The sequence below is a fragment of the Mustela erminea genome, chromosome 4, assembly GCF_009829155.1.
Source record: "Mustela erminea isolate mMusErm1 chromosome 4, mMusErm1.Pri, whole genome shotgun sequence".
Classification (NCBI taxonomy): Eukaryota; Metazoa; Chordata; class Mammalia; order Carnivora; family Mustelidae; genus Mustela; species Mustela erminea.
In genome coordinates this window covers 30,855,100-30,999,278 of record NC_045617.1, presented here as the reverse complement: position 1 = coordinate 30,999,278, position 144,179 = coordinate 30,855,100, and the positions used below count along the sequence as shown (strand labels likewise).

The window sequence follows — 144,179 nt, the reverse complement described above, 5'->3', positions numbered from 1 at the left end:
TAATGGCTTGATTTTGTACACAGCAGGAGGAGCGTGCTTGGCTCTCTCCTGTTCAGCACTGTTCATCCACAACCGGCTGGAGAAGGGCCTCGAGCCAGACAAATAATAATGAGCATGGATGACAGAGAAAGGATGGGAAAAAGTGATGAAGACCTTGCTAATCGCTTGAAGACCAGCTGATCACCTGGGTAACCACTGACAGGAGGTATTGCTACCTAAGAGGAAAAAGAAAGAAGAAAAAAGTAAGGTGAGAGCAACGGTAGCAGTGTCGGCTTTGGTATAAGCCTGAGTTCAAACCCTGATTTAGCCTCTTCCCAGCTGTGTGGCCATGGGCAAGTCACCAAATTAGTCTAAGTTTCAACTAAGGAGGACGTTAACAGGAATTATCTAATAAGATTACAGTGATTGGATGTGGCCATTCATGTAAGCACAGAATGGAGCCTGGCATGTGGTTGGTCTTCGCTCCCTTATTGCTAAGACAATACAGCCTTTCTTTGTGTGTTCTATGAAAAGTGTAGATTCTGCTATGTACCTACAAAGGGCAAAACTAGGACTAATAAAGGGGGTTACAAAGAAACAGGTAAGTCCGAAAGAAGGAAGAAATCAATAAAGCTTGAAAGTGAAGCTGTGAATGGAATGTAGAATGTGTCTTTTCTGTACTACAGAAGGAATGTCACCCAACCGTGTGATGACAGTGTCCCAGCGGAAGAGAGCGTGTGCATTAATGGTTGTGAAGGAACTTCCTCTGTAGTTGGTCGATCAATTCTGTGCTCTACTTTAAATTTTTATGGCCAATCAATATCTCTGCATATTTTTACAACAAAACACTCCTAAAAATGAATACCTATAGATTCTTTGGATGGGAAACAAAGCATAAAAATGTATTAGCACGCAGGTTTGATGTGATTCTCTAACAAAGGCAACACCCGAATGCCCGCAAATCAGGACTCCGATGACATAGAACGTGTTTCTCTTTCACCCATGGTCCCACGTGTAGGCATTCAGAGCTGCTCCGCTTGCTCCTTCTCCCCTGTCACCATCCACACAGCCTCTTCCATCTCCTGGTCCCAGTCCGTCACCAGAGCTAAGCATGACTTTGCAGCCAAAGCCATAGCAAGATCTTTTGAGTTCAAACTCTTTCAAAAGCACTAAAATGCTGAGCATTCTGCAGAGACATCACCCTAAAATGACCATCTTGTGTTTTCCCCCCTGTCTCAACATTTCTATTCCTTTTTGAGGTAGAAGCAGGATGACCGAGATTAGAGCAGAAGGGAAATAGAAGGTTCAGAAGAGGATGAATAATTAGTCCACGAAGCACAGTATCTGGGGTCAGGATTGGAATCTGATGCTTTAGAATCACTCTGCCGTCAGGGAAGTCCTCTCAAAGCCTCAAAGCTGCTTGGGTTCTCTCATTGTCGTCATTGTGGAGACACCTACCACCCATGGTCTAAATTTCGAGAAGCACAAGCCCTCACCAAAAGACTATAATGGATAAAACCGTCTCCAGGCAGCTGTAAGCAGCTGCCTACTTGACATAAAGTAAGACATGTGGCAGCTGGGAAGACTGACTAGCCAAAATAATGCATTTGACTTTCATTGCAAGAGGTACCTCTCCATCAAGAGGGATTATGCAATAGGAGCCCGTATTGTGCCCAGAGCCAAGGCAAAGCCTAATATGGAAGTCCGTTTGGTCTATAAACTATTGCATAGGTTTCCCAGGTTCTTCTCAGAACACCCAGGGTGTCATGTAAATGAGATTCTGCAGTAATCTGTATTGACTGTCCTTGAAATCCCAGCTCGAAGCGTTACACACATTCTGGCAGAGGATGCAAAGGGAAGCAGGTGTGTTCTCAGTTCAAAAGCAGGCCACTGGCCTGGATGGTTATTACCCAGGATTAAACTTAACTACATTACCTCTTTTTATTCTGACACACTTAAATATTTACTATCCTGTATTGATTCAACCAGACTGTATTCCTATCTCCAACCCTTATTTCTAAATGTCCAAGAAAATAACAAAGACACTCTCTGAAATTGCTTTAATACTCAGTACAGCTTAAATCCACTTCTAGAAATCGAATCATTAATTCCACATGACATTATCCTAGATCTTCAGAGGGGCAGATTTCTGAGGTAATGAAATTGTGTCACTTAATTTTACACAGATATGAAACAGAAGACCAAGACCGATGCATGATTACAATAATTTGACTTCAATTTAATCCAAGTGATACTAGTATTTGTCAATGTGATTTGTATCTTCTTTTATTCCCTAAGGAAATGACAAGGAAAAAAAATCAGGTATTTAACTGTTCCTTACAGAAAAATCATATTGGAAAAAAATTAAAGCTATTTTGTATGACTTTCCATTGAGGCTAGACATCCCCCCAAATTTCTCTAATGTCTTTTAGGGGAAAGGAATGAGAATTTCTCAGTAACAAGGCATTTCGGGGAGAAGGAATACATAAAATTCCAGATAATTTTTATGAACACATTTCTTCTTATTTAATATAAGGAAAGATTTATAATATATACAATGAAACATCCCCTCGAAATTGGATTTGCTAAAATATTTGAAGTCACTAATAACAGCATAAAAGTATAAACAGTTGGAACAAAAACCACTGCTCACCAGCAACATTGGCTGTGACTTTCACTGACATCTGACATTTCCAAATGGTGTTTTTCATGGTGTTGCCTCTGGTCAGCCCCTTTATCCCACATCACAACAAAGCCTTTTTTCCTTCTGGTTAAGAAATAAGATGAGGTTACTTACCTAGGCACCGAAAACACAATTTTGAGAATGTAGTTTGAAATCCAGAATTTGCATTCAACTTTAAAAATACTTGAAATACTGAGTGAGTGCTTTCCAGAAAGTCGCACAGTTGCATTTGGGGGCCGATTTTACAAATCTATTTCAGAATGAAAAGTTCCGATTTGTACACTTGCCATATTCACACAGATACATTATAATGGCATTTGGGAGCTCTGGGGTACCTGCTGCCAAAGCATAAAGACACAGTCAAAGAAGGTAAATGTAAAAAACTTACACTTTCAGAATCATTCAAAGGTAAACATGAAGGCAACTTTTGAAAACGCTTAGGTAGGAAGAAAAGGAGAATATATGAAGAAGGGATTTCTCAAGACTCAAAATGTACAAACCATAAAGAAAAAGATGGATGAGTTTGGGTCAGAAAATCTAACAATATCTTTTCATCAAAAGACACCACAAATAGAGTGGGGAAAGGAAAAATTTTAAAAAAGCAAATAACAAACTGGTCAAAGGTTTGCAACGCATACAACAAAGCAGAAGAGAGAAGGATAGAAAATATATTTTTAAAAAATAACTCACACAAGTGAGTAATCAACAGATAACTTATTAAAAAAATTAGCACAAGTCATAAACAAGCATTTGACAGGTGAGACCATCTAGATGTCTAATAAATACATAAAATATACTACAATACATATTAAAAGGTAGTAAAAGATATTACTTTACTAGAAGTAAAGCCAAAATAGGGCACTATTTTACACCCACAGATCTAGCAAAACTAAAAGACTGAGTATATGTAGAGCAAGGAGGATGCGATTTCACTTCCGGTGGGAGAGAAGCAGGTGCAATCACTTTGGAGAACAATTTGGCATCATCTCATAAAGCTGAATTTTACATACCCACCCAAAGTCACACAGTCAAAATCCCCGCTGAGTGATATGATGTAGTGTCTGGACCAGGCTTTTCAAATATTTCTTGATTGAGAAGATGTTTTATCTGTTTTAGGTCATTCACCGCAACAACATCTGTTTGTGTTTGCAGCTTATCAGTACACGCATGTGAATGGATCTGGCCATCAGGCGAGCCTGAGTGTGCGTGTGGCCTCAGTCTCTTTCCACAGCCCTGCAGTCCTCTCAGGGGCCTTCTGGCCACAGTTAAGGAACTCTGACCGTCCCAGCCTTTGTGAAAGCTGATGTCAAGTAATGTCATTGTTTCCCTGCTCTCTCTGAAAGGAAGGGAAGGAAGAAGAGTAAGAGATCATTCACTCCCTAGAATAACTTAATTTACCTGATCAATTCACACTCTACATGCAATTAAGTCAAATGAGAACGATGTCAAAAAAAAAAAATGTTTCTTTTCATGTTCCCTCTCTAGTTGATCTTGTAACTATGCACTTGATTTTCCATATTGTATGAAGCTTCCAATAAGCTATACCTTCCTCTGAGCTCCATAAATGTCCTGGTCAGGGCGATCGCATCTACTTAATATTTATTTGTTCTACTCTGTGCCAGTTTCACTATGTGTAACTAACACATAGTAAACATATATTGTGAACATATATTAGAGGTATTTTCTAAATTTTTTAGGAAAGTTAAAATTTAGAATTTTAAATTTAGAAAAGTTAAAATTTAAATTTAGAAAAGTTGCAATTAACGTTCTTGCTCTAAAGCTTTCAGTGGGAAGTTAAATAAGTAGATAACTCCATGTATACCTAATATAAAGTGTAATGAGTTTCATAAAACAAGCTGGTAGGGGCAGTGACGAAGGTACATTATGCTCAAGAACAGCCGTGTCCACATGGATGAGGCGGTCTCTGAGGACAAGCCCTTTAAGCTGAGATCTAAAGAACAATGAGGAGCCTGCTGGCTCAGGGGGGTGTCCAGAAAACCTGCAGTTCTGCTCCAGTTCTTGGTCTCCTGAATAAACCTAGCACGTTGTCACTCATGGTGCTTGCTGTGCAATTCAAACTTGGTGCTTCTCTCTGTAAGGGAAGCATTAGGTTTTTTAAAGCATAGTAAAATACAGAATTTTCCTTAAAAAATTAAAGACCAATTATTTTATTAACCAAAACTGAAATCCCTTTTCCCCACAGAATACACCTCCCTTCCTAACCACCCTCAACTCCTTCGGAATGCTTCCTGCGTCAGCACAGATGCCAAAGCTCACGGAACTCTCTTCCCAGATCTCTGACATCCACCCTCCCCATCATTCCTGCCACCAAGCCAGCTCTCTCCCTGACTCCTGACGTTGTCTCCTCACTGGCCCCCTGTCCCCTTTCTCTTGCCTCTCCATGAATCCATGTAGTTTCCACAGCTCTTATCCTGCCATTCCTCCAGTGACCTTTACTGAATCTCTACGACATGCCAAAGAAAAGCAAACTCTGTACTGTCGTGTTCAAGGAGGTTGTTGGTGACCTGGCCCCAGCCTCTCACAGAGGCTGAGGTCACTTTGGCATAGTCTTCTTTCCCCAGATGGGTCCACATTTACCTCCTCCATGATTGCTGGTTGGTTCTCTACTTATAACTTCCTCCACACTCACCATCTCTGCCTACTTGCTCTTCAAGACTAGGCTCAGATGCTTCATCTGTTCAGACGCTGAAACCAGAAGAAGTTCTCCTTGGTTGGAACCTCTAGGGCACTCAGTTTGTGCCTTTATTGTACCATTGATCACATTCTGCCTTGCAATTCACTTATCTATGTTGGGGTCCTGTTATCATAGGAATGAGACCAAGACAAAGTGAAAGTTATGCAAAGCTTTATTTTATGCCAAGCATTAGAAGTCAGACTGACCTGCCAGGGCCGCTTCCAAAGAGAGCGACCCCTCCCAGCCTCACAGACTAACTTTTATAGAGCAAAGGCCATGTGGCCACACACATGTTACATAAGATAGTAACATACACAGAAAGTTGCATAGTCATGTTAGGCCACATGCAGGTGGCCAGTTGAATTATAATTTACCCTATAGTAGCTGTTTGAACTAGCCTGTTACTCAGGTCAGAACTGGTGCTCAAGTTTGGCGCCCAAAAGGCGGAGTTTACATCCTTTGGTGGTTAGGGAGATAGTATGTGTGCTTTACTGATTGGATGTCTCCACCTGGCCTGACTCATCCTTGTATTCTGGGCTCTGTTGTCTCCACCTGACCTGACCTGTCCTTGTATTTGGGCTCTGTCTCCCAGACTTGCTTCTAAGTAAGTTCTTCAAGGTGGAGGCGGGGTGGTGGCAGGGTCAGTTTAAATTTTACTGCACAAACAACGAAATGGCTTTTTAACCGAGATGGAGTCGCTCTGGCTAAATAGGCCCTTACATCTATACATACAGCTCTGGTGCATGGTGATATCCAAGGGAGGAGCAATGATGCCTCCTCACCTCACCACCACAGCGCCATTTCTGTGACTTTCTTGTTGCTGGCATATAAATACCGGTTGACTGAATCAAGGTTATAGGTTTAAATAATATAATTGTCTTTCTCAGTGTCAAGATTCCAATGAACTTTAAAAGGGACCAATTTCAAATATAAAATCTGTCTCAAGATTTTTATAATCAAATGTATCATTTGAATGTTAAAAAAGACTACCTTTTCTCTGAGAATTTTCATCTGCGATTTTGAAGCTAAAACTCAGTAGCTACCCTTATCTATGAGAAATGTGCATATATCCTTCTGCATGGTAAATATTCAATAAATGTTGCTAACTTCTGGTGTCTATGCATTAAATATTGATGTTGTGTTCTTTTTCAATGCCATAAAAATGCAAGTCAGACAAAAGGTCAAACAAAAAATACAGGACAGAGAATGACTTAAGGGTGGGGTGATGGATTTCACTTTTACTTCTTACACATTCTTTTAAAAATGTGGTCTCTTATTTGTGGAGCATAACAAATAGCATGGAGGACAAGGGGAGATGGCGAGGAGAAGGGAGTTGAGGGAAATTGGAAGAGGAGGTGAGCCATGAGAGACTATGGACTCTGAAAAACAACCTGAGGGTTTTGAAGGGGCGGGGTGTGGTGGGAGGTTGGGGGATCCAGGTGCTGGGTATTATGGAGGGCACATATTGCATGGAACACTGGGTATGGTGCAAAAGCAATGAATTCTGTTGCGCTGAAAAGAAATTTTTATAAAAAGAGTGGTCAGTACAGTGTCTTGATACAACTCCAGCATTCCCTACACTTACGACACACAAGCACCCTGGAAATAGTAGGTTACCATTCAATTACTCACGAATTTCAGTTTGTTAACAGACTGCCCCAAAAGGGTATGAGTGAGATATTTAAAGGAGACCTAAGAAACAAAAGTGAGCAAAAACATATAGTGATAAAAATACAGACATTTGTGAGAAGGTGAGAACAGAAGTGAAAAGAGAATAAAATCTGAAGGGAAATAAGGGGTCTGTCAGCCTCTCATCCCCTCAGTAATCCTCTTTCATATCTTAGAGTCAGGGGATAAGCTATTTTCATTTCCCTTCTCCCTTTCCTTCTATCACCCCTGTGCCCAGAGCTCAGGATCATTGTCAGGTTTCTTTATTCTTTTCGAAACTGGTTTCAGACATCATCGGCAATGAGCAACCTCACCTTCCCCAGGAAGTTCCTTTCCGCAGGGTGTTTGCTCTGGGCTCCTGTTCATGCCAAAGGGGTTGCTGCTCAGCCTCTCCCCATCACATCAGTCCTTCTCCACTGCAGTGTGCAATCAAGCGAGCTCCCCTTTTCTGCCGCCCAATGCCTCCTCCTTGCAGTGGAGCATGTTTTCACTGTTGATATTTCTGAAATGCTCAGAATGTATATGCCACGTTCCTATATATGAAAAGCATCTACTATGCATGGAGTCCTGCACTATATGTGTATCTCTCAAAAATTAGGTCTCTTTGGAGTAAGGATAGGTCTTCCCGGGCTGAGAGATGTTACAGTATCAGTGATGTAGACAAGGTTACCATCAAAATACACTAACCCATGCTGGTCAGTGGCTACAATCCCTGAGATTATTTGACTGGTGTCTCTATTCATCACTAGATGCAAACAAAATGAGAACAGAGATAAAGTCCATTTTGCTCATCATGATGTGTTTCTAGCATCTAATATATTGATTGTCATGTAAAAACTACTTGATAAAAAAATGTGTCAGATGGATGAATAAATGAAAGAATGACAGAAAGCTTGAAACGCACATTGTCCTGAGACATAGAAAGCATTGATTTACAGACCTGGATGATGGCTAACAGAGAACCTTATCACAGCTGACTTTGGTAGAGAGGGCAAGGAGATTGCAAAAAGCCTTTTGAAGGTTGATTAAAAGAAAGAAATAGCACAGAAAGCTGACTCCAAGGGAACTGAAGTCAAACTCAATAGGGTTTTAACATGTAACTGGGAGTCAACTATGCACTATGAATACCCGTGTAATAAATATTATTTTGTGAGTAGACTATAAAGAAGGTGGTTTATGAAAGAAAAATAAGTCCTCCTCACTGAGAACCGCCTTGGCCTTGGTGTTAGAATATTTAACTGGGCTTATAACTTCCCCACACAGACTCTATATTGATTTTCCAAAAAGGTTATTAAAACTTTCTGCCTTTCCAAGACTTAGTTTAATTTTTCAGGTAACTGACTTCCTGCATTTCTCTCAAACTTTATTTGAGACTAAGTCAATATAACTTAGTTATTTCACAGTTTCTTAAAGAATTCTATTAGATGTTTTTTCCCCATTCAGGAAAATATTACTAACAGTATTACTTCTATTTGTGGCAAGCTAATTTGCTGAGCCATTAATTTCTATTTTGCTACCTCTAGGCTTTTTCCCATTTCCAAGGAGGTGGTGAGATCTTTTGAGACCATTAGGGAGAGATGGTAGAACAGGCTATCCAGGGAGTAGCTAGAACAATTCAACTACTATATGGGTTCTCTCTGCAGCATAACAAATCGCCATCAACACAGTGGCTTAAAACAACACATACTTACCAACTCCAAGTTGCTGTCAGCAGGATTCCTGAGCACACTCATCTGGAAGTTCAACTTAGAAAGAAACCACCTTGAAGGTGATTCAGATTATTGGAGAATTCATTTCCTTGCGCTCTGGTGGAAGGCCTCAGCTTCTTACTAGTTTTTGACAAAAGGTGTCCCTCAGATCCTAAAGACCTGTCCCAGTTCCTGTCATGTGACCCTCTCACATCCCCTCACACAACAAGGCACCTTACTGCTGCAGGGCCAGCAGGAGAACATCTCTCTCTCCAGTCCACTGAGTTGGTGTTATACAACTAAACATACTCAGGGGAGTGACATACATGAATAACCTTTGCCTCTGGTTAGAAGTAAATACCAAGTTCCCTTTGCATTCAGGGTGGTGATGGGGGATTATACAAGGGTATCACTCACTGGAGGTCAACTTATGGCATGTCTGCTACAACCACCTAGTTTCAACTGATGCCCAATTTTCAAGCTGAGCATACAGACTTCTCTGGGGCAAAATATTCCTGCAGTCATTGATGATCATTATGGTGAATTTAAACTCCAATCCTAAAATTCCCAAGTTATTATTAGAATTTTTGGCAAATTCCAGCATTTCTTTACATTTTCAGAATTAAAAAAATATCTAGGAAAAGGATGACAGCATAAAGACAATTTGGTAAATTGATTAGGAGCAGCAATGGTGACAGATGGGGATAATCAATGACAACCTTTTACAAAGTAGCAAAGATTATAGTCTGCTGCATTCTGTAAGTAGTTTATCATTAATAACAGTTTTTCATTTTCAGATTACTCATAACCTCTGTTTTAAATTTTTTTTTCGTATGGATCCCTTCTGTGAGGCTTCTTCTATAACTATTTTCTCTGAAGTTGAACAACAGGGAAAACCAATTACTATCTTCTCTTCCCATGGAATTTATCCAAATGAAAAATGTCCTTTGGCGTCCATGAAACAAAAAATGAAGCAGTGGCCTCAAACCCAAGAAACAGGCAAGCACTTCAAAATCCCACCCCATTATCTGACCACTACCACCAGCTTCTCTAATTTGTTCTTTCTCTTTCTAATGCCAAAAAAGCTTTTACAAATGTCTCACTAGTCTTATCCCATTGTTTGGATACCATTTTGCCCGTTCTTTCCTTTAAAATGTGAGCAACAGACAGGGAGGGTGAGAGAGGGCATACTGGGTAAAATCAAAAGTAGAAAAGGGATTACTAGTTCATCAAACATCTTGGACTTGCTTCCAGCTTATTTAAAGTTGTTGAAATCTAGAATGCATTTTTTTCAAATGTCCTTCTCTTAATTAGAATCAAGATCTGTCTTCTTAAAAATGAATTCCATATGTTTCCATTCACTTATACTTAGTTTCATAAAGACACTGTAAAGATTATTTGAGGTCAAGTCTTGTTGGAGTCTTTTTTAAATTTGTTAAACTTTTAGGCCATGAGTTAAAAGGAGGACTAGAAAAGAAAACCTCTTTCCTCTTGAATACTGTTATCCATCTATTCTGCACAGAACTATTGGATTCTTCCAAAAACTAAGCACATTGGTTTGCTGAATAATCATCAAGGCAGAAAGTATTTCAATAAAACTCATTGTCTTAATTTAATATTATAATTTTGAAACAGTACAGAAATAGACTTGGGAAACTGTTTTGTATAAGGCTTCTTCACAAATCCAGAGCAAACAGCACATTGTTTCAATATGATGCTTTCCTGAAAGAGTTCCAGGCTTTGTCAGAATCTTCCAGAAACACACATTTCCTCCTCTTACTCCTCCTCTACACCAAGGTTCAGAGAAACGTGGCAACTGTCAGAAGCGTGCTTGATAATTTTGATCATATATGCTTGGGACTTCAACTCCCCAAGAAGTACAGTGGTATAAGATCACTCTGCAGTGGGGAAACGTCAGTCTGTATGTCTGTGACACTACTTTGCCTCCATTCGAAATGAGTGCTCTGGAAAGGAGGCCAACAGTGGGAGAGACATGATAGCAAGCCAGCTTCAGTTCTTAACCCACATCTTCTTGGAGAACCTCCTTCTTAGGTTCCTGAAGCCTTCACCATCACTGTAGACTTCCATGTGAAGCAGATGTATGCAAATCTCAGGGACATAAATCTCTCAGTAGTAAATATTCTGAAAGCAAAGGGAAGGTGATTCTTATAGGTACTAATCCACCATAAATTAATTCAGTTCTTCTTCTGGTAATTAGAGCTTTATAGCTTTACAATTTCTCAGATAGAAATATGCTCCAATGTGGGAAGAGATCCTATGAAACATTTTAACTCCCAGCTCTTTTCTGGTATTTACTATGGGTGTCACAAAGACAATTGTGGAAAACAAAGATCTGTTCTAGTTTTACCTCTGATCTCAGAAAGTGAAAACTATCACTCATTATTGCTTTTTTACTTATGTCCTACTTGTGCTTGAAGGGGATTTGAGAGGTAAGTTTACAAAAGTGCAGGTTAAAATATTTAAATCAAGTCAGTCAATTTGACTCTTCATCTTCCTAGAAATCCAGTAAATAAGAAAAGCATGATTAATTATAAGATGGATAATATCTTTAAGTAAAAGCAAACTACCATGACTCTCAACAGAAGTGTAGATCTTCAAGACCTTGGTACACTTGGTTCTTAGATGTGGCTTCTAACAACCACAAAATGTAAAGGAGAAAGTTCAGCAAATTTGATTCTACATTTCTGCCAAATGTTCCAGATTTTTAAGGCTTGATTTGAGTTATTTATTCCTTCAGCAAATATTTTTATGACCACTTTTGCCAGGCACTATGCTGGCCACTGGCAAATCAATGGTCGATGACATAGCTACATTCTCTGTCCTCACGTAGAACATCCTCATCACTTACCCAGCCTGTAGGTGATTAGGAAGACAAAAAATTAAGTAAATGTTGGGGCGCCTGGGTGGCTCAGTGGGTTAAGCCGCTGCCTTCGGCTCAGGTCATGATCTCAGGGTCCTGGGATCGAGTCCTGCATCGGGCTCTCTGCTCGGCAGGGAGCCCGCTTCCCTCTCTCTCTCTCTGCCTGCCTCTCCATCTACTTGTGATTTCTCTCTGTCAAATAAATAAATAAAATCTTTAAAAAAAAAATTAAGTAAATGTTAATAGAAAATTAACACATCTTATGGTAAGCCCATGAAACAAAGTACAGAGCCCTATATTTAAAAGAGGCACTAACCTGTTGGTTAAGTCAAGGAAAGATTTCCTGAAAAAGCGATGTTCGTGCTGAAACACAAAAGATGAACAGACAGTAACTAGTTTATGAAGGGATATGAGGAAAAGAGGGACAATGCAGGCAGGGGGAAGAGCACACATGAAGGCTTTGGGGGTCTTTAAAACTATTTTAAGGACATACACACACACACACACACTAAATTGTCATTATATTGTATTAGAATACGATATTATATGGGAACATTCTAGAGAGAAAAGGGACTATTGTTGTCAATGGTTGTTTTAGCCTTGCCCAACATTGTCTTTCCGTAACAGGACCTTACTTTTCCTTTGAGGTACCTCCCCTTCTTCAGACCATGTAGTCTGGGTGGGGTGGACTACACCACGATCTCCTACCCTGTCCAGACATAGCCCATCATAGAGTTTGCTCCCTCTAGCAGCATTCAGGGATGGGCTTGTGACTCAAACAGGTGAATCCAAGTCACCTTAGGAATTTCCATCAGAGTCACCAAGACGCTCTTTGGGTTAGCCTGGAGTTTCTGAGGTCCATCTTACCACCCTCTGAACAGAGCCTACCTAAGGGGAAAAAAAAACAATATGAAGACAAGAGTCTGGGATGGAGAGAGACTAAGTCATCTTAGTCCCTAAATCTACATACACCAAACTTTAGTTTAGTGAATAGATTATTTTCACTCCCTACTTTTTTTTTTCTTAAGCCTCTTTGAGTTATCACTTGCAACTAAAATAATTTTATATTAAAACTGTACAAACTGTACAAACATTTATTTTTCTCTTAATGGACTCCACATGTAACTATAAAAGAACCATTGGCTTACCACCACGGCTCTGTTTTTTTCCTAGTTTGGCATTATTTATTCTAAGATATCCATGTTCGGTATATGTTTTCTCATCTCCACCAGGTCCCAGAATAATAAAAACATGCGTGGCTCTGCCAATTTACAATTAATCCTTGCTTTAAATAGGCACCTCTGCCTCACCTTCTCCAGGAAATTCTCCTTGATTCTATACTCACCCGTGTCTTTTCTCCACTCTGCTGTGCATTCTTTGTCCTCTTTGCTCTTCCATACCACCGACCTGACTCTCTGCTCATCTCCTACCAGACTAGTAGCAACTTGGTGCTAATACTTCATTTCATCTTACCTTTTTACTCTTCAGTAAGTACCATATACCCTATGCCTGAAGGCTACATATGAATGTATATTAATTAACTCAAAATCTTTTAAAGGTCTATTTTTGCTTATTGTTTGTTCATTCTTTTTTTGCTTGTTTGTTTTTGTTTTGCTTCCTAGATTCCCCATATAAGTGAAATCATATGGTATTTGTCTTTCTCTGACTTACTTCATTTAGCCTAATACCCTCTGGTCCCATTCCTATTGTTACAAATGGCAAGATTTCATTCCTTTTTAATGGCTGAGTAATATTCCATTGTGTATATGTACCACATCTTCAAATTGTTGCATTATGGGATAAAGCAAATAAAAGGAATTTTAAAATACCAGTGTTTTTTGTTTGCTTATTAAAGAGTTTGTGGGAGGAGGTAACTTTTCAAGTAACTTTTCAAAATTTACCATTTGAATCAACAATCAAATCATTCAACTTTTCCTGCTTGTTATTTCAAATTTTATCCACTATTTTTAACCAACGTCATAGGTATCATATAAATTATCTCAAGTAAGCATCTCCACTGAGGCCAAGCTTAGGTTTTATAGCTTGTGCTAAGAAAAGTCCTAAAAACAGCATTTCCCGCTTCCAGCAACAGTTTCTTACCTTAGCAAAAGCACTTAAAATGAATTCAACAAATCTCAGGGTAATGCAGACTTCTGGGTTTGAACTCCAGCCCTGCCATTTACCACCATAAGTAAGTTACTTACACCCTCTGGGCCACAGCTTCTGTCCCGTCAAATGGAGAAAAGAATAGCATCTATTTCAAGGGGGTTTATGAGTGCTCAGTGAATCCTCAACAAGGTGCCAAGCCCTGTGCTCTCTGCCTTATGAAGGTATCCAGTACATGTTGGGTTTCTATGCCTGTCCTCGGGAACTTTACCCTCTAGCCAGCCCAGCATTAATCTCTCATAGAGTTGAGGAGAAGTAGAATGAGACTCTCCCACTACAAAATCCCAGAGCTTTGGAGAGCATCTAAAGATGTACCTGGGGTTTCTGATTAAATTCCCACTTCACGATAAAGCCTCAGGGGTTGGCCATAGAAATTAGAAGAACCCAGGAGGTCCTGTGATGCATGCCCTTGGCCCTGAAACAGAACACTGCCATAAGTTAGCAAGGAACTTCTACAACCAACCTAGAGCCCTGGAGAGGGTCCTTACATAAGAGTGCCCCTGAAGTGTTCTCAATACTTTGGAACTCACTCTTCTCCAGTCACTTCCCCTGTACCACAGACCCACCTCTGCCTGGCCTATGGATCTCAGTTTTGAGCAAGCAAACTGGGATCAAGCCCTTCTCTCTACGGAATACTTTATCTACCATTTGTTCCATCTGACCACCTTCCAAATATGAGGGAATTTGGAACTTACCTGGTTATTACTCAGTGCAAACCCTTTCCGCACACATCTCATTTGCTGATCCATGACTTAGTCATTTAAACAAGTCACAAATCTCTCAGGAGGTATCTTGTTAGTGCATGCTACCAAACACTCACAGCATTTCCTAGCTTTATAGACATAAATAAGTAAAAGAGGAAGATACATTTAGAGAGAATGGTGGAAAAAAATTCTAACTTGCTAGATATTCCCCACAGCACTTTTTCTTCAACCACACCACTTAGTAATGACTATGTCCCTGATAGATTTGTTGTGGAAAATGTTTTATGAGTATGGATTGTTGTAGGTGGAGCTTATACAGAAAATATTATTTGCAAAATTAGATATATTCATATATATTTGTTCATATATATTCATATATATTTGTGGTGTGTATATATATATATGTATATATAAATATATATAAAATTCACCTCAATATACTACCTATAAGGATGATAAAAGCATTAACTAAAGATGTTAAATACAATTTAAAGATTAAAATAGTGCCCAGAAAAAAAAAATAGTGCCCAGAGAGAAAATCATCTATAGAGCTAAATTAAAAACACAAGAGGCCTGGTTTTCTTAGGAAGATAGATGGTAGTCTCCCCAGTCACATGGGCTAGCAGAGCAGTGAGGGGATAGGAGACAACCTTTTAAAAAAGATTTTGGCTTTTTGTCCCTGAATGAGATTGAGGAAAACCCTATATGTTAAGAAGGAAAATACTAAGAGCTTTAACTCTGATTTGGAAATTCCACCCCAATGAATCATTTAAAGGTGTTTCTTGTAAAGAAGTGTAAGACACAGCTTCCCAGAAAGTGAGAAATTGTGCCAGGTGCATAAGAAGAAACTATCAAATCTATAATCTAGGATGATAGTAAGAATGAATACATATGTAGCAGGGTATGTCTAGCAGGGTAGCTAAACTTTGGATTTCTTTCCTTAAAAAGAGAGCTATCCAGAGACAAAGATTACTTCAAGAGTTTGAGCAAAACAGCTTTCCACTAAACTGCAAGTTTAAATTCTATCCAAGCAACCAAATGAGAAATGGATCTGTTCATTTGAAAAATGAATTAATAGAACACATCCAGATTCTCTAGCTGGGAACATACAGTAGCTTTTCTTTTCTTTTATTTTTTAGGCAAGAAATCATGGATTAACCAGTCTATAGTCAAGCAAAGCGCCACTGTAGAGACATAAGAGACACAACTAGTAACCCACCTGGCCTGGGCAGAGAGAAGAAAGGTGCATGGACCATATAAACCTGGCAGTAGTGACAGAGCTGTAACTCTGTGTGATTCCACAGTGATTCCACAACCCTCTTCAGGACAGCAAGCCTCGTCATTCCTATCATAAAGACATACTTGGACTGTTGAGTTTGCCCAACTGTCTGGTAAATTCCATTTTCAAAACTCAAGGCACTACATGGCATGGTGCCTTCGCCACTACGCCAGCCTGGGAAGTTACTGCCCATCTCTATAGATTACAAAATGAATCTAAAGCATGCTGGGAAGTGCTGTCTTCATTAACTTGTTCCCTTCTCATCTTCTCAAGCTTCTCTCTCCACTGGTAGCAGCCATGGCCTCGGGGCAGGATGCTTTCACAAGCATAGAAGTTTGTTGTAGAGATCCCAACTGAGCAACTGATCCCAGCTGATCTCCAAACATCGAATTATAGAGCAAAATGTGACATGAATTATTAATCGCCGTCCTTTCCTCCTTGCCATCTGCTCCAGCTCAGCCCTGACCACTTACCAGACTGAGCATATGCAATAACCATTGCATCTTTAACACCTCCGTCTTAATTCCAAGCACTGCTTATTCAAAAACCTTCTCTCTGCCAGCAAAAAAAAAAAAAAAAAAAAAAAAAAAAAAAAAAAAAAAAAAGTGAGGGAAGAAGAAAGAAGAAGACTGCTCTCAACTTCTCTCAGCCAGGATCACACGCTGCTGTACTGAGCTTTCAGGGTCGACATCCCATCTGCTACCTGGCAGAAAAAGACCCTTCAAAATGTGTGACATCATTTGGGGTGAATTCTCACTATTAGCCGGGACAAATTCAATGGTATTTGTAGATGATAGGTTTAACACCCAGTCTTCCCAATTCTGTTGATGTTCTGGTACATTTGCCTTCACCTCCACTTTATTTTTGCTATATAAACTTATCTTGTACCTTATAATTAACATAACTGATGTAGAGCCAAAAATTTAAATACCGGCATTCCACGGGCTAACCTCATCCTAGCCCTAGAACTTCCTGTTCTCTCATAGGCTTGCTTTCAGCCTGGCTGAAATCTTCAATTCTATGATGCCCCGTTGCCTCTCCATTTACCTTTCTCTTCCAGTCTTCATTTTCTTTGATATTTCAACTTTATTGACCCTTGTCTTTCTGCCACACTACCAGTAGTATTTCAACCATAGATCACCCCAAACATCTACTTTCTGTCTCCCAAACCCTAAGCTGATGAGTGAAAAATCTCTCTCCCTCACACACACACAGTATTGTTCCATTATAAATTCACAATTTCTTAGCAAACACTTGAGCAATATTGAGTAACGCTGAAGAAGATTTACAAACCATAAGCCCTAGAAATTTTACCAATACCCTTGAAGAACTCTTGAACATGTAGACAAGGAGACATGCACAAGAGAGTTCACTAGGGCTCTGTTTGCAAAGGCAGAAAGGTAGCAACAAGCCAATGGTCATTCAGGGGTGTGGGTCAGTACTTCCCGGTATATTCAAACACTATAATACTATATAACAGCTAAAATGAATAGTCTAGATGCATCAGCATGATATGCCTAAAAATTAAAAATCATGTTTAAAAGTTGTAAATTATACATAGAGTATAACATTTATGAGAAATTCAAACACAATAGCCACATCCTATTTAGGCATACCTCATTTTATTGCACTTAATTGCTTTATTGTGCTTCCCAGATACTGCATTTGTTTACAAAATGAAGGCTTGTGGCAACCTTGAATTGAGCAAGTCTGTTGGTGCCATTTTTTCCAAAAGCATCTGCTCACTTTGGGTCTCTGTGGCCCATTTTCATAATTCCCACAACCTTTCAAACTTTCTCATCATTATTACATATGTTATAGCTGTCTATGATCAGCGATTATGACTCACTGAAATCTCAGATGATGGCTAGTAATTTTTAGCAATAAAGCACTTTTAAATTAAGGTATTTATACTGTTCTTTTAGACATAGTATTATTGCACATTTAATAGACTACAGAACAGTGTAAACACAACTTTTATATGTACTAGGAGACCAAAATATTCATTTGACTCACTTTATTGTGATGTTTGCTTTATTGTGATGGTTTGGAACCAAACCCAGAATATCTCTCAGGTATGCTGGTGGTTTTTATGAGTAAATACATTATGATAAAAATTCAAATCTATATGGCAATGATGTACACTATCTTCAGGAACAAGAAGAGGGAAGAAAAGGAGAAAGATCATTGAAGGAGAATGTTAAATGGTGAGTATTTCAGTAAAATTTTATCTCATAGATCTTATACAAATATAGAAAGAATATTAGCAACTTATATTTAAATGGTGTATATTTGGGCTTTTAGAGGATGTGTGTTACAGTAATTTATATTATTTCTGTATCTCTGAAATATGATTACAAATAGAAACCAGTTTAAATAAATTCATAGTCTCAACCTTAAATATCCTGTAAGCTGTCAGGTGTAGTCAGCTCTTTTGGATTCCAGCATCCTCTGTCACTCTCGTTTCCTTCTTCCTAGAGAAAATAAAATAGGAATTCCTCCAACTTCCTGACCCTGTTCACAAACCTACAAACTATGTGCACACTCTCCCTTCCTCATCTGCATCTTTCCTGGCTCAGTAGAAGGGTCTCCTCCATCTCTGCATGTTTCCCTCCCAAACTCCTATGTGATCTCCTTGCAGCCATATCCTGCCCTCAACCTTATCCTCAACAGCTTCATTTAAGTCTTTCAACAGATAAATTCCGAACCCCAAGCATGTTCCAGCATTCTGTTTCATGATGAGGATTCAGCTAATCACAATATCACAATACAGGTGTGACCCCTGCTTTCACAGAGTTTAGGCACTATCTCTTTGTTCTCTGATGGGACGTCTCTTTCAACCTACAAAATTGCTCAAGTCTTTTCTTTCTCTCTCTGTCTCCTCACAACAAAGCTTCTCAAAATACGTCCCTAGTCACTGTTTTTACTTGCTCTAATCTTTAACCTATCTGACTTCTAAAATCTCTTTAACTTCTGATTCTAAAATTCCTCTTGCCAAAGTCATGAATGGAATTCCCATATAATACAGTGGAACACTTTTAAGATTTCTTCACTTACCTTGACTTTTCTTGACACTCCAAATTTTCTTGAGATTCCTCCCTTACATCAGCGACATTATTATTTCCTGGATTTCCTCCAACATCCATGGCTACTCCCTGTTGCCCTAATGATCCCAAAAATGTCATATTGGGCAAGATTATCACCTCAGAGTTTCTTGCACATTCCACATTCTCCTTGGGAGATTCATTCACTCTCATAATCTCCAGGAACTCCTGTCTTATGTTGACTCTTAGTCCATGGTCTCAATATAAATTTTAAATTTTAGTTCTAAATTCCCTCCTTATGCACCATACTGCCTACTAGACATCTCCATTTAGGCGGGTGCCTCAACTCAACATATCCAAGATAGGGCAATAGCTCTCCCATTGGTAATAATTATAACAACTAAGAAAATACCTTATAAAGTTACAACAGGGGCACCTGGGTGGCTCAGTCAGTTAAGCATCTGCCTTCAGCACAGGTTGTAATCCCAGGGTACTGGGATGGAGCCCCAAGTCTGGCTCCCTGCTCAGCAGGGAGTCTACTTCCCCCTAATTTCCTGCCCCTTTCCTTGCTGTGCTCTCTCACTCACTTTCTCTATCTCAAATGAATAAATGAAATCTCAAAAAACAATAAATTATTTTTAAAAGGTTACTATAAAATAACTAAGAGCAATGAAGGCAACCAGCATTTGAGATGATAAGATTATGAGGAAAAGGGAAGTACATTGAGGAAAGGTCTATGTTCACAACAGTTTTCTGCCTCAGGACATTTGTCAAATCACAAGGAAAGTTTAATAGGCCAAACAGAAACAGCAGTGTACAGTTGACATTCAATGTTACAAAAACAGCTAGGATTTGAGGGATCAAGATCCCAGAGAAACAGAGCTAAAGAAAAGCATAACAAATAGTCTACATGAAATGTGAAAGTGCATGTCAAGGCAAATCTCTGAGAAACCAAGCAGAAAGCATCTAACAAGAGGTTAAAAGCTAGACAGAGATTTGAGACACTCTTACGGTGTTACAAAAGGTGGAGTACAGACCCTACTAAAGAAGAGGGTTCTGATCTTTTTTGAGATCCCTGGAAGGGCTATCCCATAGAAATAAAGGCAAACTGGAAATAGTTCAGCCTCAATGAGTTTTAGTGACCTTCTCCTACTGTATGTATAACCCTGCCAGAAGAAATCTAAATTTTTTATGAAGGAAAATAACATCTTTTTTAAAAAAAATTTATTTAAATTCCATTTAGTTAACATGCAGTGTAATATTAGTTTTAGGTGTAGAATTTAGTGATTCAATATTTAAGTACAACACCCAAGTTGTACCTAACAACAGGTGCACTCTTTAATCTCCATCACCTATTTAACCCATTCCCCCATTCACTTCCCTTCTGGTAACCATCACTTTGTCTTCTATAGTCATATAGATATACAATGGAACATTACTCAGCCATAAAAAAGAATGAAATCTTGCCATTTGCAGCAACATGGATGGAGCTAGAGTGTACTATTCTAAGCAAAATAAGTCAGTCAGAGAAGGACAAATACCATATAATTTCACTCATATGTGAAATTTAAAAAACAAAACAAATGATCATAAAAGAAAAAAGAGATAGGAAACCAAGTCCACATCATTTAACAAAACATTCCAAGTATGAAATAAAACACAGCCCAATGACTGAAAACTAAGAAAGCAAGTAATAAAAATACATTGAGAGGCAATACAAAGATTGGAGTTGTGTAAAACAGACATCAAAATAATTATAATTAGCAATTTTATTAAAAACTATGAGATAATCTATATAATTGGCAAACTGAAATCTATAAGCAAAGAATCAAATGGAACTTAGAGAACTGAAAAATACAACATATAAGTTAAAAATTGAATAGATGGTTTCTACAAATAGAGACAACAAAAAAAGAGAAATAGTATATTGATTAATAAAAATTAAAAATCAGGATTGATACTCAGAGAGAAAAAAAGAATAAAAGAATAGAGAAAAAGGCATCTATGACATCAATAGCACGCATATAACTGGAGTCCCAAAGATGGAGAAAGCAGGAAGTAAAGGCAATATTTGTAGAGATAACTGAATATTAATTTACCCACAGATACAAGAAACTCCATGAAACTATGAAGAATAAATACAAATAGAACCAGAACTAGGCAACTAAAGACAGAGAAAAATCTTAGAAGTGTCCAAAGAGAAAAGACACATTTCCAGAGAAGCCACTATAAGACTGACAGCTGAGTTTTTAACAGAATCAGTGGAAGCCAATGATGGAAAAAAAATGACTGCCAAGCTAGAATTCTACGATCTATGAAAATAATCTTGTAAAATGAAGATAAAACTGATTCCAGACAAACAAAACCTGAAATAATTCATAGTCAGCAAGTCTGAACTAAAAGAAGTAAGTCATTTCTTCAGGAAGAACAAAAATGATCTCAGATGGAAGTATGATCATACAAGAAGGAATGGGAAGCCTGGAAAAGCCTGGAGAGGGGCAATCATATGGCTAATTCTAAATGAATTTCAATTGTTTACAGCAGTAATACTGATGTATAGTGAGGCTTATAACAATGCAGAGGTAAAATATATAATAGTATCACAAAGGACAGGAATGTGGTAAATGAAAAATCAGAGCCTAATTAGACACTAATTGAAGGTAGGCTCTAAGAAGACTTGGTGGAGGCTAGAGTATAGCATGCATGCTATAGGCTAGAGCAATCCTTAATCTCAAACATGGAGGAAATGGCATAATAAAATTAACTAATAATTAAATATATGACCAAAAAAGGGAAGGAGAACAGAGGAGACAAAAATGTATATTAAAAATGATTTAAACCAAAATATGCTAGTAATTATATTAAATACAAATAGAATAAATAACCCATGTTAAAAGGCAATGATTGTGGGAACCTGGGTGACTCAGTAGGTTAAGCCTCTGCCTTCAGCTCTGGAGATGGTCTCAGGGTCCTGGATCAAGTTCCACATAGGGCTCCCTGCTCAGCGGGGAGCCTGCTTTTTCCCTCTCTCTGCCTGCCTCTCTGCCTACTTGTGATCTCTCTCTCTCTCTGTCAAATAAATAAATAAAATATATTTTTTAAAAAGGCAATGATTATATGTCTACTGTATGTATATAACATTTTATATGAACAATGTGAGGGTTAGGGGAACTGACTCCCTGCACAGTCAAAAATCTGTGTATAATTTTTGATTCTCCAAAACTTAACTACTAATAGCCTACCGTTGACCAGACCCTTACTGATGACATAATCAGTTGAGTAACACATATATTATGTTTTATGTATTATATACTGTATACTTACAATAAAGTAAGCTAGAGAAAAGAAAATGTTATTAAGAAAATCATAAGGAGGGACATCTGAGTGGCTCAGTCAGTTGAGCCTCTGCCTTTAGCTCGGGTCATGATCCCAGGGTCCTGGGATAAAGTCCCATGTTGGGTTCTTTGCTCTTTGCTCAGCATGAAGCCTGCTTCTCCCTCTGCCCCTCCCCCCACTCATGTTCATGCTCTCTCTCTCTGACAAATAAATAAATAAAATCTTTTAAAAAATCATAAGGAAGGGAAGATATATTTTACAGTCCTGTATTGATCCCCCACCAAAAAAACACCTTATATAGTGAACCTGCACAGTACAGTTCAAACCCATGTTGTTCAATGGTCAATTGTATTATACTTACAAGAGTTGTACTCCTTATACAATGACACAAAAAATTTCAAAGTATGTGGATTTAAAAAAGGTATACTATAAGTATCAATCAAGACAAAGTTAGTATAGCTATAATAACATCAGACAAAGTAAACTTTAGAGCAACAAGTATTATTAGAGATTAAGAAAGATACTTTGTAATAACAGAAATATCAATTTAACAAGAAGATATAACAATCCAAAACTTATATATGCCTAATAACAAAACATGAAAAGCAAAATCTAACATTAAAAGGGAAAAAAATAAATAAACCCATGATTATCATGAGAGATTTTCATGCTTTTCAGTGATTTATAGAAAAAAGAGAAAAAAAAATCACTGAAGCTGCAGAAGATTTGAACATGATTAACCAAATAGACCTCTTTGACTTCTAAGGTACACAAGGTATATTTATCAGAATATGCCATACACTAGGCTACAAAGTCCAACAAATTTCAAAGTATTGAAACACACAGAGTATGCTATCAGACTAGATTACACCATGCTAGAGAGCAGTAACACATGTTTAGAATTTAAGTAATGTTCTAAATAACAACAGTTTTTAAAAAAACAATGAAAATTGGAAAACACTTTAACCTAAGTATAATAAAAATTACAAGAAATTTTTAAAAAACCGTAAAAGTTATGTCTATATCAGGAATTCTTAATCAAGGACTAAAATTCAAGAGATCCATGAAATTGGAAGAAAAAAAATGTATGACTTCATTCCTACTAATCTCAAATAGAAGAACAGCTATTTCCATTATGAATATGCAACAGACTATTTTAGTAATGGTAGGTTTGGGAAAATTTGCAAGATAATTATAAAATTTATAAGGAAATTCTAATACAGAAATAATGAACAAGAGGAAGAAAACTTAGGGCACTTGGGTGGCACAGTCGGTTAAGCGTCTGATTCTTGGTCAAGATCTCAGGGTCCTGGGGTCGAGCCCCACATTGGGCTCCACACTTAGCATGGAGTCTGCTTGAGATTCTCTCTCCTTCTCCGTCTGTCCCTCCTGCTTGTGCGCTCTCTCTCTCTCTCTCAAATAAATAAATAAATATTTTTTTTAAAAGAAGAAGAAAATTTAGAGGACACACACAACTAGTTATTAAGACATTATAAAACTACAATAATAAAATAGTGCGATATTGGAACAAAGATACACAAATAGACTAGTGGAACAAATGTTTGAGAAACAAACCTACACATATATGGTTATCTGATTTATGATAGAGGTGAACAACAGTGTGATAGTGAAAGGACACCAGATCCATTGGAAAATCATACATGAGAGAAGAGAAGAGAAGGGAAGAGAGAAGAGACCAAGGAAAAGAAATTTGATCCCTATCTTACAATACAGAGAAAAATCAGTTCTAGATTATCAAAAATGACATTAATAGAAGGAAAGAAAGACAAAAGTCCTCTTACTTAACATAGACAAATTTTTTTAAAACAGAACACAAAAAGTATTTACCACAAAGCAGAAGATTAATAAATCAGACTTCATTAAAATGTAGAACTTCTGTGACCCAAAAGACATTAGGAGCATGAAAGAGATGCCACAGATCAGGAAGAGATATTCCCAACATAGGTCCAATAAAGTATTTGCCAACAAAGGACTTTGATCTAGAATATAAAATCATTTCCTAAAAATCAATAAGCAAAAGACAGACAACACAATTTTTTAAAACTGGGCAAGAGATTGAATAGGAACGTTACAAAAAAGGATATCCAAATGGCCAGCCAGCATACGAAAAGGTGGTCAGCGTTATTAGTCATTAAAAAATGCAAAATAAAACTGTAAGATATCACAATACAGCTGTGGGATTGGCTAACGTTAAAAAATCTAAAAATTCTAACATTTGGTGAAAGTAAGCAGGACCCAGATCTTTAGTTTTGTGTGGGGAGTAGTGCAAACTGATACAACCACTTTGGAAAACTGTTCAATACATTCACTGATGCTGATCATACTTATAGCCCATGATCCAGCATTTCGAATAGAAATGCATAGGTATGCACACCAAAAAACATGCACAAGAATATTCACACACTATTAATTACATTAACACAAAAATAAAAACAACCCAACAGGCAATGAATAATAAATAGGCTAAATAAATTATGATATATACATAAGGGAATACAATTATGGCAATGAATAAAGAACAGTGTATTGCTACATGTGATAACATAAATGTCAAATAAAATTCAGACCAAAAAAAGAGTACTGTATGATTTTATATAAAATTCAAAAACTGAAACTAACCTATGGTACAAAAATCAGAATGCTTTTTACCTTTGGGCTAGATCTAACTCATCATTCAGTCATCTCCTAAGTAAGTTTTAAATCCAGCCTCTCTTCTCCATTCCCATTTCTGTTGCTTTAATACAAGTTCTAATTATAGCTCATCAAGGTTATTATGATCCTGTTCAACCATCTTTTAACTCTTATTGTCCCACTGCATCGAAAATATAAATATAAATCTAACGATGTTTTCTTCCTCACTTAAATCCTTAACTGGTTCCCTATCACCTTCAAGATAAAACAGTATATAAGGTAGTTTATTTTATAGGCTCTGGCTATTTCTCTAGCTTCACTTCCTATGCTCCACATCTCATGCTGTGGCCATGAAGTTTCCAATTCGCACCCTGTTGCACGTCCCTGTACCTTTGATTGTGATGTTCCTCCACCCACAAGACCCTCCCTCCTACCCCTTCTCTGCCTGGAAAACTTTTACACATCCTTCAAAATGTCTGCAGCTCAAGGATCCCCTCCTCCAGGAAGCCTTTCCTCCAGCCCTAACACTAAGGAAGGTAGGTGATCCTTTCTGCAAATTCACATTTGCCTCTGATCTAGTCGTGCCTGTACCCCATCCAGTTATCTGTTTACTCAACTGTTCCCCAACTGCACTACAAGGAACTGAGAGCAGGCAGTGTGCCCTTTTCTTAATTCTGGAATACTGAAAAGAAATAAAATAAATATATCAGAGGTTCACACAAAGCCAGCAACTAATAAATGAAAGAAGTATTCATCTCCACTTGTTCAATTTGCCCCAGTTAGTTACCTGCAGCTTCTTTCTTGAATCTAAAGAGGACATGCAATTTATTTTTTCCATAAATGTAAAGCCTATCTATAGACAGGAAAAATAGTAAGCAACTGAAATCATTTTTCAGAATTTTACAATTTTTGCTCATAAAAGTAGTTATTGAATAAAACAAACAAAAAATGGAAATTCAAACTCCCAAATAGATTTGGATTCCCTGTCTATGGAAGGGAAAACACGAGCTCTGGTTTCAGACGGCCTGAGTTCCAAATTCCAAGGCTATCATTAGCTAGCTATTAGCTATTAGCTATGAAACTATTGCCACATTATTTAACCTTTCTGCGCCTTCACCTCTGCACCTGTAAAATGCGGTAAGTGTTTCTGTCCCATACAGTTGTCACAAGTATTAAATGGGATAATACATAAAATGCATCAAGCAAAGTGACTGGAAAAATTAATTATTTGATAATATCTACTGGTAGTAACAATAGCAACAGTAGTGTGGTAATTTAGAGAAATGTCTGTTTACAAAATGGAAGTATTCTAGAAATTTTTATGACAGAAAGTTGTGGCTATGAGGAAGAAAAAAAATTATCCTGTTGACACATTACTCCCTGAGACATCTCCAACCAAACCACCATTGCTTTTAAGGTATAACTTGAGAGATATCTGTATAAAAATTGTTGAATTAGTGTTACAGGAGTTATGAAAAACAAACTACAAGACGTCTCAAAACTACCTATCTTTAAAAAAAGATGAAGGCAAATTGACACTGTAAGTTTTTGACTTTTGTGTTTGTTTCAAACACTTGAGTCAATTAGCTGCTTTCTCAGTACCAAAGTCTTGGAATATCGAAGTCTTGGCAACTATAAAACCGCTTATTGATTTAAAATCAAGATCAAGCTAACAATATCGCTTCAAGAGTTTGAGTCCTTTTTAAGAATAAGAACCATCCTTTTACTTTAGAAATTAATTCACAGGGAGTTTCATTAAAATGATCTGCAAATAAAACAACTTTCTAAACTCAGAATCATAAATGCCTTTTTCTTCCAGCACTCAATACTAATCTTTGTGTCCTTATATTGAATAAAATTTTCATAGACCATAGTCTTATAATCATTTCCACCAACTGAAGAACTAGACTTCATTTAGGATTAGGAATACATAATGGTAAAAACATAATAATAATAATCTCGGTGATATAGTGTTTTCTTAATGGTGAATGTCCTTCAATGTTCACTTTTGATGATAAGTCTTTTGAATCTCTGTCGTATTATATGTTAGATGTATAAAGAACACAGTGACTTATGGTTCTGAAGGAAGCAGAAAGTATAATTTCCAACAAAAATGCGTAGCAAAATAAACCTGAACTTAAATATGATCTGTTTATTATTTCCCATAAGGCCTTTTAGAACAAGACAAAAGTTGAGAGCAAAATATATATTTAACCTTAATCTTCGAAATCTGCATATCTATAAACTTAAAATCAAATATTCTGCCTTAAAATCCAAGTAACAGTTTTGCCACACTCTCATTATCTATATGATATGAAATTCTTCCACCGATTGTTTTCCACATTCTGACTGAGACAAAAATAAACTAATAGTAATCTTATTTTGTAGACTAGATTTTGTATAAAAATATGTTTTATTATTTACTTGTTTTATTATTGTTTCAGTGCAATACCAGAAAAAATCCTTAAAAATTGAAATATTCAACTGGCTAGTTGTTTTGGCTGAAAATTTTCTGGCACTTGTTTCAAATGATTTTGTTCCCAAACTTATTGCTTTTTAGTCTGTCTTCTTTCGCCAGTAACAGATATATCTTGGAAGTAAATGATTACCTCACACATATGTAGTTCAAGCTACAGGGCTTGATGTATTATCTTTGAAAGTTGGCATTGTTTTTAATTTTAAAAATCCTATTTTAGCATGTGACAAAATTAAACAATATTCCTTCCAGATACTAAATGTATAGCGATGAAATGGAGAAAGCAAGAAACAATAGTAGACTTTATTTAATGACATCCAAATGGACGTTTAGACCCAAAAGATACTTTATAGTATCCACAGCAGACCTATCATATTACATCCAAAGTCAGGCCAGAGTGATATGCTAAGCAAACCTAACATTCCAAAAGAAGTAAAGTTGATCGAGAAAATCCTATCTCTTTAAGGGACACCAAATACAGGCAATTCCTATAGATTTACACATGACCTTGCCACTTCTGCTTGGCAGTGGGTTCTCAAACCCATGAGGGGCATCCAGGCAATGTCACTGAAAGATCTCAATATTAATTTTTTTTCTAAAGAACGGCAATAGAAAAACAATTGCCTCTAAGTCAAGCAAAGCTCTGATCACCATAAATATCTAGATATGAAACTGCATAGCAAGAAAGAGCACAAAAGCAAGTGAAAAACTCAATTTCAAAGATATATTCGAGGGGTGCCTGGGTGGCTCAGTGGGTTCAAGCCTCTGCCTTCGGCTCAGGTCCTGATCCCAGGGTGCTGGGATCAAGCCCCGCATCAGGCTCTCTGCTCAGCGGGAAGCCTGCTTCCTTCTCTCTCTCTGCCTGCCTCTCTGCCTACTTGTGATCTCTATCTGTCAAATAAATAAATAAAATCTTAAAAAAAAAAAGATATATTTGACCTTGTGTAACGGCTCATTGGGCTGTTCCTAAAAGCCAAGTAACAAGGCGGCCAGATTTCAAGCTATTTAAAAATATACTTAAATCTCCTGTATTTGGGAAATTGCTAGCTAAAAAAAAATTATAGCACAGGAAAATATAAAGAAAATAATACGTAATTCCATTTAGTATATTTATTTTAATCATTGACTTTAAAAAAATAAGAGCCGAACACATGTACTTTAAAAATTCCAACTATTCAGAAGGGAAACAAAATACGAAGTAAAGGTTTCCCTCCTCCATCACCCCCAGCTACCCCGGACTTTGCCTAAAATTGTTTAAAACGTCCTAATATATCCATCCAGAAATGCACGTTTATATTGTACTCACACTTATGAATACTCACCTACCATTGTACAAGCGTATGTATAACATTCTCGCATTTCATAACACAAATGCAACAACTATTCCTCTCTGCGCATTAGAGTATACGGGTGTAGAAAAACATGAACATTTTCTTTATGATTACTTCACTACATTCTATAGGAAGCATGATTCTGAAATAAATTCTTCAATTGTGGTTTGTTTCAGGGTGTCTCAAGTCCCTGTCACTAATCCTTAATGACTCATAACATGCAGCACGTCCAAATCTCCACTAAAAGTGATAGGGAGAATTATCCACATAATTCTACATAGGTTCAAAGGAGAATGGAACAATAACAAAAACTTCAAATACTTTTTTTTTTTTTTTTTAAATAAAAACCTTGGGGCGCCTAGGTGGCTCAGTCTCAGTCGTTAAGCAACTTCCTAGGCTCCGTCATCATCCAGGGTCCTGAGATCAAGCCCGGCATCAGACTCCCTGTTCCCAGGGGAGCCTGCTTCTCCCTCTCCCACTCCCTCTGCTTTCTCTGTCAAATAAATAAATAATTTTTTTTAAATTAAAAAATAAATAAATAAATAAATAAAAATAAAAACCTTTTAAAAGAGAAACATGTCATAAGGAAGACCTATGCTAATTGTATGATTCTAAATTTCTTTTATTAACCACTACTTAAAGCAATATGAAAAGCCTAACTTTTACCACTGCTTAGATTGAACATAGAAAGATACAAAAATTAAGAAATGCAAATATTTTAAAAATTGATATTCTAAAATTCACGTTTATCTTATATCATATGTAAAAATAAATAAAAATCTCTTGCCAAAATTCCCATTTAGATTTTTTAAGAAGCAACTCAAATTTTTTAAAGCCTCAATACTTCAGTTTGTTATGAAATCTCATCAGGTTGAAACTTTAACAGTTGCCTACTACATTTAGATATACTCTTAATATTTTTAATTAAAATAATTAATGATCCTGTTCCCTTGTTCCTTACTTTTAAGTTCTTAAAAAAAAAATCCCAATTCTGTTCATTTATATGAATAAGAAACAATTCCTTCATTTTAAAACATAATCTGACCCAAAATTGAATTTTTATCAAAACTTCATTTTTAATTAAGGATACAAATCATATAATTCTCATTTAATTCTTTGACAACACAATTTATCTCATGTAAGAAAAATATTCAAGTAAATAAATCTGCAATTCTTTTTTATTATTTCAGAATTATTGATCAAGGTGTCTTCTAACCCTAGCAAATCCCGCCAATATTAGTAACATGACTCATGATAGAGTGAAAATCAAACTTCTCAATCAGCACTCAGATTAAGAAACACCTGGGGTGGAAGCTGTAATTCAAGTTGATCATCTAATAGATAAGGCAACTCTGTCAAGGGAAGATACAACTCTTCCAATGGACGAGAACCTTGAGGTTTATAATCAACAGATAATAAAAATAAAAATACTGCATTGCAAGTATGTTTAGGAAGCAGATTGCGTCCATTTGGTCTGCAGAGTTCAGAAAGAGATTTTGAAATCTCCTTCATAATTAGTAATGGCTTGCCTTCCGTCAAAATGCCCTTGCTGTTGGAATACAAGTGCACTTGAAAATCAGAACACTTGCTTTTAGAAGTGCTCACTTTTTCTCCCCGGCCTCGTCTCTTTGGTAGCCAGATCCAACACCTCCCCCCATCCCTCCAACTGCCGCCACCAAGGGCCAAAATGAAAAGGAAACTACAATGGGCCAAATTATTTCACCAACTTGACTCCTCTAGACACATTCGTCACGATGCGTGCTGACAACTTCTTAAGATTAATATTGTCATTTGTAGTAGTCATTTGTCGTCATTTGTAGACAATTGTACAGTTGCCAATTATAATATTGTCATTGTAGTATCGTCATTGTAGTCATTTGTAGATTAATACTGTCATTTGTCATTTGTAATATTGTCATTTGTAGTCATAGGGCAGACAGAATCACCGGGTGTTTACAAAAAGTCCCATACTAACTCTGCTCAGTTATGTGACAAAATGTTTCCAGTTTTCATCCAGTCTCGTACAGATTCCTTGCTGCACCTTGGGTGTTCGCATTCCACAGCAAGTTAGAGACTATTTGCTCAGTATTCACAACGAACCATGTGCTGTGGGTAATTTGTCATCATCGTTTCAAAACATCAATCTCCTTGGCTTCTTTCAAGAAGAATTGTGAATTGAGAGAAAAATCTCTAGTGCCGTAAACCAACATTGTTGATAATCTGTAGTCTTTGCTAATCAAAACAATAATAATAAAACCCGGTGACCAAAAATGAACAACTTTCTCACTTGCACAGTGACTTCCCCCTCACCTGCGTTTCCTCTTTGGGGACATAAAAATCTTCTTTTGGGTTTAGAGTTGTCAAAAATTAGCCCTTAGCTCCGTTCCTTTGCCTTTTCTCCTTTTTTGTCTTGAGTAAAAAATTCCTCTGGAAAACGACATTTTCTGCCTGAATTGATAGCCCAACCTTTTAATTCTAGCATTTCAATACATGGACTAAAGGAGATTATATATGTGTCTTGTGTTTCATGGACTTAGGGTTGTGATAATTTAGGTCTAGATTGCTGATAATATCGGGGCATTATACAATATATAGTCTGACAGTGGCCATAAAATGGACATTTGTTACTGCACTGTGCTTCGTGCTGCTTAATGGTGTCCACAAATATTTGCAAAACATAAAAAACACTGATATTTTAATGATGCGGTAGGATTACATCAAATAAAAAGCACTTTAGCTATAGCTGTGTGACAACAAAATTTACTGCACAACAATGGCAACAGAATTTAAATGAAAAGATCTCTGAAAAAAAAATAGCCTCCCTTTTGGAGGTTTATACGTGTGTGTGTTTTTATTGGTGTGCTAAATTGATTCTATACAGTAAATGGCATCATTGCCTTTACATAGCATTTTGATAATTTCCAGATGGTCTGTGTTTTCATTTTACATTGGGAATTATGAACATAGAATCATTTTCCAAAGTTTTAAAATGTGACATGGTTGCAAATCTCAAACCTAGGTAAATCCCATGATTGTGAAAATGGTTTTTCCTTATAAGTGTAACATCTATAGACATATTTTCTATGAACTGTACAAAATCCCTGTGTCCCTAAAACAAATAGAACTGTTGGCAATGACCGTACTGATGATAGTCTTTGGTAGGCAGATTATTTGCTATCCCACCCATTCACTCATCAAAGCTAAAACTTAAAATATATATATATATATATTTCATTCTTTATCCTCTTGCCCTTCCCTACAACAAGACTCTTGGCTTGAAAGGAATTTTTCCATTGCCTCTGATTTCCCAGCAGTCCACCTCCGTAGCCTATCATTTGATATTAAATCGCAGTGTTGCTTCTGCCCACCCTGCTCGTGGCAATCCCGTTTCAGACCAGTGCACAGTCCATTCTCCACACACGTCCTCCTGCAAGACCTCGCGTTGCAGACAGCTTTGCCACAGGGTAGGCAGCCTGGCTGAGTTCCAGGAGCACGTTGTGGGTGATCCTGCTTTGTGTTTCATGTTAAGTAGGGCTGGTGGATGATGCTGGAGGAAGGAAGAAGCCAGATGTGACATCTAGTGAAGGTTAGGCACTACTGTCATACCAGAGAATTTCCATTTGGGGTGGAGCTGGATCCCATGTTGGTTTCTGGTAGTCTTCTGTTTTGCGAAGCACTTGGCTGCTAGTGTTGTTGATGTGATTATCTTTGTTGAGGAAACTGAATTAATACAGGAAGTAAAATTCATACTGTGTCTCAAATATGCTAAATAATAGCATTCATTTCATATTTGCACTTTAAGTCAAAGAAATAATAGGCGTCGAACACATTGAAAACTTTTATTCAACTCATATTTATTGAATCCCTGCTTAATGTTGGGACCTGTAGTAGGCAGGAGGGATAGAGTAGAGAGCAAGGAACCTACAGAGTTTACCACTCATCATTGGATTATGTCTGTATTTATTTCTTCAATGAATTGGCGCTGAAGAACTGATTCTGGAACAGTATTCCATTTGGCTCTTAATGAAAATGTTGGGGCACCTGGAGGCTGAGTTGGTTAAGCAACTGCCACTCTGGTCATGATCCCAGGGTGATCACTGGACTCCCTGCTCTGCTGGGGGCCTGCTTCTGCCACTCCCCCTGCTTGTACTCGCTCTCCCTCTACATGCCAAATAAATAAATAAATACAGTCTTTTAAAATAATTTTTTAAAAGATTTTTAAAAAATTCATTTGCGAGAGATACAGAGACAGAGACAGAGAACACAAGCTGGGGGAGAGGCAGGGGGAGAGGCAGACTCCCCACTGAGCAAAGACGCACACATCCCACTTCCCAGCCCCCCACCGACATGGGGTTCAATCCCAGGACCTGGAGATCATGACCTGAGCTGAAGGCAGATGCTTAACCATCTGAGCCACCCAGGCGCCCCAAATAAAATATTTTAAAAAAGAAAAAAGAAAATGTTCAAGATTTGGGTATATATATACCAGTGTTATATGATAACCTTGAGTTCACTGAAGATATATCTAATTAAACCTTTTCTTTTCTGTTTGGGGGTAGTTGTCATCTACCTAAATACTATCTTGCAAAATATTCAAACAAAACGAATCAGATGGTATCAAACATGTTAGTTTCCATTTCACTGCCTCGCCTGCCACCTGCCCAACACACACACACACATCTGTACACAACACACACATGCTCACACACACAGTCCCCTCCCAGAAGTAACTTCTGTCCATGGTTTGATACGCATGCCGTGCATTTATATACATGTGTGTTCATATTGCGATTATACTTCGTGTCTTTTTTGTATAAATGTGATTATACAATATTATTGTTCCATGCATTTTTTTTACTTAAAAATATGTCTTAGAGATCTTGCCAAGCCAATATGCGTAAGTCTACCTCTTTCTTTTCAACCACTGAATAGTATTATTTACTAAGGACGGACCATATTGGATCTAACCCAGTTCCCTATTGATGCTTCGTGGCACCATTTCTCAGCTTGAAGGAATAGCACTTTATTGCCAATTTTGTTTTCTATTTAAAGGAGTTTCTGCAGAAAAGCTACACCATACATATGATCTCCATTTTCAATATGCGATTCCTTTTCATTTGTAGTGTTTGAAATGTATCAAAGCTCCAGAAGAGAATTCTGGGTCTAATTCTCTCAGGAGTCTTCTCTGAAGTACTTCATTGCTTGGAGGCATAAGTTTCAAGTTACATATTTGGTGGCCAGGGTAACCTCACAATTACTTCACACTTACTATATGTTTTTAGAGTATTAATTAGTTTATGGTATTATAAGTCCAGCACGGAAATTTAAAAACCAAAACTTGGAACAAAAATAAGTAAACAAATAAACAAAGTAATTTTTCCTGTATTTAGATGATTTGGAATAGGACATATCTCAGAAAACTGAGGATAAGAGTACCAGGCATTGTTCGTTTGATTGAATTTTGAAAATCTGGTCCCAATAGGAACAGAAGATGAAATGATCTGATGAATCCTGATGAAAATCAGGATTAAATTTGTGTGCTTTCATTATGACACTCACATAGACCAAAACATATAATTTGTCCCTTCAAATTCCTTTTTGGTAAAGATATAAATAAATGTTAATTAAAAAGATACGACAGTGGGTAGTGAGGATGGAGTGGTTTCAAATAATTCCAAACAACAATTTCATCCATGCTGTCTGTTACTGGTTGACCTTTATCCCCCAACACAGATGATAAGCTGCTCAAAAATCACTATTCTTTGGCACTCTCTCTTAGGTTGTGAGCGTTCTGATATCCCATTAGGACAAAATATGTCAGCACACCCATAAGCATCACTGATGTTTCAGAGAATCGAGTACAACTAGTTTTGTGAGAATTTTATGAGAATTTTTTTAAAGCTTTTATTCATTTATTTGACAGACAGAGATCACAAGTAGGCAGAAAAGCAGGCAGAGAGAGAGGGGGAAGCAGGCTCCCCACCGAGCAGAGAGCCGATGTGGGGCTCAATCCCAGGACCCTGGGATCATGACCTGAGCCAAAGGCAGAGGCTTAACCCACTGAGCCACGCAGGCGCCCCTGTGAGAATTTCTAAATTGGATGTCATCATTTTTATTACCTTGTGCTTATCTTTAAAAGATCACCTGACTGAAATTACATCTCCCTCATGTCTCTACACATTTTACCCAAGTTCTGCATAAAGCAACAGGTTTAATTTTCATGGTATAGTGGATTAGCTGCATAAAGATTTTAGACTCAGAAATAAGCCTCTGACCATCTATGAAGCATATTGGAGACTGAGGCTTTGGGGCACGATTATCGCTGTTTCGGGAGTATTGTCTTTTCCTTGACCCCTGTTCAGGCTAGCCAATAGACTGGCATTGTCCTTTCTACTCCCACAGACCTAATCCAAATGTTATCCCAGCACACCAAAGCTGAGCAGAAATTGAAGGGGAGATCATTGTCTGACAATGGTAAATATTCAACTCCATCCCCTTTGTCCCTGGGTTTAGGAGGCGAAAAAGAGAGTCAACCTGGGAAGTGGCATTCTGTATTTAATAATGCAATCTCTATCAGCACGATGAGAAAAGCAATCATTCAGCCTCAGTGCCCTGCTTCAGGAATGTTTGCCAGCTTCTACAGGCTACCTGCAGGCTCCTTGCCTGTCTCAAGCTTTCCTAAGCGGCTCGCAGAGCTAACACGGCCTCTAAGGCCCCATCTCGTGATGTCTGGTGGTCTCTTCATTCCAAACACATCAAAATGGCCATACTTTGTGAAATCAGCTTACATGATAAAGTCTATTTAACGTGGGCGCCTGGGTGGCTCAGTGGGTTAAGCCGCTGCCTTCGGCTCAGGTCATGATCTCAGGGTCCTGGGATCGAGTCCCACATCGGGCTCTCTGCTCAGCGGGGAGCCTGCTTCCTCCTCTCTCTCTCTCTCTCTGCCTGCCTCTCTGCCTACTTGTGATCTCTCTCTGTCAAATAAATAAATAAAATATTAAAAAAAAAGTCTATTTAACGTATTTTCATTCCCTGTGCAAATATGGGTTTTCTTCAGCTTCTTTAATTTCCCCTAATTTTCATTACAAAAAGAGAAATTAAATTCCTAGTATTTCTTCATCCCTTTTACTCTTATTGTTGACAGAATGTTAGAAATTAATTATATAGACTGATTCTTACCCAAAAATGGTATGTAACAATCTTATCAAAATTCAGTGACCAACCACAACGACATGCTAGAATAGTTAAAATTTAAAAAGACAGATTATACCAAGTGTTGATAAAGATACAGAGCAGTTAGAACTCCCATCCACTGCTAGTGAGAATGTAAACTGATAAAACCACTTGAGAAAATAGTTTGGCAATTTTCTAAAAAGTTAAGTGTTTACCTTTCATAGGACTCAACAATCTTACTCCTAGCTATTTACCCAAGAGAAACAAGAATGTATGTCCATATATGCAAATGTTTAGATGAGTTTTACTCATAACACCAAAAAATTAAAATTAAAACCAACCCACATGCTCAACAATAAGTAGGTCAATTAATTTAAAAAATTGTGGTATATCCATACAATGGAATCCTACTCAGTAATTAAAAAAACCCAAACTACCAATATACACATGTATAAATCTCAAATATATGACGCTGAACAAAACGAGGCAGACAAAAAATTTTTAGGCCATGTGATTCCATTTATACGAAATTCTAGTAAAACTAGAAAACTGATTTACTGAAAGCAGAGCAGTGGCTCATGGGTGCAGGATGGGAGGTAAACGGACTACTAACAGGCACAAGGAAATTCTGAGGAGCCACGGAAATGTTTTATAGCTCGATTGTGGTGGTGGTTAGATAGACGTCTGCAATCGCCAAGATCCACTGAGTTGTACATGGGTGCATTTTATTAGATATAATTATATTTCAGTGAAGCTTATTCTTAAGAAAATAAATGGTCAATATTTAAAAAGGGAATTTCTCAGGCTGGTGAGAGGACGCTGAAATGAGAAGATGAACACAACTCACACTGTTGGTCGGTGTGTGCATTGGCAAAATTTGGGGGAACCAATTAGGTCCAAAGAAATGTTTGTACCTTTAAGCCAAAAAACATTACGTAGGGCGCCTGGGTGGCTCAGTTGGTTGGGCGACTGCCTTCGGCTCAGGTCTTGATCCCGGACTTCCAGGATAGAGTCCCGCATCAGGCTCGAGCTCTTTGGGGAATTGCTTCTCCCTCTGACCTTCTCCTCTCTCATGCTCTCTCTTACTCATTCTCTCTCAAATAAATAAATAAAATCTTAAAAAAAACCCAAACATCATGTAATCATTTAAAAAAATCCATATATAGGAAATTGTTAACTTTGCCTGGAAAAATCCATGTTATTTACAGTAGCAGAAGCAGAAATTTTAAAAAGGAATCATCTAAATTCTTAACAATGGGAAAATGATTATAGTAATTTTAGCACATTAATCCAATAAGATCTTCAACCATTAAAAATAACTGAAGATCATGAAAGAACATGAAAAGCGTGTATCATGTAATGTTCAAAAATACAAAATTGTGTCTGTATGCATTACATATCTAAAATATTTTGTTTCATGGGTAGACAACCAATGAAGGGAACTGTGGGGAAATAAACAGTTATATTTATAGAAGTAATGGTATCAGGGGAGGCTGTTTACTTATTTCTGTTTATGTTCCCCTGTTCATAGACAATGTAACGAGTAAATGCTAAAGGACCAGTAGTGCCTTCTAGGTGTCTTAAAAGCATCATAAGCTATTTTGTGGACCCCATGCTGCACATACAGCTGGGAAAGGGACAAATCAGTGTGTCCAGTGGGGGTTTAGGATACAGTTTGTGTACATGCATCCGTGAATGAGAATATAAGCCAGCCTTCATGATCTGATGTCAATACTAGCTTATTTGTCACAAGCTTTTTCTTTCCTTCTCCCCTCTATCATTTATGATTTAATGGTAATTATATTAGTTTTCTTTTGCTGCATTACAAATTATCACAAATGTACCAATTTAAAACAAAACACACTTATGACCATCTGTCACGGTTCAACATAACTCCCACGTTCCTCATTAAGTCTTTTTGATTAACTAAGTTTGATGTTGACCACAAGTAACCCTCCTAGCTCCCATATGTTTTCGAAGCCATCTTTCAATTAAATATTTATAGGACACACTAAGTATCTGTGTTCTTTTCTGGAGCTTGGGTTCCTCTTCCAAGCTCATGTGACTGTTGTCAGAATTCATTTCCTTGAAATTGTAAGATTGAGCTCCCTACTTCCTCGCTGACTTCATTTGGGGTCTCTTGTGGCCCCTAGACACTGTTTCAGTTCCATGCCACATGGCACTCTCACAACACAGTGGCTTACCTACATCTTCAAGGCCAGCAAGAGAGTATTTCTTGGGTGCCTGGGTGGCTCAGTCAGTTAAGTGTCTGTCTTTGGCTCAGGACATGATCCCAGGGTCCTGGGATTGAGTCCCATGTGGGACTCCCTGCTCAGTGGGAGTCTGCTTCTCCTTCTCCCTCTGTTCCTCCTCCCCCCTCATGCTTTCTCTGTCTCTCTCAAATAAATAAATAAAATCTTAAAAAGAAAAAGACAGAGATTATCTCTCTTTAGGAAGGGCCCAATATGTTTTTAAAATAAATTGGGCCCTCTCCCTTTGGATTAACTCAATCAATTGATTTGGGCCTTTAATTGCATCTGCAGAATCCCTTCACCCTTGTGAAAATGTGACATCATCATCAGAGTGATATCCCTTCATATCAGGTCCTGCCCATGTTCACGTATACAGGTGCCCCAGTGTTAGGATCTTGAGAATTCTGCCTACTATCGTCTTTGATAAAGAGATGATTTCTACAGAGATTAAACCTAACTCTATAGGTGTCCACTATATTTCCTGTAAATACTGTCCAAACAACAACACCACACACACACACACACAAAAGAAAGAAAATCAACAAATAACAAGAAATGTTTCCTTGTAAGCAGAGAGGCCACTCACCTCCATATATAAACATAACTAGCCTCCAGGGAACTTAGAATTCCCTTCATACAAGAGATACGTTCTTAGGTTAAGAAGAGGATGCTGAACACTAGCAGGAAATTCAGCAACCCCCAGTCCATGTCTGTGACAGACATTGCTGGTAGCCTCAGCATCTTCTCACACTGTCCAGCGGGTCTTAGATTCCTTCTCAGTGCAGATCTTCAGAAATCCACAATTATCAGTAGGAGATGACACCCCAGATTAAACCCATTTACTATCCCTGGGATAAAGTAATGTTTTCAGAAAGTGCCTAGTAAAATCAAACACATTTGAGTACCAGATGTGGGCAAGGTACTTTAAAGAGCTTATGCTGCAGTTGGGGAAAAAATAAGATTATTTCATAATCCATGTGGCTTTTGTCTTTATTCATATTAACGTTTATTGAGTCTCTTGAAGAAAAATACCCATTTCCTACCACTTAGATCACAAACTTAATTTGACAGAAAAAAAAAATAGACAGGAAAAGTGACATTATTTTTTAGCTACTAAGTGTTATCAGCAGATATAAGTTTCTTTTAGTGAAAACCACATTTACCGTCCACAAGAAAGGTGTGAGACAAGGACTCGGTCATGAGAAAGTGCTTTAATAGAATTATTCTTGCTATAAGTAATGCCAACTCAAACTGGCTTTAAATAATAACATACCTCACAAGGATGTTATATCAGCTATTTTGTCTATTATGTTCTCAAAGACTCAGGTTCTTTCCATCTGATATTCTGTCCTCAGTAACAGCCGCTCCTTAAATTGGTTTCCCTTTGTGGTCAAAGATGGCTGTGACAATGACAGAGCTATGCTTTCAGATTCACACGAGACAGTAAAGCTGTTCTCCATATGTAGAAAGGACTTTGCTTCCGTCCTATTGGGTTTCTAGGGTCATGTGCTCATTTCTGGACCAATAACAGCCATCAGGACATGCCATGTGCTGAAATGGCTTAGTAATCCATTCTCACTGGAACTTTGTGATGGAGCCATCTTCCCCAAGAGAACATGAGTTGGTTGGGGAGAGGAAATTAGAAAAAAATAAGTTTTGCTTGGGTGGGAGAGAAGGAAAACAGAAGTCAGGTTGGCAACTAAAGCTGTCTGCTGTGGATATCGCTCCTGATTGTACCCAAACCTAAGCTCCTTCCCCAAGCTTCTAGGACCACCTCTTTTCCCGGGCCTGGCTGGATGTTGATCCACGAAGCCCAAACATGGTGGATCACGCATCGTGGAATAGCAGCACCAGGCAGATTTGATACAGGGTCTAGACCCTCTACCTGTTTTGCCTAACTTTTCAGCCCTGGCTCCTCCTGCAGCCTCAGAAACCATCTGCAACCACAAGCCCCTTCCACCGGACACATCTCAGTTTCCTACTGTTGCCATGACAAATCACCACAAACTTGGTGGTTTAAAACAACAGAAATTTATTAACTGATAATTCTGGAGCTCCTAAGTCTAAAATGTCTCGACGGGACTGAGCTCCTTCTAGAAGCTGCTGGGGGGAATCCACGCCTTTGCCTTTACTACAGGCGCCCTGGGCTTGTGCCCCCCACCTCCATCTTCAAAGTGCACCCCTGCAATTTCTGGTTCAGACTTTACATGGCCTGGTCTTTCGTCCTCCTGCCTGCCTCTTTGGAAGACCCTCATGACTCTATTGGCCCTGCCCAGCTAATTCAGGATAATCTTTTCTTTTCAAGATCCTTAATTTAATAACTTCAGAGGGGAAAAAAAAAAAACCCTTTTGTCATGTAAGGTAACATATTTACAGGTTCCAGGGACTACAATATAGACATGTTTGGGGGACCATTATTAGCCTGTGTTACTCAATTCCACCCACACCAAGGTGTTGCGAACTGGATTGCAAATGAGTCTCCTAGGGATGGGTGTGGCTCCACGCTGACGGTAAGCCACGCCCCTCCATTCTGTCTATGGACAAGCCTGGGATTCCAAACGTTTGTGATGCGGACCAGGTTCAGGACAGGTACCAGGTACAGGACAGGTACCAGAGGTACCCTCACCACCACCACCAGAGTGGAGACTGAGAAGCCAGAGGACGGGATCAGGGCTAGGATGGAAAACAAGAGGTATAACTAGCTCAGTTTACCACCAGCACTGCTGGGGACTTTGCTCTCTGGAAGGACCACAACCAGGGGAAAATAATTCATCAGATACATACTTTACACTCCATGGTTCACGGTGCTTTTTCTACAACTCAGAAAACCACATATCACAGATGTTGTTGTTTTTTTAATAATAGTATGAAACTCACTTTTTAAAACTTAAATACATTTAAAGAAAACTATGCATTTTCAAAGAAAATAGTTGTTTAAAAAAAAACTCTATGTGGCATCATAAAAATGAAAATTCGGTACTATAAACAGAAAGTGTCCATAAAAACAAACACAACTAAGAATGTTTAATGTCAGTAAATTCTAGCTAGATTCTGTAATCCGTCAAGGATCTGAGCTGAAGGCCCAATCTCTGTTTTATTAAAAAGGATCATCAGCAAGGTTAGAGTCACTGTAAAGGTATGCTAGCACCAGGTTGAAACTTTCCTTTTACTATTACTTAACTGGAACAGATTGAAAAGGGAAAATTTTTCTCCTAATATGATTCAGGTTTAGGGGCGCCTGAGTGGCTAAGTGGGTTAAGCCTCTGCCTTCGCTCGGGTCATGATCTCAGGGTCCTAGGATCGAGCCCTGCATCGGGCTCTCTGCTCGACAGGGAGCCTGCTTCCTCCTCTCTCTCTCTCTCTGCCTGCCTCTCTATCTTCTTGTGATCTCTCTCTGTCAAATAAATAAATAAATTCTTCAAAAAATATATGATTCAGGTTTATTTAATGCCATTTGGGGGCACAAACATTATTTCTGGTGCCACCAGCAGTAAGACACCCACACTTCAGGGGGCACCAGGGTGGCTCAGATGGTTAGGCATCTGCCTTTGGCTCAGGTCATGTTCTCCAGGTCCTGGGATCCAGCCCCACATCAGGCTTCTGGCTGGCTCAGTGGAGAGCCTGCTTCTTCCTCTCCCTCTGCCTCTCCCTCTGTCTCTCTCTCCCAAATGAACAAATAAAATCTTTAAAAAAAAAAAAAAAAAAGTCGCCCACACTTTGGGAGAGGCTGGTTGCAGATAACAGCGGCCAAACCAATCTCTCTAGAGGAGCACAGTGAGAGAAGGGGGTCCTGCTATGCTTGGATCTTACGGACCATATCACGTTCATTCCACATAAATAATAGAACCGGACTAATAAAGGAACTCCCCTTGGGTAAGTAGCCTAAAAGGCACTTAACCCCAGGGGGGGTCAGACTCCAAATCCTTGGCTTATTTCCTGTCTGGATCACTGGAGGGGACCCAAATAAGGAAACGACTGCTTTAGGCTTCCGGCTAGAGTAAATGCATTCAGCTAGTTCCCTTTCTATGCGCATGCGCTTGTGCACACGGCCACACGTGCACAGAGTCTCTAGAACCCAAGGAACGTAAAAGCCCTATTTCATGCTTTTCTTATAACAGGGAGTGTCAACCTTAGCTGCCCATTGGAAACGTCTGGGAAGTTTTAAGAACTCCTGAGGTGTGGCCTGGTGCTTCCAATGATTCTACTGTGTGTATTATTACCTCAGTTGCATATGAGGCATTATTTTCTCTTACAGAGCCATGAGCATGAGAAGCAGAAGGTCAGATCAGACTCCTCTGCAAATGACAGCAACCTGTACTGAAAGGCTATGCGGCCTGGCACAATTAGGAGACTATATTCAAGAACACATATATTAGTAGAAGACGCACACTGCATAATCTGTAACAAGTAGTTATGTAGTACATAATACACCTGAAGAGACGGATACCTTAGGACCCTGCCACTAGACGGCCTCTCACCAAGTGACTATGACCCCAGGAGTAGACTTGGGGAAGTAGGAAGGGAGAACAGATAGAAAAGTAAAAGGGAAAGGCCAAGCCCCCGAAAGTCAACACTCCACCTGATGGAGTTGCCATCTCCTTCTAGAAAATGTCCCGGTCCTCACTGAGGTCTGGCTCTTTAATTCAGTGGCAGCTTCTCAGACTTCTGCCTTCCCGCCCCCCCCCCCCCCCCCCCCCGCAGACTCTCTGGGTCAACTTCACCAGCGAAGGTCCCAGAACATGTTATTGTTCCTGACGACTTGAACAAGCCATCCTACTGATTTTATGACATGGTATTAAACTTCTTCTAGGTTCACCAGAAAAATCCAATTTTTTATCATTGAGAAAGAGACAGTCACAATAATAAATACCAAAATGTTTCCTTATTGGGAGGAAATGGGGGTTTTTTTCCTGAACAAAATTCTGTTTTCAACTCCTGACCGAGAGAAAAACCTTCAAACCAGGAAAGAAGAAGCGCTTCAGCTGCTCCTCTCTCCCCCTCTTCCCTTCTCTTCATTCAAACATCTGTGAAGCCAGTAATGGACCAAGTACATGATGTCTGTACCATGTAATTGACTGGGCAGTTCTATTTAGGCCACTTTGGGTTTTCATTTTAAACATATCACATTTTATTTATTTTTATAATTATACTACAGTGCTGCTAAATGCACTGGGTCTAGATGGAGCCTGCAGCATGCCAGGATCTGGGGCGGGGTACTAAGTTCAAGTCCCTGGCGAGTGGCTTACAGGGTGAGTGTTACGTTTCTAACGCAACCCACTCTCTGAAATTGTGGTGGGACGAGTGAGTCATCTCCTATTTTGTAAAACCAGGCTTTAAGTGAAAGTCACCCTCAATGCTTTGCTGCCCCTGGAGGGAAATACATAAATAAATATAAATAAACAAGTAAGTAGGGACTAGACTGACTTGTAGCTAAAATGCATGTGACCCATGTGTGTGTTTTTCTTCTGTTCCAGCTGGTTGCATGTATATTTGGAGTGTGTGAATAATGAATCAGGAAGCGATAGTTCTTGTTTCAAAGGGAGAAAAACATCACTCCTCATCGGCACAAGTTTCTAGCAGGCTGATAATCTGTGAATGTTGAATGTTGTTGCCACTTAGTGACCCCACCACGGCAGGCAGAGTATATCCTTCTCCCCCGCCCATACTCACACCTGCACATAGTAAGCTCCTAAGTGCCATCAGTAGCAAACACAGTCTCTGTTTAAAAGATGATAACTCAGTTATTCCAAGATAGGAAGCTCTCCCCTAACCTCAAGACCTGCTTAAAGTGCCAGGGGTATCTAAAAGAAGTGGCCCGGTATTTCTTTCCAAATACTAATGGTATGACCGCTGCAGCTAGATAAATATCACATGACATGAAGGAAAACAAATATTCTACCACAGTATTCGATAGATCTGAGTTTACAGAGATGAAGGCGGACAACATTGAGTAACTCAGGCAAAAAAAGAACTTAAGATGTGGCCTCTTCTTGACAGTGTGAAAAGCAGTGGGAAATTTGGGGGGAGGGGAGAAAAAGCAGATGTCAAAAGCTTTGTAAAAATAACTTGGGAGAAAATAATATAGCTATGAGTGTTTAAACACGTCTGGAAGTGGATTTTGACTCAGACAATGAGAAGTGGATTTTGGAACTGGGCCACTGAGACCAGTCTTTAAAAGGACGTGAAATTGGCCGTAACAGGTAAGATCTCAGGGCATTGGTAGCTAAAAGGACCTCTCTTATTTGCTGCTAAGTAAAATTCCTCCATCACAGCCTTATTTCTGTGACTTATAACTTGTCTCAAATTAACAGGCCTACATCTCTGAGGAAAGCATTAATTACATTTTGGTGAAAATTATATTGTAATTTCCCCAGGATGATTTTCAATTGGAATATAAAAGAAAGAAAGAAAGAAAGATAGATAGATTAGAGAAAGAAAAAAAGAAAGAAAGAAAGAAAGAATATAGAAAGAAGAGGAGACTTTGACAGCTATTAGTTAAGCAGAAACATGTCTATTTTAACGTGGGAATCCCCAAAATAATCATCATAGTGTAACCATGGAAACCCATTTTTACCAGAATTTCCATTCTTACTAATATACGTCCACAATTTCTGTTACCACCAGGAATGTATAATACTTAATGGAATGCAAATGCATAATGAAATGGGGAAAAAAAAAAAAAGTAAGAATACATTTTCTGGAGAGCTAAGCTTGTCAGAGTATGATACCACAAGTTAAGAGGGGAAAATCCGAAGTTGGGAGTCAGAGCCTTGGCTCCAGTTCCAGTTTTGCTTCAAAATGACCATAGGTAAGGTTTTTAATGTCTCTGGAGAAGAACCCTCCCTTCTGCTTAAAAAAATAAATAAATACATAAGACCCATATGTCATATCTACTCTACTTCTCTCACAGGATGTCAGAAGAATAAAAATTAATATGGGGTCACAAACCTTGAGAAGTGAAAAATACTATCGATATGCAAAATACTTTTTAAAAAATTTTTCACTTATTGAGAGAGAGAGAGAAAGAGAGAGGGCATGAGTCAAGGGGAAATGCAGAGGGAGAGAATTCTCAGCCTGACTCCATGCCACGTGGAGCCCAACATGGGGCTCAACCTGACGACCCTGAGATCACAACCTGAGCTGAAACCAAGAGTCGGACACTTAGCCAAATGAGCCACCCACATGTCCCAACATGCAAAATGACTTTTATTAGAGTCCAAAAACCATAACTTGGAGCACACGCTGTTCTAGAGGCCAGTCTTCAGCTTTCATGTTCCCTGTTGCCAAGGGACAAAGATGACATAGCTGTACTCTTGCAAGAACAAGAGAACGAAGAGAAACCAACATTCTCAGACATTGGGAAATGGTTCTCTTTTTTAATCTGTTCGATTGGGAAATCTAAAGTATTAATTTGACTCAAAACCTTGCACTTTTGACATCAAAGCATGGCTTTCATTCTTCCAGGGAATGTTTTCTGAATGCATACCATGTGCCAGGCTTGAAGCTGGGCACTGGAAATTCAAAGGAGGTATAAGAGGCATTCAATAAGCATTTGTTGCCAATTATTTGAACCAAAATAGGAACAAAACAGGGTTAAGACATATTGTGAATCAGTAAAGGTCTTCACGAAAGACTACTTAAAAAAAAAAAAAGCATTTATTATTTCAAATAGGATAGGAAATCAGATTGAGGTAACAAAAGTAAACATTACCTGCTAACAAAATGAAACGAGTATTACAATCAGGATCTCCATTTTTACATGTATACAAATCCTCTTAAAATATTCAAAAACCATTTTTTCTCAGCGACTTTCCTCATCCACCATTTTGTTCACACTATTAACTTACATAGTCTTATAATCGATAAAAAAAAATTTAACTGTTTCTACGTAAGTTATCACTGTTTCTATATAGGTAGAGACCAAACCAACTCCACATGTTTTGCTGGGTTTCTGTGGCTCTTCTAGCCCCTGCTCACGTCACATTTAGAACTTTCTTCTTAGTTATGGTTATGATTAACTATGAAGCTCCCTGAACATAAGAGGTGCTCCCATAGGAAGATTTCCTTGCGGTCCTAATTATAAACATTGATATTCTCACTTAGAAAATAGAAGCCGACGAGTGAGAAATGCAACTGAAAATAGCTTAGAGCCTCTGGGGCTTTTTAAGCATTTAGTAGTTCTAATCCTGGTATTCACAGAGATCTACAAATTGTGTTTATTAACACCAAAGAAGATCCTGTCCTATAACATCATCATCTTATGATTAATAAACTTGTGTCTGTTGGAACTATTTACTGTAAAAGTGATAGAGACACAGCATGCTACTTGTGATTTTAGTGGAAATTATTTTTCTGGTGGAAGCTTCTGTCAGGATGTGACCTACACCGTAAGCACAAAGGCATTTTTTGGTTACCAGAAGCAGTGAAACAGATATGGTACTGGGATTCACCTTCTCATAGAGCCCAGAGGAGTAGGAAAGAGTTGTACTGACTCTGAAGTTTGAAAGCAAGTGAAACAAGCTTTTCACTTCACAAAGCATGCCTCTTGTTTAGAACACGGAGCGATTCAAATTCACTTCCCAGAATATAAAATCAGATCATTGAAGAGGAGGGGGAAAACAACTCAAGGAAAAAAAAAAAAAAGACTGAAGGAAGCCATGTGTCATTAATTCAGTTATAAATTATTAGCCGAAAGCAGCCTCTCAGCATTTGTATTTGATGAACAAAAATTGATTGCTTCAAGGGCATTTCAGTCCTTTTGATGTTCCCATCTTCTAGCCCACCACAAATCTGAATCCTTAACAGAATGATTATAGCATTATAGTAATCCTGAGAGCCAATACGAAAGGATTTGCAAGAGCAACGGAGATCAATAGTTTGAAAAAAGAATGTCTTTTTGAATTGACAGCGCTGTCTCGCCTGATCGTGAACCTGAACAAAATAAGTGGAGCCTGAGTACACAAGCCAGGGCGCGGGCCCAGCCCAGGGGCTGCGAGGAGCCGGGCCCGGCGTGCTTGAATAGGCCTGAGCACTGAATTTTTCTAAAGGATTAAACCCCAACTAATGGCAACCCAAAGATATTTTGCAAACAATCGGCCTCTCCCCAAAATAGTTAAGATAATACACGACCGCTCTCGGTTTGGCATTCAAAAGACCGGGTTCAGCTACAGGTTCAACATTTGCTTTTGCACAGAGTTGGAGATGATGGGAAATTGGATTAGAGGTAACGTCGTCTTAATGGCTCTCTCCTCTGGGCCACTTTGAAATCGAGAATCCGCCACCCTGTTTCAGGGTGGGACCGGAGGGAACCTAGTCCTCAACACATCCCATGTTAGAAAACCCCATGGGCTCGAATTGTTTCAAGACACCATCGCCTGCGTCTATGGGATTTCCAAGTTGTAACATCATTTGATTCCTCAAAAGACAGAGAAAGGCAGCTGACCGTTCAAGGCTCCTGGAACAATCCGGGGATTAGCATAAAATTACCCAGACAGGAGCGCAAGGAAGGCGGCGGCCCTTGCTCCCCACAGTACGGGCATTGTTAGGGAGCGCAAATGGACTCGGAGCAAGTGTGAAGGCGTCTGGGCGTTGTCGGGGCCCCGCATGCTTTCACGTTGATGTATATATTCCCCAGCTCTTTGTTGCCTCCGCAAGAGGCCGGCTGCGCCCGCCGGACAGAGGCGTCCGCAGACTTCAGATGGCACACATCTGGAGAACATCCCATGGAAAATTGTGAATGGCTAAGTAATCTCTTTCGGTACCAAGACAAGGAGTGGTAATTTATGGTTTCACAGACTACGAAACCTGACATTAATTCTGAGTAACAAACCTTAAACCGAATGATGGGGCAGAATAGAATACACAGCGGCGGTTAATAGAAGGAAAGCGATTCTTCCAAGTGACATGGGTTCCACGTTGTCTCGAAGAGGAAGACAGACTTCCTCTCCTCGACAGAGCTCAGGTTTGCGGGCCCTCCGTATGGGACAGCCTCGCCGGCGAGGCCCCGCATGGCGGCGGCACCGGTCCCCGGGTCCCCCGGTCCCCGCTCTGCTGCTGGCGTCCGGAAGGGTGGCTCCAATTAAAAGCATGTTAAAGCCACAGTCCCTGAGAGGTGTGCTGGAGCCGATCACACGTTTTATTTGGAGGCTATGCATCATAACATGTGTTCCTTAAAGTTAACCTTTTTTTTTCTTTTTTTCTTTTTCTTTTCTTTTCTTTCTTTATTTTTTTTTTTTTTTTTTTTTTTTTGAAGCTGTTTAAAATGTTTTGTAGCTGTTCTTGTCCAAACGAATCAAAAGAAGGATAAGCAGGAACTGGCATAAATAATAGCGGCCTTAAAAGGGGCAGCAAAATTGATAGCTCTACAAGTGGCAGCCACCTGTACCAGGAAAACTCAAAGAATGAGAATAAGTATTTGAAGAGAAAGAATAATTGGAGATGTGACAGCAAAGAATAGAAATCACTCCCCAGAAGGTGTTTAAAAGGCTCTTCTCTCTCCTACTTAATCACTGTTCCCTCAAGCCCATAAATTAAAATGCACGGCATATGTTATATGCATTATAAGTAGGAATACTTATGTTATCTAAAGCATCTTAACTTTGCCCAGCTTGTTTTTGTACAACCAGACTCCATTCCACTAATGTTGTATAAGGACAACAGGATCTTACAGGGAGCTGTTCTGCATCATATTCTCTTACAATTTTATTAAATTATCATATTGATGTTCTGCAAAGGCAGAACAGCTATTACACTACGTTTGAAAGAAATTTGCAGGGGAAAAAAAAAAAAGTAAAGTCCTTGCTGGCAATCTCTCCCCAAGAATTAAAATGGTGCCCCTTGAGGTAGCCGGTTTAGTTCTATCTTGTTACATCAAAGCTAATGTTTTAAAGGAGTCTGTTGTTGGAAAAAGAAATGCAGTTTCTTCACTGTGAGAAAAACAAACTATTTAGTTCTAGAACTTTAGAAAATTAATAATTCAATTCAACTGGTAGAATAGGCATCCACAGGTCCTGTCATAGAGATCTGAGGATGAAGGAGACACTGCAAGGATTTTGTAACTGATTAGGGCTCATCTATGTGTCCCCAGATGTGTTTTTAAGAGTACTGTTTCAGGGGCACCTGGGTGGCTCAGTGGTTAAATCCTCTGCCTTCGGCTCAGGTCATGATCCCAGAGTCCTGGGATCGAGCCCCGCATTGCACTCCCTGCTCGGCAGAGAGCCTGCTTCTCTCTCTCCCTCTGCCTGCCACTCTGCTTACTTGTGCTCTCTATCTCTCTGTCAATTAAATAAATAAAATCTTTACCAAAAAAAAAAAAAAAGCGTACTGTTTCATTACTGCAAGTGTCACTAAAAGTTGGTACCGATAAAAGTACTTGCGATTCCCAAGGGATTTTGGCAGCGTTCATAAATGAAAGACCCATGTGTAAGGAATAAAAGAGTGGGACAAGCCAAGAAATGCCAGGCAAGGCTAACCCTACCCGAGTACTTCCTGTACGACAATACACCCAGAATATGTCCCAGGGAAGCCTTGTCCTGAAAAACATCCTTTCCAGGAAAAGGATTCCATGGTCAATTTGTTCAGGAATGACTACAACTCTACACCAAATAGAGAATCACAATGTACATCATTGCATAAAGTCTTTAAAATGCTTCAATAAAGAAAAGAGCTGAACCACAGAATATTTGAACATGGATCTTTTTTACTCATTACATTCATGAGCATCTGAAAACAAGAGTCCTAAGGAATAGACTTGGGGAAATTCGGCTATAGCAACCCTCCGGTCTGGGTTTCTGAGCTGCTCAAAGTGAGGGTTCCTCTGCTCTGAGATTCGACTTTAGTTGATTTCAGAAATGTTACACAGTTTCTTTCTTAAACATGAATTAGCACTATTACAAATATTCTTTACAGAATTTGAGGCACCTCCCAAACAATGGTTACAAATAAATAAATGTAATCAATCATCATTTCTTAAACTTCCAGCTCAATTATGAAATTAGACTAATTCCAAATTTGTATAACTAAATCAGATAAATTATCCCAAGTGTTCCAAGTGTTAAAAAACAAACAAACAAATAAACAAAACAACTGTTTGAAACACACATGGAGATCGAGTAACGCTGCACCAAAAATAAATAAAAGCAATAGAATGACAGAGGTCACAAGTGAGTGGTAGAGGCCCGTGGGTTGATGGCAATGGACTCATGAACTTGATTTGAAATCATCACCGATCAGAAACAGGAGTCTTTAAGGTATTTGGTTGCTGATCAACTACCTTAAATAAAAACAGAAAATTGATTATATAGACAGAGAAAGCTTCATAAAACTGGGGGGCAAGAATATAGCTGGAACTGCCAAGCCACCAGGAATTCTGTAGGTCAGTTCTCTTCAAATCTCTCTGAATCATGTCTTGGCTTCTTTCGTCTGCTCCATTCTTTTCTCTTTCTACAGACAAGCTTCCTCTACTTCTCTGCACCAGTGGCCCAATATGGCAGCCCCGTAGCTCCCAGGTTTACATATGTCAGTACCAGCCACAGGCGGTGGCTAAAAGTCTTAGTTCCAAAGACAAGTTGTTGGGAGAAAGAATGTGATTGGTCCATTTTAGCTCAGGTGCCCTGACAGCATTGGCTAAAGAGATAGGTGAGAGCATATAAATATGTTTGCCAAGGGCCCATCCTGTGGAGCCTAGAGATAGTTCCTAAAGAGCCACAGGGAGCACAGGGGTTAAGCAGTTGACATTGTGCCTTGAGAAAACAGACCATACAGTCACAGAGTTGAAGGAAGACTGTCAAATGACATTACTAATACTAATAGTATTAGTAATAGTGGAAAGGCCTAAGCTTCAAATTAATGGAGCAGAATTGTGGTGGTTTATAGAATATCATAACCTCACTTCAGCAAAGAAGATGCAACAAAAGACTTCTTCCCCTCTGGTCTGACTACACGAACTAATTTTTTAATAAGAAAAAATGCTCTTAAGATATGGTCCCCCCCCAACAATAATTGCTAACCTTTTCTGAGACACTGTTCTAGGTTTTTTAGGTGTCATAACTCAATTAATAATCTTGACAACCTTACAATTAAGTCCTAGTTTCAACTCCACTTTGCAAACTATGAAGCTGAGGCTTAAAAAGGTTAAGTAAATTTTGAAAGGTCACACAGCTAGCTAGGTTTTCAACCTAAGGAGTCACCATGGAGCTCTGAGAGTAATCAGTCTGTCCAATCCAGAGTCCTGGAGAAAACCGATGCCGCTCTGAGCCACAGTCCCGTAGAGCCCTAAGTGCCTCCTCGACGTCATAATGATATCATCCACCCTTCCCATGAGATAAAGCAAATATCTTCAAACATAAAACTTCCCTCTAAATTAGTGCACTAACAGGGGCTAGGAAACATACAAAATTCATTAATAACACAAGACTTGAGAAATGATTGCTTCCGAAAGCAGTCAGGCACGCGCCCTGTACACCACATGTAGAGAGACACTCAACCCTCGGGTCCTGGGAATTAGATTTTTCTTTACTTGTGAGAGTTAGGATTAAATTAAAAAAAAAGAGTTTGTGTTGGGGGTAAAAAGCTTCCCCATCAGGTTCGTTTGCTGGAGTTAAAGGACAGTTAATTTTAAAATATGTGCACTTAAGAACAGCGTTTGATCTGCCAACAAGTAAACCAAGAATTTTCAATAAAACGGGAAAAAGTTTGAAAGTCTGGAAGTGATATAAAATTGTCATGAAAAAGAAAATGTTTCAGTTGTGTGATAGCAGCTTGGTGCCAGGTCTGAGAGAGACGGCAGGATTCAGAGATTTTTCCTAAACCGGGGGCATCTGGCAGACAATGGTTTTGAACGCCAGTCAGATCTGGTGCAGGACCAGCCTTTTAGCGTGATAGAGAGAAGCTACTCGAGTATCAGTTTCCATCCAGCTTCAGCTGGAAGGGGGACAAGTTCAAGTCGTCCCGCAGTGGTACCCAGAAGGCTCTCCTCCTCGGAGTTCTCACAGTCACGGCCGCAGCCCCTGAACCCGCTGCCAGGTGACTTGGGCACGCTCTCGCACGGATGGCCTCGTGTGGCTTTCGGACGGCACATATGCTGGCAATCAACACCCTGGTTTTCAAAGAGGTGACTCTGCTCTTAACTCCACAGCTCTGTTTATGGAACTGCCCAGGCAACCAAAGGTTCAACAGCTGGGATAGGGGAACAACAGTTGGAAGATGAGGAGATAGGAGGGCTGGGAACAAATTCAAGGAGGGTTCCTAGGACAACGCCGAGGCAGCATCGGGTGAGAGCAGAAGCCTGGGGATGATTATTATTAGCACAGGCCCCGTTGGAGGAGAGCCTGACCTGCGCAAGAGGGACAAGAACGAACCCGCGGCAAGTCCGAGCATTCGCTTTTCCTCTCCGGTCCTCAGCGACGGAGCCTCGACATCAACCCCAGAGAACACAACGAAGAACCCCCGAAGGGCTCCCCTTCAAGACGAGAAGAAATACGAGTTTGAGAAACTCAGAGTTCCTCAAGTCTAAACTATCTGCAGTCTGGTTAGAAATCAAAGTCTTGCTAAGGCCCTACCCTGGTTATTATAGGCATAGGCGATCTGTGGGTTATCAGTTTCCAAAGATGCGACTGCGAAACATTACACTCGCTGCATTACATGAGATAAACTTTTTTCCCTGAACAGTGTGGGAGGCCCTTGAGAATCTCATTCTGCTTCAGGCACAGCATTTAACACTATTTATCATTCAGCTGAAGATGTGTGAAATTGCTAGTTAACACAATTCCCTCTGAAGGTCTGTCAGATTAAAGAAAAAAAAAAAAAAAAAACCACCAGCTTTCTCTGTATGCAATATGTGTTCTATATATAAATGAATATCCTATTACTGGAGTCGAACCCACGACTAACATTGACATTGCCATGGTCATGGCGAAGGTCCACGACATGCTCTCAGGAACCCTGTGCTTCAGCCTTGCACAGATAACATTGACGCTAACTGGCTCCACGGCTCCCTCCTTCTCTTGGCCCTGTCACCCTTTCTCTTCCCCCACGAACCTTTCTAGTACTTTCCCCCTGTTACCGCTTTTGAATTTGACCTGCTTTCCTTATTTTGCCTTCCTTATGTCCCTGTGGATCATGGCATATATTCTCCAAATATGAATGTAAAAATCAGTTCAGAAAGAAACGTTTGATAGAATTTGATAGAACTACTACTGGAAAGACCTGGGTGGGGAGGGGGGTGAGGACGGGAGGGAAGGGCATGATTTAATGATTTGCAGAAAAATCATCCTTCTCTACAAGCAGAAAGTATAATCCATTAGCATTCCAAACAGGCTGTTCAAAGCTTTCAGATGGCAAGGCTGAGCGGGTCTTGTCCTCTCCCCAAGCACACACATCCCAAGGCTGCCTCGGACCTGGAGCCTCCAGACACGGCTGGCACAGCATCTGGGATTTTATCACCACCGCAGAGAATGAGTCTGGACAGACCCACTGCTGGTTACTCCAAATTTTTTTTTGTGACTGAATGGCTTGATATGCATTAACTCGCATGGTATTCTTTGTAGTTGTTTTTTGCAGATATTTGCTCTTTCGACACGTTTGTATTACAAAGAGGAACATATGGCCCCCAAAAAGCTATTTCTATATGTATAGACTCCAGAGTTTTCAGATCTTTTTGTTTCTAATTTAGCCTCACAAAAAAAAGAAAGAAAGAATGAAAAAAAAAAAAGCCACTTTTTTTAACACTTTAAAGGTGTTGGTTTTTTTGGTTTTTTGTTTTTTGGTTTTTGTTTTTTTTGTCTGAAAGGACCGCATACAGTCATACTTAAAATTCCTTAAGGTCAGTGGAGTTTGGGTGTATCCATTTTACTTAGAAGATAAATAATGATCTTCAGGAGGCTTAACAGGCAAGTACAAAGAATGGATTCTCATGGAGCAAAAATGTACAGAGCTATACAGAGCCAGCTTGCCCCTCATTGGGCATTTCTCCTGGCCCCCACCCACCCAAACTCACAGAGACTACCTGCATCATTGATAGGACTTGGCCATTGGGATTCAGAGGCTATTCTCCCTTGACAGCTGGGGTGCAGAGACAGCATGGGAATAAAAAGTAATCCCGCCAAATCAAAAACAGAAAAGTGGGTAGATTCTCTTGTGTAATGTTTCACTCAGTTGAGGCATCCTGGCCCAAGTGGGAGAAAAAAAAAAAACTATAAAGATGATGCATACCTATTTACATTGTTGTAAGTGCTGAAATAGGCACCAATGACCCAAGCACTAAGATTTTCCAGCTATGAAAATTATAGTTGCTTGTAGCTTCTTATCACAATATTTTTTTATGGTGACTAGGGCAAAAAATTATTTGAAGCTTACTCCACCTCATGATTTAATTCTATAGTGCACAGATAATGACAATAAATGATATATTTCATAGACAATACCAAAATAAAATGGTTCAGTGTATAAGCTTCAAGATCATTCTACTCAGCTTTTAATCCTGGTTCTATCACTCATTAGCTTATAAACCTTGGTCTAGTAACATCCTCTCTAAGCTTCGGTCCTTGCATTTAATTAACATCCAACAGATGTTAGCTACATTTATTATTTTGAGTCATTTCTATGTTAGTAAAGAAGCATCTATACCAGCTCTTTTAGTCAGGGAAAGCAATGTTAGCTGGTATAACAAACGACTCCGAAATTTCAGTGAGCTGAACACTACAGCAGTGTTTTCCATTTATGTCACAGGGTGGGATGTGGGGGTAATTCTGCGCACCAGTGTGGGACCCAGACTGTTCCTATCTAGTAGCTTCTCCATAGTCTATGCCTTGGAGTCCATCACTGGATCCTCTGATCTAGCCTGCAGGTAGAGAGCTCGGGTAAGTGCAGGAGATTGGGGTGGGGGTGGCATAGGCCCAGAAGTAGCCTGTATTCACTTTCACCACTTCTTAGTGACCAGCATTTAATCATATGGCCCCACCTAGATGTATATATTTAATATTCTCCCTTTATTGTACTCAGAGAAAAGTAGAATTTCCTTCCCAGTAAGAAGACAAAATCAAAGTCCCAGAGCAATATTGAGTTCTGTATTTTCTAATAATCCTGCCACTTATTTCTCCTAGACTTCATATCAGCATCTCTCAGTTTTGTTGAGTGTATTGAAAATGGAAAAGAGTAATGGTGTAAGGGTCATTTATGTAACCTGATAACACCATTATGTTATCATATAAGAACACAGTCTCCTTCACAATTTATGTATATCATAGCTCTCATTTAAAAATGACCTAGAGGGCACCTGGGTGGCTCAGTGGGTTAAGCCTCTGCCTTCGGCTCAGGTCATGATCCCAGGATGCTGGGATCGAGCCCCACATCGGGCTCTCTGCTCAGCGGAGAGCCTGCTTCCTCCTCTCTCTCTGCCTGCCTCTCTGCCTACATGTGATCTCTCTCTCTGTCCAATAAATTAAAAAACAAACAAACAAAAAAAAACTTTTAAAAAAAAGATCTTGATTGCAAGAATTTATAAAAATGACCTAGAATTTCATGTATTTTGCAGAAGTTCCTGAGAATCAATTGAATTGGGGTATCATTTTATTTATATTTTCAAAGATTTATTTATTTATTTTAGAGGGAGGGAGATTGAGCATACCGTGGGCAGGGGCAGAGGGAAAGAGAGAGACTCTTAAGCAGGTTCCACATCCAGCAAGGAGCTAGACGCAGGGCTCAATCTCATGATCCTGAGATCAGGACTTGAGCCAAAATTAAGAGTCAGAGCCTCAACCAACTGAGACACCCAAGCACTCCAGGAGTATGATTGAAAAGAGTAATAAGCTTATACCAACTAACCTTTATAAAACATAAACCCATAAAGAAGAAAATATTATGTGATTTAAATCTAAAGGTGACTTGTGTCTATCAGGCTATTGAAATACACTAGCAAATTATTTCTTCCATGGTGATACCCTATGAGAGTTAACTTAAAAATATGTCAGAAATCGTATTTATTTTATAGAAGCAATGGTTACCAATGGGAGACAATTTTTACACCAAAAAAGAGCATGGGTTGGTTTTTGTAGAAAATTTTACTTCTTGAGTCTAAGAGAACTTGTTTCAATCATTTTCCAGCGTGAAGAATAAGCTACCTATATAACAGTGACAACACGGAATAATGAAATAAAATTGAATGAAGCTTGCTAATATCTTGTGATAAGAAAATACCAGCTATCACATCCTGAGTCTTTAACTACATGCCAGATAGTCTTTGAGATCCTGTGAGGTAAGCTCTATTATTATCTTCTTTATACAGATGGGAAAATGGACCAAGAGAAGTTAAGCAAATTCCCTTAAGTTCCTGGTGCTGGTTTGAAATGAACTGGAATTTGAATGGGGAATGTTGGCCCAGGGTCCAAGTTGTTAACTGTTATCGGTCCTTAGCAATAGTCAATGCAATGTGTTAAATATTTCTCATGCCATTTCTGTGTTGAAAAATTACCAGTTGGTATTCCAAACCAATACTTGGTCTCTAGTCCTGAACAAAGGAAAAAGAATGATGTGACTAAGCTACCTGTTAACTAGTTATTTCCTGCCCCCTCTCCTCACCAGAAGCACCTCCCTCTAGAAGTGACTGTATGCTCGGAGCATCAGGCTAACCGAAGGGTGTGGCAAGTTGGCGAGGGCAAAGAGAAACTAATAGCCCAATGGGGTCATCTCCCAGATTGGGACTGGGCAGGAAATGACAGTACCAAAGGCTCTTCAGAAGTTCATGTTCACATGCATCTTGAAAACAGCATCTCTTCTCCCAGATCCCTGATCCTAATTCCCATTGTAGGGGTGGCGGGGGGGGGGGGGGGGTAGTTGGCTTTGACATGGAGTTGCAAAGCAAGCACCCAGGAGCAAGAGCCCCATGTGGCCAGCCTCCTGGAGAGGGCTGTGGTGCAGGGGCTGCTTTACGGAGGATTCTGTCCCTCCTACCACTCCCGACACCCTCACCCCCAAGAGTAAGCAAAGCTCAAGCTTACAGACTAGCCAGACGGAGGGTGCACATTCTCCGGTTCTTGCAGTATTGGATGAATGGATAATGGATGGATTGTAGATGAGGATATTCAAACGTTCTTGGTCCTTATTGCTTTTCTCAGTTGGTGCTTGCCATGAAAAGAGTGGAAAGCTCGCTCTTTTTTATTTTTTGCACATTGAAGGGAATTAACCTTTTATGGAGAGGAGATGGATTGGTCTTTTTGAAGTGCTTGCTTTGCTATTACAGCTCAAAGAAAGAAATCAGTTCCGCATTAAGCCGAGTCTCAAGTTTGGTAGTAGCCTGGGAGCCCAGAGGGACATCATGTTTCCACTTTCTGAATTTAAGACGCACAGCTCCGAGAAAGTCATGGGATATCTCAGGTCTGCTTTAGAGCCACTTGCAAATTAGTAGCTATAATTGGATCAGAACTAAGCAGCTGTTGTTTGTTGCCAAACGGGTGCAGCAAGGAAAAGCCCCCTTTTGCCCCCAGTGGGAAAAAAATGGCTCAGACACAGACGAAACACGAGTGAGACAATCTCTCAGGCCGTAGAGAGTCTACAGCTTTTGTTCAACTTTCCGAATTGTTGTACAAAGAGAAAACTTAGAAAACTACTTCAGAAATGCACCCAGACTCTCAGAGCGAATGAGGAAACTCCCCCATGGGTCTTGCCTCCATGGCTGAAAGCTGTGCACACACAAGTTCCACGATGAGACGCAAGCTTTTCCTGTTCTCTCTCCCAGCCCTGTTTTCTCCCTTACAACTCTCGGGTCACCCACCTCACACCCCCCAATCTGATGTTCCCCTCAGGGCAGCTTCACAGCTGACATTTGCGCCTGTGCTCACCGCTGCTCCCAGTGGCCTGGGGGGGGGGGGGGGGGCAGAGGCTCGCCACCCTGATCCATGGCCACAGCTCTATCCATAACCCAGCTGAGGTATTTCATCTCTGATACAGAACGGGAAGTGACCTAGAGCAAGTCATTTAAAGCTCTCCAGGCCTCAGCTTCCTCATCTGTCAAAGGAGAACAATCGGGTAGAAGGGGAAAGCAACCATGGAAAGCTCTGACCAGTTTCCAGGCTTGTTGTAGTTCCTCTCCCTTTTGCCTCTCACTGTGGCGATTCATGTCGTGCTCCAGGCACAGTCAAGTTCTTACCTGCTAGGACAGTTACCCAACCCGAAGTGTCCAGAACCATGAAGGACGGCCCCCTCCTCCAAATCGCTCATATTTAAACAAACTTAAATGTTCACCTGCGGCTACATTTCTTACAGTTTTTGATTTCAGCAGTAGAGGAATAAATAACATGAAGGGGGGAAAAGGGGTTGATGACATCATTACCCCAAACTTCACCCCCTCAAAGGGTTTTGTTTGTTGTTGACATCTTGGCCAAAGAGCAAATGCTCCTGAGAGCACTGAAGGGAGAACCGGAGGAGGCGGTGGGAAGTGACCCCCCGCTGTTTCCCCTCCTTTTCCTTCACGATGGCTCCTGGTCCGTCTTTGGTCCCAGGCTACCTCTGGGACCCCAAGCCAAATCGTATCATTAGAGGTAGAAGAAAACAGTCCATTTCTGTTTCCACTCTAGGTATCAGAGCGGCATATTTTATAGTGGGCTGCAGATGCTAAATTATTTGAATCTTCGTTCAGATGTTCCTAATTTACATTGTCTGTGGCAAATAAAAAGATAAGTACAATCCATATTGCAAATGCATCATACGATGATAAATCTGTAGGCTTCCTTCTCGGGGCCTTCTCCACCTCGTGGAATTTATATTGCAGTCATAATAATGTCAGACCTACACTATGAATATCTTCCTGCTAATTATGCCTAGTTTTTAAAACAGTGCCCATTTATGAAGACAGTATTATGGCATTCTTGATTATACCCTAAATAATTCTGTAAACATAAAACATGCTGAATAATATTGGAATTCCACTAAAGAACTACAATAAAAATAGAACTATCACATACATTCCAACATTTTTTTTCTTTTTATGAAGAATGCTTTTGATGGGATGCAATGTCCTTTAAAACCCCTGAACTAAAAATATCCATCAATACTAATTTTAACGTCAGTGTAGCCCTAGAAATACAAATTGCAGAATTTAGCTCAAAGAACAGTATCAAAATAATGATTATAATAGTCCTAGCACTAATCATAATAAATAATATCGATTGAGTACTGAGCTAATTATGTCCTAAGTACTGAGTGTTTCCATGCTTTGAATATATTGCTTTTTAATCCTTTTTCAATTCTTCATAGTAAGGACTCTTCCCCATTTTATGGTTGAGAACACTGAGACTTGGAGATCAAGTACTTTGCTGGAGGTCACATTGCTGTGTGACAGAGTATAATTAGCAAGACTTGGCTTTAAGGTCATTAATTAAACTGCTTGTTTTTATGATTCCTCAGATTCCAAAAAACCTGGGAGTGGAGATGGTGGAGTATTTCTCTAGCTAGTCTATCAGCCCATCTCATCAACTTTTTTTTTTTTTTTTTTTTTGCATGCATGTAAAAGACTGAGGAAGCAAACTTACACTCTTGGGTCTTGTAGGCAGAATCTCAGTGGCTACAGTAATCATGTCATATAAATGTTCAAGAATCGGGCTCCGAGTCAAGATCAGATGTATCGGTACACAGGACACAATTGGATGACCCGTAAGACTCGGCTGTTGTTTTCCTCCAAATGCCCCTGACAACCCAACCCTGTCTTACTTCTCATCCTGTCACTATGTTCCCAGCTTCTCCACTGTAGGAGTTTCTCAGAACACTGGCAGCAACCACAGGGTCCCTCCCCATCGCCATCCCACCTTTTAAACATGACCTTATAAAACCAAGGTAATTGATGGAGATGTTCTTCTGACATTTTAAAATTTTGTTTCGATTTCCAAAGCTTGATTTTCATCCATCTTGGTCAAGTTTATCCTTCCGAAGAACATGTCCAGACCAGCAACATGAGACAGAGTCTGGGTGTGGGGGTGGGGATCGTTACTCCTGTTTCTGTGATGGTCACCTCTACCTATGACATGTATGTGAGTTTGGAACAGTGCCATTGTTTGATGGTATAGTGGAGAGCCAAGTTCTCAGTATTTGAAATAAAAGCATTCAGTTCCATTCAAACGAACGGTCCTAAACATAGTGAACAAAATTAATGATTAAAATACACATGTGCGGGCGCCTGGGTGGCTCAGTGGGTTAAGCCGTTGCCTTCGGCTTGGGTCATGATCCCAGGGTCCTGGGATCTAGTCCCACATCGGGCTCTCTGCTCAGCAGGGAGCCTGCTTCCTCCTCTCTCTCTGCCTGCCTCTCTGCCTACTTCTGATCTCTCTCTGTCAAATAAATAAATTAAAAAAAAAATCTTTAAAAAAAAAAAAATAAAATAAATAAATAAATAAATAAATAAATAAAATACACATGTGCTAGGAGCACTAAAATGTAATTTACTCACTTAGACATTAAAAAAAAAAGACAAAACAAATTTCCCTATAATATAAATCTTAAAATCAAGTGCAGTAAAAAAAAAAAAAAAAAATCAAAAACACAAACAAAAAAAACTGAAAGGTTAATACATTTATTCCCCTCCCCTCAAATTATCTCAAATCTTAGAACAATTAAGTGACCTGGCCCCTTCTATATAAGGCAATTCAAAGTTGGATAAATAGCCTCTGTGCTACCCCACAACCCAGGACATCACCACCAATAAAATCTCACACTTAACAAAAAGAAAATGATTCCATGTGCCTTGCGGAAAATTGGAAACATTAGCAGAGATCTGTGCAAATGAATTTTTTCGGATCAATGGTAATGTATTAAATAGGACTTGGTCTGAAATGAATATTGTAAAGTTTGGGGTACACTAATTTTTCTCAATACTACAAAGGTTTATATTCTTTGTATCCTTCACAGATTATTTCTTCCAGGGGATAAATGAAAAAGAAAATCCAGTTCAATTCATTTCCTCCAATATAGCGCACTAGGACTTCCTCATTTAAACCACAGACAATGTCCTCTCCAGTCTCCTCCTCCTCCCCTGAGCCTGAATCGAGGGATACTCTCTCAATGTATGCTCAGCCACCAGCTACCACAAGTCACTTAAGTAAACACAGAGGCACCTTGGTGAAAGCAATTGCATGGTCTGAATACCATCAACTGACACTTCTATTCAGTGACCCTCTCAGGTCTCAGAAATGGTCTTTTCAAATTCCGGGTCTTGAGATATTGATTTCAATCAGCAGCTTTTCCTAAGAGCATCATTTCAAAAATAGCCCTGTCACAATTTCTACGATCTCATCTCCGTTTCATCTGGGCTTTGTATTCCTATTTGAAACCATTCAGTGAGATGACACCAGAGGGCTTTACCGAGGCATTGATTCAACTTCATGCATAGGCAATAGAATTTATCCTTCTGTATATGAGAAAACATTAATATTTAAGTTTGCAAAAGGAGATTTCAGGTTTAAACAGGCCAGCTTCTTTTTTTTCCTCTTCTGGTAGAAATCAAAAGCTCGAATTAAACCATTCTCGTTATGAAATTCTCAAGCTTCCTGCTAAACTAGTGACTTAACAAATCAGCATCAATTCTACCCTCTTGGAACATATTAGAGATAAACTGGGGGGGCGGGGGGCGGGGTAGTTAAAAAAAATGTGTGGCAGGTATACAGGCATGTAAGTAAAATAGAAAATGAAGTGATGAACTATAATTTCAACATAAATGTCTTCCAAATTGCCCTCTGACATCTATCCAATAGTAAGGTCTTCTCAAGTTGTAATTATAAGCTGCCTAACAAATATTTATTTAATGACAGTAATCAAAAGAAGGTTGACATGCAGCATTTCGCTTTGCAGTGAGAATGTGGAGGCTCAGGGTCACCCATAACCATGTCTATTAAAAACTCGTAGATTGTCCTGATAACTCTCCCATGACAGATAAATTCAGATTATTTTTCTATTTCAAAGGGAAGCGAAAAAGAACCAATCTTAATTACTTCCTATGCTCTAAACACTGTAATAAGTACTTTATATATGTTCTTTCATTTCATCTTTCCATAGGCCCTCAGAGGAAGTAACGTCACATTTAACAAATGAAGAAACAGGTTGATAGTAAGTGACTCGCTTACAACATTAGAAGCAAACAGGATTGGAATTTGAATCCAGTTCTTCAAAACACAGATGGAGGCATAGTTTTAGCATCTATTACATACCAAGTGTTCTGTGAGGTGAGGGGTATTTCTAGCTGAACAGCATTCGGTTCCTGCCCTCAAAGAGCCCATATTCAAATAAAGACAAACACAAGAAATTAATGACAACTGAATACAGGGAAAAATTCTCTAGTTAAACATTAGCACACTGAATACCGAATATAGTAAAAGAATAACTTGATCAGGTTTTGGCCAGGCAGGCAGGATTTTTTGACATTAGGAAAGAATGTTTCAAGTTAGGAAATTAAGAAGGAAATGTATATCATCTTGAATGCCAAAATGGCATTTGATAAAACTGAATATCTGTTACTGAGATTTACAAATTTACTAATATAGAAATCAAAAAATAAATAATCCTGAATATAGGAAAATAGAGATTCTTGTCTACCCAGAAGATCCAAAGGCATCAACTAAAAATTATCGGAAGTATCAAAGGTTAAATAAAATGTAATTAGTATAAGATATACAAAAATTAGGCAGTTTCCTTATCCGCTATAAATACCAAACTAGAAAAAAAAAGTTATAAGTAAAAAGATCCATGTGTTAGTAGATCACAGAATTACTGAGTACCTAAGAACAGAGTCAAGAAATACACAAAGACTATACGAAACTTTATTAAAGGACAAGAATATAGTCTTATATACAAGGGGGGTTAATCCACTTTTACAAAGTCTTTGGAGGAAATTGGGTAGTATTTATCAAAATTGAAGATAACCTTTGAGTCAGCAATTTTACCTCTAAGAATCCATTCTACTGAGATTCGGGGACAGATGCAAAAGGATCTATTTGCAGAGATGTTTATTATATGTATTATAATATTATATATATTATATATCATATTATATATAATATGATATATATTATAATATTATATATTATATTATATTATATTAATATAAAATAATAAATAAAAATTGGAAATAAGTAGGTCTCTATCAAAAAAGGGAATAAATAAACCATGGCACATCAATACTATAAAATATTATATATCCATTAAGGAGAATAAAAGAGATATAAGGAAACTGAAATGAAGGATGCCCATAATACATTGCTGAATGAAAAAAAAAGTCACAAAGTTGTACGTACTCTCTTTATGACTGTACACACTTCGGTACTGTATCAATTTTGTAACTGGCCTATTGTTTTCATAATTTAAGAAAGATCCTACAACTCCCAGTATGTTCTATAAATATTGTAACAGAAATATGAACCAGGTGCTGTGTGAGTCCAGAAAGGAAGTGTAAAACTCTCCCAAAGGAGAGTCAGGCTTCAGGCATCACATGAGAACTCTGTGCCTTGAAGGGCAAAGAGGAATTTTCCCAATAAAGAATGGCTGTAAAGAAGTCCAGAGAAGAGCCTGTGCCAAGGACGAGGGAAGCAAAAGACAGGACACAGTCCACGAAGTTGGGAAACCTGGTGCAGCAGAACCCTGGGGTGCCTGCCGGGTCAGATGGAGAAACCAAGGAGGTAATTGGTGGCTCCATTGTGAAGAACTCCTGTGACAAAGGGTTTAAATTTCATTCAGATGCAATCGGGACACAAAAGTGTCTTTTAAGCAGGTGAATGGCATAAAATCTGTGGAAAGAAGACCCTGGCAACAGTGAGGGAGATAAGTCCTGGAGAACAGGAGGAGGAAATTAGGTGGAGAAGAAAAGGATTTTGGAAAGAGAGTAAGGAAGTCAGGTTATGGTGGTATTTCACGCAGGGACAGGGTAAGATCTGAGAAAAGTGTTTTTAAAAAAGGATCTGTGTCGGGGCGCCTGGGTGGCTCAGTGGGTTAAGCCTCTGCCTTCACCTCTGGTGATGATCTCAGGGTCCTGGGATCGAGCTCCACATTGGGCTCTCTGCTCAGCAGGGAGCCTGCTTCCCCCTCTCTCTCTGCCTGCTTCTCTGCCTACTTGTGATCTCTGTCTGTCAAATAAATAAATAAAATTAAAAAAAAAAAGGATCTGTGTCATGTAATATGTAATATGCACCAGAAATACATAAAAGAGACTTAGGGGCAAATTAGGGGGAAAAGTAGATTTGATGGGAGGGGGTTGCAAAGGAAGAGGTGGAACACGGGGGCGCGCGTACTCACAGTAAGCCAGGAACTGACAGAAAGTGTCACATACGTATCCCCTCCTTCATTATACAAGTAATAGGAAAAAATCATGAACATGGAGGAGACTGTTCGGGTCTCAAAATCAAAATGTTGAAAGCGAGTTGCAAACCCCCTCTCTCAAAAAAAAAAAAAGAAAAGAAAAGAAAAGAAAGAAGAAAAAGAAAAAACAAGAAGCCATGACCATCGTGTTGCTAAGATCCAGAGTATTATTTTGGGTAGCACAGGCCACAGGAAGTGTAATGATGCGGACTGTAGAACAAAATGCAGTGACCTGAACTACCTCACCATCATTTCTGAGGGAGCATTTATTCACTCTTCCGATGCATACTTACCACATTTCTGTGGTGCATTGAGCATCTAGGGGACTGGGGTGCGAGGTAAGGGGGTGTGGGGAGAGGGAGGGAGCGGTTCCTGCGTCGAGGATCTTTGCTGCAAAGGAAGGAGCCCAGAGCCGCACACTGGCGAATCCGAGAGGGTCATTGCCAAGCTGGCTCAGGACAGCCACAAGGGGAGTTCAGAGACAAAGTGAGTCCTGAGGCGGGAGGGGGTTGTGGCCGTGGGGGAGGAGTTGGGGGGGGGGGTCAGTCAAGGGAGGTCATGAGCGCAGAGTCCGGAGGAGGGGAGCTGAGGGAAAAGCTGAGGGAAATGGAGAGGGAGTGGAGGGCTGCTGGAGTTCTCCTCACCCAACGCCCCCGCCGTGAACCTCTGGAGTCAGGGGCCCCTTGGGTTTTATCTGCAGTGCTGAACTTCGTACATGGAGGCACTTGGTCAGTGTTAACTGGATGCTGACTGGATGATGAATGAGGGCAAGTGGAAAATGGCAGGAGCCTATTCTCAGGCATTGCTTCCTCGGACGCTCACGAAGGTTTTTTGGGGGATGGGAAACCGTCCCATAACACCCTCGTTTGCCAGGTCAGAGTCACCGGGTTCATGAGACAGGCAGGCAGGAAAGAAGGGCAAAGATATGGTGGTATTTTGAGATGTTGGAAAGAGAAATCAAGATATTTCAGGAACGCAAGGATCCCAGAGCCCTCGGTCTTCAAGTGAGGACAGGATTCCGGGTGCTCTCAGGACTTGAAACGGAAGCTGGGAGAACGGAGCCAAGATTAACTGAGCGGGAGGGAGGCCTGATACACAGAATCCGGGTTCCTCTGGGAGCGTGGGTGTGCGCGCCCGTGGGCGGGCGTGTATGTGTTTATAGGCCTAAGAACACTAGTATGTGTAAAAACCCAGGGGAGGAGCTGAGGAGAGCCAGAAAGGAAAGGAGGGCGAGAAGGGCAGGTGGATGAAGAGAGCTGCCTGCCGGCGGCTGAAAGGGCCGTCCGGAGAGGCATCGGGACGTCAGACGTAAGGACAGAACTTCACGCCTGATCTCCATCGCCCCCTTTTAAACAGTGCCACGTAAGGAGTTATCATTCATTTTTGTAGGTGTGACCGTGACATAATGGCTATAGACGCCTATTTTTAAAAGTCGTTCTCATTGAGAGATGGTCACTGAAGTAAAATAACATGTCTGCAAGATGAGAGGGACTGGAGAAAAAGGTGAACATTTTGGCGTAATACAGTACGACAGGAAGTCTCCAAAGAAGGAGACCTGGCCGTAAACCCACCAAAGGGAATATGAAAGACTGCTAGAATTTTCCAGCTGTCTTACTTCCTTTTGAGGCCATTAAGTGGAACACTAGCAATGTCCATGAAAGAAAAATGAATTTCAAAAATGAAACAGCCTATGTCTTACATTAAAAGACACTTTCTACAGAGGGACCTGTGTGGCTCAGTTGGTTAACTGTCTGCCTTTGGCTCAGGTCATGATCCTGGGGTCCTAGGATCAAGTCCCACATCGGGCTCCCTGCTTGCCCCTCCCCCTGTTTTATTTTTTATTTAAAAAATAAATAAAATTTTTTAAAAAGACATTTTCTACATACTTTTTCAGAAAAAAACCCCAGGGTGGGGCGCCTGGGTGGTTCAGTGGGTTAAAGCCTCTGCCTTTGGCTCAGGTCATGATCCCTGGGTCCTGGGATAGAGCCCCCCCCCACCTCTGCTCAGCGAGGAGCCTGCTTCCCTTCCTCTGTCTCTGCCTGCCTCTCTGCCTAGTTGTGATCTCTGTCTGTCAAATAAATAAAATCTTTAACAAAAAAACAAACACAAAAACAAAAAAACCAAACACCAGGGTTAAGTATATAGCAGATGTAGGTATTTAAGCAAGGTACACAGGTGACTGAAAGTTTTTAAGGAATGTACTTGCTAGTTTTTCCACTTCTTCTCCTCACCACCCTGAAAAAATTTCTCAGCTATTGGTACCTTTCAGTTATATAACAGAATTGCAAATCTTTATTAAAAATGTGTCTCTGGGGGCGCCTGGGTGGCTCAGTGGGTTAAGCCGCTGCCTTCGGCTCAGGTCATGATCTCAGGGTCCTGGGATCGAGCCCTGCATGGGGCTTTCTGCTCAGCAGGGAGCCTGCTTCCTCCTCTCTCTCTGCCTGCCTCTCTGCCTACTTGTGATCTCTCTCTGTCAAATAAATAAATAAAATCTTAAAAAAAAAAAATGTGTCTCTGACCTTTTAAATGGAAAAAGGTTTAGCATCCCATGGTAGATAAACCTGCCTAGCCTAACTCATGGGGCATATGACTAACACAAGGCCTGAAATTAGGAATTAGAAATATAGAAGTAGGGACACCTGAGTGGCTCAGTTGGTTAAGCCTCTGCCTTGGGCTCAGGTCACAATCCCAGGGTCTTGAGATCAAGCCCCGCATTGGGCTCTCCGTTCTGCAGGGAGCCTGCTTCCTCCTCTCTTTCTCTGCCTGCCTCCCTACCTACTTGTGATCTCTGTCTGTCCAATAAAAAAATTAATTTAAAAACTCTTAAAAAAAAAAAAAGAAATGTAGAAATCCACTGAATAATGAACCCCAATTACTGCCTGGATGATTTTTCTCCCATTAGATCCCAATTACACTTTCCCAAGTCAACTCCGGAGACTTTACCCATAAAAAGACTCCATGGGTTCAGCTTTTTAAAAAATATATATACTACACAAAGCTATTAGAAAATCCTCACCAGAAACTGAGAATGATTTCCTTATGGCTCAGGAGATACTGCCAAGATTTCCTTTAAGGTTTACTTAGATGGCACCCCAGTAAGATTCCCATATGGAATTACTCCCCACACAGGAGCCTGACCTGGGGGAAGCTGAACAAAGCAAAGATTATTTACAAACTCCCAAAGCAGGGGCTGTTTTACATTTCTCCCACCCTGGATCTAATTCCATCGGTAAATACAGCACATGTTAAGTTATAAAGCATAATTATGAAAAGGCCGAGAAGTGCTACAAAGGATCGGCCTTCCTGATACTGTGAGGCAGAGACCAAGGGCCAGGGATGGCTGAACAGGCTGCCCACGGTGGTGGCACCCACGAGTTACCACAATCCCCAGGCCAGCGAGATCCCAGCGGGCTCCTGCTGTTGCTTGAAGACATCTTATAGGAATCATCTATGTTCTGGGGGGGCAGATTGCCTGTCAGATAACTTTTGAGCAGTTTCCTTCACGTGAGGAAGACACATAATGTGGTAGAGTTTGCGACAGTCCAGTAAGCTCTACCCTCAAAGTAACCTTGAAACCAGGCCCTTGAATAATACAGGCAGTGCTGACACATCTGTTCTCGGTGGGGTGGGCTTTGATTGGGCTTTCTGCAAAGAGGAAAGGAAGTTTTCCATGAAATAAAGCAGAGTATTTAACAACAACAATGAAAGAGCAATAGCTGTTTTTGGTGCATATCCTGAAAACATTGGGTAAAAATCTATAGCTCTTCTTTTTTTTAAAGTGTAGTTTTCAATTACACTTTAGACCACTTGTATTTTATTGAGAAAGCCTCACTTTTTTTTTTTTTCAAATAATAGGGATCCTGTTAAGATACTATTACCTGTAATTAATTGCGCCCTAGACGTTCCTTGGTATCATGTTCATAAAAGAAACATTAGAACATTCATTTGGCAGGAAGCAAATTATTATGCAAGCGGGTGGCAGACCTGGCCTCTGTCTCCCTCAGGCGGGTCATCATGTGTCAGTGGAATAATGGAGAAACAGCATCTCTAGCCCTGAGACCATACATGGGGCTGTTGGAGCGGCCCTAGACTAAACGAAGTGATCTGTTTTATGTAACCGCCATGCAGACACTCTTTTATTTTACTTTTTTAATTACATAAAGAAAGCAGAATGAAGTAAGGTAAAGTTTTGGAGTAAACCTGCCTGGGTTCAAATTTCTTCTCCGCCATTGCTGGCTGCGTCACTAAGTCATGTACCAACTCTGAGTTTCCCTTTCCTCAGTGAAACGGAGCACATTGGTGTTCCCTTCAGTGATGGTCTGTTCAGACTTCAGTGACAATCTAAGCTTGGTTCAGTGCCTGTGACATGCAACTCAATACACGCTTGTCGTTTTTAATGGCTATCTGAAGAATTTACACTTTCAAAGCACAAAAGGGAAATCAAGAACCATCTCTATGTGCTTTCTTAGAATGTCCTACAATGAAGAAGATTCTTGGGCGCCTGGGTGGCTCAGTGGATTGGGCCTCTGCCTTCGCCTCGGGTCGTGATCTCGGGATCCAGGGATCGAGCCCTGCATCGAGCTCTCTGCTCAGCGGGGAGCCTGCTTCCCCCTCTCTCTCTGCCTGCCTCTCTGCCTATTTGTGATCTCTGTCAAATAAATAAATAAAATCTTAAGGAAAAAAAAAGATTCTTGGTTTCTATGCCTTTTGAGGCATAGGTATGTATTCCATAAATGCTATAGATCAAATTGAAAGCATAGTTCCTTTGCAGTATGAAGTGGTGAAAACAATTTTACTTTCAGAAACTAAAGCGCTAAAAAAATTATTTACAGAATCATATTAAAAATATCTGATAAATGTTATAATATTAATGTGATGGTATTTGGGGCAGCTTTATCAAAAAAGCTTTATGAAATACGAACATTTCCATTGAATTAAAAATACATTGTGTAAGTTTGTCAAATCAGCTGATGGTTGACAATTTCTAGAACACATGAAGGTATATCAAAAAACCCTGGAGAAGGAAAAAGAAACATGCTTGGTGTTATGAACTACCTGAAAATCTATTTCTGTTTGACCTGAATTACTAATTTTAGATTTAAAAACTACTTTGGATTCCAAAATCTAAATTATTCAAGATGTGGGACACCTGGGTGGCTCAGTGGATTGAGGGTCTGCCTTCAGCTCAGGTTATGATCCTGGGGTCCTAGAATCTAACTTAGGGTCAGACTCCCTCCTCTGCTCCCCCTCTTTGCTCCTGCTCTCTCTCTCTCTCTCTGAAAATCAGTAAAAAATCTTTAAAAAATAAAAAAATAATAATAATTCAAAATATGATTTTTAACATGTTTTTGATTGACAGCAAATTTAAAAATATCATTACAGGTTTTCTTTTCCCTTGGGCATTATAAATATAATATGTACTTTTAAACTTCTTGCTTTATTTTAGCAAAGAGGCAATCACACAGGAGTCTTTCCTAAGATGTTCTAAATTGAGAAAACCATTTTCTAGTATCTAGTAACAATCAGACCCATTACTTGATAGCTATTGTGTATATGTGTAAGTTTCTATTGCTAGGTCCTGTAAAGTGTGTGTGTATGTGTGATGTGTTACCTATTCCAACAGAATCTAGAACTAAAATTGTTCTTATTTCTTTACAGTTCTAGTCTTCTAGTGGACAGTCTGTTTTGTCCTATAGAGACCTTTCATTCAATGAATAATTCAGACTCAAACTGCATATTGGTAACTATATTTTAAACCAAAAAAATTCCTCACATAATAAATACATTTTATGCACATTAACTTCAAATTTACTTCAGAAAGCTATTTACAATATAAATAATTATAAATGGGAACACTTTGCAAGATATCATTGACATAGCTAATATCTTCTACTTTACATTCCAAAGTAAAAGTTCAAATTACAGATTTATACTATGATACCACTAAAAACTATACATTGCAAGATGGTATTTGAAATATTGGCAATCAGTATCTTCTTTCACAAATATAATCCTTTTTATAGCATGTCAGTCAAAAAACAAACATAAAATATTTTTATCTTTTTTGAAGTGCCTACTCATAAGTTTTACTTTTTGAAATATTTCCCTTTGGAAAAAAAAAAACGGAAAAAAGTTACAGTACTTCTAAAAATTTTTCCACGCCAATTTCATTTCTTTTGAAATGTAAACACACCAGGGTTGTTGGTGTAAATTCAGCTGTGATTAAATGTGTTCCAGATCAGCAAATTAGAACAAATTCTCCACTATATAGGTATATGAAAGCAAAGTCCCATGCAGCGAAATTTTTGCAATAAATTAAATTGTAAGTGTTTGGTTCAAAAGTTTTAGGATTTCTTGTGTGAACCATCAGTTTTTAAAGAGCACAGCAGAACAGAATCTTGTTACTTGCTTTACAACTGTGTGTGTGTGTGTATATATATATATATACACATATATATACACACATATGTATATACACACATGTATATACACATAAATATGTGTGTATAGAGATACACACACACACACACACACACACACACACACGTGTAGCCTTTCTGCATACAGTCCTAGAGAAGGAACTCTGAACAAACCCCTATTTAATATGAGCACAATATCACATTTTGAGTTAAGCACTACCCGTACAACTCCTGTGCACAAGAAATGAGCGCCACATGGTCATTTCCCCCAAGAACATTTTCTTCGTAAGATACCCTTTGCATGTGCCCATAGTTGTCCTGTCATTCATTTAAAGTTTAGAATGATCTTTTATCCACAATGCATGTCCCAGTAAAAACTAACCAGTAGGTTCTGCTGTCTTAGAGACAAATCCCTATTCACAAAAACTGACATTTACATGAAAATTGAATCACTTATTTGGAGAGCCATAGGATTTACATTCTTTAAATCATTCAGAAAGTAAAATGTATATCTATGTTCTATGGTTTGAATGAACTGAGGAACCAAATTTGGGCATTCAAACTTGTTTAAAGCAAAGAAAGTGTATTAAAGTGTAAGCTAGTCCACTGGGCAAGGTAAGTTACCCCCAAATAACCAAATCGTCACTTTTCCAAGTATCAGCATTCACTCTGTCACTTCCAAACACTACTAGTACTAATAGAATTGCACTGAATATCTTAGTCATGTCCTGCTCTTGAACGGGAGAGTGAGCTATAAAATAACATAACTGTATTCAGAATGTCTCTTTAGCTGTAGTGTCTTCTATCAAACTTGTCTAAACCAAGGTCTAGATCTTGGATGGTAAAAAGCGTTTCATTTTATTTTAAGATAACTATGCATATTTTCCAAATGACCTTTTATTGAATAGATCCTTATCCCTCGTTCAAAAAAGAAAAGAAAATGGAGCATATTATCCTTTTCTGGAAGATCCCATTAAAGCTTATTTTAAGTGGGATTCTCTGCCCAAAGGCAGCATGTGGCAACAGGGTGTAGAGAGAATTAAGAATAGTACCCGATGGAAATATTCTAGCCCTATAAAATATAATCAAGAGAGAATGAGTGGATTTTCTGTATAAACACTGAAAGTTAATTACTTATTGCATCCTGTCTCATTTTGAATGTCACATCAGCACTCTATCATATTATCCTAGATCAGGCAATTATGGTTTAGAAAAGCTAGCCCATTATATTCAGCATAGTAGGTCAAAAGATTTGTGAAACTGAACAACACCTAAATGTCCATCTGTAGTGTTTATGACATTAATATTATGCATCCAAAAATAATACATCAAATCTGTATATTCTCAATAGTTTTAATAGAATTTTCTCAAGGAATATTGGGAAAATATTTATTTCTTTGGTCATCCAAATTGTTAAATTAGGTCTGACAGGTAGGTAAAATGGGCGATAAGGATATTCTTACTATTACTAGAAAGCATGAACTTTGTATCATTTAATGAATTGCTACCTATTACACTAGCAATTGGATATAGCACATTTTTATGAATCCAGGTGTGATAGAAGAATCATACTTCTCTATTTCTATCGAGTATCATGATTCTCAACATTTAGCAAAGTTATGGAACTCAAGGATTAAAACTAAGGCCAATTTAACTTTAACTAAGTAAGTTATTGGGAACATATGCATTTTACATCCTGTATTTTAAAAAGACACAGTTGACATCTTCATTATGAGGAAATATGTTCCTGGACAGAACAAGATAATGTAGATTTTAAATACATTTTAACATATTGTGTATATTAAAAAGATACTTTGTCATAAACTATCTCATCTTATTTTGGGGCCATTTTGTAATAATCATGCCACATTGCAAAAATTGTAAGCTTATAATACTGTGGACCTGGAAGGCATTATATGTAATGTAATAAATCTGCCACTATAAAATTATTGACCTGTAAATTAAATAAATTGTATTTAAAACTGAGTCGCCTAACAAAATTTTTAATTAGGATGTAACATAGATATTTCTGTCTTCACTTAAAAATATTGGTCATACCATTTTAAAGAGCATTATTTCTTCTGATTATCCCCTATTGGTAGAGTGCATAATCTATTTTTCACCAATTAACTATCTGCCATTTTAGGATTTCACTGAAGTCTCTTCAATGGTGTTCTTTTCTTTCATATCAGTTCCTTTTCCTTGAGTCTGAGGACTCTATTTATTTTTGGTAGCGTGTATGTCCATCAGTAAAACCCATCTGTATAGATTTCCTTTCCAAAATACACCATATTCTTCCGATATCTGTACCTTTGAACCACTTACCCACCTACAGAATTCCCCCCAAACTTTAGCATTCCTAAAACCTTATTTCATGTTTCAAATTGATCAAAAATCTATTTTAAGTATTCCAGAGGTTTTTCATGAATATTCTTCTCAAAATCACTACAAACTTTTTGCTTCCGTAGTTTAATGTGTAGTTTTTCTTGTTCTTTGAACTTTTTTGGAAGTATATACAATAACCACTAACTTTCTCACTTACACTTTTTCCCTTTATGACACAAATGTTGCTATGTCATACCCAAGAAATACTTATGTAATTTCATGTCACTTCTGTTGTCATATACAAATGACCCCCTCTTCATCTCTCAGATTATCATCATTCAGATTGTCACCTACCTATAAACTGCCAAATAACTGTGTTAAATGAGGAAACTAGAGTACTAATCCCTGAGTGGTCAGTGTCATGTTCTGTCTTCAAAATCATGAGTCCATTTCTTCCAATACATTCCCCTCCTTGCAGATGGCAAGGGTTGCAGGCATGGGACGCCTAGGAAATACTGCCTAAGAAACTTCTCTAATCGCTTGCGTGATTTAACTTTGCTTTGATTACTAGAGACTAATGCATGAAATAAATCGTCCTTGTTTTCCTGTTCCCTCACCAGTTTTTACCATCCACATTCTGGCTGAACCAGAAAGTTGACTATAATTACACATGCCTAAAAGAACCCATGTACCGGCTGAAGTTACAAAGAACCCGGACCTCTGCAGGAGTGCTGACAAGTCAGAATGATGGTCTTGACAACGGACAGTGGAGAGCTAATGGGTCAACAACTCTAATTCTGCCGCACCGATGATCCACAGAACCAGGGCACGTCAGAAGGGCCATACAGACAAAGAAAGTAGGGCCCAGGCACAGTGAGCGATACATCAATATTCCCAAACTAACTCACAGCCAGGGCCAGGACTGGAACCCAGAGATCTTGCATTCAAGTCTGCTGGGTTTTCTACCGTCTCGCACGAACTTAACACCAAGGTCATTGTTTCCACCGTTCACAGACAATAGGGAAACGAGCGCTTAGCGCTTAGCGTGTTGCTTCATTTGAAGTGACTCTTACCCTTTTGGCCACCTGTCCATCAGCCCAAGCTTTTATCTTGGGCTCTCCCTGAGGCTTTCCACATGTTGTCGCACTTGCACATCTGTGCTCTGAAATGTTCTCGTGCACACTGCCGCCATGTAGCCCTCCACTGGCTTTCCTTAGTTCTTTTATGCACTTATCGGCCTTTTTTTGTTTGATGTATTGGTTTGAGTCTTTTATTTGGTTGGTTTTATAGCCTCAAACATATTGATTACGTATTTAGAGGCTTAAATTTTTGTGTTGAGATATCATTTCATTTCTCTCTGTCTCTGGCCTTTCCATCTTTCCTAAACTATTTCCAATTGGACGCACCAGGTTTTTGATGTGTGTCCCAACATCTTAGTCCTTTTACTTAGAAAACCCTTACTGCTATGTCAGTGTGATCCTGTTCCTCGTCTAACTCAAAAGGTGAAAAATCACCACTTCCTGATTGCTTCTAATAGATACCAGGTGGAAACTCATTCTTGTACCATACCCGGAACCATTTCCCTAATTTATGCCTGAACCAAATGGGCTGACTGGTTGAAACCACAACCAAGAAACCAGTTTACAAGATGTAGCTCTCTCTCTTTCTCTCAGTTATTTTAGGAATGGAAATTTCTTTAATAAGCTTAATGTGCTAGGGTTAAGAAAACTTACCCATTTGGGTTGTATTTGAGGTCTCCAGTCAACATTTCTGCATGTAAAGTGTACACAGCAGTGTGTGGACGGTGGTCTGTGTGTGTGAGGTTTACTGGAGCATCCCAGTGCAATGCTGTCTTCTACCAGTCCTTTAATGTGGTATATATGCTCATTTAATCTACACAAGTACTTCTCAAATCAAAATTTATCTATTCTGGTTCCCATATAATTAGAGGGGCAATTTATGTATTCATTTAACTCCATTATCTGCATGTAACCCTGAATGCTAGTGCTCTTTGATTTCACAGGAACACATGTCAAATATCCAGTAACTTAAATTATCCTCTCTAACCATCTGTGGCATAGTAAATGCTGGTAATGGGGCATTAAACTATAAATATGTTTCAGAGAGCCTTAAAGAACAAAATATTTTAGAAAAAAACATCAGCTTCCATTGGTTATTATAACAGATGTTCCCTTGTGTCCCTGTGCCGGGTCTGGCTGCATCCTTAGATGGGAAGTTACATCAAAGTGTGAGCCATTACAGCCCAAGGAATAGTTTCTAATGGTTTCACTGTCATATAAGTGCTCCAGGGCATATCCAGTTAATGTGTAAGCATGCTTATCAAAATACTGCCGGTGAGAACCAAAGCAGTTTGGAGAGACGGCAGGATGGTCTCCTGCTGTCTGATGTGGAGACATGTCCGAATGCAGATAGTCTTTAGCTAGGATCAAACTGGATTTTGAAATGCGATCCGAATTGGGGCTACTTATTCGAGACAGTGCAGTGGGACTGTTGTCATAGTCATTTTCGTGAGGGCTCAGCATCTTTCCCTCTCTCTGCTGGATGTGGTCACACGGTGAAGTGTTGGCAAGAGCCGAGCTGTGGCAGACTTCCCCCGCTGGCGGGGGCTGTTGGTAGTTTGCAAAACAGAGGGAGTGTTTTTTTCCAGCTCCATTAATGGAAGCCAGTTGGTCTGGGGGGGCCTTCCTTAGCTGCAATCTGTTCTCTTCTTCTTTAATCATTTGCTGGGTGGCTCTTATCAGAGTTTCAATTTTGCTAGGTTCATGTGGGCTACTTTGATACTGCTCAGTGCGGTATCGGTCACCTGATTCGCTGGCAGACCCAGGGTCTGGAGAACTGACCACACTATCTTCATCCCAATGACCTCGCCCTAGAAATTAGAAAAAGGAAAAAGTAAGTGGTCTCAAAATTGACCCCCAAAACTGTGTGTTTCTTTTTCCTATTAAAAGAAAACTTCATCTTTCATTTTAAATATATGCATCAATATTTGAAACAGACGTGGGCTCACACGACAAAGCGTCAATGTATTGTACTGGCGTTCATAGTTTTCAGTGGCTTTTAAGTGCAGATGGAGTTTATCACAAGTTTTTTAGAAAGTAAACCTTGCCCATGGGTCCTAGAGGCCAATTAACAAAATGATAAGAGTGTTTATACTTCTCCATGTATACATATCGTTGGACCTGTCTGACTGCAAATAATAAAAGAAAATGCATAACATTTGGTTGATGAGACTTTCTAGAAAGTCTAGAAAATGCTTTCCATTGAGTTTGAGGAAGACAATGACAGAGACTAGACTACCTTCCCAATTCCAAATAAATCATCTAAAATGTTAAAATCGTTAAGTGTATCCTAAGTAGAATTACAATAAAGCTCTAATGTTAGTTTTAAAACCATTCGAGGGTTAGATAAATGCATATATATTCATAAGTACATATATGTATACATGCATGCATGGATATAGATATCTTGTCCCAATCAAAAATATAAATATTGTCTCTTCAAATCTAGAGATAAAAATCTCAGTTTCACGTATACTCATACAGTAACTCTGGTATCTTAGTTTCTGAAGTAAGGTAAAGAACAAATAAATATTTAAAATGTTAATAGCAATCTGTTCTGAACCCCAGAGAGAGATCTAATACAAAGGAACAATGCATCCAAAATATATTCCATAAGCTACATTATTCTTAAAGCAGTGTGAAGTCAATAGAAAAAGGGAAAAGAAAAGCAGGGAGGGACATATGAAAGCTGTGAACTGCTTAATGCAGAAGAGAAGCCCTGGATCACACTGTTAGTTGCTTTCCTTTTCCTCTTTCTTCTTATTTTATTTCTAATATTTTCTTCCAGACCATGTAGGTTAAGCCAGGATTTTCGCTTCACTCCATTCTTTGGCAAGCAATTGCCCTTTGCCCTGGGTTTCCATTACCAGTCTACCATACTAGAGAAACTCAAAGCAAAAGCAGAAACAAATGAAAATCCTTCGTGGAAGGACGCCAGTGCCTGGGTGGCGTCTGACGGAGACCACGGGTGACTGCGACATTGTTCAGCACGTTTCCCTAAAGACCCAGCAAGAAGGGTAATAGTACCCTGTTTTGAGCAACCTTAATGTCACTGACTTTCAATGAAACAGGGAGGTGTCAGAGACCTGTCCGGGCTCCAGTCTGGAATGGACAGAACGGGCTCTCCCTCACCAGTTCACTTTGAAATGAACAAAGAAGAACGTCATTGACCCTCAAAGCTTCCACCACAGCGCCCGTTTCTATGTGGTTGTAAAACTGTACAATAATCCCACGGTGACAATCTCCATGGGTTCGGTATATCATTCCATCTTTCACCCACAGAAAACATTATGGGTTTTCATAATAATGCAGGAGGGGGTGGTTACCAGTATTTAAGGCCCAGCGGAGGGATCAACCACCTGTGACGTGAGCGACAGACCGTACAGCAAAGCCTGGACTCCCCAGGAGGTCAGTGGTGGCCTCACTGAGAAGCACTGCTGATGAGCCCCAAAACTACAGAGGTCTACTTTTGAAGCATCAGAATACAGAAGAAAATCATACGCAAGAAATGTAAACGCATACATATTCCATGTTCAACGGACTTACTCAATATTTGACTTTCACTTAATTTCTACAGTTTTTATGATGTTTACACTGGGAATCATTTTTACTCACATGTCAAAAATAAATGCACCTGGCAAGCATGAGCAAGATTAGTACACCTAAAAAGAGTGGCTGCCTTTTGTAAAACCCCACTGATGCCAGTTCCTGATTTATCAATTCAAAGGAGAAAACCACCAGGTCAGTCCCTGCGGCATCAAACCTAGAATCTCAGAAACCTGCCCAGGGGCCCAATGCTGCCAGCTCAGGACTCATTTCAGCTGCCCTTACCGTGGATCCTGTGGATGGAAGCGATGTGAGGCATGCTGTTTTCATAGGCTTCTCTGCTTTCTGGGGAAGACTTGGTCAGGGGCAAGGCTGCGCGAGAGCCCCACCAGGGCTCCCTCCCGGCCTGCGGCGTGCCCAGGAAGTACCTGCCTGCCTCACACCGGCCTCCCTCGCAGGCCTGCGTGTGGAAATGCCTCTCCTCCACCAGCCTGGAATGGTCCAGTGCAAAGCCGTAGCACAGAGAGCTGCGGTCAGAGAACTGTCTGTAGGCGCACGACGCGTCATGCTGAGAGCCCGGTCTCTCTGCGGGGTCCAGGAGCTGAGGCGAGGCGGTGTCGGTCAGGGGACTTCCACCCCACTGGCTGTCGTGATCAGACTCAGATCTTTCCGTGTGAAATCCTGAATACTGAAACCAAGAGAATGAAAAAAGTACATTTCAAAAAAAAAAAGGGGGGAAAGAAAGCCTTTTTATTCAGCCATACACCATGAAGGTCATGTTGACCTTAAAAGCACCAAAATAAACTCTACAAACTCTAGCCCCACACTGGGCACTGGGAATCACTTAATTAGTCACACAGGAGGTAAACGTGGTAATGACAGGGATGGAGGAACTAAACACCAGGCAGAGCAGAAGGGCTTCATGTGAGTGACCTCACCTCGTTCTTCTATCAACCCTTTAACGAAGATATTAGTGACCCATTGCATGACTAGAGAAACTAAGGCCCAAGAGAGAAAATGATTTGCTCAAGGCCACAGGTGAGCAGGTGGCAGAGTCAAAATTCAAACCCAAGACCTCTATCCCTTCCCACAGGTATTGCCAGAGAGAGAGCCCAAGAAAGCTCCATGTTTTATTCCAGTTCGCTGTTCAGATTTTTTTTTTCTTAATTTAAAAACAAAAGAAAAATAAGGCCCAAAGTGCTGTACCTTCACTCTTCACACTGGCCTGTGAACTCCCCAAGGGCCATGCTGGATACATGCTAGGAAAGCTAATGAAGGCTTAACTAATTCCATGGCAATATAACTCTTAAAAAGACTGGCGCATATAGGCTGAACCCAACCACTAGGAGGCATTTCTTCCTTTCCTAGGTAAAACTCCAAGTATGCTGGGCTCTTCAGGATAAAACAGCCGCGCAATACTGTGCCTCGTTGGAGTCATACCGCTCATCTGCTGTCAGTTAACTGATCCGGCATTGAAAGAAAATGCCAGAGGTTTGGCAGACCTCCCTAGGAGATATGCTCAGTTGGAAGTTCCTCATGAGGCACTCAAATTAATAATATAGTTTCTACCAGTTTTTGGTGACACAAAGCTAAACACAAGTCTGGGTCCCATACAGAGGTTACCTGTTCTGATAATCATAGGTGCCATTTATTGAGACCTTACAGTGTGTCTGGCGGTTGCTAATCATGGTACATACATTCTATCACTGAATCCTCACAACCTCCTGGGCAGTAACAGGGCTCTGTTTTACAGATGGGAAAACTGAATCGCTGAGTGTTCTAATAAGATGGAATGGCCACCTGCGGTCCACCCGGCTCAAAGCCTGCCCTCCAACCATGTTTTACAGAGAAAACACTGTCAAGGAAAAGAGGAGAGAGAAAAGGATCCAGTGTTAGAGACATTTCCAGAAAAGAAGCAGGAACCAAAATATAGTCTCTAGAACCAAAATATGAGTCCATTACATTTTTTCTCTTATCCCAGGAGAAAGAGGGATGGATGTGTGGTGCTGTGGGGGGCCCAGGAGAAATTCAGGCAGCTCTGGCTAGGGACTCTTGGAGCCAGAGAGATGTGGTACAGAGGTTCTGGGGGAACCCTGAAGTCTGCTAATAACACAGCATGATCAGGAAGGAGTTCTATACAAATTCCAAGCTCGAGATCTTTCTGTTACCATACCTCATTATTACTTTAATAATTTTCCAAGGGTACATATGGACTATCAGCATATGCCACCAAGAAAAAAAAAAATAGTAAATGCAACTTCTTTCCCTGAAGAACCACAAGGCACCCAAAGTACCATTTCTTTACATCACACTTCCATAGGCCATCAGCCTTTTCTCCCTATGAACACTGAGCTCTCATTTTATGAGACACCACCTTCACTTTCACTGAGGGAATGTTGGTACCCCTTTCCTTATTGAGGGGGGATCAGAGTGCCATACATTTGCCCTTTGGTAACACCATTTGTGCACCTGCCTAGGAAAATTTCAGATCATCGGTGCTTTTCCAAGCTAGGAATTGCCCAGACTCTTCTTGTTTTGATAAAAGTATAAACCAGGCCTATTTCTGAAGTACTCCAGTCAAGACTTTTGAGCCTTGTTGAGAGGGGAAAAAGCTTTCCCTGAGTGTGTATGGGAAAGTGCTATTGGCGCCGCACAGAAGAACATTCTGTCCTTCACTCACAAAGAAAATTCAACACAAGGCAACCCTGGCATACATGAGGTACATGTTTCAAGAGCACCCAAAGAAGAATTTGATGGATAAGCCTCTTGTCAATAGTCAGGAAACTATGACAGCAAGTACACTGTCCTTGAAGCAGGCGGAAGTTGGGTGGTTGAGTTAGACCAAGAAGATCGGTACAGAGCAAAAGACTAGAATCAAACCTTTGTTTTTCAAGACCTGTAAACCTGCACCTGCATGTATCATCAATCCTCTGAGCCACATTCACCCCTTTAAAATGAATGGCACTGGATGTAAACTCTGTTGAGAACCCTAGAGACCCACACATTGATCTGAAAAAATTTCAGGTGTTTGTCAAGTCTTAGAGGGAAGAGAGAGAGCAGAAAGAAAGGCGGGCGGCCAGTACATGCGGAATGTGCCATTCACTCAGTGGAAGTGTGAGGAAGACCTCACACCTACCTTTGCTGCTTACTACATATACAATCTTGGGCAAGTAATTTAATTTCTTTTGTCTCAACAGGAAAACGTTCATGAAGATACTTAATTTATCAAAGGCAAAACCAGAATGGGGGCCATTTAATGGAAGAGGAAATAGGTACAGGGAACCAAGAGAACCGGATTCCAGGTCCACCCCTGCTAGTAACTCTCAGGGTAACCTTGGGCAAATTACTTTAACTTTCTTAGGCTCCCCCATAAGTGATATTGGATTAGGTTAGATGCTCTCTAACTTTTCTTTCAGCTTTAGCATTCTACATGATAGAATCATTATTCAGTATCCTTTCTAGTGTTAAAACATAGGATTCCTGTGCCTGTCCTTATATTTTACTGATTTAAAGGAGATAAATTATTTAGAACTATAATCCAAGTCCAGGAATTTTTATTGTCATGGTTATAAAAAGAAAGTTGTTATGTAAGTTTTATTTTACTATTATGTAAATGTTCCCCCAAGTGTCCCCTTAAAGCACAAGTTTTATAGGGACTACATGATGCCTTTTGGTCAATAAATTATTATATTCTAGAGGCTTCTGACAGGATAATGGCAGCCATTTGAATGTGTACCTCTTCACAAATACTACCCCTAGAACAAAGAGTACAAATGGAATCACCCATGACCCATGCTATCGGCATTACTGAGAGGCAGAGTATGCTAAATCTCAATTTATAAAAAATAAAAATAAAAAGTCAAACAGCAAACACTATGAACCTGTGGGTCCAGAGAGCAGGATAAGGGCAGGTATAAGAAACTCCGAGAGTGAGATGTCAACCAGAGAATAGAGAAAGAGAGAAGTTTGAGAGAAAGAGAGAGAGAGAGTGAGTTTAGGACAAAGGCGAAACACAAAATTGTCCACAGAAAGAAAAAATACATCACAAGTAAGTGCTAAAATAAGAACAGAAGTCAGTATCTGGTAGTTCACCATACTGGCCACAGGGAAAGGGCTCAAAATCAAACAAAATCTAGGGCAGCAGCCTGAGACAAGTATCGCTTTCATAAGAGAAAAAAGTAAATTGAGAATGCGTTGTGTCCGAAAGGAGATAGCAATGAAAGGAAAGGAGGAAAGGGGGAAACTAGGGATCCAGAAAATAGAAAAGAAAAGAAAAAAAAAGACCGGTGAATCCCTTCTTTCCTCTCTACCACTGTCGTCATCCATTTACACAACTTATTTCACAATATTGATAAGATAGGGTGCTCTTTAAATAGTTGACTCAACCCATGAAATGCTAAGGAGTAGGGGGAAATATTAAACTCTCTATAAAACTTCTGTAGGAAAACAAAACATGAAATGGAAACACGATCAGCTCAGCTGATAAAAATTCTCATCAAATAACCAACTATGTCACAAAGGAAAGTTGTAAGACAACACACCAACCTAAAATAAGAACCTTTAACAAGCACACGCAATGTACTTGGGCACACATGCTCAGAACCAGAAGTGTTAAAACTAAGCAATGGACCCCAAAACCCCACCTAACAACAACAACAACAATAACAAAAGAGGAAAAAAGACAATGAAAACTGACCAAACACACAGAAATTGAATAAGTGAAGAATAAGTTGCAAGTTATGAAGAAAAGTATAGATTTGAATGGACATTTAATGAGGGAAATTGAAGATAAGTTGGAAAACATGTAAGGATACAAAAATTGGATAGAGAAAATTAAAAGGTCAAAGTAGTTGAAAGAAGATAGAAAAGGCTCAATACATACATAGTGTTTATGTAGAAGGCAAAGGAACTAGAACTGTCAGAACAATTTGAAAAAGAAGAATATAGTGAAAGAGAAAATCAGCTTCAAGACTTACCATCATAACTGTGTGGTACTGATGGAGAAATACATGTACAGATCAATAAAACAGAATACAGAACCCATAAAGGAAACCATACAAATACGCCCAACCAATTTTTTACAAAGGTGCAAAAACAATTCAACAGAGGAAAGACAGATTCTCAACAAATGATTGCTGAAATAATTGGACATCCACAGGCAAAAATAAAATGAACCTCAACCCAGGTCTCATACCTTATATAAAAATTAACTCAGTGGATCACAGACTTAAATATAAAATATAAATATAATAAAAAATTTAAAAATAGAAATATAAAATTGTAAAACTTTTAGAAAATAACAAACAGAAGAAAATCTTTAAAATCTGGGACTAGGTAAAGATTTTTTAGATTTGATAACAAAACATGTGTATTAAAAAACTTTTTGGTAAATTGGACTTGATCAAAATTGAAAACTTACACTTTGTAAAAGATTTTGTTAAGAGGATGAAAAGAAAAGCTGCAGACTAGGAGGAAACATTTCAAAACCACATACCCAACAAAAGGACTAGAATCTAGAATATAAAGAACTCTCAAAACTCAATAATAAAAAAAGGGGGCAAAAGACCTGAAGAGCCATTTCACCAAGTAGATAATAAGATGACAATCACATGAAAAGATGTTCAATATCATTAGCAATTAGGGAGATGCAAATTAAAACCACAAAGAAATATCACTATATACCTATTAGACTGGCTAAAATTAAAAATAGTGACAACAACTGGGCTCCTTGGTGGCTCAGTTGGTTAAGCGACTGCCTTCAGCTCAGGTCATGATCCTGGAGTCCTAGGATCGAGTCCCGCATCAGGCTCCCTGCTTGGCAGGGAATCTTCTTCTCCTTCTGACACTCCCCCTTCTCATATTCTCTCTCTCATTCTCTCTCTCAAATATATAAGCAAAATCTTTTTTAAAAAGTTAAAAAAATAAAAAATTTAAATTAAAAAAAATGGTGACAACATATGCTGACAAAAATGTAGGAAAATTGGATCATCCGTACATTGTTGATGGGAATGTTAAATTGTACATCTGCCCTGGAAAATAGTCTGGTAGTTTCTAAAAACAAACAAACAAACAAACAAAAACTAAAACTAAACATAAAACTACCATAAGCAATCCTGGACGTTTTTCAGATAAAGGAAAATTATATTCACACAAAAACCTATATACAAATGTCTAGAACAGTACCTTTTTTTCCACATCCTAGTTCTCTTTTCTCCCCTAAGATTTATTTATTTATTTGAGAGAGAGAGAGAGAAAGAAAGCGCAAGGAGGAGGGGCCAAGGGAAAGAGAGAGTCTCAAGCAGACTCAGAGCTGAGCTCAGGGCTGGATCCCACGACCCTGAGCTCGTGACCTGCGCCAAAGCCAAGAGTTGGACGCTTAACAGACTGATCCTCCCAGAGGCCCCTCTGGTCCTCTTTGTTACTGTGCTCTTTCTTTTTAAAATTTTAACTGTGGTAAAATGCACATAAAATTTTTAATCTTACCAAAAAAAAAAATTTTTTTTAGTCTTACCCATTTTTAAGCACACATTTCAGTGGCAGTTAACACATTCACATTCCTGTGCAACCATCAGCACCACCCATCTCCAGAACTCTGTGTCCTGCAAAACTAAAACTTTATACCCATCAAACAATTACCCCCATTCTCCCCTCCCTCAAGCCCCTGGAAACCACCACTCAACTTTCTGTCAAAGGAAAAATAAATGAATCCCAGGAACCCCTGGCTGCCATAACACTAGGTATTCCCAGAACCTAGCCACCTCACAGATCTTTCTGACACTCTTATCCAATCATGCCACTCTCCTGCTTAAAACCACTCTTTTTTTATGTCTTTCTGTCTATGACTCATAACACATCAATACCACCTACGCATAGAAAAAACTAGAGAAGATGCAAGGAGAAATAGGAGACTAAGAAACCACTCTCAGTATAAAATAAGTAAGGTCAATTAAAAAAAAAAACACAGAAGACTTTAAAAAAAAACAATTAAATTTTAGGGCTATCAATCAAACTTTGCATATTGATAATAAAGGATGAACCTTAGTGTACATGACTAATCATCAAAATTAATCAAATAGGTCACAAAGAGAGTCTCAGGTAACTTCACAAAGTATAAATATTATAACTGATACTCTGACAACAATGAATAAAAAACAGAAATTAAAAACAATTTTTATAAGACTCTTTCACTGAAAATAAACCCCCCAAACTATTAAATAATTCTTGGGGAAGATAAGTAAATGCAAACATAAACTATAGATTTTCTGGGAAAAAGATAATGAAAATATTACATGTCTGGATTTATAGGATACACAGCTTTAGACACTTAAATAATAAAAATGAAGGAAGAAAAAGGTGCCCAGGTGCCCCTAACTTGGCAATTCTTAAGAAAAACTGCAAATTTCCATGTCGTCACCTGGGTACCTCAGGCAGTTGAGCGACCGACTCTTGATCGTGGCCTAGGTCATGATCTCAGGGTCCTGGTACTGAGTGGGTCTCCTCACTCAGTGGGGAATCTGCGTGACAATTCTCTCTCCCTCTCGTCTGCCCCTCTCCTCCACTCACTCTCCTTGTCTAAAATAAATAAATAAATCTTAAATTTGTTTTTAAACCCTGCAAGCTCCTTATTCTAAAGAATCATTAGATCTAGCAATACACATTGCAGTATTAAGGCTTATGTAAAGAGACATCATATATGGAACCTATTACGAGATGATTTAGAAAAAAATAATGCGGAAGATGGCGAGGAATAGAGACGATGAAAATAAAGCAAATAGAGCAAAATGTTAAGTCCTGGTGAACCTAGGTGTAGTATACAGGAATTATTTCCTATTCTTGCTTCCTTCCTTTATGTATGAAAACATTTCAAAATATTTTAAAATCAAAATACATTGAGTACATTGATACCTTATTTGTAGAATAGAGACAAAGCCATTAAATGAAAATATTTTTCTGAAGAAATGGGAACTTGACCCCAAAATACTGTAACTTATGGGGTGCCTGGGTGGCTCAGTGGGTTAAAGCCTCTGCCTTCGGCTCAGGTCATGGTTCCAGGGTCTTGGGATCCAGCCCCGCCTTGGGCTCTCTGCTCAGCGGGAAGCCTGCTTCCTCCTCTCTCTCTGCCTGCCTCTCTGCTTACTTATGATCTCTGTCTGTCAAATAAATAAATAAAATCTTTTTTAAAAATACTGTAACTTAGTTATATAAATATCTTTGTTTTTATTTCTTATTATTAATATTTTGTACATAAAAATGTAATTTTAATTTATCCATTAGGGATTCCAGTAGAAACAACATTGGACTCAAATATGGGAGGACCCTGGTTTACTCTCATGCGATTATGCAGTAGTAACTAACCTCTGCACTACTTTGTGACTGGTACAAAAGACCACTTTCCTTGGGTCTTGATTTTCCCATCTGCAGAACGGGAACAGACTATCAACAGTGTGGAATTGCAACAAGGACCAATAAGTAATATACAGCAAAGCACTCTGAAAAAATGCAAACATGTTACAGATACGTATGTATGAAGTAAATGCCCTTAATTAGTAACTTTCACTTGGGTAAGCAGGAATGCTTCATATCACCATCTTGTAAAAACTATTTTTCCCCAGACTGTATTATCTAGAGGTCCTATTTTTCAGTGCCGCCCTACAGGTATGAAAGAGATAAAACATACATATTAAAGGATAAAGAAATTAGCCTTCTGACTGTAAAAAGAAATCAGGCCACTGGCCAATCATCTGAATACTAGGGCCTTTTCTTCCAAATACTCTGATTTTCAAAGCTGAAATGCACTTCGATACCACTGGTTCTTAATGCTTAAGCTTTAATCGATGAGCACTGGGTGTTATACGGGACTAATGAATCATTGAACATTACATCAAAAACTAGTGATGTGGGGCGCCTGGGTGGCTCAGTGGGTTAAAGCCTCTGCTTTCGGCTTAGGTCATGGTCTCAGGGTCCTGGGATGGAGCCCCACATTGGACTCTGCTCAGCAGGGAGCCTGCTTCCCCCTCTCCCTCTGCCTGCCTCTCTGCCTACTTGTGATCTCTGTCTGTCAAATACATAAATAAAATATCTTTTTAAAAAACTAGTGATGTACTATATATGCTGGCTAACTAAATATAATAATTTTTTTTAAAAGCCTCAAAGGTGTGTTTTGAGGGTGGAGAGAGAATGGGAATCATGATAGACTAGAATACATGTAAGCCCTCTAGATGATTCTTCCAGCAACTGTTGACATCCATACTAGGAAAACAAAATAATATTTTAGGATCTATAGAACATCTGCTATTCTTTGAAAAGGTAAGGGTGCTTTCTCCTGTATTTAATGCTAAGAAACTGAACGATTTAATTCCCTATTTTAATTAGGTTACATCCATCAAAGAAAGTTCACTGAAGATTAATTTTTGGTTTATTTTGCTGAAACCTCTGTTTCTCTTCCGTAGAAAATATGTTGTCATCCTGAATATTCTGCACCCTAATTCATCCCTATTTCTTATTTAAAATTTAATTTTCAAAACAGGCATTCATGTTGGCAAATTAACAAATAAGTCAGGTGAAAGATGCCCTTGTTCTCACGAAATATGAAACCCAATGCCACCCACGAAAGGTGGGCTAAAGCTGGCAGGCAAAGAGCTTGGATGACTGCCAGAAATAGATGTCAGCAACATCCACATCCCCCAGCTTCCCTTCGGGATTCAGTTCACAAAAGCATCATCCCTTCCAGGAGGCACTGCTGCCTCATCTGGTTACAGGTCTCAACCATCGGCAGGGGCCTAACATGCATCCAATGGGAACTTTTTGTAATAATTCATCCTGTGATTGGGTTTAGTGTTTATTGAGTGGCTACTATTTGCAGAGCAGTATACCTGGTGATCTGAGAAACACAGCTTCACCTTCCCACCAGTGAACAGAACATAAACAGTGCACAGAGCATAACTTTAATAATACAAGCTAGAAAATGGCATTGGCCTGAATAGAGAGAAAACCCATATAGTTTAGGAGTTCAAAGAACGGAGCCATTTTTCCCTCTCTATAAACAGTGTAGTTGCTTGGGAAGGTAAACAGGACTTTATGACTGATTAAGAGGCAATGGACTATATGATTGGCATATGCTAACTAACACCCAGAACAACCACAATAGCTACCATCACCAAAGACTTGCTCAGCGCCAAGCACTATGCTGAGAGCCCACAGACACCATCTTATTAAGTGTCAGCATCTTTAAAGTATTATTGGGGGCACCTGGGTGGCTCAGTCGTTAAGCTTCTGCCTTCAGCTCAGGTCATGATCCCAGGGTCCTGGAATCAAGCCCCGCCTCGGGCTCCCTGCTCAGGTGGGAGCCTGCTTCTCCCTCTCCCCACTCCCCCTGCTTGTGCTCCCTCTCTCGTTGCTTCTCTGTCAAATAAATAAATAAAATCTTTTTTAAAAATTAAATTAAACTTTTAAAAAGTATTATTAATCCCTTTACAGATGCAGCAAGTGAAGCTCAACAAACAAACAAACAAATTACCCCGAGGTCCCATGACTGAAGTTTCAGAGGAGAGATCCCAATTCCAGAGCCCTTGCTCCTTCCGGTTCCCCAGACTCACCTAGACGTGTGTACTTAGATACCAAGGACAACAGCGTCCTACTCTCTAAGCAGTAATGGATGCCAGGTCCCCAAGCGTGTTTTCACAAAGGCTTTCTCAAGCCCTCCGCTACAGTAAACTATCTCCCCACGCGCTTGGGTGATGTTCCCCCATCCCAGAAACATTCTTCCACCACGACTGCACTCACAGATAGTCTGCCTTTAGCAATCATGAGGTTCATTCCTGCCTCAACAGAATGTTCTAGACAGGTGCTCCGCACTCCTCTGGAGGTGGCAGCAACCACCCAGCTCAAGACAAACGCCAGATGTTCCAACAAAAGAAGTTACAGTTATCTATTTTTATTCTGGCAGCTCATTGAAGTTTTTATCATTTTTAGCTGTAAAACATAGAGAGAGACCCTCTTACGGCAAAGTCCTGTTTTCCATGAAAAACTTTCACTCTATCAGGCATGAGCAGCTTTCGTCTTGATTTGTGTCTGAACCATGAGAAAAAACATCACAGATGCGGACTGCATTGGACTAAGAACATATGCATGCTTTTAAATCACTTTTATCTTACTTTTTACTAATGTAACCCTGAAACATAAAATATGTTCTTTTTTTTTTTTTTTTTTTTCATTCACTGTTACGGGAAGAACAGATGGTAAAAGGGTTAGATTAAAGTAATACAGCATGTCCATTAAAATAACCCCCACTGCCGGGGATGCTTCCCTCAAACAGGAGTTGTGTTTACGATGAAGAATGACTTTGGCTCACACCAATTGGAGATTGCCAGGGGTTTTCTCAAGGATAACAGAAGGGTAAGAGAAAAACCAACATCAAAATCGAATGCATTTTTAAAAAACAATTATGCAGGTTAATTTTACTAATCTGAGAAGCTGAGTGAAAACATGTGCTTGTGATAATGTACCAGAACAGCAGTGAAATAACAGAGTCCATTTCTAACTTGAAAAATTATGCTACCTAGAAGTCATCAGTAACTGAAACTGCAAACAGGTTATCAAGGAGACATTATTTTCTACATTCCTGAACTCCTGTTAATTGTAGGTAGTGATTTCTTGCATCACTTATTTCTAACTTATTAACTTATTAATCAACATCAAGGATAATTCTGTACAGAATACACATTAAGAGAAGCTAACTATAATATTGTTTATTTACAAGTAGCAAAATGTTTAGCGTTGGAAAAGAATCCTCATGAGTTTTTTGTTTTTGTTTTTGTTTTACGAAATCCAGTTGAATTACATATAGGTTTCAAGGAGTTAAGCTTTTAAAATAATTCCTCAAGAAAAATTAGAGAATGCATTTTAAAAGGAAAAAAATTGAGTCACATCCCAGAGTCAAGGATGGTTTTACCAAAAAAACTGAGCAATAAATATGTCCATTTATACCATAAACAATTAGAAAGCAAATATAAACTCAAAATTCAACTCTTCGCAATTTTAAATATTTTGGTCATTTCCTCTTTCATCTAGAAAATGGTATTGTCAGCTTCTCATAATCACTGTTTAAAAATGTGTTCACAATGTGTTTTTATGGCTTGCTCTACCTACAACTATTATTTATTGTGACATTGTTTTTTCACATTAATCTACATTTTAGTCTACATTTTTCACTTTAATCTACATATTATTTTTAGCTCAAAGAATATTCTGGCGAGAAATCCTTCATACCTCTTAAGTTCCCTGCTATATTTCATGAAGGAGAAACATGGGAAGTTTTTTAACATGCCTTAAGTATAGCTTGAAATGTCATAGGTCTTCTCTTAATCCACCCCCCACAGTTAAAGAAATGTTCCTGGGATCTGTTTCACTCATTTTACTCACAGAAAGGTAACCATACTTGACATCTCATTAGCTGTCAGGGTGATATGCAGCTGGAAGGGAATCAGCACCCAGGGCCTGAGGCAAGCTTTCCTCCCGTGGAATTCTATAAGGAATCTCCTATAGGGTTCCAATCAGAGAGTGCTGTTCCCAAATCATGAAACCCATAATTCACATCCTTTCATAAATCCAAAGGTAAGATTCTAAAGGCTTGCAGGCATTTTCATTGCACCAAAGATTTTGGACAGGTAATGAACACAGAAGGAGCATTTAATTCAGCCCCTGACGTCATGGCATTGGCAACTGTAATGATCAGGAATATCCCAACTTGTCTAGACAATCAGAAAGAGCTCTGGCCCATTGGGAAAATCATGGGTTTCTAGGACCAGTAACGTTCATTCTGATGGTGATGTTCTTCCATGATGGGCTTCAGGCATGAGCCAGAACATTTTCCATCCTTTCCTCAATGGTCTAACTCACCCTCTGATTTTTCACATAGAAGTGGCTGATTAGATGGGTATGAATTACATGGATACAGGCAGTGCCACCTGCTCCAACTCCTTATTGCAGTGTTGTTGGGTCTTCTACTGGCTTCATCTGGTCTGGACAAGGGACTGGCTGCCCAGGCTACTCTTGGCAGTGTTCTAGAACTAGGTCTATAGATTGGCAGCTGTATTACCTGCTTTCTGCCTGCTGAAAGAGAAGATCTATTAGATTTGTAATTTTTTGAAAAGAAATTGGAGCTCAAAGGCCCTCTAAGAAGTTAATCAGTTTCAAAGTGGAATCTGTAAAGGGAAAAATGGTTCCATCTCTTCTTCAGCTAAGTCAAACTCGGGAAAATAATGAGAAAAATTAAAATAACATTAACTATTAAATACTATATACCAGAACCTTGACTTCTCTGGAAAAATCATAGCAATCCAATGCAGAATAATATGCAACAGGAGTTTCCTAAAAATTGTGAAAGAAGGAAGAGTTAAATCTAAATTTCTTAAAGATAGCCAATCTAACTCTTAACTCTAGAAGGTTCCCATTATGAGTGGGGCAAATCCCTCCATGAACTGTCAAATAAGGCATTGCTGTCTTTAATTTCACTCTTTGGTTTTAATAAACTTTAATTAAACAAATTTTTGGTTCAAATAAATTCCCCTGGATACATTTTGATGGTAGATTCAGCCATTCCCTCTTTCTGTTCAGTTGGGGAGCAGAACTGCTCATTCCAGCTATCGCTTCCACTAAGCCAAAGGCAGAAGCTTTCCACTTGATTTAGCACCACTGCTTTACCTGGTGCCCCCCCCCTTTTTTTTTTTGACACTAACTCTCCCTATCACACTATCCTGTTTTGGCACAGATGTGTGTAACATGAATTATGCCTTATAACCCAGAATCTATGGTGATGAGAGGCAGTCTGCAGCTGTGATTTTACGGGTAGACGGGATTTGAGGGGCTCCACAAATGAGGTGTCTGTGAGGACACCGTGGGCTCCAGTGCAGGAAGGCAGGCAGGAGCGGAGATGTAGCCTAGATCAATTTACAGATTGGACCTCATACTATAATCAACAAGGAGCCTCTGTAGGTTTTTGGCTTTTTAAAGATTTTATTTATTTATTTGAGAGAGAGAGAGAAAGAGCATGAGTGGTGGAGAGGGGAGTGGTAGGAAGGTGCTGCTCCCTGAGCAGGGAGCATGACATGGGACTCGATCCCAGGACCCAGGGATCATGACTTGAGCTGAAGGCAGATGCTTAAACAACTGAGCCACGCAGGCACCCCGTGTAGGTTTTTAAGTAGGGCCAGGGGAAGAGGGTAATGAGGTGGATATATGCCAAAAATGATTTGGTCTTGCAGGAATGATCAGAAACTGAAAGAGTAATAAGGAGGCACGGGAGGTAGTCTAAATGTGATGTTTTATTCCAGAGAGCCTGGAACCACACAAAGACAGGAGGAATAGGAGGAGAAGGACCAAAGGACAAGAAACACGAAGCAACAAGACCCTCACAAAACCCTTTATGTTCAAAGGATCAAAAACCAAACCAAACCAGCAAACCAAAAAAAAAAAAAACTGTTTTAAGAGAATTTCCCCTTTCTTATAGAAGCAATCTACCCCACATAGAGCATAATATTACTAAAGGTATAACACAAAAAGTGCATATAGATTATTAAAAGAACAAGAAGAGTGCTCTGGAAAGTATCCACAGGTCAGGGGAACTGAGCCCTAGAACCAGGGCTGGATCTACAAACAAAGACGGGTCTCTGAGACGGAAGACATGCCAAACGGCATTTCATGCACAGACACTCAAATGTCAATGCAATTATTTTGTAATCAGCACACATAACACACACATACACGCACATGTGTGCACACAAATATCAGCTGTCACATCTCTCCATTGTTGCACTGAAGATGCAGTGGGGACACGGAGAACAGAAAGCCCACTTGAGATGTGGATGGTTTCCTGCCCCTAGAGTCGGAGACAGAGGCTTATTCTAGTTTTACTCTTGCAACACGTCTAATTCCTCCTCAGCACCTGGGAGCCTGATTTGTGCTGCAGGATTCTGCCCCTGTGAAACCCATCCCCAGGTTGTTTTGGGTGTGTAGCTTCTGCCTCTCTACAAAGGTTATAAACTCTTTTGTAGAATGTTTTCCCTCCTTGGAGTTTTTATATTTCTAAAGGCAACCAACAAAGTATTCTCACACTTTTTAATGTAATCATTCATTCATTCATTCATTCATTCCTTTAACATTTGGTGAATAAACATGTGGAAGACTCCATGCTAGATGCTGAGGTAGGGTTGGGATAGATATGACATAGACATGGTTACTATTTCCTAAGAGATTATAATCCAAGAGAGGAGACACAACACATCTAGGAGGCAGTAGAAGGTAAGTTATTCTAAATCGAGACCCGAAAGGGAAATATAATCCAGTTATATTTCATGAAACAAGTACCACTCAATCCAGACCTTGGAAGATAGGCAGAATTTTGAAAAATAAAGGCAATGCAGGCAGAAATAAATGCACAAGCACAAGCACGGAAACAGGGAAGAACAAGGGATTCAGCAAATGGTGAGCAGACTGATCTGCCTGCATCACGGGGTTCGGGCCATTTAGGACCCAATTAGAGGTGACCTTGAGTAACAGCTAGGGCTCAGGCAGGTCTCCATGCACTGACTTGATTGGTGTTCTTTTAAGGTCAATCTGGGAAACAGGGCAAGCTGTAGAGGAAAATGTCCCAGAGTGGAGGGAAAATTAAGGTACCATTGCAATCCTCCAGAGTGAGAGAACTTCTAGGACATCAGCAATGGGAAAAAGGTAAGTGGGCGGGAAGATAAAAAAGCACAGCTGCTAGATCAAGCATGGGGTCTGGTCCTTGAGGGAGCACCCATGAGCTAAAGGGCTTTATTGACTGTCATTCCATAGCCCCCACTGAAACTTTGCACACAGGGACAAATTTGCACTTGCTGATAACTCCTCCTGACATGTGAAGTCTCTAGGCCTTGAGGCCATTGGTTCTCTCACTGTCAGTCCCCAACTCTAACCTCTAATCCATTGCTGGAGGGCAGGTCAGCCCCCAGCACACGCCACTACACTGGCCACCACAGGCCTTTATCACACATATATTACACAGGGCTTCAATTTTCTTTTTACAGTTTTTTTAAATCCTTTTAAAAAATTATTATTTTTTAATTCTCTATTTAAATTGAAAGTAGTTAACATTTTCTATATTATTCGTTTCAGGGGTAGAATTTAGTGATTCATCAGTTATAATACCCAGTGCTCATTCCATCAAATGCCCTCCTTAATGCCCATCACTCAAATACCCTATCCCGCCTTCACTTCCCCTCCAGCAACCCTGTTTGCTTCCTAGAGCTCAGCATCTAAATGGTTTGCCTCCCTATCTATTTTCTTTTTTTTTTTTTAAGATTCTTTTTATTTATTTGACAGGCAGAGATCACAAGTAGGCAGAGAGGCAGGCGGAGAGAGAGGAGGAAGCAGGCTCCCTACTGAGCAGAGAGCCCGATGCGGGGCTTGATCCCAGGACCCTGGGATCATGACCTGAGCCGAAGGCAGAGGCTTAACCCACTGCGCCACCCAGGTGCCCCTCCCTATCCATTTTCATCTTATTCTATTTTTCCTTCCCTTCCCCTATGTTCATCTCTTGCTTTGTTTCTTTTTTTTTTAATTATTGTTATGTCAGCTTATAATACGTCATTAGTTTTTGATGTAGTATTCCATGACTCACTGTTTCTGTATAACACCCAGTGCTCCATGCAATCCCTGCCTTTCTTAATAGCCATCACAGGGCTAACCCATCCCCTACCCCACTCCCTTCTAAAACTCTCACTTTGTTTTCCAGAGTCCATAGTCTCCCACTCTGATTTCTCCCCCTTCGTTTTTCCCTTCCTTGTCCTAATGTCCTCCATGCTATTCCTCATGGTTTTTTTTTTTTTTTTCTTTAAAAAAAATTATCATTACGTTTTTATCTCCCCCCAATGAATCTGTAAGCCCTCTGGGGCAAAGAATATATCCCAGAACTTAATACATCTCATCTTTGCCCTATTTCTTTCTCTACCTCCCCTACATGGCTCATCCATGCATTAATCCTGGACACATGGTGCCCCTGACTCAACCATGTGCCAAGAGAACTAAAAGGCTGAAGCTGTGGCCTTGAGGTCCCACAACTGAACATGTCTTACAATTCCTCTCTAAAATGTTGCCTTGCCTCCCAACAAGACCATGCACATGGTTCCTTAAGGACCCATCTTTAGCACTGTAGTGCACATAATAGTTATTTACCTAAATATAAGAGTTAGTAAAAACCAAAGAACAAGCCCATAACACAGAGATCTCTTCTTACTGAGCAGAATCTTTTCTAAAATAATACTCAGAGTTTCATTTATGAAGATGGTTTTGAAAGACCACAAAGGACCACTCTAATAATTCTTCTGACATTTCTGTAGGACAAAGAGACTAATTTCAAGTTCATACATGGCCAGAAAATATAAGCAAGTCTATACAGTACAAAAATTCCTGAAAAGATAACCTCATTTATTTGAAAGATGCATTAAAAACTTCTCTTGTGGTTAGTGATCAAGAATTACATGTTTTCATACTACATATAAACATGAAATGAGAATATGTCTATCCTGATAGTCATAAAAGTACTATACTTGAAAAATCCTTGGTCTTTCTCTTTTCTGGAACTTAAGATGTTAGGCTTTTAGCATAGCAGTCACTGGTGTACTTTTGAGGCCAGAAAGAACCTTTGTAGAAAGAGAGATTTTACCTTCACCAAAAGGAAGCCAGATTGCTGGCAGTGAAAATTAAGAGGGTTCTGTAGGATTATTTAAGGTAACAGATGTGGAGTAAAACCTGAAAGTGGTACAGTGTGTCTGCAGCAAGTGATTAAATACTTTCAGATTTCAGAAACACAAGCAGTCTTTTGCATGCACTGTTATTACAGAATTACATGGTGTATTGGTTATTGCTGACTAGGGAAAAAGCAAGAGGAGGGCAGGAATATGCAATAAAGTAAGAGGGCACGCACTATCTACAATAAACCTAACAACTATAAACATGCCATAATGAGAAGTTTTAAAGGAAACTGGAATCAGGAGGTAGAATGGGGGTTGGGGGCTATGGAATAGGAAGGCAAATTATTCATGATTGACATGATTAAACCATAGCAAGATAACATCCGACAATATTAAAGTAACCATGACTCCCTCCATAAAGACAGGTGAAAAATATTGTAGCAATTGTTAATAGGTAAGGTCTGAAAAATAGATTCTACAAGCTCAACATTTCTGATTCAACAGAACTATAAAAACAAGTTGCTATTTTCATGAACATAAATCCAGGAACAATAAAATACAACTGTCATAATGTATCCCCAGGCTTTAACAGTTTTGCCTTAATATAGAAAAGCACAATAACTCTGTGCAGAGTCTTCGGAAATCAACTATAATAGTGCCGATGACAATTTTTCCAAAACCATTCAAAAACAATTCTGTTTTAACCTTTCTTGTCCTGAGTAATGCATAGAGGTACAAAGGTGATTGAGTCATTCATTAAGTGGCTATAATATAATCAAGTCTAAAATCATTCCCAAGAGCATCTCATATCAGGAAGGGACCTGAAGGTTCATCTATTACTGCAAACTGGGTGTGACAGCAAATTACAATTTGTGCATGTCTCACATGTTCAAAGAAGGGTGCCTAAATAATTCCAAAAGCAGTGTTACTATTTGCCATTCAGCAGACATTTTTGAGAGATTTCTAGATATGTCCAACGTATCATAGAGCAAAGAGCCTAATAAATAACATTGATAGAATCATTTAAATCACCATTTACATAACTAATAAGAGGAGCAAGACGTACCATGTGAGCTCAGCTTTGCTCTGGAAACTGCCTCTTAAAAATTCTAATGAAAAGAATTTGCACGCTAAAAGCATGTAACCATGAAATAACAGAAAAGATTTTCTTTTTATTTTTGAGAAAAGGGGCAGAAGTATTCAAAACTAAACACAAAAGCTTGGGTTCCCTGAGTGGCTCAGTGGGTTAAGGCCCTGCCTTTGGCTCCAGTCATGGTCCCAGGGTTCTGGGGTTGAGGCTCGCATCCAGCTCTCTGCTCAGCAGGGAGCCAGCTTCCTCCTCTCTTTCTCTCTCTGCCTACTTGTGATCTCTGTCTGTCAAATAAATAAATGAAATCTTTAAACACAAAAGCTTGGTCCTTTAGGAACCAAAAATGCATTTATTATGGATCTATTAATCTATGAAGGAATAGTCACTATGAGTTTGTCATTGACTACAAAAAAATAAGCTTTAAAGTATAATTTCCAGGGGCACCTGGGTGGCTCAGGGGGTTAAAGCCTCTGCCTTTGACTCAGGTCATGATCCCAGGGTCCTGGGATCGAGCCCCACATCGGACTCTCTTCTCAGCAGGGAGCGTGCTTCTCTCTCTCTATCTCTCCCTGCCTCTCTGTCTGTCAAATAATAAATAAAATCTTTAAAAGTATAATTTCAAGATAAAGCTTTAATGATCAAAATAACTCTATAAGGAGAATTGGTGCAAGCAGCCAAGGATAAAAAGGATTTCATCCATTCTTCTTCTCTAAGGTCTTTTACCTCTGTAGAGAACTTTAGTTCAGACCTTCACGATGCATGCCACGGCTCTTCACATGAGGAGTCTGCCTTGCTTCAACCACCTTAATGCCCTCATTTCCTGTTCAAAAACCTCTACTCACTCTCCGCAAAACAAATTCGAAATTCCTTGGCCAGGCAGATACTTGGAACCAACCAACGTTTCCCAATGTATCATCCCTAGTCCTCAACCACAGGGACGAAAATCTTCCCCACTTGGCTCCAGTTCCAGTCACAATGCGTCTCCGCCATTTCTTCATAATCTTGGTCTTCTGAAGTGTCCTCATCCTTTCCTTACGGCTGTACACCTGAACCCAATTCTCAAAGCCAGGTCAGGCACAATGACTTCCCCAGTCATCCAGGCTACTGTCCCTGCAGCTGAGCCCACTCATAAAGCCCTTTGTGTACACCATCTCTCTCCTATGCAGTACTGATTCTAAAGTGTAAATGATCATTTCAGCTGTCCTGTAAAGCTTAAGGACATTTCTTATACCACTTTTTTATATTTTAGCAAATTTCACCCAACCCCTACCCTCATTCACCACAATGGCCACCAAAGCATCTTTCCAATGCAGGGGATCAGCAAGCATCTACTGAGTCAAGGACATGTAATAGCAGTGATGCACGAAAATTAAAGGTTAAGTATAATATAAGGACAATTTGAAACAAATGGGACTTCTGAGTAGCTAATTTTTTTTCTTTAACATTTCTAAGGGTTTGGAATTCAAGATGATGCTACCCAATTGCTTTCTTCCAGAAGATACAGTGAGGAGTTTGCCCTAGATTTCATGCTTTGCCAATGTGCCCCCAGAGTGCCTTCTGCTCACCCCATGACAATTCCCTACAGATGCCTGTTCCCTCATCTGTCTATAGGAGTGGCTTCTTGAAAGCAAAGGCAGTGTGTTCCACTTCTGATCTCTACATATTAGTAGCCCATATAGTAGGAACTCAGTTAATGATTGACTTAGCACCACAATTGTCTAAAGTAAACACAATTAAAAAATAACCTTTACCAGGCACATATATGTTAAGTAAACTTAATTCATGCCTGTGTGATTTCAAAGATTTTTTTATTATTATTTATTAATTTGACAGACAGATCACAAGTAGGCAGAGAGGCAGACAGAGAGAGAGAGAGGAGGAGGAAGGAGGCTCCCCACTGAGCAGAGAGCCCAATGAGGGGCTCGATCCCAAGACCCTGGGATCACAACCTGAACCAAAGGCAGAGGCTTTAACCCACTGAGCCACCCAGGTGCCCCCTGTGTGATTTCAAATGAGACACAGAGCCAAGTTCTAAGGGCTACATATATATAAGTACTAACCACAAAAATGGACACACAAACATCAAGAGAAATCCTATATGGACACATGTGTGGGCATGTGCATGATCTTTATACACCCTAGAATATTTCCAGAAGAAATCACGATTTCAGAGAGGGAAAATAACGGAATAGAGGTGTTTTTTGTTTTTGTTTTTTTCTCCCTACGTTTCACTCTTCTGTATTATTATTTTTTTTCTGGTACAAAAGGTGTTTTTATTATAGCATGGGGACAGGACTCGTGGACGGAAAAGTCTGCACTGGGGTCATGAGGAGCAATTGATTATATAAGTTGGAGTTGAGGAAGGTAAAGAAAAAGGGAAGTTTCCAAAAGAATATTCATATGCTAAAGAAGATGCACAGGATCCTGGAGGCCTTACTATTGTCAAGCTAAGACTTGTTTTCCCTCTTAGCAAAGCATGAATATTAAGAGTGGAGCTTCCTAGAGCAATGTCTATTCTACCAGCCTCAAGTATTTGTCTGTGGGTTGCAGGTTATAAGGAAATATAATTTTATCTACATTTTTTTTCTTGCCTTTGTTATCCACATCATTCCCCCTCTAAACAATTTTGACCCTTAAATCTTTAAGGTTCTTGAGAGTGGAAGGTCTTATCTTTTGTACCTTGTTCCTGCTAAATAGAGGCATAGAGATGTCCCTACCTATGGGTCAACCTTGGTAGGTTGGAGAATTTATATAGAGGAGTTACCAAAGGCAGAGGCAGCCAGTCCAAGGTAGACAATCTTCTGTATTTTTTTTAAACTAGAGAACATGTGGGGCATCTGGGTGGCTCAGTGGGTTAAAGCCTCTGCCTTCAGTTCAGATCATGATTCCAGGGTCCTGGGATTGAGCTCCTCCTCGGACTCCCTGCTCAGCAGGGAGCCTGTTTCTCCCATTCCCTCTGCTGCTTCCCTCTGCTCCTGCAAGGGTTTTCTCTCTCTCTCTCTGTCTCTCAAATAAATAAAATCTTCTAAAAAATTAAAATAAACTAGGAAACTTATATAACTTTCAAATTAACTCCTCCTCCACATATGACCACATGTACAAAGAGCAGTCTAATGGCAGTTACAACATTTTTTTAAAAATGAGTCATCTAGGGGTGCCTGGGGGGCTCAGTTGGTTAAATGTCCAACTTGTGATTTCAGCTCAGGTCATGATCTCAGGGTTGTGAGATCGAGCCCCACATTGGGGTCCATCCTGGGCATAGGGCACGCTTAAGATTCTCTCTCCCTCTGCCTTCCCCCCAACTCAAGCGTGTTCTCTCTCTTTTTCTCTGAAATCAATCAATTAATCAATCTTTAAAAAATGAGCAGTCTACCATTAGAGCAAACTAATAGAAATTTTATATATTAGAGCTGTGACTGAAAGAACAGAATTAGTGAGTTTGGGGAAGTCCAATTGGGAGATATTTTATGGCTTAATTTCTGTATAACAACAGATAAATGCCTTCTTAACATAGTATTTCCTAATTTAAATTCTTCTTTCATCTATGTGTTCAACATTCCTGTTTATTTAAGGATAAAATTACCCAAAGGCATAGTCGATACTTCCAAGTAATAAAAAGAGCAGTAAAATTTTTCCCCAAGGTACAAGATTGTAATAATAAAAGCTTCTCAGATGTTCAATAAAAAGAAGCAACTCCTCCTCCATGGTGACTTTAACTAAAATGTACTTTTTAAGTAAAGTGCTCAGTCCTCATAACAGAGGGTGTACACTGAAAACTGTCTAGGTATCACATATCAACTCCCTCCCTTTTGTCAGAGCAAAGAGATCCAGCCTTCTGTGGGAGATTTTAAATTGTGTGACATAAATCTTTTGGGGCCATGATCTTCTCATCTTTATATACCAAGCTGCTAAAATAATCTAGCAAATAGTAGCTTCTTAGTAACCATGAGTTCAATGAATGACATTTCCTCACATAGTATACACATTTGTAGAAAACAGAGTAATATCGCTCTGATAAGTAAGGCCATAACAGTTTCTATAACCAGTAGATGGCCATGTTTAGTTTAAAAACTATATTTAAAACATAAACACTAGAGACCACTTTGACAAAATAACTCCAAATCCAGTTTGGCTTTATATAAGCCTAGGAATCTTCTCCTGAGTTACTCGAGTGATGTGGCACCTTAAGGAAAAGGATAGAGGTGAGATGGACCTAAGATTCGAGGAGTAGAGAATCCCCAATTCTATCCCACTTCTTTCAGGCCAGGAGACAGTTGTGTAGGTATCTTGGTAGAGTCTAGTTTCTAAGACTGACTGATCAGAAAAATAATATTTTTCTTTCCAAGAGCACAGACTCATCCTGTGCCTTGCAGTATTACTAGAGTACCTCATCTGGGTCTCATCAGCTCACCACTTTGTCAAGATGAGAAGAGAGTTGCTTTTCCTACCATTCCTGCCATCTGGTAGATTCTACTTCCCTCCTTCCCCAGATAGTCCTCACATGCACACATCTCATGACAAGACGCAGCCTTGATTCTTGGCCTCCACCTTTTCATTTTCCTCTACTTCGGTTCCTATCCTAAGAATCAATTTGACCACGTTAAGCTCTTGTTTTCCACATTTTGCTATGCCGGCTACATCTTTTCGGTCAGGATCAATCACCTCGAAAAAACAGAGTTATGGCTCCAACTGCAACTGAGACTCTCACGATCTCCGTATAAAAGCAGCAAACCACAAGATCATTTCAAATTTTTACTAGCATAGTTATTTTAAAAGGAGAAGAGTGGAAGAAGATAGTTTTAGAAAGCTTTACATGGAAGTTTTAAATTTATTACAACCAGATAATGAATTCCAAGCTGTGTTAATACTTCCTCAACTTTGAGACCAAACCAAGGTACCCCCACACACAAACAAGAAAAGAAAGTTGCAAAATGGCAGTGCACCTACCTGAGGATATGGGGAAGTTCTGGATTTTGACTTTGAGCTGGAGAGCCTGGACTTGGCCCCCTTCCTGTTGTCAGTCATGGTAGGGGTGGAACTGCTGGTGTAGGAGAAGGCTGGTTTAGAGGCTGAGATCTGATCCAGGGAGAGCTGCAATCCTTTGTATTCTGTGTCCCTGTGGAGTGAGAGGACACAGCGCTGAATCTGCCACCACAGGAAATGGGTGCATGTGTTCTCTCCCCAGGAATGGCAGTAATCCATATTTTTTTTAAAAAGCCAGCAAAAATGAGCCATATAACTGGTTGCCACAAACACCTTGATTATTTTAGAAATGCCTAACATTTAACTAATGTATACAGAGGTAGCTGCCCCATATACCACAGCCAAATTATATGATATACTCACGAAAAGGTCTTGATTTTAAAATACATTTTTGATTATAAGTAGAAAATAAATCCATAATTCAACTTCTCTGAGCTTTTGTGTCCTCATCGGTGAGGTATAGATTATAAAATCTACTCTACCAGATTTTCTGTGTAGGGTGAATTCAACAGACAACTGGCCATCTGATGCTATCTGATTATTGGCAAGAAGAATGTCAACTGTTCCAAGATCAATCATTGTGGTAAACATTCCTAGTATTTTTATAGCTAGCAAACCAGTGAAACTAGGCTTATAAGTAGTTAAAATTCCCTTTTAACAGGCTAACTAATTCAGTTACATTTGGGTACATTTTACCACCAGTTCTTTCCACTCTATCTTCAATAAATATTTATTAAGCTCCTAATATATACCAGGCTTTGTGCTATGTGGAGATGAAGAATGAGTAAGCAGCCTAGAGTCCTTGCCCTTCCACAGATTAGAATCTATTTCTAAGAAGACACGGTAAACAAATATGAAACCTAATAACTGCAGACTGCGATGTGAAGAGGATAAAGAGTATATCTTGGAGAGCTCATTACAAAGGTATGGCTTGAGGTATTTAGGGACTGAAGATGATAGGTTGCCCTGCCCACAGTTATCACCTCAGACCGCGTCAGGAGAGAGAATCTTGACTGACTCCTCAGTTTCCACAAGAAGATATCAACCCTTCCCACTGGCAGCCAAAATAAAATGTTTCTTAGTCTCCTTTATGAGGACCCATGGGAGAGCTCCCTTTCAGGTTCCAGAACTAGTTGGACTGCTCCTGGGAAACTGATTTATCTCACAGACACCGTGAAGCATATAACCCATCATGTTTCCCCCATTCCACTGGAAGTCAAAAAGCTCTGAGCCCCAAATCTGATTTGTAACCACCTCTAACAAGTATACAAAGACCTCAGGGCAGGCATTTTTGTGCAATACTGACTTCTTTTATTTTTCTTCTTTTATTTTTCCTTTTATCTAATGGGTTCACTTTTCTAAAAAAAATTTACATGCATTTTTAATACTCTTTGGATTAAGGTAGGTATATTAAATGTAATAAACTAATAAAGTTCAAAATGTTAAAGTGATTGGTAGATTTCCAGAGATCAGCAAATATTCATTTACCTTCTCTTCCTTTTCCCTATTCTTCTACAGAGAGATCAGGCAAAGGCAAAGGAAAATTCAAGCAAGTGATGAGTGACAAGGAATAGAAATATATAGAATATACATATATAGAAATATATAGAGAGACAAATATATATAAATATATAAATAAATACATAGATAGAAATATCTATCTACCTATTATACCTGATAGAAATCAGCTAAAATAGGTTCAATAATAGCATGGCCACAAACTACAGTATAGTGGTATATGTCAGCAAATTACAATGACTTTATATCAAATAGTCCATTTACTCAGGGCAAGTTAAAAAAAAAATTATCCTACGCAAGCAAAAAAAATTAGAAGGTGGGCATGCGATATGTATTCCAGGCTTGGGAAGTTGAATCATACGACTGATGTGCTTTATTACTCTAATCATGTCCCAAGGAAAACACACAACACAGACTCTTTGCACTTCTTGGTCAGAAATTCAGTTTCTAAATTGAAATTTAGAGATGTGGTTCCCACCTATTTTTCTGACAATATATGAAAATTTTCCTTCATCAGCTCTTCACTTCACCCAAAATTGTTCTCCCCAAACTAACCTTATACTTTCCTCTCTTCCTCCTCCAACACATACCTATAGAACTCCTCTAATGAAGAACTATCTTAAATCCTACTTGCCTCTGAAGCCCTTCCCAACTGCTAACCCCATTCATTCCTTCAATACACGTTTACTGAGTATCTCTGTGGAGGTCCTGGGGAGATATCAATGAACAGAAGGACTAAGTTGCTGTGCTCAGGAAGAAGACACCAAGGCCAGTTCCTGCAGGAAGTAGGGAGGGGACCAGAAAATACCCTTTTCCTCCTCCAACCTTATTTTTCAAGCGATAATATCTAATCATTCCTCGGGGTTCCAAGTTCCTAGAGGGCAAGAGTCAAGAGACATTTTGCTATGTTCCAATGTCAACTGCATAATATTTCACACATCTGGAAGAGGAAGAAGATGAAGATGCAACTCAGACAGGACTCTTTTCCTCAGTGACTATTAATGACCAACAGCCCAACAATATATCTCTGTTAGAAAAGAACCTTCTGGGCTGTGAGTCTCTGACCATCTTCCCTGAGATCACATGCATGTGACAGTGAGCAAGGTGGGCTCTGACAGGAGGTAGAGCTCCTATGCTTGGGCATCTCCTGTGTCAAGTGAGTGTTGGTCTATCCATTCAGTCTCTGCCTGACAGGACCCAGACTGATAGCAAAAACCTTGCACCCCTGAAAATTTGGGGTATTACACAATAATTTAAAACACACTTTTAATGCAACATTTCAGCACAGAGACTTCACGGCAATAAGCAGAGAGCAAACAAGGATTCATTTCTCTCATATACACTATCAGGCACTGGAAGTATGCATCTCAACTACTGAAGAAGTCTTCCCTAAGTTTTTGCCTAGTTTCCAATGATAGAAATACTCCAGATAGGCTTAAATAAAAATTCAAAACAGATAAAGGACTTGAAATTCTACAGAGTCACATGAAAATGCTAAAAAATATAAGAAGAGTTATGCAAATACCTTTGATAAATAAAAATGTCAATATTTTGCTGTTCATCTAAAAAGACCATAAAGAATCCACCAAAAATAACAAAAATATCATGAGGTCAGGTGGACCATGGTTTGAGCCACTTACTGTGTGACAACCCATCTAGACCTCAATTTCCTCTTTATAACTCATAGCAATGGATATGCTAAGGTTTAGAGAATTATATGGAAAGCTCATAGCACAATGCCTAGGACATAGTAAATGCCCAACAAACAGTAAGTATTACTTCTTTACTTCCATACTTTGTGGTGCTTTTTGGCACCTGACTTCCCCAAAACAATAGTTCCGCTTTGGTAGTGATTATAATACACCTTATTACAAACATCTCCTCATGCCGTATTTCTTTCCTCTCTACCTCTAACTCACATTAATTTGTTCTGTTGCTTCTTAGTCTCTAAGCTCTATTGCAGTACGGCCAAAATACTCATGAAGGTAAGCTCTTTGCTGCTGAGTAAGCAAATGGGGTCTTGAGAGTAGCACAGACCTGATACACTGAGAGGAACTCAGCCTTCCTATTCCTCTAACAACTCAAAGATGTGTTAAGATGAAAAGCACAATAAAAAAATACCCACTTAAAGACATTTCAAGTACAGTTGATGTGCTGCCAAGAGCAGCTCTGAATGACAGATTCACTAAGAACAAAGCATTTGTTTTACTTTTAGAATTCTATTAAATTGGAGCATTTCATTTGTATAGATTAAAGGTCTAGTTGCTGATGGGAATCACATTATGAGTTCCATGTCCCTCCTCCAAACCCAGACGCCCCACCCCCTCAGCAGTGAGGCACATTCTGGTATCTCTCCCTGTCTCTCTCTCTCTTTCACTCTCTTACACACACACACACACACACACACGTGTGCGCACGCACACACACACACACACGTGTGCACATGCACGCACACACACATACACACACACACCACAGTTAGCAAAGCCGTTCAATGTTCCCCTGTGGAGCAAGACAAAATAAAATACTTGGGTGCACAACCCTGGGACTCTGGAATGAGTACAGTGAGGAATTAGACTTAGGTGACTTTAGTAAAGGAGGGACAGGACACAGCCCTACTCTACTTGTAAAGCTTTCCTGAAAAGTGCCACATAGACCATATTCAGGACTCCACAGGCTCCCCTCACGAGGGCAGCTCACGCTGTTCTCCAGGATACAATGGGCATATCAAAAGAGGAACTGTGGGCATATGCCCTTGGGCATATTTTTTCAAAATGGCTATTGATACCAATTTACATTTGTTTTTTGTTTTTTGTTTTTCTCCGTTGAGTGACTTGTACTAGAGCTGCAGACATCCTCCGGTACCCTGGCTCCAAAAGCAATGTGAAATGGGTAATTTGCAATCACTAGGACTTGCAGCTTGTCAATCTCACTCATATTTGCACAGACCAAAGTAATCCTCTTATTCCATTATGGACAGTCAGAAATCATTCAATTTGCAGAATTAACCATCTGAGTCTACTCTAAACTTTATAATAGCCATGTACATATTTGGAATTACTCAAATTCCAATAGAATAAAAGGGGCCATTTTTGCATCATTGGCCTTCCTGGCCTTCAGCGATATGCCATGACCACTCACGAGGTAAGTGCCAACTTGCCATAGGGGACCTCAGTGTGATGCCCTTGCAAAGCAAACAAGAGGTCTCTCTTCACCATTAAGAGGTACTTTTAGCTTCAGAGAAATGCATTAATATAATTTCTATCATTTTGACTGGGAGACTGGTGTCCATGGCGCCAACAGCAGCATGACTATATTTGCCAACTTCAAGTGAGTTGCAGTGATTGTACAGATAAGGAATCAGCAGCATTTTCTCAGTTCGTGGTGAGTCAAGATTCTTCCCAAGAACCTTTCCTCTTCAACTCTGCCATCTCCTAGTGCATTTCCATTGTAGACAAGTGACTTTTTGCTGCTGTCATGTCACTTTTGAAGCTGGACATTCTGAAGTGTCTCTGCTGGCTTTATGTTATGTGGCTATTCTTAAAAGATGTTGCCAGATTTCCCAATTGAGCTATTAAAAAAAAAACAAAACAAAACAAAAAAAAACCAGCTGAAGGTGATCAAATTACGGAGGAAAACGTGGAAACAGAGACATACAATTGATTTGGCTCCAAGGCGCTGACTACAATTAGCAGAGGATTGCATTAAAGTGTGATCAGATTAAGTTGGAACGACTGCGTCTTACACTAAACTTTTTAATTGGATTCTCGAATCACTGTCACACGAAGTGCATGACCTTCTTTATATTCTGGCAGAGTTACTGCCCGGCCACTGGGTAAACCTCTGCAGTAGAGAGACCTAGTTTATGTTTCATTTTCAGGCTCCCATGGAGCCCAGCAGAGAGAGCCGATAAGGAGGATTCCATACTGTGAGAGGCTCACAAACGAAGACATCTGCTGGGAAATTAGGCTAAGGCACCCTTGGAAATATAATAGTCTCATACTAATAAGTGGATTTGTGTTTGCTCCTTGTGGTTTTCTCCATTTGCTCTGGTGATTTCAGTAGTTCCCCGAAAGTCTTTGGTTTTACATAAACACTGCCTCTGCCTAGAAACATCTTTCTCCTCTATTTTGTAGGTCTCCTCCAACATGCTATGGAGAGGATGGCACGACAAGAGGGAGGGATGGCGTAGGCACAAAGTCTACCCTCACACTGTAATTTCAAGAAGGAAAGACAGGGGGTGTAAATAAGAGGCAAATAATAACTAAGAAGCAGTAAAAAACTGTAATAGTTTGGTGAGATGGAGCAAAGTCAACCATCCTCACAACAGAGATTATGGAAAACCTCTGTACAAACCCATGACAACAAGTTGAAATATAGCTAAGTCCAGACCCGCCACAACATGCATCTGTACCATTCCCTGTCCATGGACCGGAAGAATAAACATTGTTTCTTTACCTACAGAGGCCACAGTGATTTCCTGCTTCCTCCCTCAGCGCCTACGCCGGCCACGGTCTCTAACGCTCACACGGTCTCTAACGCACATCTAGTTCCTGTCACACAGTGTGGCAAATAGTGTATCAGACAACAATCTCTTAAATTCTTTCTCTTATGATAGTCTCCGTTTACTGTCTAGTGCCATATCTTACAGAGAGCAGATGCTCTCTCGCAACTGATTAACAAAATAATTCTCAATGCAATAAACTTTTATTTATCTTAAATCCAAATGACCAAAATTTTAAAAAACTGGCAAATCTTTCTACATAAACAAGAAAAAAATACCTACTAAGTAAGTAAGTTTATGTGAGGGATTTTTAAACTCCAAGATTATAAATAATAATGATCATCCTGATATTCTGTGAGATCCTAAATTAAAGAAACAAATCATGCTATTGTTTTGGCATTATGCAGATTAAGAAAATGCACTGATTTTTTGGTCAAGTTGTGGTTCAGGCATGGCATATGTGATACTTAAACTAAAATGCTAACTTGGTTTTATCTTTAACCATTTATTTGGAACTATTACAACTGTACTGAAGGAGTGTGGAGGAATAGTACTTTAAACCCCCAGAGAAATAACTTCTACAAATTGATAATACAATATCTCTGAAATAGAAAAATATGAAAAGGATGTAAACAATCTACAAATTGCTGAGGAACAATTTTTTTAAACTTTAGCCCACTTGTAAAAACCTATATGAATTAAGGTAGCTTTCAGATTTTTTGTCACTTCTCTCTCTCAAATCGACAAAGATTTTATTTTAATGACACTAAAATCTCAATGAAGACAAGGTGAAGTAAAGGAGCATTCTTATATGCTAATGCTAAAAAGAGTAAACCATAAGTGTTTATCAAGAATCTTAAGAATAGGACACCTGGGTGGCTCAGTTGTTAAACGTCTGCCTTTGGCTCAGGTCATGATCCCAGGGCTCTGGGATCCAGCCCTGTATTGGGCTCTCTGCTCCAGGAGAAGCCTGCTTCACCAACTGCCACTCCCCCTGCCTGTGTTCCCTCTCTTACTGTGTCTCTGTCTCTCCGTCAAATAAGTAAATAAAATCTTTAAAAAAAAAAAAAAAGAGTCTTAAGAATGTTCATTTCTTAAATCCAGTAATTCAACTTCTAGGAATATATCTTATGAAACTAGTCAGAGATAAGCATCAAAAGTCTATATACAAGGGTACTTAGCATAATTTCTTATATTTAATTGTAAATAAGTAAATAAAAAGCAACAATAGAACCATTACTTAATTATGGTCTACCCATGTGATAAGATATTATGCAGGCATCAATTTTTTTTATTCTAATGATATGAAAAATACTAATGATAAAGTGAAAAATTATCTCTTTTTAAGTTAACATGTACCAATATGCATGGATTTACATACACGTATGGGTGAAACAAAAAAATCAAAATGTTAACAGTGACTATCTGGAAAATAGGTTAAAGATGTTATTTACCTTCCCTTTATACCTCTCCGTATTATCTTCATTCTTTCTATAGTAAATATGTATCACTTTCATAATCAAAAAAGAGTTCATGAAAAAGAAACTCTAATTGAGGCAAACCAGGCACTCCCACCTCGTATTGAAATGGTTCCCCAATTATTCTTCCTTGTATTTCCAGGATTTCTTCGTTGTGAGTAATATTAAATTATGGGAGGGACAACACCACAGGTTCTTCTCCCACAGGTTCAGCTTCTCATGAACACCATTTATAATTTTAAAATGTCCAAATGTCCATATGCTCTCTCAGTGCCTATACATTTCATGTACTTTCTGATCTATTTTCCACCCTTCCTACCTTACAGAATTATCTGTCTCTGAAGACCTTCATGTGAACTCTATGACTATGTTTCCTTCTTTGGAGAATATAACCTAAATTATTGCTTATAATTGAAAAAAAAGAAAGTCTTGCCATGTAGTTTCTTAAAAAAGTTCAGCTTCCTGTGAGTTATAGATGGCATATTTATCATGGTTTAAATGAAGAAAACCCTACTTTGGGGACCACATTTTTTGTTCTGAAAAACTTAATTTTTTATGCTCAGAAATCTATTCTACATCTAGAGCTAGTGAAGTTTTAGGTGTACTATATCCTACAGAACTAAGTTCCAAATTCTATTGATCTTACAGCTTTTTTGTTTCTTATTTTCTCCAAGTTGGGCCAGGGTTGAGGGGCAGGTAGGGAGGTATTGGTCTTTTAAAGTTAGATCCAAACAATTCAGTGCAAAATGTGCTGTCTCTTTTACCAAAGGCATAAATTTTAAAATGCCAGTCTCCTTTTCTATAATCAACACCACTAATTTTAGCCCTCTTCTGGGGAGGCGGGGGGTCAAATACAAAGAAAGAAAATACTAATACCAGCCGAGTTTTTCTTACTTTTAAAAATGTTCCCAAATAGAAAATAAGACGCATACAAGGTATTCTGGCCCCAGCTTTCCATGTCTTTCCATTCCTCCTTCTCACCCTCTGTGCCCATCCCCCTCACCTTCATTGTCCTTTTACTAAGCTGACGCTTTTCAAGTGTGTGTTTCCTTTAGAATTTTGTCAATACCTAAGATAGAGAAGTAATAGGGGAACCCACCACCTAACAAGTTATATTTCGTTGAGGTTCTATTCTCCACAGGAATAGCTTTCTCACCCACTTCTGACCCTTACAAAGGTCCTTCCTAAACCCTATAACTAACCCCCTGGCAGAAAGAGTAAAAAGAGCACACCTCCTATTTTCAACTTCACACAAACTCCTGGAACAGAAAAAGTCCATGTGATCACGAAGAAATAATCTTCCACAACACTGGGAAATTTGCATTCTATATTCAAGACCAGAGGGTCCCCAACTCCCCACACTTTGTGGAGAGACCCCACAAGGCTAAACCTCATGGCACCATTGAGAGCTCTGCCCTTTTCTGCACAGCACAAAGGAACTGGCATGTCTGTAGATAAAAGAAAAGCAGAACCTTAGACTTTGAACTCCCCAGGAAAAGACACAGCAAAAATGATGGCATGATGCGATGTTTTCAAATGCACAAATCTTCATTTGTTTAACTTAAATATTTTAAAATATGTCCTATAGCATTTATTCTTGATTAAACCTCTTCTAGGTAGTTAATCATTAACGGTTTCTTTACAGTTGCTGTGCAAACAGTTCATTCATACCTATGACATATCAAATCTCACAGACGTGTTCTTTAATTGGATTCATTTATTTCTAATCTCCCTAAGCCCTTACTACTGTAATGCTTGACTAAATATACATAAAACTCTATTATTTAAATTGCTAAAATAAATTTGAGGTGTATTTTATGAATAAAAATTCACAATTCAATGAATGTTCTGCCATTATTATTATTATTATTATTATTATTATTATTATTATTATATGTCTTGCTGATGAGGTATTATTTAAAACTGTCTGGTAGTGTTTAAACAACTTTAATCAGGGACGCCTGGGTGGCTCAGTTCGTTGAGCAGTTGACTCTTGATTTCAACGCAGGTCATGATCTCAGGGTCCCAAGTCAAGCCCCAGGAGCAGCCCTGCAAGGGGCTCCAGTCTCTGTGGGGACTCTGCTTGAGGATTCTGTCTCCCTCTCTCCTTACCCCTCCCCCCTTCTTGTACATTCTCTCTCTCTCTCTGTAAAATAAATAAATCTTACATTGGGGAAGGTATGTGCTATGATGAGTGCTGTGAAATGTGTAAGCCTGATGATTCACAGACTTATACCCCTGGGGCAAATAATGTTAATAAAAATAATTTAAATAAATAAGTAAATCTTTAAAAAATAAACAACTTTAAACGAAATAAGTGTTCAAACAAAATAAGTTCTGAATTATCTCTAGAGATTTTGGATCGCCCACCAAAATGCCCAAATTTTCATTGCCTTCATATTTGGACTCAGAGAGCTTATATAATACTACACAGACTATATAGTTATCCATAGAGTTCATTACCAGAGATACAATAGGCATCTGCCTTCATTTATGAATTGTAGGGCTTGAAAAATTTCCTTGGCCCCCACAAAGAAGTCCCAAGAATGGCCCATTGTTTTATGCCTAAAATCTACTGTTAGATATTTACCTCTTTGCCTTTAGACAGAGAGCTCAGAAAAGGTTAAAAGAGTCAAGTCTCATCTGTGATTTTTCATTGGTTCCATTTACCGACTACTTTCTTTACAGCAGTAGTTCTCAAACTTCATGCACCAGAAGCCCCTGAAGAGTTCCTTCAAACTCAGCTCGCTGAGCCCCACCCCTTAGAGTTTCTGATTTGTAGGTCTAGGGTGGAGCCCGCAATTTGCATGTTTAACAAGCTCCTGGGGGGTGCCCGTGCTGCCAGTCAGGGGACCATATTGGAAAACTGGGGCAGTTGTTATATGGGATAAGAAAAACAAAAGAAATCAGATAAAATTCCCACAGAGAAGATGGAAAACCACTGTAAAGGGAGGGGACACTCCAAAGACAAACTTCCCGCCTTCCCCAGGGCCCAGCCTTACCGCGCATCTCACCAGACTGTTCCCACCCCATCCCGGTTTGCTTCCTTTCAGCCTCCTCTGGGGACACTACCTGCTCCTGCAGATCCCACAACACTGGAGAGCTACAGGGCTTGGACTTCAGGCTGCGTCTCAGTTACAGCTCACTCTCCAGGGATCTCGTGCTCTCTTGCTGGCTTTAAATCTTACACATTGATGACCAACCCCCATCTCCAGCCAGACCTCCCCGCTCCACGGCACCCAGATCCAACTGCCTGCCTGACATCTCCACTCAAATGAATGACAGGCATCTCTAAATAGGCCCCCACACAACTCTTGCTTGTTGCCTCTGTCCGTGAATCTGCTCCTTCCCACCCACCATTCACCCAAGCTGCTCAGGCTAAAAACGTAGATGCTGTCCTTGACTCCTTATTTTTTTCCCAACTTCTATAGAGTTCATCTGCAAATCCCATTTGTCTACCTTCAACACATCCCAAATCTGACCCTCCATCACTACCTCCTCTTTCAAGCCATCATCTTCCCTCACCAAGGCAATGGCAATCATTTCCTAACTAGTCTCCCTCTCTCTACCCTCCACTTTTCCCAAAGCTTATTTGCCACATCAGCCAGGTGACCTTTTCATAGTTTAAATTAGTTCATGCCATGCCATGCCTCTGCTCAAAACTCCAGTGACTTCCCAAAGCCTTTAAGACCCAGCATGGTCTGACCCTGCCTATTCTAACATCAACTTCTTATGCCCCTCCCCTCCCTTTCTCTGCTCCAGCTACAGTGACCTCATTCATTGACTTACTCACCTAGCTGGTTTCTACCCCAAGGCTTTTGCATTTGCTTCCCATGGCTGAGAATGCTCTTCTTACTGGTATCAGCATGGCTACCTCCTTCCCTTCTTTCAGGAGTCTTCAGAGAGGCCTTCTCTACCACCACCATCTCCTTGTCCTGCCTAATTCTTTCATTTCCTGACATTATAGGACATATTTATTTGTTTATTGGTACTATCTGTTTCTTCCTACTAAAATTTATCCACCATGAGGTTAAGGACCGTGTCAGTCTTGGTCACACTACAACCCTCCTAAAGACCTTGGCACCCATAGGGCACTGGGGAAAGACTTGCTGTGTGAATGCAAGAACTGTCCCATTTGCTAAAGGAAGGACTACACTCTACAACACTTCTTACCATCCTCTTAATCATAACAACAAAAATTCAGCTAATGCTAATGATAGAGATTTGTTCATAATGAAGGTCCTATTGAGTCAACTGGGAAGAGACACAAATAGAAAAGAGATGATAACATAGCATACCTAAATATTTCCCCCTGATTTTCAATTAGCCCTCACAATAAAATGTTACCCTGCATTTTGTTATTTCTTTAACTGCTGTAATTGGAGGAATGAAATTGACACTCACTCTGCCCTTTGCTTTGTGGGCTTCATCCTTCCAGCATTCCTGAGCTGGAATCCTGCAGGGTTCCATTACCCAAATCCAGCACAACAAATGCTTCACTTTGCCAGGACTACAGTAAAATTTCAACAGCTAATAGAAATGCTTTGTCTTTCAACAGTCTTAGCCTCTGAACAGCTTATAAAAATTAAAATGAAAAAACTTGTGTTTCATTTGGTTTGTGTCAAAAAAAAAAAAAAAAAAACCCTGCTCTTTTCCTGTCATATATTTGGACACCAATATCAATTAATGGGAGTGTCGAAAGAAGTAAATCTCATGGGTTCTTACCTTCAGCCACCGGAACACTTTATAGTCATCACGAGTGCAGACAGTAAAATGAATGACTGAGGAACAGCACCAAGCTACAAACCCCTAAAAATGCTCAGAACCAGGGATTCTATTTTTGTAATGGTTTTCAGTAGGAGGAGGCAAGAGGCAGCACATTCTCAGATTGTATTACCAGAGAATGTTGCTATTCTCAGAGAGATGTAAAAAGTGGCAAGGGACTTGGGTTTAAAAGTACAAACATAGAGAGAATCCCACCTTAATGGGGACCATTATGACATCCAGTTCAATATAATGAGGCTATTTCCACGATCTGGCCAGCAGCCCATATTAGCACGGCTTTACTGATGTGGATACAACAAATTCTGTTTGAACAAGAAATCCCCAGGAAAAAGAGAAAGAGAGAGAGAGATCCTTTCATGGTCTCTATTCATTTAACAATCGATCAAAGGGAAAATATCATTCCAGTAAAGACAGCAAGGCCCATTTGAGTCCTGGTAAAATATTAGATGTTCCAAATAAAATAGTGTTCTCTGGGTATGTGTTGCTGTTCTGTGGAAAGGTCATAACTATTGATGCCTAAACTGGCGAAGGGGACGTAAGGTCCGACCCAGGGATTAAGCACATGGCGTGGTAGCTGACTGGGTTCTGAGTACATCAAAACTTCTGTGAAGCTATTAGGTCACTTGGTGGAGACCCCATATTGAACTCTTTTAGTGAACTATCCACAGACTTTTGCAAAAGCTCTTCAAAGTGTCTTATTACTTCCCAAATATTAGGTGGAATCATAAGAAACTGCCAATATTAGACCGCTTTAAATGTAAAGAAATGGCAATTACATATGGTCCACCTTTTTTTTTTTTAAGATTTATTTATTTATTTATTTATTTGACAGACAGAGATCACAAGTAGGCAGAGAGGCAGGCAGAGAGAGAGAGGGAAGCAGGCTCCATGCTGAGCAGAGAGCTCGATGAGGGGCTCTATCCCAGGACCCTGGGATCATGACCTGAGCTGAAGGCAGAGGCTTTAACCCACTGAGCCACCCAGGCGCCCCTCATATGGTCCACCTTAGTACAAGGTTACCAACTTAAACACATGCCAAAGAGGAAATCAGGTGGGCCCTGGAGTCCTGTCTCTGGGTTAGCATGTCAACTCAGTAGCTGTGTTGTGTTGGCTAAGTTACTTGGCTTCTCTGAGCATCTGGCATAAAGCAGCAGCCTCCTGAATGTAAGTCCTTCTTACCCCCTGACCTTTCTAAGTATGACAACAAAGAGAGCATCTTCCCACCCCGCCTTCGCTTGCAGCTGACAATCACATAGTCTTTCCAGGGCAGGGCAGCAATGCTTGGGAATTACTCCTTACAAAAGGAAAGTTAAAAATATTACCAAGACCTAAGATTATTAGAAACTTTTTTTAATGTAATAAATCTGCAAAGACTATTTTGACTCTAATGTGATTCTTCCATTTAAAACTCAGTAAGATTCCTAATCCTATTAGGAGTCAACCCCACAAAATACTGAAAAACTCCATTCAAAGCAGAACAAAAAACAGCTCAATATCATTGCAACAGGTTAAAAATCAGCTTGGCACACACAACTGCTCTCTCGGGCTGACAAAATGAGATACTCAGGATCCACCTTAGGCAACAGTGTTTTTGTCAGAGTTGAGATGGACTCCCTACCCTGCAGCCAATCAAGATCTCTCTTGAAGGCACACATGCACAGCCCTCCCCAGGGGCTCAGCCCCTCTCACTGCCTCCACTCCCTCCCCACCACCTAACCAAGGGGAGTCTGACCACTCCTCCAAGCTTATTCCCCAGGTGACCTTAACAGTGCCAAGGCATTTGGGGCTTTCTTCTAATTGTGAATGGAAGCGCTTCCCTCACTCCAGGAATGAATCCATCCTCAGCAAGCCTATAGGGAAATCAAGCTGGAATAGACCTTGTACTTGTGCTTATTTCTTTTAACAGCAGGTACTGTCTCATTCATTTTGATATCCCCAGAACTTGGCACAATGCCTGGCACATAATAGGTGCTCAAGAAAACATTTATGAATGCTTAAAGGCTTACTAGTCCTAATCATCTGAAGTAGGATCTAACAATCCATTCCAGATGGATCAGCACGATTGGGGATTTCTCATTCTTGGGCAAAACTCTGCCTTCCTAAGACTCGTGCTTTCCCTCCTTCAGCCCAAAGGATCACAGGCATTTATTTTGTGTTTACTGGCAAACCAAAAATTATTTTACTTAATTTCGCTGAAGCAACCACCCTAATAATTCATATTTACTTGATGTTACTCTGTGTCAGGCGCAGAGCCAAGAACCTCACACGTTTTCTCATTTAATGTTCACAATGACTCTATGAACTAGATATTATTATTATTACCCACATTTTACAGATTAAAAAATTAACAAGACAAAAAAGTTAAGCAATTTGCTCACAGTCACAGAGATAGCCAATAGCAGCACTGGAATTTGAATAAGCAATAGACCCATAACCCAAGCTCTTAACTACTAAGCTATGTTGCATAATACAGTAGAGATAGCTCATTTCATAATACGTTTTGCAAGTACCTTGTAAAACATATTACAAGTACCTTGTAAAATATCCCTACGGTTATCAGGGTTAAAACATTCTAAAAAGCCTAGGATTTAGACTGCATCATATTCTAATAACATTATGATTATGATGTCAAACACAGGACAAAGGAGGCCTTCTGGCCCTGCGAATCTGGAACGAAAGAATCAGGTTCTTTGCACCTCTCTCTCATCCATTCTGCGGATGTTCATTGTCCTAATGTATACCTCACATTTTTTTTCTACAAATGATTTTTAAAATATGACCATTATACATGTGGCAATACTGTGTATTTGTTTCAATAAGATTCCACTTTCCATTCAGAATACTGACATCTCTTAAAATGTTAAAAACTGTGTTATATGCCTGTATATATACAGGCATATATATACGTATGCTAGACATATATACACACACACACACACACACACACACACACACACATACAGTATTACTAAGGCTGGGTGAACATGTTCAAAATATATGCTAGCACTAATTTGAGAAAAGTAAGAGGCTTAGAGAAAATAGTTTCCAATCCAGATGAAACATACTCAGTTCCAACAAAAAAGTTGAGGGCAAAAAGGTAAGAGGAGGAAAGAAAACCCAGCACAGATAAGAACAGTGAGACAAGCACTGAAGCTAATTTGAAGAGTAATAATACTAATTGTGCTATAACGTTCATGGAAAAAAGAACAATGAGACAAAGATGCTGTCACTGTTCCATCTCAAAAGACCGCACCTCTCCTTCCGCCCCTACTTTCTACTCCTTCTCTGGTAGCTCCACCATTCAAGCTTCTCTGAATTCTGTGCTCTCAACAAATAGCCCAAGGGTATCATTTCCAACTGTACTAATCTGAGTTCTTAAATACTTAAATGGAACTCTTCTACTTTTCCAACTAAATTTTAAACTCCTCAAGAGATGCTAAGACCTCTGCTTCGTATATTCATGCAACAAATCATTGCACTCTGGCATACTCTCTGAAACACTTGATTTAATCAAACCCAGGCCATACAGATTAAAGGAAATTTACAAACATTCTACTGGACACCATCAAAAAGGCCAGTACTGCATGTTTTAATCACTTTAAATTATAACTACTGACATTGGTAAAGTTGGCAAATATTGGTTCCAACTAAATTAACTTTAGAAATTTGATAAAAGCTAGGTTCCTAGAACCTTCTTTTTCCCTGTAATGCACCTTCCACTTTGCCTGGGACAAATAAGGTGCTCAATAAATATTGGCTTCCTTCCCTCCAAGCACAAAGCTCAGCTCCCTGTAGAATACATAACGACAGCAATGAAAAACAGGGTGAGTTTAACCAAACTATAGAAACCATCACCCACAAAGAGCGCAACACTTGGACATGTGTGTCTTGAGGAACTGGGGAGGGGAAGGAAGATAAACATATTTGTGAATTTGAAGATATAGCAATTCAAGTTAAAAAGGGAACCACTCCTCCCTTTTCAAACTTTTTCAGCTGACATCACATAATTGGCAAGAGCTGATAACAACAGTTATTTTGAGCATCTGCTTTCTGCCAGGTTCTGTGCTGTATATATACATTATTTTATTTAATTTTCCTCAGTCCTTAAAAGGTGAGTAAAAATATCCCCATTGCACGGATGGGGAAAATGAGGCTCAAAGGAGTAGAGCTGTGCTCAGAGTCTCGTAGCTATAACGCAGCAAAGCATATTCAAACCCAGATACATCTGAGACCAAAGCCCATGCCTTTCCCTTGCAGGTTGCTTCCAATGATACTGTGGGATTTTATAAAAACAAAATCACAATCCAACTGCAATATAACCTTCCAGAGTAAAAGTCACAGATGGTAAACAGATGGTCCAGCCTCGGCCAGACCCTAAGCATTGTCAATGCCCCATAAAAGTAAGTTCTCTTCTCACCACCCCCCTTGCCCTGCCAACACCATGGACCACCTTTCTCACCCCTGCCAGCTCCCTAGACCTCAGAATGCCTGAGGCAGGAGAAGGAAGTGGAGAAGTTACCCCCTCAAGACAGAACGGAATTCCAGAATGAAATTCCTCTACCGATAAGCACTCAGACATTTCCAGGTTTCATCTAAACTCTAACCAATCCTTTCTGCAGGACTACTGAGGCATAGACACTGGCACTTCAACCCAGATGAATTTTCTATCACTACCTGCTCACCTGGAAAGATGCCACAAGCCCGTGAGAACAAACAGGAAAGCATTGGATACATGGAAATAAGTAACAACCTCTTACTAAATCATCAAGACATGCATAATCCACCCACCCACACACACACATACATACACACACCTTGAATCAACATAACAGTGTTCACGAAACAAACTGTGAAGTCAGATAAATGAAGTCAGAAGATGAAAACATACTTCTCAGGAGTACCAGTAAAGCTTCATTTGCATTTGTCCATTTGCAATCACATGTATATCCCTGCCTTCAGGAAGTTAATGACCATGTTGTTCCATGATAAGAAGCAACCATCAGAACGCTTTCTGCCCCAACAGCCAGAGAAGAGTGGTCAGGCTGGTCATTTAGCACATACCAAGGGCCTCCCCATAGGAATCTTTTAAAGAAGAGGTCCTGTGACTCAGCGCCCTCCAGGTCAGGCAGGGCAAGAACAAAGAAAGGAATGGAGGCCAGAGAAGCCTGGGGAGAGGGAAGCAGCCCAGTAGCAGCATTGCCAAAGGGCCAAGAATGACTCACTTATGCTGGGAGGCTCTGCATCCCAAGCCTCCCTCCACCAACAGAATCCCCAGGAGACACCATTTTCTGCCATTTTCCCTCAAATTTTTAAAAATATATATAAAAAAAAATATATATATATATACACTACTAGTATATATATACATATATATATATATATATACACACACACTACTTTTTAAAAATATATATTTTATTTATTTATTTAACAGATCACAAGTAGGTGGGGAGGTATGGGGGGGGAAGGCGGGGTGAGGAACAGGCTCCCTGCAGAGCAGAGAGTCTGATGTGGGGCTCAATCCCAGGATGGTGGGATCATGACCTGAGCTAAAGGCAGAGGCTTTAATCCACTGAGCCACCCAGGAACCTCAAAAGCGGAACACTATTTAGGAAATACCCCATTGCCATGGGAGGTCATTTGTGTCTTCTCTGATGAAAAGGATGATTTAGCTTGCCAATCCACTGACGTTTGTTTTAACACATTTAACAAAAACATAAAATCTTAAATCTGGTTGCAGAAATGAAATACTTAGGAATAGCAAGAATGTATCTATGTAAACTAAAGGCAAGGAACTCAGCGAGAAACTGAAATGTTTGCAGGCCACATTTTTTTCTTATAAAATGAAAATGTCCTTAGTGAGACAGGGGGGGAAAGATATATTTTTAATTGAATGTGACTAAGAAAAGAGCATTGCTAAATTTAAACCACTATATTGTCAATATCTGTACATATTTATGAAGCAGCAACAGAGAAACAGCTTTTTAATTTTCTATCATGAGATCAGATGAAAGCTTATCTGGACGGTGGGTGGGCTGAACACAGGCCTCACCCATTTAAATCCATCCCTCTCTACCAGATATTTTCTCCCCTGCAACTACCTCTGCCCACCACCTTCATACAGAGAAACCTGGCATACAGTAGGAGTCAATACCCCAGGCTTTAATCCTGGCTTCCCCACTTATTGGCATATGGCATATGATGTCAGTTTCCTCACCTAGAAAATCCCTGCCCTCACCCTCATACAGAGCTATCAAAGGAGCAAACTAGGTAATGAATGTGACAGCTCTTTGAAAGAAATACTCAGCTTTTGTAATTATGCTATATTCAGCATTTGTAATAATAATAATAATAATACAAAATTCGTACATAAATGATGAATTCAAAACTAAATACAGATCATTTTGATTAAAAAATTACAATAAGTAGAAAGGATATGACGGATAACATTATTTAAGTAAGTACTGGTGGTATGAACTATAACACAGACTAAATCCCCGAGCACTTTCTTTTAATAAAGTGTTTTAGTAGTTATAAAATCACTATTAATTACTATTAATAGTTTTTACTGTTAAAAATTACCATTTATACAAATGTGTCCTCAATTCATTTCTGTAATCAGTCACTTACTTAAAAGATCATTTAAAAAGGACAACTGGGGCTTTGATGTTCAATATTATTATAATAAAGATTAAACACAATTAAGGATCAATCTAATTTACGGGTATACATTAGAGCATGATTATTATTTTTAATGATCAAAAAATTAAATCCAAGCAACAAGTGCTCCACAAATCCAAAGCATGTGAGTAAATTATTTTATATTTTGCTATGGCTTGTTAAGTCAAAAGGCACTTCATTTGACATTATTTATAATATAAAAAATGGTTTTGTTAACCAGAGAAATAAAATCTATTTCTATAACTTTATATATTATTGGTCAAGTTTTTAAAAAGCATTTTCTAAACTTTCTTAGTAGTAATAACAATTTAAATTAATAAAAAAATAATTTTTAATTTAAATGCTGAACTTCACTCAGCACTATTAATACACTTGAAAGAGCAAACTAACATGAACATATTTTAACATCTGCTGCCTTGTGATAAATTTATACATAAGGCTTTATAGTCACAGAATATGTTAATACTTAAAGACCCTTTTTAAATGTGGTAACTAAAAAGATAAAATATTTTAAAAATAAATAAATGTGGGAACTACAGATGTTTTATAAAAAGAAAAGCAAAAATATTGGACCTGCAATAATTACAATGTAGAGACCCCTTTTTTTTTTCTTTTACATGAAGGAAGTTATGTCTCCTTTGGCATTTTGCCCAAACTTTTCTATAAATGCAAAGGATTACTTAGCAGGTAGTGTTGCATAGACCACTAATTCAAATTGTCTATTTGTTCTGCTTTTTATAACACTGAAATAGAAATTTTAACATAGAAAATTCTTATGTGTTCGATGAATCACTCTAAAGCAGTTTGTGACATTTTCCACTAAAACAACGTTCAATCCTAAACTTAGGATGTAAGCAGAGAAGCCTCCCTCACCAACAAAAAATGGTTAAAGATATTAAGTCTGTGATTCCCAAGTTACCAAAATAACTCTCAAAATCTCTCTCTTTTACTTTCCAGAGAACAATGTCAGAATTGTATTAACTTATAATTCTTACTAGAAGTCTAATTTAAAATACACTAGCATTTGCAACTATATCCCACGGAAGTCCCCTCACAAAACACCAACTATCAGTCAACCTACTGAGGTCATATATATCAGTGAGTACTTGATGAATGTCAGTGACAGATTGTTGTTTTTTTTTTAAAGATTTTATTTATTTATTTGACAGAGAGAAATCACAAGTAGGCAGAGAGGCAGGCAGAGAGAGAGGAAGGGAAGCAGGCCCCCCCGCCAAGCAGGGAGCCCGATGCGGGACTCGATCCCAGGACCCTGAGATCATGACCTGAGCCGAAGGCAGCGGCTTAACCCACTGAGCCACCCAGGCGCCCCAGATTGTTTTTAATGGCATCAGTAAACTAGATCTCACGAACATTTTTGTAACCTTCTACACACATGTGCTGCTATAAATGGTACAGTGACTATGTAAGAGAATATTATTTAAGATGAAGAATCATGATGTCTGTGGCTTACTTTGAAATAATTTAGTGGAAAAAAATGCACATACAGATAGATGTACATATAGATAGAAAAGGAGATAAAACAAAAATGGCTTATATTATAGACGATGTGTGGGTATTCACTGTACTCATCTCTCAATTTTTCTGTATGTTTGAAAAATTGATGTCCTTAAACATTTTAAAATGTGATTTTTATACTTCTACGATTTATCCTTAAAAGTAGATTTTTAAAGTTTTATCTTTATAACATATGAAGTTTAATAACCTAAAAAGAATCAAGATTCTTGTTAATTTTTCTAGAAATTACTTTTCATAGTTTATTGGGTGTTCTACAATTTCAATTTTCTTCACATTGAGTACTAATGTTTTCCATCTGAACTGGCTATGAATATTTAGTACTACTAATTAAACAAACCCAAGGAAATATGAATTTAAGAAAATTACTCAGTTTTTACACAGAATTCCTTATACTCTTCATACTTGTCTGGACTTTCCCCAACATTCAGTGTTACTAGACAGTATCTCCATTCATCTACCCTCCTGAAAATAATCAGGGAGAGTGGCCTGTCCTACTGAACACTTATTTCAAAGCCTATGGGCACTCAAGACCTATAAGAATGATTTTTTTTTTTTTAATGTGGAACATAAAGCTAACAGGTATGTGTGTCTTACAGAAAATCACGAACTGGTCAGTCTTTTGGTTTGAGAGAAGCCTTTTGTTTTGTTTTTGTTTTTGTTTCTGAGTTTTAATGAAGAGCTGTATAAGCTTTAGGGACCCTCAAGCACCCAGAGAAAAACTAAGAGAGTTTTAAAAAATTTAATCATAGTGTCCTCTCCCTTTCTTCTGTAGATTTTCAGAACACCAACTCGTGTGTGATGGTTGTACAAAGACGGTTACCTCAGCCTCTAAAATGCCTGTATTCGCAGATGCGACTGCTTATTAGAACAAGGTTACTGAATATTTCTATTCATCATCACTTTTGTCAGATAATAATGATGAGTATTTCTAGGCATGTTTTAACTTCAACAATAAATTGGCCATCAGGAAATTTGAAAAAATGAGTTTCTTATGAATGCAGCTTCCATCAATGTCACTCCTTCATTTAACCAATGCTTATTTAAAATTCTCTCTACTTTCATGATACGACAATCCCTGAAAAATGTATGCTACTAACATGTCTAAATTGGGAAAACATCTGGCCTGCCCAATTGTGGTTTTAAGTACATTGTTTGAGGTAGTATATTTGGAAAGAATTCACTTATCATTCTCAGGCTGCAAAGAGAACTAGCCTTGAGAACAAATGTATGTGGTAGTTCACTGCTACCATAGAGAATCAATAGCCATCTATTTAATTTGCTAAGACAATGTAAATTAGTAACTTCCAGCCAGATGTGTGATATACACATCAAACAAACTGCAACCTGTTCATTATGAAAATCCTGTCAACACACACAGAGCCACTTGATGACATTTCGTCTAAGGCAGTTTCCACATTTGCAGCTATAAAAATTGTCTTAAGAATTTTTATACAAAGGATTGGAGTTGAGGCTCATAAAAGGGTAATCAATTTCAGCTTTTCATCTTGCGTGCTTCTGTGTGTTTATTTCCATTTTCATTCCGAGGTATAAAACATTGAGAAAAATATGAGCCATGCTATTTTTCCTTCTGAAAATCATTTTATCCTCATTACATCTTTTTAATCTGATATAAAGTTGGTAGCCTAATCCTGCAGCTCTGGAAAAGTGTGTGAACTGAAGAAGGACAGAGTCAACAGAAGAAAGGAAGTACACTTATCCACTGGAAAACAAAACAGAATATTTCAAAATGACTCCAAACATAAATTAAGCTTACCCTTTGGGAGGTCTAACTTGCATTCTGATCATTTATGTGGGTCTGTGTGACTATATACCCTGCTGTTTGATAAAAAATGATTACTAACCACAGGCACCCACCAGAGAACAGAGTGCATGTATAAGAATTGTGATGTCTCAGCCATACAAAGCACCTTCTTAAAGAATGTCCATTTCCTTTCCATGGTAAGCAGACATAATTTTTCACTCCTTAATACTTTTGCTTCACAGAGTGGCTTATTTTATGAATTATGCTTTGTCATTTTCCCTTATGTGTACTTTGATAATATAAAAAATGCATTCATAAAATACAGTTTTATTTCATGATACCCAAAATATTGGTATGTTTTCGGCTCTGTATTAAAATCCACAGCTTTCTTGCTACTACAAAAACCCAACAGTATTTATTTTAATGCCATTTATTAAATGAAAGGAATAAAAAGATTCCTCTTAATAACCAGCTATTATTCTTGAATACTGAATCCTCATTTAAACCAAAGTCATTTCTGAAGTCTATTGAATTAAAATTTCTTATTAAACAGGCCACAGAGTAAATAGTCTATTTCCAAGCACCATATTTTCAAGCACTACATTTTTAATTTGGTGATTTAAAACGAGGTAGAATGAGTGGAGAGTCCTCGTGGCCTATTAGTATATTGTGATTCCAAATAGAAACCCTTAACTAACTTCCCAATGAGAAAATAGCATTTCTACTAAGCGCTGGGTCTGTCAATGCTTCCAGAGCAAATAACTCCTGAGGTCCCCTAAAATCACAAGAATTTCAGTGACTACCCAAAAAAACCCAGAAACTGTGCACACAAAAGGGCTCTTCATAAAGGCTTCAAACCTGAGCAATTCAACTTCACAAACATTATACAGAAGGCGCTTTCTTCACCAGCCGCACACCAGGCCACGTGATCAGCCTGCCGGGCCACACCACGGACCAGAAATGATTATTGTTTCTAGAAAGAATAAGGTTCCATTGCCGCCACCAAGGCCGTCCAGCCCAGTCAACTGTGCCCGTTGCTGGCACCCCGACGCCAGCTCCTCACCTAGTGAGGTGGTCCCAGAACGCATGGGGCCTGGGCACCCGCCAAGACTCGTGGCATTAGCCTGGGTCCCTTTGCTTTCTGGAGGTTAAATTCACACCCGCCTGGTCACTTAAACCCCCATTGCGGTTCAACGGAAGAATCATTCTCTCAGAACTCTTAACTTTGGAGTCTCTGGTTAAAATTAAGAACTTCAAACCCAGATTTGAAAAAGTGAAACAGATGTCCTGTTTGTTAACCATAAATGGCTCCGTACGTCGGACCCTTTCCTCTCTCTCTCCCTCTTTTTTCTTTCTGCCGCATTAAGTTTTATTTAATGCAGAGTTCGCTTAAAAGGTTAAAAGAGAGATCGGGAGCAGGAAGCAAATATAGACTGTAGATGGAAAAACTCCTAAATCTTTCCTTGGAATATAACTTTGTAAAGATAAACGTGCTCAAGCTGCCGCCTCCCAGCACAGCCTGCCGTGGGGTCAGAACCTGCCTGCGCCCCAGTGGACCCCAGTCTCCTCTAACCCGCAGTGCCCACCACCCTCTTGGAGACCAGGGTTGCCTGGAGTGGGCGAAGTGTTCCAGACTTGCACTCACGTGAGGACATAGTTGACGCTGACGATACAGTGTGGCCTGGAGGAGCGGCTGTTGTGGACGATGGTCGCATAGCTCTGCACCCATACCCAGCCACCGTGCTTCGCCAGGAACCTGTAGTACTTGGTGGTCACCTGCCCCTTCACGAGCACTGATGGGAGAGACAAAAGGCTGCTGGGAGTGAAGAATCAGCTGCTAATTCGGCCCAAATGCAACCCCTGGCGGTGGGAGTGCGGGTCCCTATGGGCCCTAATCGTGCCCAGGCAGGAGGGAGAGACAACCCCTACATTCCCAAAGGAATAGATTGTTCTGTTACTTTGCATCACGTCCTCCAGTCCCTAGCGATTGGCAAAGAGGTGGGGGACGCTTAAAATTGGGGGATTTCCCCTTTCAGCTTTCTAACTAAGGAAGGTGGGGTCTGGGCAGCTGAACTCAGAGACTCAGGGTCCCTGTTCCTCGAAATTAAGTTCAAAGCAAAGCTCTATCAAAAGCTGAAGCAGGTCGGTGCACGTGAGTCAAGTGGGCTAGCTTCAGTTTTTATTCCTGTCTTCAGTGAGGTTTGCAGCGGGCAGGAGGGGAAGCATAAAACCCCTCCTGGGGGAAATTTACCCAGAAACTCGGAAACTCTTCCCGCGGACATGAGAGAAACAAGGTTGGTCTCAGCTTTGGAGCAGCCGCTCCCTGGCAAGGGCCTCGCACCACCACCCGGCGAGCAGGGCTCCCATCCTTCCGCTCACTGCGGACTGAAATCACGCCCTCTCCCCTCCCCGCGACGCGCGGGGCTTAGACCCGTGCGGGCAACAGCGGTGCCTTACGCAGGTGATGGGCGCAGCGCAGGTGGAAGGTGTCGCAGCCGTGCACGTGGTGGTACAGAGTCTTCTCGATTAGGTCCTGAGGTTCGTACCCCGTCAGCTCCGCCACTCTGCCGAGAGCAGTCCTCGCGGATGAGCTCAGAGCGCCGGAGAGCCCCCCCCCCCCCCGCCCCGGACAGCCATCTCAGACCTGGGCGCCCGCCCCCCTCCGCAGGGCCGCGTGAGTCGCCCCGTCTGCAAAATGGGCTCAGAAGGTCGAGGAAGAGCTCTCAGTCACTGAGCAAGACCCCTCTCCCACTAGCGTGATCCTTTCCCGCCTCGGCCCCCCACCTGGAGTCCAGGAAGATGAGCTTCATGTCCAGGCTGGCGCGGAACATGAACATATTGCTGTGCAGCTTGATCTCCGTGACGGCGCTGGGAGGCAGCGAGTGGCCCACGGCCACCAGGCCCACGTTCTGGTAGCAGCCATCGAAGGGGGACATGTCCAGGCTGTACTGGCGGATCTTCAGGTAGCCGCTGCAGTGAATGACCTGCAGCGGAGGGTGAAAGGTGGGGGAGAGACTCAGCCCCAACCCGGAAACGAATCCAAAAAGGTGGGTAAGGGATTGAAATACTTGGCGACTCCCCGGGGCCACAAAGGCCAGGTGGGCCTCGCCCCCGCACTGAGAGGTCCACAGTTATTGGAGCTCCAGCGTCTCAAGGAAATGACTGTCCTGCCCCCACAGAATCCACCTGAGAGCGTGTAAAAATGCAGAGGCCTGGCAACACCTGCCGACCCGAACCCCTCAAAAGCGGATAGTGGGGCTCTGGAACCCGCATTCTAATTGTGCTTCATCTCACTGAACCGGAGAACCATGGATTCGAGCTAAAGCTCTGGTTCGTAACCCCTTGGGGTCGGAATCTGACGCTGTGCGTAAACTCTAGAATCCGCAAAAATGGCCCACCATTTCAGACGCTTTGCACACCCCTAAAGCCCATTATAAGCCCCAGATTAAGAGTCCCAGCGGCCCGGCCTTAACCGGACACAGTGAAACTAAGTCTTAAAACTTAGTAGCCGCCAAGTGTTCACAAATGACAACAACTCTCGAGGTGCTCCCGGGCAGGCAGCGCTGCGACCCGTGCGGGGGTGGGGATGCCGTCGGGGCAGTCGGGGACGCAGCAATGTCCCTCCCACGCCGCAAGCTCCTCTTGTCCTGCCCTTTTCCCCTACACGCGGGTCGGACCGTCCCTCTCAGCCACGCACTTTGTAGCCACCGCACGTGAGGCCCGCGTTCCTCTTGGCCAAGACGCACTTCATCCTCAGGAAGAAGGAGCGCTCGATCTCATACTCTGGGAGAGAGGAGCGGAGGGAGGGGCAGGCTGTGAGCCAGGGAGAAGGGTGGTGCCGCGACCCAGTCCCTGCCCCCGCCCTTGCCTTGCCTACGGGGGGAAAAGCCACAAGCCAAGGGAGATGGGCCCAAGTGTCAGAGGCTCGCGCCGCTTACCCTGGACGAAGTGAGAGTGGTAGGGCTGATGGGCCGTGAGCACCGCGGTCATCTCGTCGTGGTCCGCGGGGTGGATGTATTCGTAAATGCTGTTCCCAGTCAGCTCTACCTGTAAAGAGGGGGGTATCAGCTTCTCGGAGTTGGAGGAATGCCCGTGCAGGGCTAGAAGATTGGACCAGGGTGTCTACAGGGCTGTGAGGACAGGAGCGAAAGCTTCAGGGTCAGCCCTGAGTTTTAACCCAGTTGTGTGGTTGGCTACCTATTGCAGTCTATCTAAGCCTCAGCTTCCTCATTACTGTAATAGTAATTACAGTAATAGTAGTACTAGCAGTAGTAGTTATCTGACAATGTTCAAGTGAACACATCTTTAGACTTTTTTAGACATTTTTAGACTTTAGTAAGCAACCGCCACCCATGGTGTTTGACTTATGGTAGGAACTCTAAAAGGTAACAGAATAAGGGGTGAGAATAGGGAAGTAGAGGAAAAAGGAGACGCAGATCTGCCAGCTGAGATGTTTCCAGTCCCAGAAATGCACATATAAGAGCTTTGGGAACGCACCCCGACCCTTACTGTGGGTCTCCAGCTCTCAGTATAAACATGGAAGGCTGGAGGTATGGACCACTCACCTACCTGAGAAAGACCCAGGTGGACTGAGGCTGTCTCTGAGATGTACATGATCTTCCCATCTGGGGCCACCACAAAGATGAAGCCATCCAGGGTCTAGGGAGATAGAAACAGAGTTGAATAGTCAGCCCCCTGGGCCATGGGGCTGAACACGAGAGATGTTCAGCCAGAAGAGTGGACAGAGAGGGTAGAGAAGCTGGTAGGACATAAGGCATAGAATACCTGCCGCAAGAGTCCCTCTCTTGTTCATCCAAATATGTAAGCATCTGGGATATGTGGCCCACTGGGAGACGCCCGGAGGAAGGAGCAGTCAAGACTACTGCCCTCCAAGACTCAGGATCCACCAAAATGGATATCTATATCTATATGGATATAATGGATATCTATCACACACACACACACACACACACACACACACACACACATAGGGCACAGGGACCACAGCCTACAATAAGAGGTGGGTAGGTTCTTGGGGATGTTCTTGGATGATCACTGAAAGAATGAAAGGTTTCCTGTGTCAGTCTTGGAGGACTCCATAATGGCAGCATCCTATAATGGAAAGAGTACCAGCAGGGCTTGGGAAATGGGCACTGAGCCATATGGAAGGGCTGGTAGTCTGAAAAGTTTGTAGACAGAAAGAAGGCAGCTGCCTAGTAGCTCCAGAAAGAATCTGGGAAAGGGGGTTTAGGAAATGAGAGGCTTTCCAGGCAGCAAGTCTGTAAGAGTAGTGGTATAGTGTTCACATATGTGTGTGCTTACATTGATGCATCAAACTGACAGACTTTCCGTGAAAGAAACTCCTATCCTAGACTTTCCCTATCCCCCTATCTCTGTGAATGAGGCTTTAGTCCGGGCAGTGGGGACATAAGGATGTGTCAGATTCTGCTCTCAAATTGCTGGAAGTCCAGCAGCAGTGACCCGCTAAAGACAGACATGATAACAGCACAGCTAAAGAGACAGGGCTGTAGGGGCCCAGAGGCTGAGTGGCCAGAGGCCTGGGGGAGAATCAGAGGGCCTCAGAGGAACTCTTTGACAGAGCCTTGAAGTGGACGTTTGAACTGGAGATGAGAGGAAGGGTATCCTAGGTAGAAGGAATGACTTGGCAGGGATTGGGGGGCAGGAGGGAGTATCTGGTGTACTCAGGCATGAGGTACTTGGTGTGCCAGAGATGGGCTAAGAAAGTACACCAGTGCCGGGTTTTCGGAGAGTTTGAGATATCAATCAGAGGAATTCAGAGATGTTCCTGTAGGCATCAGGTTTCCAGCAGTTTCTAAGCAGGTAAGGAGGGGAAATAGCATGCTTAGGGGTGTGTGCGTGCACACGCTAGTGTCTATATTTCATTTTGTTTTGATTTTTAATGGCAGAATGTGGACAGTGATCTATAGGGGGAAAAAGTGGGGATGAAGATTTCAGAGGTGGTTGACCCTAAAATTGGGTGGTCACAGGCAGATGAGGAAGAGGGAGAGTTTAAGTCAAAGATGGTTCTAGTTGTGGAATTTAATAGTGGCAGAAAGAGAAGCTTAGAGTGACTTCAAGGTCATTGAATAGAGGATAACACCATAAGCCCAGATTGAAAATTTAGGGAAGCATGGTGAGTTTTTCTATGAGTGGAAGACTGGAGGAGGGAAGAAATGAATCCTTGTCTTGGAGATGCTAAACTTCAGGTTGATGCAGATATCCAGTTGGCAGTAAGAGAGAAAGGTCTGGAGCTCCAGAAGGGTGTCTAGACTGAAAACCAGCTGGAGTCATGCAAATGTGGGAAAGAAGTTGAGGTGATGGTGTTGGCTGAGATTACCCTGAGGCCTTGAAGCTGTGAGAGGAGAAACAGAGGTGGAACTTTGGAGAAATGCCAGCATTTGCAGCCAGAGAGCAGTGGGGAAACCAGAGGAGCGAGCAGAGAGGGAGAAGAATCTAGGAAATTGTGCTACCTTAGAAGCCAAGGGAGAGAGTGAATGTTGAGTAAGCAGTGTTGCCTCTGTCAGGGATTTCCCCAGAGGTTCTCTTTTCAGTGAGGTCCTCTGCAATGTCCCCATTTTAAGTGGTACTACTCAAACCCAGCCCCTCCCTCCCCCTTCTTACTTTTCTCCACAGCACCTGTTATACTAGTCATGTCCCTGTCTGGGTTGGCAAGGCTGCTGGCCTTGGAATGTAAACTCCATGTGGGCAGGACTTTCTGTCTGGCACATACTTGGCCCTCCTATATTTGTGGAATAAACAAAGTCAGGCAGGATAAGAGATGAGCATCCTTATGCTGATATCAAAAGGTGATAGAGCCTGGCAGAGCACAACAGTTAGGAGAGATGCCAGACCGCAGGGGTGTGGAAGTGAGGGGAGCAAGGTGAGTGAGGAAACTGAGAGGATAATTAAGTTCTTCCGGAAGTGTGGCATGGAGAGAGAAAAGACGGGGCAAGAACTGGGAGGAGTGGAAGATTGTTTGGGTTTTGTTCTTTCCTTTATTTTGATGAGGGACCTTAGAGGGGAGCATGGAAAGATGGCGGGAGTGTGTCGTTGAGCAACAACTGACGAAGGTGTCTCTGAGAAAGGAGACTGACAAGGCCCTTCTGTTTAATTCAGAGGTGTGGAGGCCACAGGCCAGGCCTGTGAGGGAATGCTTACACTGGCCTTTCCGTGCTCTGTGGCACTAGAATCTCTTTTTGTCTCCAGGACTTGCGGGGGGGGGGGGGTACAAAGTAGCAGCAGCGGGACGGGGAAGACATGAGATGCGGGTCCTGCCCGGCCCACGGGGAAGAAGCCGCTCAGAGTCTCACGGTGCTATTTGGGTCTGAGGCTCCCACATGAGGAGCTGGCGGTGGACATGGATAATGATAAGGGGGTAGAGGGTGGGAGACAAGTGTCAAGCCTAAAAATGCCACAGGGAGTTTTGCTATTTTAAATATTTGCTATGCGACTTAAACGGGCAACGGGCAATTTAAAACGGTGTACACTGCAAACAACGCTGTAATGGGCGCCTCCACATTGGGTAAACTCATTACCTGGGGAGCTGTATGTCTGTAGGCTAGGGTCTGTATGCGGGCTGGGCTGGCCTGGGGTGAGATCTCATGGAGAGAGAGGAGGGAGCTCGCAACTACAGGGAGGAGACGAAAGAGTTGCAGGCGCAGCTGGATCTGGAATGTGTGGACTGAAAGCACTGATGGGCGTTTCTACCAGATTCCCGTTATTCCTGTGTAAATCCTTCATTTCTGGTGGTTTTGCAGCTTGGCCCAGCGTGCTCGGTTCTTTTGGCGGAATGGTGTCAAATGGCCACCTCCCTCGGTTCAGCCATCCTGGTTTGGGACCTTGAGGGACTCCCTTCTAAACCTAGCGTGCTCATTGTCACCTTGCCTCCCTCTCTGCCTGGAGAGGTGCCATCCTCACCCAATGAGGTTAAGAGCTCAACGTTTTAATTTTGGAAGGAGCTGTAGGGACTGCAAGAAAGCCACGTCTGGGACCCATCCCATTTCCCTAAAGATCAAGAAGCCGGGTGCGGGGCCAGGCACCTGAGCCCTCAAAGCCTGTGTGCTGACGCGCCACTACCTGGAGCAAATGGGAGCCCAGTTCTCTGCCCACGTTGTCCAAAGGGCTGGTGCGACTCGAGTGGCCCCACGCCTCGCCGAGTCCTGTAGAGACAAAGAGACAACCTTTAGCGATGGGACTCCGACCTGGCTAGCAATTTGAGTCTAATCTCTCCATTATTGTCACACCCCCCCAAATTCGCACGCACGACCTGATACCCTCGGAGATCGACCGCACCGGGACAGCCTAGGACGCGAGCGGGTAAATTTCGGTCCCGCCCTCTCGACTTATAAAGGACTGCGTAGAGGTCAGACTCCCTCTCCCCGACCGGCATCGGTTTCTCCGGGAGGGCAGGGCCCTGGCTGAGAGCCCCTCCTGGCAGTACCCCAAATGGCTGAATTTGAGGACCGCCTGTGTCCAGAAGGGGCGGACACCAAACCCCCGCAGTTAACTTTTGCATAGGTTCACTAGTGTGGTTAGAGGGGTGAGGGACACTGTTTCTCTCCCAAAGTGTCATCATCTTCCTTATCAGGAGGCCGAGTGTGTCCGCACATCCAGCAAGTGCCAGGAGCGAATACCTGAGGCTTAGAGCAGGGTCCAGCTGGTCCTTGGTGGGCTTTCTCATTGGCTGCCAGGCTCTCCAGCCATTTTCCTCCCCTAGCCCCCTGACTTCGATTCCCTCCGTAGAAATCCGTTTGCTTGCGGATGGTTCCCAGCACCAACATCCCTGAACAATCCTTCTTCCTCTGCTTCCCCTTCTTCCCACCCTGAGCCAGCCCTCGATTTACACATCCTAACCTTGCCTTTCAAAAAAAAAAAAAAAGTATACCCTTTTTTTGAAGTTGCTTTCAAGTGCTTATACCGTCTTAAGCAATATTTCCTGTTCCCTATTGGATATAGACAATCATTCAGTTTCTCTACTTCCCAGGCACCATCTATTAACAAAGACAGCCCCTTTCTCTCCTGGATGCTACCACGTTAAGATCTTTCCAGGCTTTGCCAGAAATCATTTCTCCGATGATGCCTAAAAAAATACAATTCTCTGCATACCCATGGCTGATGTTTTAAAAAATTAATACGGAATCTGCTATAGTACCTGTTTGCAGAAAGAAAATGAAAAAAAAAAAAAAGGCAGAGGAAACTTGAGACAGAGGTTATACTACCTGTAACTACTTACAGGTAATATTTTTTTTTTTAACAGTGTTGCTGCTGAAATTAATTTTACTAGGTAGTTAAACTCTTTTATTCTTCCACCAATAAACAAGGTTTAACATGACAAAAAGAGGGGTGATTTACTGATTTGCTGCATTAAAGTACAAATCACCATGAAGTACACAGTGACAGACACACTCACATTGTAATATGGGGGTGAGGGCGGATCTTTCGGAATAAAACATGGAGTTGGACTCTTAAAATGTGTTGGCCAGGAGCTGCTTCCTAAGCAAGCGATCAAAACCCTGGTAACGAGTAACCAGGAGCGCCCCTTAAGCTCGAATCGGGTCTTTCTGGGTGTTTGCACATCTAAATAAATCTAACGATTTCCCCACCGCTCTGCAAACACTGATGCTCCCCGCCCGCCGCCGGACTCCTCTCCCTCCCTCGCCTCTCGTCAATCCCTCCTGCCTCTTTAGCCCGCCCCAGTTTCCCTCCCAGGAGTGACACCACGGCCCAGATGCTTTGGTCCTCCTGGACTGTTTAGGAGAGCCTCCGCCACAGCCACCTGTACCCACCCCTCCGCCGTGTCACCTTCCCTTCGCTGCTTGGGTCTCGGCCAAGCTATCCAGCCTGGTTTTCCGGCACGACGCGTTCTTTTTTCTCATCGCTGCTCACGCACACACACACACACACACACACACGCAAAAGTGGCGGAAAGGGAGATGGGGGTTGTTGGCTGAGGAGGCCAAACTGGGGGAAAGGGAAAAGAACCTGCTGGGAGAGCCGGGGACGCGGGTGGCGCTGGCCGGTGGGCGCCCGGGCCCGGCCGAGGCCTGGAAGCGCCAGGCTGCGCGGGGGCGAAGGGCCGGGGCGCTCCCAGCCCCCGGGGAGAAGGCAGAGGCCTCCTCGCGTCTGGAATCTGGTCTTCCGGAAGGGTGCGAAGCCTGCGCTTGGGGTCAGCAAACGTCTTTATTCTAAAATGGTGAAGTTCTCCTAAGTCGGCTGGAAACAGCCCGGGAACGGCCTCCCGACCCGAATCATTTGAAAATCCCCGAGCTGGGCTCGGGGTTAAGTACTGGTTCCGAACCGCAGCGCCAGCCTCTGCTGTTTGTTGTCTCGGGTTGCGGCCTCATTAGCATGCGCCTACGAGGGGAAAATAAGACTTCCCCGCAGGTTACTAAACAGCCCGCCTGGCGCAGGTTAACAGGGGCCTCCCTCGCCCTCCCCTGCCCCTACCCCCACACCTTTTAGGGAACCTTTTGCTTTCACGGAGCATTGCCTCCTCTATGTTTGCGGTTGAACTCGCCGCCACACGGTTTGGTCTGGGTTAATGTTTTATAAGACACTGGCTGCCTTCCTCTACCTGCCAGGCTTTCCTGACCTAATCCTAGGGCTGAGCTCGCCCTTCAGCCCTCCCAGAACACCTTCGGAAGCCCCGGGTCAAGGGTTGGGCCTCCCGAAAATCCTGCAGTGGGCCAGGGACCCCTCTCCCCGACCCCCTCACCTCCTGCCCGCGGTGACGCGCTCCCGCACCCAATTTCAGTTGGCGAGGGGGGTAAGCTGAGATTTCGTTTCTGCACTTGACCTACCGCAGAAAATTCACAAATCCTTTGATTGTCTGTTTAAAATGAGGAGGAAACCAGCTCCCTTTGCGGCAGGATTACAGTGGGAACAAGATCTAAAGATTCTCTTGTAATTCGGTGAGGCCGAGGGAACGGGGTTTTGCAAAGGAGAAAAGGAGCTCTGTGAGGGAGGCGATAACTAAATCGGGTTTTAGACAAAAGGATTTTCCCCAGCTAAAGTGGCCGAAGACAAAGGAAAACATAATCTATTTTGGAAGATTTCCAAGATATGCCACATTAACCTTAGCAGATAAATTTTGCTTCTCCCCTCCCCGCTCTTTCCTTAAAGTCTGGTTTATCATATTTACATAAGTAGTATTAGAAGGGATGTATCTATTATGGATCTAAAGGGCTAGCTCACATTTCATGTGAAAACCCCGGGCGAAGTTTCACTCTTACCCTCAGTGCTCGGTTGAGGCATTTCCATTTAAATACCCCCTGACCCAAGGATTACCTCAATGGACTGACTGCACGGGTTTTGTAATTTCCTGAAAATGAGATTTCGATTTATAAAACAAGAAACCAATTAGTAACCAAATGAGGCGAAGTAGATCCACTAAAATTGACCTAATCCCACAGGCACAATTTAGGCCCGTTCTTGGCGAATGAATGATGAGCCCCAGTCTAGCGTGAGCTCAAAGCATCATCCAGCTGTGTTATTACAGGCAGCAAAAATAAATTGATCGAGCTTTTCCTTCGGAATGAATTTCATGCCCTTGACAAAATATAGATTACAGACCTGGCATCAGGGCCTCCTTCACTCAGACAGGAAGAGGAGGAAGAGAAGAGCTTGGTCTACTGTTCTTTTCCCCTTTTCTTTAATAAATAAACTATATCTCAGTAGAAATGTGTCCTCCTTATAGTAGTTCCCAGAAAGCTTCATCTGACTGCAGATCCTGATATACCTTTTAGGCAATATAGGAATTGGAAGGGGACTGGAAGAGCTGTCCCAGGATCTGACCACAACTTGGTGACTGAAGTGGGAAAAGCCCTTCCAAACTCTGCTCCTAACATAGAGTCCCGGGGGGACTTGTCTCAGCCACCTGGGCTCCTTCCACCACCCCTGTCCAGCAACTTATCGGTCTTCCTGTTAGGGCTTCTGGGGCCTCAGAAGCTGTGCTCACTGAGGAAGAGAGGGACGGAGATTGGGGGCCTTTAGACAAGCCCTTAGACCGCCAGGAGTGGTCAGTGGATAGAAGGTTGCTTCCTGTGTCTAGCCATACCCACCCTCAAGCCTCGGGCGCTGTGACCCTCCCCGCTTGAGGCCCCCTCCGGCCACCTGGAGGGTGTGGCCAACCTCCTGAGCGCGAGGATCCAGCGCCAGGCCGGGCTTTGTCCTGCGCAGCAGCCAGGACCCTACCGTGTGTGTGTGTCCCGAACTCCCCTGTGTGTTCTGCAATCCGCAATGGCAGTGAGTGCCGTGCTCTCCCATGCGCGCCTCTGAGACCCCTGGCCGCGCCCCGGGAATCCACTAATGTTAGTTATAAATCTGGGGTGGAGACTGATGGTCACAGCATTGATTGTCTCTGCACCCTTGCTGAGCTCTGGCCCTGGAGCTAGGGCTTCCAAGTTGGGATGGAGCAGGCCAGCCAAGCTGGCCTTCGGCGTCATAGGCTGCAGCGAAGGAACAGGAGCTAAAGGGTTTCAGTAAACTGTGGGACGAAAATGCACTCGGGGTTGACAACAGTGCCTGCGTGACACTGAAAAACGTCAAGTGGTGTCTCCCCAGGGCTCCAGGTCTTCAAAAGTGGCCGGGAGGGGCAATGCCATCGCCCCAAAGGCAGGCGCGGGTGGGCGGACGGGGTTGCCCCGCTGTTCAGGCGTGTCCGGCTTGTGTTCCATTTTGCTGCCGGACTCGACCGCCGCACTACGGTCCGCTCCGGCAGGATCTTGACTTCGGGTTTAAACAACAGACCGACCTTGGGGCAGTGGCCCGGGCAGCACGAATGACAGAGGGAGCACGCCCGCACCGGCCCGGCCTCTGCTTGGGCAGGTGAGCTGGAACGTCCTCGAACCTTGGAGGGCAGAGACCTGGTCTGGACCGTGCGGAGATTCCAGCTGGCGCCCCCTCGGCTTCGGCCCCCCGCGGCCGGGACAGAATGGGCCTCACCGCGCCAACCTGGCCTGCGAGTAGCAGCATACAGGCTTCTCCCCGCTGCGTGCTTCGTTGCGTACCCGAGCGCGGCAGAGGTTTCTACAAGGTCTCTGTCTCCGGTCTGTCCCGAGCCACCAAGGAAGAGCGACTCCGCACCGGACCGCCTCCCGGATGGGGACTCCATGCAGAAAGTTTGCTCGGCGCTTCTCGAACAGTGTTTTAGTACTAAGTAGCAGCCCCCTTGCTAAATACTTGACGGTTGTCCTCCCCCCATGCAAAATTTAAAATTCCTTGAATCAGAGACCGGCAATGGGTGGACAGCTAACATCATAAGGTGTTAGTTGGCTCCAAACCTCATTCTCTTGAGAAATACCTGGGCCGACATAGAGAAATGCAGCCAGAATCCGTGGGCTCGAATTGTGTCCACTTATGTGTCTGCAAAAGCTTCAAGCTGCCGAGATTTCCCCCAGGTTTGAAAAATAACTCCCCTAGAAATCATATTTGTCCTCTGGAAATTTAGTGTGATTTTAGCTTCAGGTGTGTGATTGTACCCTGCTTAATTAAAAGCAACTTGCTATAGCTTATAATGCCCTGTTTTGCTGTTGTGATTGTTTTTATTAGTGACTACTCCCTTTAAAGAAAAAAAAAAGTATATTTTTCATTGATCTGATCTACAATTTCTAGCACATAAATCTGCCTTGCAAATGCTCTGTATGGAGTTTAGTTCTGCACTCTACATTTTAAGTCAACATCAAAACTGGAATTAAACAGAGAAAACCAGCGTGGAGCGTAAACTGGGCTTAAAGGCTTTTAAATGAGAAAAACTTCTGTAAGAAAATAAACATGGAAACCTAATGCTCAATCATTTCCCCGAGCAGCAAGAAAAACAGCCTTAAATCACCCATCCACGTGGGAAATGGGGCCTCTTTTTCTCTTTCAGTTCTGGGCCTCAAAAAAATATAAGGTGATTAAGGATTTCAATCTTGAGGTGAATATTATAGAAAGGGTCTGTGGAGGTTTGTTTAATCATTCTTGTCCTTCCAGCCTTTGTAGAGACTCCCTATCCTGCACAGTTACTAATTTCAATTCTGTGATTATTTTTATTTTCCCAAGACATCTTTACAATGAATTGGTAGTGTGATGTTACCAAGATTCCCACTGGCTATAGATCTGAAAACATGTCTGATCCTTTCAAAGGTTGTTCAGCAAGCCACTACACCCCCAGCCAAAACTGTATTATATCTGGATAACAAATAGATATGTCTTTTTGGTTGAGTTTGTCTTATTTTGCACACAAAAGCACACCATCTCTCTTTTTTATCCTGCTTTTCTAGCTTTGGTAACACTAAAGACATACATTTCTCAAGTTTTTTCTTTGCAAGGTTATTTCAGAATGGAATATGCTGCCAATGGGAGATACGCAGTTTTAATGATTTCACAGTAATCTTTCCTGCGTTTTTTTTTTTAAAGTATGAAGCCGCCGATCTATTGCTTTATTCTTAGTTATTCCAGCCACCCATATCCTGTTCCTATGTTCTCAATCTCTCGTTGTTCTTTCAAGAGCTCAATTTTATCTACTCAGATAAGTGAAAGTTGAAGTTTGCCCCTAGACAAGGAATCTACAGGAAACTGGGGGAGATAGGAACTATTGGGGGGTTAGCTATATTTTAAGAATTTGTTTATTTTTCAGATATAAGTATGGAAAGATTTCTGTTTGTTGATTTAAGTCTTTTGATATTAATAAGTACTGTAGATGAAATGTAATCTGAACCAAAACGGTGGCGTTTTATAGTCATTGTTGTGCCTATAACTGAGATGTCATCAGATTTATGATTATTTTAGATTATATACCTTGCAAAATGCCTATGTTATATGTGACAGAACGCTTACCATGGTGAAATAGCTATATTTTACTCCATCCTTAGAACAAAATTTAAGACCTATATGTTCTGGAATGGGATCAAGATAGATGTAAACATGAACTACATCTTCAAATTCTTTCCATTTCTCGTTCCTAAAAAGGGTTGCTCCCACAGAAAGCACCCAGTTTCCCCCACTGCCACGGACCCAGTCTTGTCTATTCGCTGTCTTCACTGCACAACTGAACCCAAATCTAGCACCCTCTGCAGGTTGTGCCTGGTTTTGCCGCTTGTGATTATTCCACTCCTTTGAAAGATTTTGGCGGGGTGGGGGGGGGGGGGTGTTGTTATCGTTTAATATTTTAAAGGGCTGTGTCTGGGTTTTGGATTTTTGAAGCTGATCTATCCTCAAAATTAAAACCTCATCCCTAGGAGCCAGCTGTTCGGATGACCCTGTCCAACTCACCGGTGGAGACTGCCAGTGAGTTATGAGCTCAACAGTAGCTGGAGAAATAAATGATGTGCCCAGAGTTCACACATCGTCCATCCCCTCCTCCCCATAAACTCACACGAGTCCACGGGAGAGGGGAGAGGGGAGGGGCCCGGGCTCTGGAAGACGGTGAGGGGGCTGCAGAAAGCACAGTCGCCTTAAAGTAGCCACAGGGGATCCGCCTGGCCACCAAGGGGACCCCAGAGGGAGTCTTCGCCAGTGCTCTCTTTAAAAATAAGAAGTTGGCTAAGAGAGTTTACTTTCTGTTCTTCCTACTTATCACACGATTTATAATTTGTGGAGTTAGCACTTAAGACAGCTTGCTCTCTTAGAAAACAAAACCAAAACAATAAAAACCAGCCCGAAACCCTCCCGGCCGAGCCAGCAGGGGATCTGCGCGACAAAGACGAGCGCCCCCAGCCCGGCAACTCCCTGGGCGCCCCCAGCCCTCTTTCTGTGCCTGCCCGGGAACGCCGATCCCCTATTCTTTTCCTCCCACGATTACCCGGAGCCCCACAAGCAGCACCATATGCTTCTTCTGATCAAACAGCGAGCGACATCGGCACTGATAATTGACGAGACCCGCTAGAAATCACGCAGAAAGGGAGCCCACTGAGACCACAGGGGCTGACAAATCACTGCTAATAATCCTGTTAGGAACAGCGCGGCCAGCCGAGTTCGCAATAGCTTTATTTTTATAAAGTAGGCGCTGACAGTATAAAAGACAACGAGATCTCTTAAAAAAAAAAAAAAAAAGAAGAAGAAGAAGAAGAAGAAGAAGACAGTGTAGCATAATAGTACTTTTCCCACCAGCAATTCTCAGCACAGTTTGAATGGGAAATATGGTTTTTACTATATAAGTGCCCCCTTTCTTTCTTTTTCTTTCTTTCTTTTTTTTTTTAAACTTTTCAGTAACTTTAGGTTTTGATTCCTCTCTTCCTGTGGTTTCCACGGTCAAGTGAGACTGTTCAAGGAACTGCTTTAAGACAAAACAACTATAACACTAGTTGTAGTTCTCTGGTAAAACTGAACTAAAATTTGAAAGTTTTCCTTTAGTGCCCCTGGCTAATTTGTCGACCTGTTTTGTGAGATTTTGATTCAGATAATAACTTCTAGTCAAGATCAAACAAAGTGAAACTCCAAGCCTGATAATGGCTATTTCCTTCCCATTTCCTTAAAAGAAAACAGTAGACCCCAAACATCCCAAATCAACAATAACATAAACCTCTGTGGGTCAAATAAGACATTCTGGTTTGTAAATAAACAGGGTTCTTTCTCTTGGAATTTTTTGTTTGTTTTGTATTCTCTCCTTTATATTTCCCAATCTCTCTCCTCGAGCAAAGACACATCTAAAGTACTTTTTAAAAATCTGTACATATTATTTGAATGTGGGTAAAGGAAAGGATGGGGAGAAGGAAGAGAGAAGTATTCTTCTCCTAGTGAGTATATATGGTTTTATACAGGGCAGTGTTCTTTGAAGGCTGCTCTGTCGTCACACAGTGAATCTTGATCATCTAAATACATGTTTTAAATCATGACGAGCTCAGCTGTTCTTCCTTCTAGGCCTTAAAAGACAATTTTCCCAGGACCCATTTGCCAACCTGCCCCCTAGAAGATAGTTTCCAAGCGGGCTAGTCTTCTTGATTCAACCTTAAGTATTTGGATCCTAGCCTATTATCTCAGAGATAATACCAAACTCAGAGTAGCAAATCATGAAGCCCCATAGTTAGTTTCAGAATCTGTGGGTGTCTCAAAAACTCAGAATAAATTTGCTATAAGCAATCAAGAGACTGGGTAAATCCAGGACAAATTTGTTCCTAAATATGCCTGCCTCTCTTCTGTAGAATTATAAACTTAGAAATTATTATTTAGCTTAGCTAGCTCCATGTCCATGGGTCTATCTATATGGAGCAAAAATACAAGAATTTGGCAATGTTCCTGCCTCCTGCTAGATACAATTCTAACAAGAGGAATTAAAGAAAGAAAGGAAAAAAGAAAGAAAGGGAAAAAGAAAGAAAGGAAGAAAGCAAGTCAGTCAGTCATGTTTGGATTACTTGTACTTTCAGTTGAGCTCAGTATCTGAAGTGTTGACAAAAGCACTGTTGGGCTGCATCCCAACCAAACATATCCGATGCATGGGAGAGAAAGTATTAATGGGGAAGTAGAAAGGGCCACAAAAAGGCAACAGGAATCTAAGTTCCGAGAGGTCCTGAGTCAAGCAGCCACGCTAAGCTTCCCTTTGCACAGAGTGTGTACATACGTGTGAATGCTCTCCTCTGTTCAGTGGTGTAGGCTCACTCACTGGCAAACCTCTACCCCTTCTGCCTTTGAAATTCCATCTGGGCAGAGTCACTTACCTTCTGGGAACACAACTCTCATTTTGAGATAGCTGGTGGTGAGCCTGATTATGGATGCTTTGTCCAGCTGCGAGGTGATAGCTGAGGGCAAAGGCAGTAATTTAGCCAGTTCATAAAATTCACTGTTTTCCTTCTCCCTCCTAGTCCGGGCAGCATTTTTGGACTTCTCTTTCATTGTGTCTCGTTCTCCCTTTCTTCTTACAACATAAGCTCCACAGATTCATCCAAAAGCAAAATTAAACTCTCAATTAGAGATCATATTGGCAAACACATAAAGCCTACTTTGAATGAAGAGACGGAAGTCTTTGCTTCAGTGTACTGATGTCAGTGAAAGACCAACGCAGCGAAGAGAAAATTATTTTCTTTAAAAATACCGGACGCGAACGTAGGAAAGTTGTTGATCCACGGCAATCCTAGGAGTCTCTGGGTATCAAATGCCGGCGGGACCCCTGAGAAGCCAGCCTTTTCTTCTGTTCCGCGCGGCCAAACCCGGTCCCCAAAAAATCGACATAATAATCCCCGACGTTTGCTCTTCAGTCCCGAGGCATTTGAGGCGGCTCCGAGCTCCTTTGGGAAGAACTTGGGAAGCACAGGAACGCCGGACAACTCTTTCAGGCCACTGTGAAGACAACAGCATCAGAGCATAAGGGATCTGCAGCTCCGCAATCACCCATACACTCCCCGAATTCTGAAAAACGGCCGGAAAGGGCCTCAGCGCGCCCCTCCAGGCTCCGTGTTTGTTTGTGCGTATGTTTGTTTGTTTGTTTGTTTGTTTAAGATATGGAGGGATCAGGGGCGAGACTGAGCCCCCTGCAAATAATGCTCGCATTCCCTCTTCCATGCCAACCACATTCTCCAGCCCCCTGGGAAGTTGCCCAAATAACAAAATGCATATTTTTGAAGACACTTAGCAGACCCTCAGTCGCCGGTCCCCGTGCCCGCGCCCAGGCCAGTCGCACGTCCCAGAAAGCAGGGTTCCACAAATCAGAATTCCTCCACAGTGCTCAGGCCGCCTTTCAGGCCCCCCAGTTGGGCAGATCTGGAATTCGGCTATCTCTCTAAATTGGGTCTCAACTCTCAGGGATTCTACAAAAAGTGGCACTTACGCATCAAGTCCCTCGGGACTCCCAAGGCGACCCAGGGCTCTCCCTGCCCAGCGGGAGCGGCAGCACGCCGGGCACGGCAGCGCCAGGTTAACAGGTGGCACATTCATGACAGCCCCTCGCAGGCACGGGGAGGGGGGCGGTGGGAGCGTACCGGCCTCTCCCGGTCCGCCGCCGAGCTGCGGGTGCCTCTGGGCGGGCGCAAGGTGTCTTCGCTTCACCTACCTTCGGTCCCCGCCGGCGGCAAAGGGTGCAGAGGCGCCCACCTCTTAATTGTACTCATGCCTACCATCCAACTCCGCCGGCCTCTCGGCTTCCCACCGGCAGAGAGGAGCGGAGCGCGTCCTGGCTCCCTTTTCTTTTCTCGGTCATGAATTGGGGGAGGGGTGCGTGGGGGGGGTGCAGGCTTTGGGACGGGTGAGGTGGTTTTAGAATCCTCCTCCTCGGTAGTTGCTACGAAGCCAGTATTATTCCTAATTGGAAGCCGAAAACGCCCCCCTGTAACTTCTTTATAGCTCACGGGGTTTAGCTTCAACTTCACTCCCGGGCTCTCTCTCTCCCGCCCTCCCTTAATGCCACTCACAAACTTCCGCGCGTCCCATTGGCTCCGCCTGCCGCGGGAAGAGGCGCTCATTGGCCCGCCGGTCTGAGTGACGCGAGCACGACCCGAACCACCCCTGCGCGCCCCGGCTCCTGGCTCGCCTCTCGGCTACCCGCGTGGCTGCAGCGCTCCTGACGAGACCTGGGCACGGGTGTCGGCAATGCCCGGCAGCGGCCGCTGCTCTCGGCCTCCAGGGGCTTCGCGGGTGATGTGCAGGACCCTCGCTTCTCCGCTCTCCCTGGGGTCGAGTGGCTACGCACCCCGTCCCGAGGGCTGGCCCCGCTGAGCCCCGCGCTTTCGAAAGCGGCTGGCTGCGGCCTGAGGTCGCGGAGGTCGAGCCAGGGGCCTGGGGCTCCTGGCGACGAGGCTGGAGTCGCCCCGACTGCGGGCGCGAGTGACCCAAAGGCCGAGTTCGCGGCCGCGCCATTCCCATTGGCAAGTGGTGGGGCCCACTGCTTGCACCGGCCGGTGTTGCGCTTTCTCTTTCACGTTTTTCTGAAATCCCAGCGACACTGAATTCATGCCGGAGAAGATTATACACACACACACACACACACACACACACACACACACACACACACGCATATACACCTGTCTTTAAATTAATCCCAAAGAGGAGAGTCTTTCGAAATGGCTCGAGTTTGGGGTCTGATTTGTTCACCGTGGAAAGCTCAGCCGCGGGGTTGTCTTATGGGGGAGGTGCGTGCAGATAGGGGACTCTAGAGGAAAAGACGTTAACATTTCAGCAGAAAATAGAGTTAGAGTGATTGATACATAGATACCTCGCAACAATCTGTCAGCTTAAAGGTGAGTGAAGACTTTTTTGTTGAGTTTTGTTTCCGGAAACCCAAGTCCAACGTAATATCCTTACGAAAGGATACATTCTGCATCAATAAATTTGCAACATTCACAGTTCCCCCAACAGGACCCACTTAAACAAATGCTTGTAAGTACTCTCGCTAACAAATTAAGACACCCTCTGATTTGAATTGCTTTTTTTTTTTTCTGTCATCTGAAGAAAGACAACAAGCTAGCAACGGGGGAAAGCTGACTT

General features: G+C 40.8%; 1 protein-coding gene across 2 annotated transcripts; it reads right to left on the bottom strand.

Annotated features, from left to right (window-relative positions):
- Positions 1-70,457: 70,457 nt before the first annotated feature.
- SIM1 (SIM bHLH transcription factor 1) lies at positions 70,458-143,058 on the bottom strand. Of its 2 annotated transcripts, none has more exons than XM_032338964.1 (12): positions 142,750-143,058; positions 141,422-142,040; positions 131,865-131,947; positions 128,337-128,426; positions 127,706-127,814; positions 127,465-127,550; positions 126,552-126,751; positions 126,225-126,331; positions 125,413-125,560; positions 101,468-101,636; positions 77,987-78,389; positions 70,458-75,966 (listed from the first exon to the last, which is right to left on the bottom strand). In XM_032338964.1, the coding sequence occupies exons 2-12, from the start codon at positions 141,594-141,596 to the stop codon at positions 75,236-75,238; spliced, it is 2,301 nt and encodes a 766-aa protein (XP_032194855.1). In that variant the 5' UTR covers positions 141,597-142,040; positions 142,750-143,058; the 3' UTR covers positions 70,458-75,235. The 2 variants fall into 2 exon arrangements, with proteins under 2 accessions (XP_032194855.1, XP_032194856.1); XM_032338965.1 differs by lacking the exon at positions 142,750-143,058 and adding an exon at positions 142,528-142,570.
- Positions 143,059-144,179: the final 1,121 nt, after the last annotated feature.

What these genes read in the sequence shown, in the direction of transcription:
- SIM1 (XM_032338964.1), bottom strand. Translation starts at nt 141,596, where the DNA reads ATGAAAGAGAAGTCCAAAAATGCTGCCCGGACTAGGAGGGAGAAGGAA. An exon ending in TGGGCTCCCATTTGCTCCAG is followed by an intron (nt 128,427 to 131,864) that starts GTAGTGGCGCGT and finishes CTATCTCCCTAG; the next exon opens with ACCCTGGATGGCTTCATCTT. An exon ending in CTCATCTTCCTGGACTCCAG is followed by an intron (nt 126,332 to 126,551) that starts GTGGGGGGCCGA and finishes TGCTCTCGGCAG; the next exon opens with AGTGGCGGAGCTGACGGGGT.